The sequence below is a fragment of the Biomphalaria glabrata genome, chromosome 1, assembly GCF_947242115.1.
Source record: "Biomphalaria glabrata chromosome 1, xgBioGlab47.1, whole genome shotgun sequence".
Taxonomy (NCBI): Eukaryota; Metazoa; Mollusca; class Gastropoda; family Planorbidae; genus Biomphalaria; species Biomphalaria glabrata.
Window position 1 is genome coordinate 43,865,796 of NC_074711.1, and position 120,266 is coordinate 43,986,061.

The 120,266-nt window shown below is 36.1% G+C and overlaps 4 protein-coding genes and 1 long non-coding RNA gene across 13 annotated transcripts; 4 read left to right on the forward strand and 1 right to left on the reverse strand.

The window, feature by feature from the left end:
• Positions 1 to 7,776: 7,776 nt before the first annotated feature.
• LOC106074889 (putative aminopeptidase W07G4.4) lies at positions 7,777 to 36,677 on the forward strand. 2 transcript variants are annotated; one of them, XM_013235773.2, is made up of 16 exons: positions 7,777 to 8,116; positions 18,511 to 18,658; positions 20,265 to 20,330; positions 20,790 to 20,872; positions 20,979 to 21,087; positions 27,118 to 27,239; positions 28,214 to 28,313; positions 28,493 to 28,568; positions 29,005 to 29,090; positions 30,122 to 30,226; positions 32,803 to 32,878; positions 33,010 to 33,128; positions 34,282 to 34,365; positions 34,450 to 34,557; positions 35,165 to 35,296; positions 36,016 to 36,677. In XM_013235773.2, exons 1-16 carry the CDS (start codon positions 8,097 to 8,099, stop codon positions 36,175 to 36,177), a joined length of 1,596 nt encoding a protein of 531 aa, XP_013091227.2. In that variant the 5' UTR covers positions 7,777 to 8,096; the 3' UTR covers positions 36,178 to 36,677. The 2 variants fall into 2 exon arrangements, with proteins under 2 accessions (XP_013091227.2, XP_013091226.2); XM_013235772.2 differs by lacking the exon at positions 7,777 to 8,116 and adding an exon at positions 12,774 to 13,143.
• Positions 36,678 to 40,917: 4,240 nt separating this feature from the next.
• LOC106074891 (KAT8 regulatory NSL complex subunit 3-like) lies at positions 40,918 to 55,758 on the forward strand. 5 transcript variants are annotated; one of them, XM_056038190.1, is made up of 14 exons: positions 40,918 to 40,965; positions 43,158 to 43,374; positions 43,761 to 43,922; positions 44,110 to 44,200; positions 44,294 to 44,377; positions 45,264 to 45,365; positions 46,050 to 46,181; positions 46,844 to 47,059; positions 47,163 to 47,234; positions 47,336 to 47,410; positions 47,866 to 48,087; positions 48,363 to 48,515; positions 52,533 to 52,614; positions 52,708 to 55,758. In XM_056038190.1, the coding sequence occupies exons 2-14, from the start codon at positions 43,175 to 43,177 to the stop codon at positions 54,993 to 54,995; spliced, it is 3,879 nt and encodes a 1,292-aa protein (XP_055894165.1). In that variant the 5' UTR covers positions 40,918 to 40,965; positions 43,158 to 43,174; the 3' UTR covers positions 54,996 to 55,758. The 5 variants fall into 5 exon arrangements, with proteins under 5 accessions (XP_055894165.1, XP_055894156.1, XP_013091229.2 ...); XM_056038181.1 differs by lacking the exon at positions 40,918 to 40,965 and adding an exon at positions 41,009 to 41,028; XM_013235775.2 differs by lacking the exon at positions 40,918 to 40,965 and adding an exon at positions 41,051 to 41,098.
• On the reverse strand, positions 55,147 to 67,673 carry LOC106074892 (D-alanyl-D-alanine-carboxypeptidase/endopeptidase AmpH-like). Its single transcript, XM_013235776.2, has 7 exons — positions 67,269 to 67,673; positions 62,327 to 62,466; positions 61,360 to 61,530; positions 60,479 to 60,739; positions 59,709 to 59,965; positions 56,773 to 57,062; positions 55,147 to 56,190 (listed from the first exon to the last, which is right to left on the reverse strand). Exons 1-7 carry the CDS (start codon positions 67,602 to 67,604, stop codon positions 55,831 to 55,833), a joined length of 1,815 nt encoding a protein of 604 aa, XP_013091230.2. The 5' UTR covers positions 67,605 to 67,673; the 3' UTR covers positions 55,147 to 55,830.
• A 5,536-nt stretch (positions 67,674 to 73,209) lies between these two features.
• Positions 73,210 to 77,395, forward strand: LOC129927741 (uncharacterized). 4 transcript variants are annotated; one of them, XR_008779367.1, is made up of 5 exons: positions 73,210 to 73,354; positions 73,639 to 73,787; positions 74,953 to 75,078; positions 75,422 to 75,490; positions 75,851 to 77,395. It is a non-coding gene; the product is annotated as an uncharacterized LOC129927741 (long non-coding RNA). The 4 variants fall into 4 exon arrangements; XR_008779366.1 differs by lacking the exon at positions 73,639 to 73,787 and having other exon boundaries at positions 73,230 to 73,354; positions 75,851 to 77,393; XR_008779368.1 differs by lacking the exon at positions 73,210 to 73,354 and having other exon boundaries at positions 73,594 to 73,787; positions 75,851 to 77,393.
• A 3,799-nt stretch (positions 77,396 to 81,194) lies between these two features.
• LOC106074893 (uncharacterized) lies at positions 81,195 to 104,057 on the forward strand. The gene is made up of 6 exons (XM_056038265.1): positions 81,195 to 81,458; positions 82,392 to 82,630; positions 84,228 to 84,441; positions 89,225 to 89,410; positions 90,953 to 91,111; positions 103,512 to 104,057. The coding sequence occupies exons 2-6, from the start codon at positions 82,479 to 82,481 to the stop codon at positions 103,635 to 103,637; spliced, it is 837 nt and encodes a 278-aa protein (XP_055894240.1). The 5' UTR covers positions 81,195 to 81,458; positions 82,392 to 82,478; the 3' UTR covers positions 103,638 to 104,057.
• The last annotated feature ends 16,209 nt before the right edge of the window (positions 104,058 to 120,266 follow it).

Here is a 120,266-nt window from a genome sequence, read left to right on the forward strand (position 1 = left end):
TGGATCAATACATATTCTAGCTTTGTCATTCCTGAACGAAACAACCATGGAGCTAACCTATTCAGTAGGTTCATGTACTGGAGTAATAAATCCATCAGCTTGCATTTCTTTAAGTTTTTCTTCAACTTTATTGCGTAGTGATGCTGCTAAGCGACGTGGTGGATGGATAACTCCTTTAGCATTTTCCTGTAACTGAATCTTGTATTCTCCTGGCAGTGTTCCAGTTGTTTTCAGAATTTCAGGGAATTCTCTTTGTAACTCGTCATCTGCCTTGGATTCTATGCTGTCTATCCGTTGTAGTAGTCCTAAACATTCTGCTGTGTCACCACTCAAAATGTTCTCTTGACTAATGTCTACTACCTCAAACCTTGCTTTCACCTCTTGGATATTATTTTTCAAAGGTAGCACTACTGCTCCTAAAGTCTTAATAACATGATTAGAGTAAGACTTGAGCGACTTTGCTGAATAAGCAAGTTTTACTTTGTCTTTGAGCTTTTCAAACTCTGACTTGACAAGAATGTTACATCTAGCACCAGTGTCGATACGAAAAATTAATGTCTTGCCATGCACGACTAGTTTTACAGTCCACTTGTCTTCAACGACATTGATATTCTCAATATTACCCTTTTTATACTGGCTACTTGCAGTGCTAACAGGTATAATATTTTCATCACTGTGACTGTCATCTTCTGACACCATGTAAAAGATATCATTCCTTTTTTAAACGCGAGTCACATAACGAGGCTTAATAAACATTACTATACCGAGTTCTTTTTTCATTTCATTTGAAGAATTAATTCCATATAACGTCAGAGGGAAAAAAAACACTACGTCACACGGCCTAATTAGACTAAAAATCGCCTTCATCAATACGAGCCATTTATCGAGTGTTCATAGACTTTGGTGTACCGAGTGCGTTCTTTAAGCATTTCTTTTAAAGAATTCATTCCATATGACGTCAAAGGAAAAAAAACACTACGTCATACGGCCTAGCTAGACTAAAAATCGCCTTCATCAATACGAGCCGTTTATCGAGTGTTCATAGACATTGGTGCACCGAGTGCGTTCTTTAAGCATTTCTTTTAAAGAATTCATTCCATATGAAGTCAAAGGAAAAAAAAACACTACGTCCCACGGTCTAGCAAGAATAAAAATCACCTTCATCAATACGAGCCATTTATCGAGTGTTCATAGACTTTGGTGCACCGAGTGCGTTCTTTTAGCATTTCATTTAAAGAATTCATTCCCTATGACGTCAAAGGGAAAAAAAACACTATGTCACACGGCTTAGTTAGACTAAAATATGTTTTCATTAATACGAGCAATTTTTCGAGGGTTAATAGACATTGGTGCTTAGAGTGCGTTCTTTTAGCATTACATTTAAAGAGTCCATTCATATGACGTCAAAGAAAAAAATTCCATTACCTCACAATAGGCTAATACCGGTACCATAAAAAATGTCTTTATTTACACGAGATATTTAACGAGGGTTCATAGACATTGGTGCACTGAGTTCTAATAGAATTTATTTAAAGAGGATCAAAGCCGCGTTGTTTTTGCGTTTTGTCTGTCAGTCGGTTAGGGTTAGGGTTAGGGTTATCGTGATATAAAAAAACAACAACTAAAAGTTATTAAAAATTGATTAACCTTTATTTTACGTTTCAAAACAACGCAATAATTTTTAGGTATAAACACAATTGAAAAGTTTATATAATAGATTGTTCCGGATGTTTGTAGAAATAGTAAAAGAAAAAGAGAATTTCAGATAAATGTAATACCGTTAATTTTTTTTTTTGGATGGTCTCGTATAAAAATTAGATGTACTACAGCCATGTGGAGAGATTTTCATACCTTACTTTGGTGTTTGGATTCTGTTTTCCTTAAAAATCGGAACATAATATTAACGATAATTCGATTTTTTAATGTTTTAGGTAGAAAGTTAAATGTACTGTAAGAGAGAAGTGAGTTAAAATATTTTTCTTAAAAATCCGTAAAAACATTATTTTGTAAATGAGAAGATTATTTGTTTATTAATTAGAAGAGAGAGTTCAAACAAATATTTGGCGTTAGTAGATTTTTAAATAAATTCGGAAATTTCTGGCGACGATTTGTAAGAAACAAAATCCGGAACATTCTTTATCGATTACAAAACTTCTATGTTATGTTTCAGCAAGAAATTTAAATGTCTAAAAAGTAATTTTCAGTAATCAATTCTAGTAAATTACTTTTTTTTTAAAGCCCTGAACAACCTATTGTCGATATTTTAAAAATTTGTTTAAAGATGAAAATACGGAACAATTTGATATTAATAACCAAATTATAGTGACGCATTGTCAAATAATAAAAGTGTAATATTAGTAAATTATGCAATTTCAAACAATCATTAGGCATAATTCATGTTTTATAAAACAATATCCGGAACATTTTTACACTTAATGAAATATAAGTCAGTATAGAGATTTTGATTTAGCATTAATATGCTATTTACATAAAAAACGGAACAACATATTATTGATAATGTGTTTTTGCAACGTTTAAGCATGGAAATTGAATGTAATATAAGTTAGAAGAGCAAACAAACATTTGTTGGTGTTTTGCACAAAAAAATCCGGAACAATCAATTTTAGATACTTAAAACTATTGAGATGTTATGGGAGGAACATTAAAGGGTAAATCAGATTTTCAATAGCTTTTAGAGTTCTAGTTTTTTTAATCTAATCGTGACGGACAGTCCGACCAACAGACAAAATGCACAAAAATAAGCTTCTTTTATTCGGATGGGGGCACTAAACAAAAAATAAATAAAATCTGATTTTTTAAAAAAGTTTAAGGAATTGGTTTAGCACCTGATCATGTTGCGACGTTACGCTACTGCACGAAAATCGCTGCATAAAAAGTCCATTTAAAAAAAGTGTGCGTGATATTTACATACAAAGTGCATTATTAACCTTTATAAACAAACAGAAATGTTTTCTTTTAATTTTAGCAGCTAGTTGACCAGAAAAAACATCTTTAACTATTATTTATATTTGTTGTAAACATTTCCTGTACATTTTTAAAATATATTTGACTTAGTGATACTGAAAATACACACAAATTTTCCATCTTTGTTAGCATATTGTAACACTGCCTCCCTTACATTTACGTAATTGTTTTAGAATTGGTGTATTTTTATGAAAAAATCGCTTGCATAATTAATTTTATAAATTAAACGGTTTGCTTTTAAAAAACCAAAAGTAGCCGTTGCACCTAAACTTTTCAAGCCGCATTTAATGATGAAATAATATTTTTCATATCTCTTCTAGTTTTTGAGATCTGAGTGTGACAGACGGACAGACGGACAGACAGACAGACGGACATTTTGCACAAACCTAATTTGTAAGTGATACATTTTGTTCAATAGGCTTTGTTTTGTTACAGAAATATTATTTAAAGCACTAAACAAAAAAAAATTCGGAAGTGGGAGGAGAAATGAAGTGGACCAATAAGATTCTACTCATAGACTTATATATAAGGACTCTAATAAAAAATTGTGAGTTATAGTCCCAAATTTATTTAACTAGAAAAATATCAGATTGAGTAATGGTTGGAAAAAGGCGACTACGAAAAGAATATTTGGGCTCAGAACCAATCTCAATTATTACTCTTAAATTGAAAAATTTCGAATGAGTTCTAAATTTTCCAAAACAAAGTCTTTCTTAAAATAATTATGATAAATTCATGTGCAATTATATAAACTCTGTCGCCATATTTGACTATTGTGTTTTAAAACGTCATGTTTTCGTCTGGAAGGGGGAGGGGCGGTAGAATGAAAACGATTAATCCTCGCTCCTTTTTATAATTTCTGCTAAAGATTGCAGTTGGCATTTAAGAATATGGGGTAAGGATTTAATTAATGGCATATATAAATTATATTAGTGACAGTTGTTTTTTTTTTAATTTTGTAATTTCTTAACTAAAATTTAAAAAAAACAAGGTTACGAAAGACAGTTTGTGTGGAAACACAAACTCAAAATCGGCCCCCGAAGTGGTCCACCCAGGCAGTCTTCAATATTTTCAGAAAGAACATCCGAATGAAATTATATCAAAGACAAATGAGAGATAGAATGGAGAAAGAATGTTAACAGATCTTGTGTAGTTCCCCAACGGTCCCGCAGATCAAAGGATAGGTGAAAGTGAATGTAAAGTTAGATGTGAACCTAGCCTAACTAGTTCCCCTTTCAGACCTTGTGGTCTATATGGCAGACGATGTAAAGTTCATGTTTTTGTGGCCTACGGTTAACAAGGGTGTCATGTAGCCAGCACAACGACCAACCGCCTTTACTTTTCCCAACTAATGTCAGGTATCCATTAGAGCTGAGTGGACTCAGAGGCGCCCAAAGATTCCAAAGTTGAAAATCCCAGTCTTCACCAGGATTCGAACCCGCGTCTCCTGGTTCGGAAGCCAAGCGCCTTACAGCTCAGCCACCGCGCCTCCCCAGGCATCATGGGCGTAGCCAGGATTTTTTTTCGGGGAGGGTTTTGGGGGGGGGCCCCCCCCCCCCGCGAAAAAAAAATATATATGTGTGTGTGTGTGTGTACATAATTAATCTTTATTACATTCTGACCCTTTCGGAAGACGTTTATTGTTTATTGTAGACTCCCCGCCCTTGCTAGCAAGGGGGTCTGGGGGAGTTCGCAGCGCTCCACCAGCGCGGGGCGAAGCCCCGCCGCCGAGCACTATTTCTGGTATTGAAAGCCAACAAAATGCATATTCTGAGGTATCTACAGTGCATTATCTTGCTATTAAAAAGTTTTATTTCAAAAACTTAATGTGCTATTCTTACTGACTTAGACCCTCTCGCGCCGTTCGGCGCATTTTCCGGCAAGTTTTTTTCCGCAACTCTTATTTTGCGTAATTCATTTTGTCGGAAAACATGTCCCGCAAAACCTCATGCGACGCTCTGTCACAACCTTACTAAGGATTCGACTCCCAGTTCGGCATATGATTTCTTTGATTTAGACCCGATCTCTATGACTGACTCTTAAAATCTGTCTTAGCCATCTTTGTTGAGACACATTTAATGATTTTCAATTTCGGCAGAAGACTATTCACACTTAATTAATGGAGCCCAAGCCACTGGTAGAAATTTGTAACCTTTCTTGACTACGCTCTTGGAATTACATGCCTGTATTTCGCTTTAGATTTTATATCGACAAGGAAAGTTTTTTCGTCAAATCATCTGTTGAGGGGTTTTAAACTAAGAAATCTCTGGAGTTTTTTTTGTTTTGTTTTTAATTCAAAACCCCATTTAGCTACGATCATAGAATTTGGTAGTTTGCTTTAAAATAATATTGAAGAGAGAGGTTTTCAACTCTAAACGCTCTGTAGGGGAATTTTAAACTCAAAACCATCTGGAGGGGTTTTAAACTTTAAAGAAAAAGCCATCTGCAGGAGGGGGATTTAAACTCAAAACCCCCTTTGGCTACGCTCATAGATTTTATAGTGTGTAATTTGCTTTTTTTTTATATTGAAAGAGGTACTTTTTAGCTTCAAACCCCAACTGGAAGGGGGAGGGGGGTTAAACTCAAAACCCCTTTGGCTACGCTCATAGAATTTTGAGTGTGTAATTTGCTTTTTTTATATTGAAGATGGGGTTATCGTAAATTTTGGATGGGGTTTTAAAATCAAAATCTTCCTCAACTGTGCTGTTGGAATTTGGAGATTGTTGTTTGCATTTTTTTGGTTTTGTTTTATAGAAGAGGGGGATTTAACTGCAAAAACCTCTGGTAGGGGGGTTAAAATTCAAAACCCCCTGTAGGGGGTTTTAAACTCAAAGCCCCCTGGTAGAGGGATTTGTATCTCAAAACCCCCTGATAGGGGTTTTTAAAATCTCAAAACCCCCCGGTAGGGAGATTTAAACTCAAAACCCCCTGGTAGAGGGTTTTTAACTCAAAACTGCCTCGGCTGTGCTGTGGTAAGTGATGATTTAGTATTAAAATCTCACCTAAAATAAACAAAATGAAAGCAAAAATCAGTCACTTAATTCCCTCCCCCCGCCCAGGGGGGGGGGGGGATTTCATTTCGGGGGGGTTGTAACCCCAAGAACCCCCCCCCCCCCTGGCTACGCCCATGCCAGGCTTAACTGATGTCTTATAATTGATCTAATTGTTTTGAAAAGGGTTAATCTCTTATTCGAATCCTCAACAAAAAAAGAAAAAAAAAATATTTCCGTAATATAAAAAGTTCAGGAAAATGAAGTTTACAGGATTAGTATTAGTTTTAAATTAGGTCTAACTTATAATGCATACTAATTAGCTTTTTCTCTTTAAAAAAACTGCTTGCATAACTGATTTTAAAAATTAGATTTTTCACTTTCAGAAAAAAAAAGTAGCCGTTGCATCAGAACTTTGAATGGTCTAAAATATTGTGATGTCGGATTTTCACTATCTTTTCTAGTTTTCGAGATCTAAACGGGACGGACGGACAGACGGACAGACATTTCGCACAAAACTTATAGCGTCGAGATCTTTTCCCCTTTCGGGGGCCGCTAAAAATCGGTTAACATACTAGAGAGAGGGGGCAATGCACACATTGCATAATAGGTAGCGGCGGGCCTATTACTCAGTCCACCTTTCAGCAATGAAAAAAAATGGCCGTTGCATCAGAACTTTGAAAGGTCTAAAATATTATGATGTCGTGGTTGAGAGGCTAAGTGAGCTTGAACTTGGCTTGGATACCTATGAAGGGGGCTCGAGGTTCGACACCCGACTCTGGCAGAGTTGTGTTTACTGAGCGCCTAAAGTCAGCACAGAAAAACCTTCTCCTAGATACCCCCTCCCCAAGCCAAGCCAACAAAATGCATATTCTGAGGTATCTACAGTGCATTTCCTGCTATTCAAAACCTTATAAATTATGTACTATTCTTACGTTCGGCGCATTGGGCGGCAAGCTGCCATATTGAACTAAAAAAATCTGTGGAGTTTTTTTGTGTTTTTTTTCCCCACTCAAAACCCCATTAGCTACGATCACAGAATTTGGTGACTCGAGTTTAATTTAAAATAAAACTGAAGAAAGAGGTTTTCAACCTCAAAACTCTCTGTATGGGGGTATTTAAACTCAAAACCATTAGGAGAGGTTTTAAACTTTTAAAAAAAGCCCTCTGGAGGAGGGGGTTTAAACTCGACCCCCCCCCCCTCCTCTTGGCATGGCTAAGCTCATAGAATTTTGAGTGTGTAATTTGCTGTTGTTTATATTGAAGAGGTATTTCTTAGCATCAAACCCCGCTGAAAGGAGGGGGGTGGGGTAAAATCAAAACCCCTTATGGCTACGATCATAGCATTTTGAGTGCGTATTTTTTTTTTTTTTATATTTTGAAGAGATATTTTTTAGCTCTAAATCCCGCTGAAGAGGGGTTTAAACTCAAAACCCCTTTGGCTACGCTCATATATTTTATATTTTTGAGCGTGCAATTTGCTTTTTTTTTATATTGAAGAGGTATTTTTTAGCATCAAATCCAGCTGAAAAAAAAGGGGGGGGGTAAAATAAGAAACCCTTTTGCTACGCTCATAGCCTTTTGAGTGCTTAATTTGCCTTTTTTATATCGAGGATGTGTTTTTTAGCTTCAAACAACGCTGAAGGGGGGTTTAAACTCAAAAACCTTGGCTACGCTCATAGAATTTTTAGGCCTAAATTTTGTTCACTTGATACGAGCTATTTTACCATTTTATATATACATGGATTGGCTTATGTGTATGAAAATTTTCTATCTATATGGACTGAAGTTTAAATTAATTCAAAGGCTACGCCCACCAAACAAATCATACTTGACAATTTAATACTTATTCTATCTATAACTATAGATATAGTCTATAGATCTAATTATCAATGAATTATGATATTAATAACTTATTACTAGATCTACATCGATTTAAACATATCTAAATTTGTCTAGACTCTAATTTTGTAGTTAGTGTTAAAGGCACAATTTTTAAAATTGAAATTAGAAGTCTGATTTAGATCTAGAATCTAGACTTAGACTATCATACTATCATCTACTGATCTAGACATCTAGATCTAGTAATTACATCAAAATTCATCAAATCTAAGACTAAGAATGGCCACTCGAGAGACTAGGTGAGAATTAAAATTAATTATTATTATTTTTTTGATTATAATTATAAATAATATGAGTAATTATTTACTATATTACACTATATAATAGTAGTATATATATATATATATATATATATATATATATATATATATATATTTATATATATATATATGTATATATATACATGTTACATATATATATATATATATATATATATATATATAGGCCTATACATATATATATATATTTTATATATATATATATTATATAAATTAGTTAAGATCTAAATTAGTACAAAATTATTAGATCTAGAAAATCTATACTGAAAAATAATGGAGCACATATTTATAACATTAACTTATGATATACAGTAGTCATAGTTGATATAGACAAGATAGTCGTCATAGAGTTAGTAGTTAGTGTAAAGTCTAACCAGAGATTCGATATATATCTAGATCTAGAATCTAAGACTCTTAGACTGGGTTAGTAGCATTTTTTCATGACAAAATATTAGTGTTTTTTTTAAAGAGGATTTTGTCTATATTATAATAAAAGATATAGATATATTCTATTTGGTATTTTCACTAAGAAGTTATTCAAGTCATTTCAAGTTTTATAAGTTAAGATATAATACGCCTACAAGAGTACAAGCGGTTTATAATTGTCTATCAGCATTTTGGTTCTACAAGTCAACAATAGAGATCAAATAATTTTACCAACATCCCATCCAGGTATGAAAGATATCTTATTCTTATCAAGTAACAGCTTTGCTGTCATCCCATTAAAACCTCCATTTTTTTTTCAAAGATTTATTATAGAATATTGCAAATGTTGCTATTTCTTTTTTTATAAGACACATTCTTAGAGATGCTTATATTGACCAATAATAATGTCTATTCTCTGTGGTGGGAACATACTTTTTTATTTCCATGTGCATCTAATAGAGTGAAGAGTCATGGTTGTATTAGAGGTAATCTAATATATTATAACTATAAAGGGCCCTGACTGACTGATTCATTCACATATCACTGTTTCTCTCACTTGCCTTGGACAAAAAAATAAGAAAATTTAACCAGTTATTATTTTCCATGTGCCTAGCACCTTTCATGATAAAAACGCAGGGGTTAAACTTACAAAAATGTTTCAACCCAATTAAATTTTTAAAAAAATACAATATAATACAAAATTAGCACTTTATGTTCATTCCAGCTTATAGGCCTAATTTTATAGTTATTGTAGAAGATAAAGCACTTTAGTTTTTGTGTGTAATTTCATCCAATTAGTAATGATCACTTAGCTCAGTCAGTAGAGCATCAGACTTTAAATGAGGGTCAGTGGTTCTAAGCTCAAATTGCATGCAAATTTTTTTACTTTTTCGCCGCCCCGAAAGGGGAAAAGACGATATTAGTTTGTGTGAAATGTCTGTCCCGTTTAGATCTCGTAAACTAGAAAAGATAGTGAAAATCTGACATCATAATATTTTAATCCATTCAAAGTTCTTATGCAACTGCTACTTTTTTTCTTTTCTAAAAATAAAAAAATCTAATTTTTTAAATCACTTATGCAAGCAGTTATACACCACTTTTACAACTATTCACTATTAATAGTAACTAATATGTGAGGCTCTTTAGTAGGGAGATGACTATTTAGCATATTTTTAACATATCTATGCAAATGGTTTTAGACTTTTTGTTAAATTTTTTTTTTTTACATTTGTATTGCTACGTTATGTAAGTTCTGTCCTAATAACTACTAAGTTTACCCGAAAATAATGTTTACTTTTTTTTAAGAGAAAAAAAGCTATTTAGTATGCATATAAGCTAGACATAATTTAAAACAACAATTAATAAGTAGTGCTACATCACTACAAAAGGGCACTTCACTGCAATACTATAGCTAATGCATTATGAAAATGTTTTTTTCTTTTTTTGAGGATTTGAATAAGAGATTGACCCTTTACAAAACAATTAGATCAATTAGATATTCATTATAAGACATCAGTTAGGCCAAGTTCACATTTAATTTCACATTCACTTTCAAACATCCTTTGGTCTGCTGGACCGCTGGGACACTACACAAGATCTGTCAACCTTCTTTCTCCATTCTTCTCTGTCATTTGTCTTTGATAGAATATAATTATGATGTTCTTTCTGAAAATATTGATACCAGCCTTTTTACCTGCCTGGGTGGACCACTTCGGGGGCTGATTTTGAGTTTGTGTTTCCATACAAACTGTACTTTGTAACCTTGTTAAATAGCGTTTTTTCTGACAATTAAATTTTAATAATTTAATCTACATAATGATGTTGTTGATGTTGTTTAAAAGTTTAAGAGAGCCTTACATATTAAAATCTGAAAACTTGAAGAATACTAATATTGTATGTAGGACTATTTTCTAAGGCGTTGAGGGGGGGGGGCAAATAAGTGATATTGGGAATCAAATCCTCTGGCAAAAATAGAGAGGAGGAGAGTTGTGGTGGGATTGAGGGAGAGAAGTGATACTCGATTTTACGAGCTAGTCCAATTCATTGAAATAGATACTAGAATTAGCTAGCCAAAGGAATGTATGGGGGAGGGAGCATTTAACTTTTAAATCATTCAAGAAAAAAATGGGAGGGTCCATGGCAAAATAAACAGTATATCCCCAGGGTACAAATCATCAGGCAAAGCCAGTGGGTAATGCTAGTGTTTTGTATACTTAGAAACTTTGCTTTAAATCCTGCTCATAAAAAAGCCAGTGATTGAGGCGGTGCAGTGGCTGACTGGTAAAGCGCTTGGCTTCCTAACTGGAGGTCCCGATTTATCTACTTTCGTGATCTATATGGAACCTCTTGAGTCTACCCAGCTCTAATGAACACCTGACATTAGTTGGGGAAAAGTAAAGGCAGTTGGTCATTGTGCTTGCCTCATGACACCATGGTTAACCATGGGCCACAGAAACAGATGACCTTACATCATCTGCCTCATAAATAAAAAGGTCTGTAAGGGGAATTTTACTAATTGAGTAATATATATTTCTATGTTTAGAACTGTATTTGTTAATAGTGATAAATCAATAGGCCTATTTTTTTTCTTCCTCTTCTTCGTTCTCATTGTTATGTTGGAGTGTTCAGATGAGTAGACCAATACATGAGATGAACTGCGCAGTGGTTTCCAAATCAGGGAGCTATCCATATAGTTTCCTTTCTATTGGGGTGATTTGGGGCCAATGTCTTATACGGGCCTCTTGGTATAGAGAGCAGTTTTTGAGGACGTGGTCTGCATTCTCTGGTGATACTCCACATGGGCAGATTTCACTGGTTCCAATTTTGAGCTTCCGGTACATGTGTTGTCGCATTCTGTTATAATAGGCCTATACTTACATTAATTTTCTGTAGTCTTAATCTCTTATTCCCCCATCGCTCCCCCCCCCCCCCCCCAACCTCTAATAATGCATTTTAGACAAAATGATTGGCAACACACTAAACAAATTAAAAAGTAATGCTACTTCTATAATAGATCGTCTAGATCTAGATCTAGCTTTAATTTGGAATGTACATGTAGATCTATAATTTTTTGAGGTCCAAACTATTTACGTCGTGCGGTTTGCGAACTGGAGTGTCGTTCGGACTTATTCATGGCCCCGACATTTGCGTTCTGAATAAGGTGGGTGGGCCTATTTGTATTTTTTTCTTAAGTATAAGGTCTTTTTCAACTAGATCTAGTCTATATTATGGTTTCCCAGACTTTTGCGATCAAAATAACATAACATTCACGGACTTTCCACGGATGTTTGCGAATTAATTATTTTCACTAAATTTAGCGTAGATCTAGAGTCTAGACTCTTCTGGATCTATTCTAATAATCTATATAATCTACATAATATGTAAAATCACTTATTTTTCACGATTCACGACTATGTGTGAGCTAGATACCTATATCTTCACCAGAATGTCCTGATTTAGCGTTAATCTATTCACTAGATATTTCTAGATCTAATTTTAGTCACTCACTAAGATTCGTGAATTTGCACGGTTATGTGTGAACTATTTTCAGATTTAGCATAGATTCTGTCTATCGAATCTATAGGCTTAATACTAATAGGCCTATATTATTATCTAGTCCATTGGCTCCCATGTCATTGCAACTCTTGGTATGCGTAGGCCTAATTCAATCTGTCGGAGGTCCCGCAAAGCTAATGTGACACTTAGTAAAAGCTTTTTTTTTGGGTTTGTATTTATTAGTTTTTAGAACTAGATCTAGAGTCCAGATTGTAGCCTACGTATAGTGCTAGCGCTTATGCCCCGCACAAATTATAACAAAAGTTTTTTTTTTTAAATAAAATAAAATCGTACTACCCGCACCCATATTTTATATACCCCGCACGTGCAAAGCGTGACTTGTTGTAAACTTCCGGTACATAAAGTTGTTGTTTATAAGACGTCTGTCCCCCGGGACGCAATCGTGCTCCAACAAGCGATATACAGAGAGTGTAACATGCGGTACGCGAGTGAAATACGAGCCTATATAGTCATATCTGTATATGTTGTTTAGACAGACAGTCGTTGACCTAGTTATCCAGTGATGGTAGAGAGAAGATTTGCTGCGGCAGCTGAGCTGGGCCCTACGATTGGCTAGATTGTGCATCGGCTGGTGTTCGGCCTTTTTTAATCCAGGGGGAAATAATTTAAGCAACACGGGTGTTCGAACTTCGTAGCGTAATAGTGTGTAGCATGTGTAATTAAAGTGTATTAATTATAATCATAACTCAATAGAGTTTTTTTAAAGCCTAATTTAAAATGCCAAAGCGTAATTCATATACAGCCGATTTTAAGCTGCAAGTTTGTGCAGTTGCTGCTGCAAAGGGCAATAGAGCTGCTGGAAGACAGTATGATGTTGATGAAAAGTCAATTCGCGAATGGCGAAAAGATATTGAAAGGCTACAGCAGATTAATCCCCAAAAAAGAGCTCGCCGAGGGAGAAAGGTTGGATGGCCTCAGCTGGAGGTTTATAATCAGATGTTCATAAAGCAAACACAGCGAACTATAGGAGGTATAAAGACCCACCGGTATGTCCGTAATTTCCGTTATACTATGTTTATGTGTTGAGTAAAATAAATTTGGTACCCCCCCCCCAAACACCTTTGTATACCCCGCACATCCGCAGGCCGTGGCGATTGTATAACCCGCGGGTTATATGCATGGGCATACGATAGCTAGCAGCTAGATCTAGATTTAGTAATAAATAACTTCTAGATTATTCTTGATCTAGTAATAATGTAATTTTCTATAATTTAATATTAATCTACACTAGATCATATAATTATAGATCTTTTGATATTGATCTAGATAGGCCTATATAGTCTATAGCCTAAACTAGAATAGATCTAATCTATAGTAGGCCTATTTAGATTAGAATTCTAGATTTAGCCTATATGTAGATTCGGCAATTTCCGAAAATTAGGTGTCATATTTAGATCGATCTCTTCGTGTGTACGGTATAATAGCCTATAGCCTACGTTCCGTGACCATGATAATAGCATCCAGCGGCCATTGGTACAGTAAAGTACGCTTTGCGGACAGCTCACTGTATTTTCATTCATATCGCTTTTAGAGTTCAGAGGAATGGAAATGTCCTTTTTTTTTTCAGGGGGGGGGGGGGGGGGGGAGCCAAAAAAAAAAGACATGTATAAGACCAAAAAAATATAATTATTACTATACATAATACTGCATATATTACTATAAAATGTATGTAATAAATCAATGAAGGAATATCCAGCACAGTCCATATTATTAGCAGGTGTTTTAAACCAGCAAACTTTTAGCAGCATAGCAACAATTTAAGTGGTACAACTGAGGAGTTGGAGGGTGATGTGCAAAACAGTCTAGACGAAAATTTGAGGACTGGTTTGGGGGGGGGGGGGGGGGGGCTATTCCTTTGGTAGGTTCAAGCTGAGTTTTTTTTTTGTTCATACCCCTTCCCTTTCTTAATTTGGTAACAGAAGAGACAGCCACTGGAGAGGGGAGGGCTGGGAGCCTGCTAAAGATTGACTGACCAGACACAGGTAGGCTTACAACTTGTGTGACCTTGGTACACCTGGCTGAATGGAATGGCATGTTGATGTACCACTTGACTATAAGGGGGGGAGGCAAATAAAAGAAAACATGCTTTTACTTAAGACAAAGAATTACTACCCTCCCCAGTGTCCAGATATTCAATGTTAAAGACTGTAAAGCTATGGACACATTTGCACAAGTAACTTTAGAAAAATAATGTACTGGTGGTGGTGGTGGGGGGGGGGGGGGAGGACTGGAGTAATAATCATTTTAATGTGGAGCTGCCTCAAACCAAAAATTAGTCCCTACACCAAAACAGACTGCACCATAGACATCATTGTGAATCTAAGGGATAAAATGCAACAGTAACAAGAATAATAATGTTGTCTGGAGAAGGGGGAGGGGGCTTAAATAAGAATCATTTCAAGATGTCCTTCATCCTGGCCACAGAAGACGCAAGCATTTCTTGGCTCAAAGGCTTATAAAATGGATCTCGAACTGTTTGGACACTACCAAGCGTTTTAAAATTAATTGCTACAGATGTTAAAAAAAACAAACAACTGCTATATTCAAAATGGTATCTGGAAATTTAGGCACCGGATAATTAGGCACCGGATATTTAGGCACCCGGAAATTTAGGCACCCGGATATTTAGGCACCCGGATAATTGGGCACCCGGAAATTTAGGGCACCGGATAATTAGGCACTTTTTGACAAGGCGGAAAATTAGGCACCGGATAATTAGGCACTCTTTAATTAGCGACCTTAATTTTGAAAGTAGTTTTAAAATGTTAACGTATATGTTATCCTTAGGCTATGGGCTATTGGTGACGTTATCAAAAAAATAGCAACTATAACGATTCTAACTGAATTTTCATGATATAAAAGAAAAACTGACAAAACGAGGAAAAAAATGACAATCGTGAGAATGTGTGGAAAAAATGACTCAGGATTAATAGTCATTATAAATATAGACCTCACAGGATTCAGGGAAGGGGAGGTAGAGTTGATTCTCTTCTTATTGCTTCCTGACCTTAGCCCTTCCCCCTCTACGCACTCCCACTAAAGGGAGAGGATTTGTCGCAGGTAGATGTTGAACTACGTCGTCGTGAAAATGACGCAATGAGTCTCAAGGCTACACACTGGAGTACAGGGCAGGGTACAGCATTGAACATTACTGCTAAATGGAAGTCTGGAGAAAATTGTCTTCTTATAGTGGGAATGGAAATGAGAAGGGTGGATTTGCGCGCGTTACTTATAGGAATTAAATATGTTGATAAACTAAAGTAGTATACATATTTTTATTATAGCATTAATATCTATTATCAACACTCCTTCTTTTATATTGTTAATGGGTAACCCCTTTAGGAAGATCTATTGTGGGAGTGTATAGGTGTGTTACGTCCTTCAAATGTGGTCATTAACTTTTATTGAATTAATATGTAGATTTATGTAATATAATATTTATATAAATAGCAATGGAAATCGCAAAACGGCTAGAAATTACGATAAAATATAATGCTTTGAAAATTAAAAAAAAAGTTTATGGAGAAGACAGATGAGTTAAAAATGTAAATATCATTTTTTTTTTTTGGAATATTGGTCTCTTATTAATACTTATTCTGCTTATAGAAGATTGTTGATGTTCCAATTTAACCCCGCCTTCTCTATCATAAACCAAATATATTTACTACAATTTTCGAGAAGGTATGATTCCTCCATTCCTTTTGGGTTCAGTAGGCCTACCTTATAGAACTATTTTTTTCTTCAGAATGAAAAAAAAAAAACGACAAAAAAGGTTTCATACACTCATTATTAAACACACACACACACATTAAAAAAAACAACAAAAAAAAAACAACAACACTCGTTTCCCTAACTTTCAAAACTGCCAATGAAATTTAACTATCTTCATTTCCCTTATATATATTATTATTTTTATTACTGTTCTTATTATTATGATGGTTTTAACAGAAATGTGTTTACCAAAGTTTTTGGAAGGCCTCTAAAATATAATCCCCAGACTTCCATTTGAACACCTTTGTGTTTCCATACCCTTTAGTCCAGTGTGTAGCCTTCAGATTCACTACGTAACTTTTACGACTAAGTTTACATCTACCTGCGAAAAATCCTCTCATTGAAGTGAGAGTGTGTGCGCCCCCCCCCCCCCCCCCCCCCCCCCCCCGGCCCACTCATCCCATTTTAAGAGTACGACCCCTCCCTTTTCCACAAGCAGAGGGCGATTGCGATTATATTTATCACCAACACTCCCCGACATAATAAAAATATTTTATAATACTTTTTAATCCTAAGTATTTACATTAGTAACTAAATATTTACACAATTTGCATAATCATCAATTTAAAAAAGCTCACCAGTCAACCTTAGGGGTTGGTGATGGACGGAAGCAATGAGCGGAGAATCATCTCTACCTCCCCTCCCCTGAATGCTGTGATGTCTATATTATATAATGAATCAGGAGTCATTTGTTTCCACACATTCTCATGATTGTCATTTTCCCCATTTTGTCAGCTTTTCTTTAGTGAGAATCGTTATGGTTGCTATTTTTTTGAGAACGTCACCGATAGCCCATAACCTAAGGATAACATATACGTTAACATTTTAAAACTACTTTCAAAATTAAGGTCGCTAATTAAAGAGTGCCTAATTATCCGGTGCCTAACTTTCTGCCTTGTCAAAAAGTGCCTAATTATCCGGTGCCTAAATTTCCGGGTGCCTAATTATCCGGGTGCCTAAATTTCCGGGTGCCTAAATATCCGGTGCCTAAATATCCGTAAATACGCGGTGCCTAAATATCCGGTGCCTAAATTTCCTAAATTCATTCAAAATATCATAAAAGTTGAATCTTTTCTCTAAGAAACTGATTAGATTAAGTTTTTAATATGGTTTCTACATTTCAAGGATTTGTTTCTATCCTGCTTGTTGTTTCTTTGTTGAAGTTAAAGGCCCACTGAGTCTAGCTGTGACTTGTATATATCTATGGGACAAGGTGGCTGTTAGCCAATGGTTCATTCTTCCACGGAAATATCGAAACATAATTTAAGTTATCTGCATTAAGAAAGATAAATGTGTCTTGCTCATGCTCTGTGGAATTGTAACATCCTGAATCTTGGCTCCTATCACATTCACCAGTTTCAAAAATCCTCCTAATTGGTTTTGCATCATAAAAGCATAGACCTCTGTCTGGGTTAATCCAATATCAACTTTTGTAATAATTACCTAGGGAGGGGATATGTCCACTATTATTAGCCATTACACAAAATACAAGTGGAGTAGGCAGTGTGATTGTTTTCACATTTGGTTACTTCCAAGATCCGAATACCCACACTTGAGAATATTGTCACAAAGTGGAGATTCAGAGTTTCTTTCTAGGTGGGTTGCATTCTCATGGGTGATGTACCCCAATAGCAGCCTTTCATCCCTTTTCCTGTCTGTTTATAAGCTATTTATATGGAAATGACCACAGGAAACAAACTGGACTGTATTAATTTCCTCCCCAGCAAAAAGCATTCTAAAATCTTTCAACTTAGAACAGGAAACATTTTCAAACTTCCCCTAAACAAAATAAACCTCACACATTAATGCCATTGTAGACATTGCGCCAGCCCTTGAAACTTTCAAACATTCCCTCTTGGAATGTCCCAATTTAGTTAATGTCAGAAAGGCCCTGTCATCACCACCACCCTGTATAACCAACTTTCTGACAGTGGTGACCATTTGGGAAGAACAGCATGTTTTTTCAGACTGCAAAAGAGCTTACAAGTCATGAGCAAAAAGCTGGTTAGATGACAAAGAAAAAGATTTATGTTGGTTACTCAATAAATAATGTGTTTATCATGAAGGTATACAAACGCTCAAAATCTGCTCATGACTTTTTTCTGCAGACTTTGGCCCTTCTCCCCTTTTGCTAGCCAAATGCCTAAATCAATATAGGTTTGGATAATGGTTTTAATAGTCACATATTTATGTTTATTTGAAGGCTGAGTGATAATGCGTTTGGCTTCCAAACCGAGGGGTCCCGGGTTTGAATCCTTATTGCAAAGACTCCAATTTTTTAATTTAAGAATATATCACCCAGTTCCACCCAGCTCTATTGGGTACCTGGTATTAGTTAGCTACTAAGTGTGAAGTTAACTTTGTTTATTCAAAATCTGTTCTGTAGTCTATGTTATAGTTTATTTAAATGTGAGTTGAACTATACTTAATCATTTATTTTTGCTGATAAATATTGTTAAGAAATTATTAAGCTATGAAGGCTAATAGTTTGTTTAATTTATAAATTGACAAAAGTTATAATAATGTAGTTTGAATATCATTTGTGTTCTTTTTTCTTAAAGGTAATTTTTTTTATTTTTCAGTTTTGGCAATACCAATATTCCAGAAATTATTCCAGTTTTTGACATAAAAGATGCAACTTTTGATATTGTAGTAGTTGTTACAGATAAATTGGAAAGGTTGGCAGGGAATTTAGATACATTAAAAGTACCATTAGAAAATTACTCAAAGGTAAATAGATGATATAATATTTTTCAGAATTTAAGTTATAGAATCTATATAATTGTTCATAACTTTTTTACGTGCAATGCAAGAGTAAACTTTAAAGGTGTTTTGTTTCAAAAGTCTGTCCTATATTAATAGTACAAAAATGAATATTAATGTATAATATATTTGTAAAAAAAAAATATTTATTTATCAAGAGATGTCATCAGCTGCTGAAGGGATTGTCATGAAATTTCATACACAGGTTCCTTTACCTCTTAGGTAATTGCTAAGATGCGGTTTTGACAGATTAGATACAGTAATTTATAAAAAACGCAAGCTTTTATCTATTAAATCCTTCTATTTTATTTTCTGTAGTTCCCTAAAAGGCCACAGTCTATATAGAAAGCATAAATAGAAATAGCACGAAATTCCATATTTTAAAGCATTTTTTTTCTTTTCGCTGAAGTAATTTAATTTTAATTTGCCTTACATCATTTCCACTTCCTTTTATGCACACTCCAAATATAAAAAAAATAATTTTAATAGCAACATTTATTTGATTCCTTTTGAATGTAGAAATGATAGTACTAAAAAGTATTATTCCTTACTCTCTCGAAAGAAAAAATAAATAAATCTCTAAATCTTGTGTGAAATGGGGGCTAGGAGAGTGAGGTTGTTGCAATTGGAAAGCAACATAGAGTATATTAAATATTAATTGAGAGGCAGAAGAAAAGATTTTTACACAGGAGTAGCTTTTTTTGTTGGGGGAGGGTTTGGATATAGTAAAAGTGATACTAAAATTAAGGAGCTAAAGCATATGTGTGTGTTGCAGGTGGCTGGTCTTTCCACATTAAGTTAAAAGTCTTATGTGGGAGAAATTACAATGTGCAGGTTTAAACAATTAAAAAATGGGGTTCCTAAGAGAGAGATAGAAGGAAAGAGGAAGTGAGAAGGCAGTTTAATTTCATCATAACAAATACATTAATACATGAGCTAAAAGGAATGCTAAGAGGATCATTAAAATTTGTCCCGTTTATTGAAAATTAAAAAAACAAAAAGATGGGATGTTGTGGACATAATAAACAGTATAAGTCATGGGAACAAATCAACATGCGTAACCTGTGTGTCAAGCTAGTAATTTATGTACATTGTGTAAAAAAAAATTGACAAACAAAATCTGCTTTAATTTTATGGTTATTTAAATTTTTAGATTTACTTGATAGCCAAATCATCATCATCATCTTTCCTTTGAGTTCTTCATGGAACATAGGGCCTCAGTAAAAACAAGCCACTCTCCACGGTCTCTTGACAATTTTTTAATGGCTCTTTCCAGTACTCTCGGCTTCATCTAGTATACTGCGGCGCCATATTCTTTTTCATCTTCCTTTACGTCTTGTTCCCAGGGTATCTTTTCTAAATGCTTTAAAATAAATAATATTATTTATATAAATATATAATTCAATAATATTTAATTAATAAGTAATTAATGAATTAACCAAAAAAAATCAAAATGCTAAATAAATATATTTTTTAGCGTATTAAGAACAACCATAATTATTAGACAATATCAACAGTCATTCATTATATAGTCAGCTCTTTTTTTTTTTTTTTTTTTTTTTTTTTTTTGTAGATTGACAAAGCATTTGACAAGCAACCTGTATTGATCAGTACTGATGCTGTTCCCTCTGGAAGAGTGGTAAGACTTCACAACCTTGTCAGGTTCTTTTCTCACTTGGCTTAAGCGGCTACTTACAAACAACTAATTACTACTAATAAACTCCACAAAGAAACTCCAGCTATCCTGGAAAATAATAACTTTAATATCCTAAAAAGTACATAATGACAACGACACTCTCAGAAATTATTGACAAACACCAGTCCAGGAAGCAACTAACTACTTCTTTCCCTCTCTTATACCAGGAAAACTCACATTTTAAAACCAACTTGTGTATACTGTCAGATTCATACTTGGGATATAAACAAAGGAATATAACTTTTTAATACTAAAATATCAACAAAGAAATAACAAATTCAATCTCACCATATCTGTTTCTGTAATTCACAGGCAGTACACGCATTTTAAATTCAAATAAACTATCTGTAACTAAAATGTATGTTTAGGTTGATTTTAAATATGCTCTTGATAACTGTTCAGATTTATGCTGCTACTGGACCACTTGTTAGAGATCAAGATGATGTTAGAAGATTTGCAGATGCTGCTGCAGCTGGAATTAAAAGGTTATATTTTCTTACTGTATCTTACTTGTGTGGTTTTTTTAGGTAATGACTGTAATTGATATGTTCATAGTCTTAAATAAATGTAACTATTTCTTCAATCCTTCAGAGCTCTCAGTGCTGGTTGTAAACGTCCTTTGTTTGTTTGCCCAAATGATGAAACCTTTCAACAATCTAGAATGGTGTCCAATTTGGCAATTTTACAATCTTTGTATAAGGTATGTTAAATCCATAATTTTTTTTTAACTCAAGTTTGGGAGTCATAATGATAACAGCACTGAGATTGAAACAAAATCAAAACACTTGTGTTTCATACTCATATTTTGTCCTAGAATTTCAAAGACCAATCCCATTTAGTGGCTAAGTGGTAAATCATTTGCAGTCATGAGTTAAAATCCTGATAAAGACTGGGATTTTAAGGATGTCTAACAGGTACTTAACATAAATTAGGGAAAAGTAAAGTGTCAGTGGTTCTTATTATATATATATGTACAATGCTATGCTCTCTTGTTCTTGTCTTGTTGTGTTTCTTAACTTGGCTCTCTAGGGGTTTCTTGAATACTAAATAATACTTGCTTGATACTTTCTTGGTTACTCAATTATAATTCAATACTTGCTTAAGTCAAATACGAACACTTAATATACATCAACTCTATTTCCTTATATTCACGAATATCGATAATACTTTAATACTTAATAAAGCACACAATTATATCACTGTTATGAAATATACAAAACACCAGTCCATCAACTTATAAATATATAAATGCATAAATACCAGTCCAGGAAGTAAATGTCCAACCTTCCTGGACCGGGAGCAAGACCTTACTGACTAACACATTCTCTCGCACATTCAACGAAGACTTAATCACTCAGTTCACAACACGTGCAACACTTCGCATTCATAGCAAGGGGATATAACAATCATACCAAAATATCAAACTAACATTCATTCTCGCCATACCTCTCCCTGACATCCCCCCTCTCACGATATGACTGTTATTAGATAACAGTCATTCAAATATATACATAAATATACATACATACACGCTGTGTCATACACATACTTATATACATATATATAAACAACTATATCTACACACAAATGTATATAATGTACATGAAAGTGAAATAGCCCTTATTAACCTAACAAAAGAAATATGTCTAGCTATTTACAACAAAGGGAAAGAGAGAAAAGAATAAATGAGAAAAGAATAAATGAGAAAAAAAATAGTGGCATGGAGAATTAAATTACAATTTGAAGTCGGCAAGCCTAGTCCTTTCCACGTTAATATTTAATATGTAAAACCGCAAAAAATACAAGAAAAGATCAACTCCTATGTATAGCAATAATATACGACAAGATACCATCTCTAATAGTTAAAGGCACGTTTCACATTGTATTGGGGAAAAAAATGAATTCTATCAATTATAACTAATACAAATATGCTAAGTCTTGACAGTGTATCTGCTAGTAGACAATGGTCTGTGGTCAAACTGAATTGTGCATCCTCCTGGGTATCAGAGGTATCTGTCTAGGCGTTGGACACTCACGCTACTAATGAAGTAATGCTGCTCTCTATATGTCAGCTCTCTGCACTTTACCGGAAGGAAGCCATCTACTTGGTGCAACACACAGCAAGCTATTTCGGATGTACTGTTTAGATAAACACAATAACTATTAAGATTTGGTACAAAAAAATAATTAAAATACATGAAGACAGACAATGCTGAATTTTCTCTATTGCCAAGTCGCACTCGGGAATTCAGGCGACCCTCGTGGACATTCCCTTCTCAGAAACAGGGAGAGGGAAACACTACGTCAAAATTTCTTTTTTCTTTTTCTTGGAAGTTTTAGGTACAAAAACATTTGTAGCCTATTGGGGTCTGGCTTAACTTTACCCCCAACAACAACTTGACAAACTTCTTTAAGACTTTTTTTTCGTCTTCTGGGGATTTTTAGGTACAAAAACATTTGTAGCCAATTGGGGTCTGGTTTAACTTTACCCCCTCCAACAACTTGATAAACGCCTTTTGTTAGGTTTAATCTCTTTAATGGTTTGTGTACTCTGTGAAATGGTCTCAGAACATGAATAATATTATTGTCAATAAACTGACAATCAATAAGTTCCTTATCAATAAGTTCCTCAGTAGTTAAGACATTTTCTATTACTTCTCCAATTTCTATCTCATTAATATCATTAAGTTCCTCAGTAGTTAAGACATTTTCTATTACTTCTCCAATTTCTATCTCATTAATATCATTAAGTTCCTCAGTAGTTAAGACATTTTCTATTACTTCTCCAATGTCTATCTCATTAATATCATTAACAGTATAATTACAATCATTTAGTTCCTTACTTGATAAGACATTCTCAATTTCTTCATTATCTTCTATCCCACTTATATTATTATCAATATCCTGGCAGTTATTTTGTTCCTCATTAGTTAATATGTCATTTTCAATTTCTATTTTATAGTTCACATCTCCCTGTAATGACAGTTTTACTTCCAGTTCCATTTTCAACTTTACCACTTCTATTGCCTTTCTTTCTAATTCTAATTTTGATCTTTCTAGATCTAGTTTTTGTCGGTTTAAATCTTTTAATCTATCTAGATCTAGTTTTTGTTGGTTTAAAACAAACTCTCGTAATTCATCACCCTGAATTCCAAACATGTGGGCCTGTTCTATTAATACCTCAATTGACCTAGGTTTAAACTCGTCCAGTTCTATTTCCAACTTTACCACTTCTATTGCGTTTCTTTCTAATTCTAAATTTAATCTTTCTAGATCTAGTTTTTGTCGGTTTAAATCTTTTAATTTTTTTAGATCTAGTTTTTGTTGGTTTAAAACAAACTCTCGTAGTTCATCACCCTCAATTCCAAACATGTCGGCCTGTTCTATTAATACCTCAATTGACCTAGGTTTAAACTCGTCCATGGTAATCACAAATAATAAGAAATATTACTGAATAAGCGTAAATTAATTTATAAAGGTTAAGTTAACAAGTAACATTGTTCAATTTACATAAGACAAATTATAAAAAGGATCAACAAAAAAAAAATTCACCCTTTATCTCCCCTACTGAAAAGGTAATGTACACTCGACCCTGAATGCTCGATACAACAGACAAAAGAAAACTCAACTTATCTGTGTCTGATGTCAGGAAAGAAATGACAACTCTTCCCACACGACAGTGTTGCTTTAAGAATGTAGAACTTGTGGAGTGTCAGGTCACTGTTCGCCTCCTTGTAAACGCTTTATGACTCACAGCAGATTTAGAGAATGAAACAAATACAAAACAAAATTATTCAAACATTGATATGATACTAATAGTAATAATATAGGTGCATAAAAAAAGATTATCTAGTCAGGTAGTACAATAATAATCCAACATCAATGTAGCAAAGGTAGATAAATCACGATTACTTGAGTAATTGTATTCATGTAGAATAATCAATAGTAAGTGAAAACTAGTAGTAGTAGTGTCTCTTTAAATGGTGATGTCCCTTTAAATGGCGATGTCTCTAAATCCAATAATCCAATAATAAGTAAGTAGTAGTAGTGTCTCATTAAATGGTGATGTCCCTTTAAATGGTGATTCCTCTTTAAATGGTGATTCCTCTTCAAATGGCGATGTCTCTAATCCAATAATCCAATAATAAGTAAGTAGTAGTAGTAGTAGTAGTGTCTCATTAAATGGTGATGTCTCATTAAATGGTGATGTCCCTTTAAATGGTGGGTGACGCAATGACCTCGGTATACAAGAAGTAGCTGCAAGTCAAAATTAGTCAATGACCTTTCGTAGAGTTCTAGTAGACTGACTTCAACAATAACGTGTTGATGGCGAACACAAACAAATAGTTCCTCCGTGTTCTCAAAATGTAAACAATGTCAAGTTCTTCAGTGTGTGTCGAAAGACTCTCAAATACTGGCCGAACGAGGCCCAAAAATGTCAACGAGTAGTAGGTTACAAATGATACAGATTGCGTTAAATCCAACTTGAGTAGACAATGTCATGTACAATAGTTACTGTCCCAGACTGGACGAAGCTCAAAAAATTCGGTATCCTTTTCTTTGCTTGTGTTGCTTATTCTTTATTTTCTTATCGACTTCTTCAACTTGACGAATGACATAACAGGTATAACTGACCTGCCCGGACTAGCCATCAGATAGATGTCAAGAATAATACTGTATTAGTACACCGGTTAATACACTGGTGTTTAATAATACAGGTAACAGGCACAACGATACCTGCCCGGATGAGCCCCCAGATGTCAGGGGTCAAATTAATATTTATGTATACGCTGCTGCTGCTGCTCTGCTTGTCTCTCTTGTCTTGTTGTGTTACTTAACTTGGTTCCTGTGGCTCACTAGGGGTTTCTTGAATACTAAATAATACTTGCTTGATACTTTCTTGGTTACTCAATTATAATTCAATACTTGCTTAAGTCAAATACGAACACTTAATATACATCAACTCTAACTCCTTATATTCACGAATATCGATAATACTTTAATACTTAATAAAGCACACAATTATATCACTGTTATGAAATATACAAAACACCAGTCCATCAACTTATAAATATATAAATGCATAAATACCAGTCCAGGAAGTAAATGTCCAACCTTCCTGGACCGGGAGCAAGACCTTACTGACTAACACATTCTCTCGCACATTCAACGAAGACTTAATCACTCAGTTCACAACACGTGCAACACTTCGCATTCATAGCAAGGGGATATAACAATCATACCAAAATATCAAACTAACATTCATTCTCGCCATACCTCTCCCTGACATAAAGGTATAATATATATATTATTTATATGAAATATACACTCTCATTAACTGATGGTTATAGAAACATTATCTGCTGCATGAGCCTTGGGTGAGCTACCATCTTCTACCAAGCACGTCCCCAGATGGTGGATAGGTGAAAAACCCTTAGATATAAGGGTTAGCTGTGAATATCAAATAAAAAGCCGCAGACCAACTGGTTTGCAGTCAGGATGAGGTGGGGTGCTCCAGTGATTAGGATATTCATTTAAAACATCTAAAAAATCCAGGGAAATGAATTTAAAAAGTGAGTATAGGGCGCTTAAACTCTTAACCTGGGTAGATAAAACTCATTAACTAGGATAGTAATTCATCTAAGAGAGGGCAACCCCAAAATTAAACAACTGCTGCCTTGCATATGATCAAATATGGGAGCATACTTAGAAAGAAAAGCAGGCTGAATCTGGAGTCAGTGGGCCTCTTGACATTGACATGCAACCTCATCTATGTTGGAGTTCAGAAATGATTCTTATAGATGTGGAATCCTGTCATGCAGGTAGGGGGGCTGGACTCTGTCTTGAAGGAGTCCACAGAAGCGTGGCTGGTGGTTCTTTTATCACTACATTTGGAGCCAGTAGCAGAGATCAGAAAGTAAAAATTACTAGCCGACACTCCAAGACAAAAAAAAATAAAAATCCTTCAATTGAATGCAGAGGGAATCTAAAAGAAAAAAAGAAGCTTTAAAAATATTCATGAAAATTAAACAGATATAGCCTGCATCTGAAAAACCCACCTTATTAGCAACCTTCAAGACTTCATCCCAAAGCCCTTCAATAGAAGAAAAACTAAACAGAGAACTGCCTGATCTGGAAACCACTGCTTGGTTTATCTCAAGATATAGGATTACTGATCTGAACCCTCTGACATGAGAAAGAAGAAGAAGAAATGTCCCATGAGCCACAAAGTCTTAAAGGGAAACTTAAATTAACTACTTCCTTTTACCCTAGCTAAAGAATGCAGTCCAATTCAAGCGCTGGCATATTTTACCTTAGTATTAACAGATTAAGACTAACTTTTGAGCATATCTGGAGATATTCTTTCTTTCTTAGTGTTTCTTGTCAAGTGTTTTCCTACTGTTTCTTGTCAAGTGTATTTTTTTATTCCCATAAATAGTTTTTATCAGTAATTCATTTATTTTCTATAATTAAGAAAATAAACATGCATCAGACTGCACTATCAAAACTCATATATCAATCTTATTTCAAACATGCTGTTGTTTTAATGTGCAATAGTTACCTTCTGTATGTTCATCCCTTCAGCTGAGTTGTCTTTTTAAATCTCAGTTATATCTAATCTTTTAGAAATTTAATGAAATAGACCTAATTTGTTAGAATTTGTTAAACTTAAAAAAAAAATTAATTGAAATAATATATTGTGTATTTTAATTTTTCAAATAATATTTAGCCTATTGAACTACATGAAGCAGGCAAAGCACTTGAAGTTGATGCTTTAGGCCTCTGGTTTAGTGCTGATCAAATGGAAACCAACAAAATACTGAATGACTTGATTGCTTTGGAACAAGGCAGGTTGGTTGTTGAATACACAATCCAAGTATATGGGATTATGTTTTGTTTAACCGATAGCTTGTAAATGCTGTAGTCATTTTAACATCTTGTTTTACGGCCAGCTCTATATAATGAGGTTGGACTTAGTAAATTGTTGTTAAAAATGTATTGTGACCAGTAAAATTACCAACCACCATTACATTACAGAAGTATCCATTTCATTTTGTGTGAGCTTAGTCCAGGATATTTTAGATTTAAATTCTGGCATGTTTCAACCTGGAATTACGGCTGGACTCAAAAACATTTGAGCTCTTTTGAACATATGTATTATACAAATTTTATTTAAAAAAATGCTCTGAACACAGATTTGCAAATATTTTGTGTGTGTGTTTCCCTCATTTCCTCAAATCGATTGATATAGTTAAAAGGACCATTCAGATAAGATGATAATTAAATAGTGCAAGAAAATTAAGGTTAATACTTCTATATATAAAATATCTTTCTATGGTTACCTTAAAAAAAAAAAAAAGTAAAGTAACCCTTTCAGACCTTGCGATCTATGGGGAAGTTGATGTTAAGGTCATCTGTTTTTGTGGCCAACGGTTAACGAGCAGGGTGTTATGTGGCCAGCACAACGACCAACCGCCTTTACTTTCCCCAACTATAGTCAGGTACCCATTAGAGTTTGGTGGACTCAGGGGCTCGCTAAAAACCCTGAATTTTAAAATCCCAGTCTTCATTGAGATTCAAACCCAGGTCCACAGGTTCAGAAGCCGAGCCCTTAACCACTCATCCACTGTACCCCCCCCTAAACCAACAGAAAGTCTGTTTTCCTGGACTCTGGACTTTTTTTTTTAAATTTGATTACCAGATAGAATTTTTTTTTTAAATTAAATGAACAAGATTGTTGTTTCCATTTAAAAAACACCATCTAGTTAGTGTTTTGCTGGAGCATCTTCTGTTTTTTTCCAGTAAGTTAAATTTGCTTCTTTTAGGATTGTCGCCAGAGACATTGGAGGCTCAGATCCTGAAAGAATGACAGCAGCCAAAGTTTTGGCTTACTTAGAAAATGCATTCAAAGATAGTTCTGTTAAAGTAAGTACTTAGAGATAAATAATGCATTATTTCTTCTTATTTCTTCTTATTTTATATAATGCATTAATGTTGTGGTACATTGAAAATTGTAATGGAATTTCTTTCTCATTTATTGTTATTTTCAGTAAGATCTTATTTTTTTGCTAGACACCCTTAAAAAATGTACCTGTGTTGTTTAGGTCAGTGCTATCAGTGATGTGGATACATTGACTAAGGAATATCCATTGTTAGCAGCTGTAAACAGGGCTGCCAATAGTAAGTTCTTGTGAAGATACATTTTATGTTTACTTTTGCATAGACATTGGTCTTTCCTTCTTGTGAATTGTATAACCCAGAATTGTATAACCCAACAATTAATATCTTATGTACTACTGATAAGGACTTCAACTACTATAAGGCTCAAATAGTTAAGCTTGGATCTATGCAGTAAATTGTGCGGAAGTTAAAATAAATGTATCAGAAAAACTTTTGTGTTTAAAGAATTCAAAGAAATGGCTGCCAGGTCATTGTCCGTAGCATGTATGGTAAGATTGAATACATTGTTTCTTTGCTGTTTGGGTCTGAAAGATTTATATCCCTTTGTTTATATTATTCTCAGGGTATGAATGTGAACGATATACATGTTATGAAACTTATAATTGCAATAAATGCATATTACAAGTATTTCGATGAATCACTATTTTTCTTAAAGCTGTTGAAAGACATAAAGCCAGGCTTATTTTTCTGGAATATGAAGGCAAACAAGAAATCACAAAAACACTATTTATTGTTGGCAAGGTAAATTAAATAATATTATATTACTGTTTGATCACGATCATAATATGTTTAAATACAGGACTACTTTTCAAGATTCTACATTGAAATGTAGGAGTATATTTCAGTATATTATATATATACTGAATTATAGGATTATATTTCAGTATATTATATATATATATATTATACGAGCATATATCCATGCTACTCTATGGTTGAAACCCCCTATATTAGAGTATGAACAAACTCTTCTAATGCCCATCATTTTTTTTTCTCATCTGTCTGCGTTATAATGCCTACACACACACAGACAATACACACACTACTTTCCAATGAAAGTCTCACCCTCAGTAACCTTTTTGGACCTTGTATATTTAGTAGAAAAGCCATCATTACAACAACATCACACAATTTTGTGGCATCCTCCTCATTCCCAACCATGAACGTTTTGACCGCCCTCCTTTTTTTTGCTTCTCTCGAATAAAAGGCCAGTAAAGCACATTTTTAACAAAGCATACACTTCTTTGAATCAACTGTTGCATGCAAACACATGATAAAGCCCCCCAACCCTCACTACACACATTTTTTACCAGTAAATCATAGAAGGACTGATAAATAAGTCTTTGAAGCTTTGCTCTAGCAGAGGAACAATTTGAAAGAGGGAACACCACTATTTCCTGTGGTTCTGATCATGAAAATGGCTTAGTTGTACTATGTACCCAAAAAGTAATAGCTTAGATTTGCATATTTTATGATGCACAGCAATTGGGATATTTAGTTATGAATGGTAAGGTCCAAGGATATATATATTTATATATATATATTTGGAATCTTGAAAACTAGAACTTTTTTCAATATAGCTTGATCAAAATATAATTGTATTAAAAAATTATTAATGAATGTTTCTTATTTATTTATTTTTGTATCATTGTGTGTTGCACATTTGTATTCAAATTATTACAATTTAAAACGTGTATAGTTATACCTTTATATACTTTTAGGTATTAACTTTATTACTAATACTTTTACCAAAAAATACCTTTATATAACAGGGTATAACCTATGACACTGGTGGAACAGATATTAAGGCTGGAGGTGTGATGGCTGGCATGCACAGAGACAAGTGTGGTGCTGCTGCAGCTGCTGGCTTTATGAAGGTCATTATTTGTCTTGCTATTTAAAAAAAACCCACTTTTTTTTTAGTGTTTAACTTTTTTTTTCAATTTGTTTAAAATAGTTTCTGCATCTGTTTATATAAGAAGAGGTGTAGCTAGCCATTTGTGGTTTTCCTTTTCCCTTGAGATTTTCAGTAAAAAAACAACAGGATAATATACTTTAGGCTGAGCAACATTGGAAATGGGCCTGAAGACTTTACAGATGGTATTAGAATAAAACTTGTCACTCATGGATCTCAAACAATTCAGCACATGAATCAGCAAAAGGAAAGATGATGAAGCTTTCAACTGTTTGGTTCTTCCAATGTATGCATAAAGGAAGAAAGTTCCGAGAAAGTGTATGTATTGCTCATCAAAAAAAAATTTTGGACATAATATATTTTCTCTAAAAGCAGAATCTGGCATTCTGTTGGCCTTTCAAATGAGTTAAAGAAGAATTAGACAAAGGACAGAATCAAGGCAATTTCTACTATCCAACTATATCAATACTTTCAAAAGTTATAGAAAATTTGGAAACATTTACAAGTATATATCAAAATTCTACCAAATCGGAACGGGCAGATTGTTATTTGCAGGCAGAATTTGAATTTACTCACTTACTTTAGTGTATCTTTTAAAAAAAAATAAAAAAATTGTCAATTTGAGACTGTACATTGAAACTGATAACCTAAAAGTTTATTTAAAGACATTTTGAACTACTAGTTGGGAGGATGTATATATTTTTGTTGCCTTCTCAACTATTGAATCAAAGTCAGTAATAATTTTTCTCCTTTCAACTTGGATAAAAATGTATTTCTTCAGGAGCGAAAAATGCTTTCAACTGATTGGTAACCTTTTCCTCAGAAGCCTCTGAAACTAGAACCTGCTTAGCTATTGTGTTGTTTTTTTTAAAAAAAAAGGTTAGATGATATCATCTTGGCTCACAGGTTTCTGACAAGTAAGGTAACTGTAGCTACATGCAAGCTAAGTTTCTTAGAAAACTGAAATTATTTGCGATCAACTATGACAGATTTACGAATCACTAATTTGATAATATTGTCCATTGAACAAGAGCGGATAATAAAATATTGATACTTTTGGTAGAACGCACATAAGAGTAAGATTTTTTTTTAAATGTTTTTTTGTCTGATTGCTTTTTATGTATTAGCATGACTCTAACAATAAATGCATGTTGTTTTGGGGGGAAAAAAGTCTTTTTGCAGTTTTATTTCAATTTCTTTTTGAGATCATCACTTAAACTGCTGCACTGGGCAGCTTATACTCTAGCTATGCCACAGTATTTAAGTGAACAAATAGATGCTATCTTACTAGATTTTTCCAAGGCTTTTGACAAAGTTCACCACCATAGCTTGCTTAAAAAATTAAAATATTTCGGCATTAGTGGTCCATTGCATCAGTGGATTAAAGATTTTCTGATAGAGAGAGAACAAACTGTAATAATAAATGGCTCTAAATCAACACTGATAACAGTAAACTCAGGTGTACCTCAAGGAACAGTTTTAGGTCCACTACTATTTTTAATTTACATAAATGATTTACCAAATTGCATTACTTCAGGAACAAAAGTCAGATTATTTGCAGACGATTGTATAATATATAGAACAATAAAAACAACACAAGACTCAGATATTTTACAAAGAGAATTAGATGAATTATAGAAATGGGAATCATATTAAAGCATGTCTTTCCACCCAGAAAAATGTCAGTTGTTAAGAGTAACAAAAAAACTAAAACAAATTAATTCCCCTTATCTTATTCATGGCAAACCAGTGACACGCAAAATACCTAGGTGTTATAATAAATGAAAAACTGTCATGGAATCCACATATTGATGAAACTATAAAAAAATCAAAGAAAGCATTAGGGTTTATTAAAAGAAATTTCTATAAATCAAATAAGAACATAAAACTAAAATGTTATTTAACCTTGGTTAGGCTACTAATAGAATATGCATCCTCCGTTTGGGACCCCTCAACTCAAGAAAACATTAAGAAACTGGAACATACACAAAATAGAGCAGTGAGATTCATAACAAATGAATATTCACATTTGACTAGAGTAACACCCTTAGTAAAATCACTAAATTTAGAAAGCCTTCAGGACAGAAGACTCAAAAGTAAAGTAGCAATTATACATAAAACACTGACCCATAATCTTCAAATACAAAAACAAAATTTAATAAAATACTCTGAAAGACACAAAGATAAAGACACATTCCTCGTCACATATGCTAGGACAAATTTGTACAAATATTCCTTCTTCCCTAGTGCTATTAGAGCATGGAATGGGTTGCCTGAGCTAGCCAGGAAAACCAGTGACTTGGCAGAATTTAAGTCATTGGTTAATATGCATGACTAAATGCATGACGCATAGGACGTAATCATCTTCTTTTTTGAAGTAACGTCTGTATTATATAAGATAAGATAAGCCCTTTTTAAATATTAAATAGCTGCTGGTTCTTCAATTCTTTGCAATCTCTAAAAGAAAAATTCCTGTTAAAAAATTTGAATACACCTACATGTATTATATTATTATTTTTAATCTTTTTGTGTTTGTAGGTCATAGATTCATTAAAACCAGATCATTTAAGAGTTGTAGCTGCTTTGTCGATGGTGAGAAACAGCGTTGGAGAAGGTACATTTATTAAATATAAATTTATTTTCAGATAGATATTTTTTATAGTTCATAATATTTAATGCATGAGACTAATACAGTTTTTTAGAACTAGAGACTTAATTTACAGATCTTCTATTTTCTTGTTGTAGAGAGCTATGTTGCTGATGAAATTATAACATCTCGTGCTGGTGTAAGAGTGCGGGTTGGCAATACAGATGCTGAAGGGAGAATGGTTATGGCTGATGTTTTGTGCCATATGAAAGAGAAGGTAGTGTCAAATCTTAAAAACTATAGATATCGTGGATCAAATTTTAAATGCTACAAATATTGTGGATTGAATCTTTAAAACACATAGTGCTTAATTCACTTTAAAGTTTTATCAATTTGCTTTTCTTTGTTCAAGGTCAAGTTTTCTTAAGAGTGCATTAATCCAAGAAAAATACTACCAAGAAAAAAACAACAAATGCTTAAAAAGCACATTTATATCTCTTGCTGAGAATAATAACTCAATTTTATAGTCCAGGAATATGCATCCAGGAAACTAAGATTCTCAATAGATTTAGTCATGCAAAGTTGCATATTTCATTGTGTATGTGAACAATTCTTACTGATATTGATACTTCATTCAAATTATACTATTTGTAATAAGTGTTGGAAAACAACTTGTGAAGAGGACTTCAATTGTTCCACTATTCAACAAATGAATCCTACAGTCTGTATATTTGATACAAATTAATTAAATTAAATGAAAAAGGAAGCTATCTCTTTTTGGCATTTAGTTGGATGAAATAATAGATGGATCTCATTTGTGTCAGGTTAAGGTAATTCATTGTGTATTATCTTATGAATCAAGCCAGGATATACAGTTCTTGAGAAGGTTCTTTTTTAAGTTTTAATAATTCGTTGGCATTGGCTGAGTAATATCACTTACTGTTGGACTGTTATTCGATCATCTCGATGATCCAGGGCTCATCCCTGCCCTGCCCACTGCCATCCCCCATCCTCCTGTGGGAGTTTTGGACTAAGAAGTACATTATCTTCAACATTGTAGGAACATCCAAAACATGTATACATTTTACAAATAAACATCACCAATGCTCAGTTTAAAAACACTTTTAAAAATTTCATTGCTAATTTATTTTTTATGAAAATAATAATGAGGTCACTGACATTTCCATACCAGTATTTATTATTTTATTTTTTCTACCCAGTACTTACATCTATTGGAATGAGGATCCTGGAAAAAGTTTCAATCTAAAACTATCTCAAGCTGCAAAGTTTTTTTAAAAACCTGATTTATATAATACTCTTGTACTAAAATCAAATTGGTCTCAAGGTTTGCTTTAGATATTTCATAAACTTTATTGGATTACATTTTTCTGATTTTAAAAATGTATTACTTTCTAAAACTTTGTCTAAAGGCTTTAGAAGCAGTAAACCCTCAGCTATTTACCATTGCCACTTTGACAGGACATGCTATTCGTGCTGTCGGCCCTGATTATTCTGTAGGTATTTTCTTCTTTAGCATTCTAATAGTTACAAATTTTTTTTTTATTTTATTGTAATACTTTGTACACTTTAATTTCTAGATTATCCTGGACAATGGGCCAGCCAGAAATCTTAACACAGCTCAGAATATTCAAGAAAGTGGGGAACAGTATGGAGATCCTTTTGAAATCTCCACCATCAGAAGAGAGGTTCTGTTCTGTCATTTTATTTTTTTTAAGGGCTAAATGAATGCGATCGGAAACACTCACTGTTTTCAGAACATTAGCATTAATGGAAGTATTCTTTTATCGTACAATGCTAACTTAAAAATACTTGAAAGCAAAAAGACTTTATTTGCTTTGTTTGTTTTCTTAATATTAAATTGTGATTTTCATAATTGAAATTTTTTTGATATGAATTACATCCATAGTTTACATAAGCTATGTTGTCCTTGTTCTAAAGTGTTTCAATGTTTTTAGGGTGTTCATTATGCTAGATCTTAATTTTGTTGTTGTTTACTCTTACTTGCTTACTACTTGTTATTATTTAAGATTGCAATGATAAATTTCAAAACAGGAAGCGGGTGCTTAGAATTGGATCTACAAATATGTTTCTTTCACTACTTAATAATAAATGTTTTATTGGTATATAATATTTTACCTACTTTATTTAGAATTCAATTGTCAGACAAGAAAGTTTATAAAATAGCTATTCAAATTTAATTATACAGTTTCAACTTTTGTACCTCATATTAATCTTTCAAAGAAAGAAATAGATTTAAGAAGTTAAAACATTATTTTTTCTAATTTTTTTTAGGACTATGAGTTTCATAAAGGTAAATCAGAGTATGAAGATGTTCTTCAATGCAACAACAGTCCATCAACTTTGACCAATCGTGGACATCAAACTCCTGCAGCTTTTCTTATCATGGCATCTGGTTTAGATAAGGTGTGACTTCTGTTTTCTAAGTTATTATATTAGAAACCTTAATTGGTCAAAATTTGTATTTTAAAAGTTCTTATCAAAAACACATCCAATCACATTGGTGCAACTGGAATTCTTACCTTTACATTTATTTGAATAAAGTATCTATTTTAAATTTTTATAGCTTTTTTATATTTGCTGATATTCTTGTTAACATCACTAACATCAATTTTGTGTATGTAATCACTATGATATTGCAGTATTACATGCCAATGACTTACTTACTCAGACTTAGATCCTCCTGTTCAGCTCATTGCGCGGAGGCTAGCTGTCTCTATAAAGATCAGGCACTGGTAACACCTTCTGCCTCTTCAGAGCCTGTGTCCACTGCTGTGAGGTCCTCCATATAGGTGTGTCAAGTTATATGAGGACAACCTTGTTTCCGCTTTCTACATATTTCATGTTATTGCAACACTTGATATGTTTGAATCATTCTGTCGGAGGACCTCAAGTTCAGTGCAGGATTTCTTTGTTTGACCTGATCTCTGCTACTGACTTAACTTTAATTATAAATTCTTGAGCTAAATTAAAGTTTTCATCATTTTACAACATAGTTACTCATGAAATTTGGCATATTAAATGTCTAACAATGAGCATCAAAAAGTAGTTTATTGACTTTACAAAGTACAATTATTGCAAACAAATAATCTTGTATATTAAACAAAAAAAAATTTTTTTTCCAGCACGGCAAAGATTCCAGCCAACCCCTGCCTTATTCTCACATTGACATAGCAGGATCCAGTGGGCCCTTTCCAGGATTACCAACAGGTGCCCCCATTGTTGCATTGTCAGCAGCATTTCTGTTTCAGCAAAATCAGCTTACATGCAAAAGTGAACCAATTTGAATATATATAAGTTACATTCTATTATTTGTTTTGTGTCTTCATACACATTTCTTGAGTCAAGGTTTTTGTTAAGAAGACATGAATGTTATAAAAATACATTTTTGAAATAGTAGCTGTCCTAAAGGAACAAAACAAGTGCAGAAGAAGGTGTGGCCTATAACAAACTGTTGAATCCAACATTTCCAAAGATTAGTGCAAATTTACTAATACACTTGAGTTTACAAGTTTATCAAGAGAGAAGAAATATAGTAATTAGTTACTTTTTTTTTTTTTAAATGTTCTTTTTTGTGTAAAAACTTTTTAAGAACTATTTGTTTAATAGATTACAATCAATTACTAAAATGTCTATTTACTATAGGCCTAATTATATTTGTGTATAATTTATTCTTTTAAAATGTATTCCAAACTGTCATATTATTTGTGTGAATGTGTTTGTTTGTTAGATGTGAACTGATTTTATTTGATATAATTTTGTTAAAATAAACAGCTACAAAAAAACACTACTGGCCTTTCATATGTTTATAGATGTCAACTCACTAGTTTTCCTCCAACCTAGGCTCCTTGCTAATGTCTTGTGGGAACTAAAAGCATTATTTTACACGTAGCCTAATCTATGTTTATTTTACAATTGTTATTTTACAATTGTATAGCCTACCGTATTAAAATTGATCTTCAGAATAAATGTTTGAAGCTTTAAAAAAAACAACACTAAAACGCCAGAAGAGAGTTTCTTCACACAAAATATATATGTAAATGTTAAACCTCACAACTCCCCCCCCCCCAAAAAAAAAAAAAGAATTATTCGCCTATTACTATTACTCCACTACATTGCCTTTCATTGATTACTTTTACAAGCAGGGCAGGATTTAAGAAAGTGGAGGCCGCTCTACACTTTTTCAAAAGCTTTAATAAAAATCCACTTATGAAAAAATAAATAGATTTTAGAGGCAAGAAATAGTTTTATTTTCGTCTGTCTGGTCCTTGTGTTTCTTTGAGTCTCAAATGTGTGTTTGGCGATCTTCATGACAGCTCTCCATCTCTTTTAGCTGCTTTCCTCTGTGTCAGTGAGAGCAAAATGGCACCAGAGTGGATGTTTATAGCGCTTCCTAGGAAGCACCTCAGTTACAACGTCCTCCATTAAGCTCGACAAAAAAAAAGATCCTCTTTGGCATGCGATCATCCCCATGTTGAACGGTAAGAAGTGCTTCTACACTGTCCACACCAGCAGGGGAGGCCTTAAATAATTTGGAGGCCCTAGGTAAAAAAGAAAATTACGCAATTTTATTTAAACCTAATCAGGCTAGTGTACTCAACAATCGGATGCCTTAGGCTGCTACCTTCTTTGATAATGCCTTAGGCCGGCCCTGACACCAGCCTCTAGCAGAACATTGTATTTTATTAAGGAGCCTTACAAAACTGGTAAAAAAAAAACCTACTTTACATGCATACATACTATTCCGCCATACTCTCATTTGTATGCGATCAAAAGCACTTTTGACTATTTCTCCAGATTTAAACACATCGTCGGACACCTTTGCCAAAGGCACCAGAAACCCTGATATACCGGTGGACAGAGCACTAAAGTTTGCTTTTTAGCGACAAAAGAGTTGTCTCTGAGGAGTCTCTTGCTGAATTTCCGTAGGAGCTTTCCTAGACTTGGATTGAGACGGCAATATGAAAACTCAAAAGACATACAGTGCCTGGCTCTGATGGTTTTCCATTAGAGGTTTTTAAATTGGGTGCTGTTGCTCTTACGGAAAGGTTAACCTGAGAGGAACTATGATTGGGAACAATAAAGCAGGAAGGACTAATCCTCCAGAAATGCTCTATCAAGAAACTGGGAGGTCCGGTTTAGTTCCTCGTAGCCCCCATACTGAATGATAAGTGACTGTCCAGACACGCCTATACTTAGTTGGGGACAATCGTACAAAATGTGCGACAGTGTTTCGACGCTCTCTCCGCAGTGACAGCATCGGGAGTCATAGTTTGGTCGGAACCGGACAAATATCCTCCAATAGTACATTGTTTTGTCCTACACTGCGCAATGATTGACTCCTCTGCCGCTACCACGGATCGTCGCTTTCTGGGTGACGCATATGCTGCCAGCGCAGTCAGACACCATGGGCTCTCTAGGATTTATCCCAAGATTTTAATCACTTCTTATTAATGAGTGCTAGGACTTGTGCCGTTGCCTGTAGAAACGAACTTGTTGCTGTCAGATTCGTAGCAGCCAGCGCGCCCTGCCCGTACCCGAGCCTGTTTGTATGGTTAAGACCGTTTGCGGCCAAAATAAGTGCTCTTGAGCGGAAATGTGCATGGCCTATGTCACCACGAGAAAGCAGGAGATGTCGATATGTCCAAAAAGGTTCGAGAGAAATCCCTTTTTATGAACCATTGACCCGTGAAAAGATTTTATCCCGTGGCCAGAATGAAGGATTGGTTCTTCACCGATCCTCTTGTCTGAAGGCCATCGACAATATGATCACATCCGTCTGTTCATGGGTCACAGTCCTTTGAGCCAAGGCAATGGGTTCCCCCATCCCATGCGAGGCAGGAGACTAGTCCACGAGGGAACACTTCAGATTCTTATACTGTACCTAACTCGTGGGGGCAAACCAGACTGTCCCACACAGCCGTGAAGACCTCGCCACAAATTTGATAGGCCCGCGAATCAGCCAGCTACCAGGAGAACCTGACCAACCCTCGAGCTGGCGTCCAGCGCTATCCGCTTTTCGGAGATTCCGTCAGGTCTCTTACTCCTTGACCATAGTAAGTGATGTACTTTCTGATAGTCAATGAGGTTATCGAGCTGCTATAGGTACACTGGACATGATTTTCGTTAAGTGACAAATGCAGGAAACATGCATAGAGCAGAACCTGGACTTGTAGCCTACGCTGCCTTCATCGATCTATCGAAAGCTTTTGATGCAGTGAGTTGCGATGGCTTGTGGAAGATGTTATTCCTGCTCGGATGCCTTCAAATAGTTATCTATATCCTCAAACAACTTGATGCGGATCAGAAACATCCAATCAGATACAAGTACAACAATGGCCTATAAGCTCATTGCTCTAGAGAGAATGGTGCAAAGCAGGGGTGTGTGCTTGCTCCAACACTTTTCGCAATATTCTTTAGATTAAGGCTGAATACAATGAGGTGGCGTCTGTATGAGGACGTCTACATGAAGTTCCGTACTAGCGGCAACGTATTTAACACACAACGCTTGCTCTCTCATACTAACATTAAAGAGATGATTGTTACTGAGCTTTTTTATGCGGATGATTGCACCCTTCTTGTACACACCGAAAAGGAGCTTTAACTTGCAGTCAATGAATCTGCTGACGCTTTTCTTCGTTTGGTCTGTCCAACCTCAGGAATACGGAAATCATGCTCCAGAAGTCCCCAAACGGAACTTAGCTCCACAAATCAATGTAAATGGACATCACCTTAATGTTGTCGATCATTTCACGTACTGTTGATTACTATTATTATTAAGTTATGTGTGAGGCTAAGCTCTATCTGTTTGGGATCATTCTACTCAAGGAAACAAAGGCATTATAGACGCAAAAATAAACTAGAGGTTTTCAACTAACCGAATGCTCATATTTAAGTTTTAACTAACTTAACGCAAAGATTACTTTACTCAGTGTGATAAGCCTTCCATTTTGTGAGATGTCTGGGTTTCTTGTGCGGGTGTATTCAATGCGACTAACCAACAGATGTAGACGCACACAAAGGTTACAAGTGACGTACATGACTAAGTCCAAACTGTTAGACAATTCAGATGATGGTATTAATACTCAATAGGTCACAGTCTGTCGATTAAATGCGTGTTATCCCTAAAGAATCATATCACCAAATGATTTTATGTCTCTAGGTAGTCTCTATAACCCAACTAAGTCATGACGTCACTAGTCGCGTTCAAAGTCCCTCAATTATGGTGCGTCTCTAAATAAACTAGAGTATACATCAGAAACACTGTCTGGCAATTTGAAGACTAGAGTAAAGGGTAAAGAAGTTGTAATGCATAAATTGTTGAACATAATAAATTAGCCTACACTTATAAAGACTCAACGGCATATTTCTTATTCCACATGCTAGGACAAAATCATGCACGTTCTCTCCCGGACATATGCTACTTGCCTCATACCTAGTGACGTCCGGATGGAAACGGTCATAAAAGGAAACTATTAGTCCGAATGGGTAGCGAAACAAGACTCCAGTGGGAGTGCCTTTAGGCTATAAGGGGTGCAAGCAGAGTATTAGGGCCTACTACTGCACTGTACGGGGTTGTAAAAGAGCTCCCACGACATTGTCAACATACTCACTCCACATAGATCTCAGATAGACAATATGCTACACTACATTCAACATAGAGTTGAAGCTAGGTGCTGAAACAAATGTGATACATACTTTATAGCAGCACCAAGTTAGTATGTATACACTACATTCAAGAACATTAAGACCTATCTGTTCAAATTTTTTAAAGATTAGTTTGTCAATTTAGCTCTCGTGTTTATATTTGTAATGCTATCACAGCAGCGCCTTTTGAGTTTACATTTTGTTTTTTTAACAGCGCCTATAAATGAAAGTTATGTGGATGTAATAAAACGGGATTTAAAAGCAGTTAACATAAACATAAAAGGCGAGACTCGCACGGTTAGCCTAGGTAGTATTGCGCATATTTTTCTTACAATTTTTTTTCAGATTTAATCAGAATTTCAATGGCGCCTTGGGATCCAGATCTAGAGTCTAGATTTCTTGACAGAGATTGAAATAAAGAATAGTCTGTAAGGAAGTTTTACCGAATATTCTACATCACACTTATTTTGTTTTCGCATTTTCATGAATTGGTACACAACGTTTTATTTTTTATTTTAACATCCGGTTCTAAATGATTATAATCATGATTATGTGTTGTGTGTAAGTTGTGTAACTTGTGTGTGTTGTTTTTCTTTTAGTTTTACTTTCCAGTTCAAAGCACTAATAGAGTAGATCTAGTCCAGAACTCTAGATCTAGATCAGAAGTAATAGGTAAAATACTAGACTCTAAATTATATTATAATTATATCTAAATCTAATCTAGATCTAATCTAGAGTAGTAGAGTTAGAGTTCTAGGACTAGAGTAATCTACTCTTAGTCTAGGCTAACTAGGTGAGGTCTACCGTCTAGGTCTAGATGATGTAGGTCTAGTCAGTCTAGATCTAGAATAATCTACTTATGATTATCTAGATTCTAGATTTACCAGATCTATCATCTAGTACTAGATCTAGTATATTCTACTAGTTAGATTAGTTAGATTAGTAACATTAGTTAGATCTAGAATCTAGACTATTTTAGACTGAGTCTAGTCTAAGACGTCTAAGTCTCTAGACTCTGCTCTGAGACATTAAATTTATTTATAAATCTAGATCTAGACTAGACCTAGATGGCTCAATAAAGCAGTCTTAGCCTTACTGCCCTTAGACTTAGTATTAATAATAGAGACTCGATCTAGATACAGAATCTAGATTGCCTGACAATGTCTTACTGTTAGTCTATAATACATGACGTAACATGTCTATGTTAGTTTTATGGGTAGAACTTCCTATCGAAGGCCCCTTTTGAAGAATGGTATGTGAAATAGTGACTGGATGCGTTCTTCTTTGTTTGGAAATCTGGCAGGGGCCTTTGATGGGAAGTTTTACCAGTGAGTCAGTGACCGGGCCAGCTCTTCTAGTAGAGCGCACACCCCTCATCAGTACGTCATCATACGTGCAGTTAGACAGCTGCCAAATAATTGACCTGAAAAACCAGGGGCCTTTGAGGGGAAGTTTAATCATTTTATGTAGCCGTAGATATCTAGATCTTGTACATAAATTTCTAGATTTAGATTTATATTTAATCTAGTGTAGTTGAAATCTATTATTCTAAATATATAATTATACTACTTTATTAAAATGTTAAATATAGAATCTGGATTACATTTGATCTAGTTATATATTTAGTAGAATTTATAATCTATTATTAGTATTATCAGATTGTCTAGATATAGAATCTAGATCTAGAGTAGTAAATTCTAGAGTCTAGATCTAGATCTAGCTAGAATAAGAATTCATTAATTCAAAAAGATTTACGCTACATTGTTGACATGGGTGTTAGACTAATAGATTTAGAATTTAAAATACATATATATAGGCCTTAATATATACAGTTTTTTTTTGTAGATTCTGTCTAAAATTCTAAATCTACTCTTATGTCTATCAAGATCCCTATGACTAGATTAGATTCTGGACATATGCGGTTCAATATAGAGTCTAGATCTAGACTATATATAATATATATCATATACTAGAATCTAATACCTATTTAATGTAATTAGATCTAGACTCTAAGAAGACCTCTGAAGACTAAAAAGTAAAGTAGCATATAATATATATATGAAATTTAATACATCATTAAATAGGACAAATCTAGATGTAATACTACCTAAAACTGATGCATAAATTACAATTTCATACAACAATTTTTAAAAAAATCAGACACAAAAGCCCCAGACTTTACTAAAGGCACATTTCTTATTCCATATGCTAGGGGAATGTTTGGATATTACTAATATCAATAATCCCCTTTTTACCCCCTCCCCCTTTTTCTCTCCTTGTGACATATTGTAACAAATATCTCTCCCCCCTCCCCCTTTTTTTTTCAATAACATAACATGGAAATTTTAATCATAACATGGAAATTTGAATTTGTATTTTGAATGATGTCATTAAAATGCCTTAGCGACTTCAAGATGATCTGTGTGCTGCCATTTTGTTTATTTTTTTTTTTTACTTAATTAGCTACATCCTTATAACTCTTGGTCCCAGAGATACAGATAAATGGTAAATTCAATTTAATTTGTTCTATAGACTATGTATACCCCCCCCCCCCCCATCCAAATCTAAGATTTGCCCAAGTATTAATATCTTTCCTTATTTATTTCCTTCTCTATAATAGCAGCAGTTGAGATCACAATGAATGCTCTAGATGATGGCATTCCAGCTCCAAGATGTTTTACCTATTCACAAAGACTATCCAATGAGTTGAATGTGTTGAACATAGATCATTGCTATGCCAAGCCTTGGAGTTCACACCCTGAAGCAAGCAATGCAAGACCTTTGCATATGCTTTTCATGGACAAATTCCCTCGTCCAACTATTCCTGAGAAACATAGGTATTCTTTTTTAAAACTCAGTAATTTCTTTTACCAATTTTTTTTGTATTGTAAAACACTTCTACATTATTACACTTTTATCATGGTGAGATAGTAAGGAGAAATCAATGTTATTAATGCTTTGAATTCTCATAAACTATGCTTTCTGTTTATTAATTTACATTAAATTTGATTTTGATATTTCATTTTAAATTGGCAAATGTATGATTTCAAATGGAATGTACACAGTTAAACTTGATTTAAAATTTTTTATTTTTTTTTGTTAAATAATCTCAATTCACATATTGTGTATTTGTATTTGTGTGTGTACATTGTCTTGATTTTCGATAACACAGAAGAACACATAGCTACTTGTAAATGATTTCACTCTTTCTTTATTCTACCAGGGCAACTGATGTAGTTAATGTAGAAGATGTAGTTGACGAGCCTTGTCACATAATTGAAAGTTCCAAGACGTCAATGTCTGACTGTGAGAAGCTGACATCTTTATTATCTTTAGATGGCACAGACAACAAAGAGGATTGGGAAGAACACATTGCATCAATTAGGTAAGCTTTCTTATATAGTTAGAACTGTACAGTCTGGAGAGAAAGAGCTGTAGATTAACCTGAAAAGCTGCTTGGTTATGACTGAGGAGATATGGTAAAGTCTTTGAAAGATTAAAATATTTCATTAAAATCTTTCAACGTTTTAGCTCTTTTTATTTTCTAGCTAACTATCTCTAATTTATTGCAGAAGTTCATGGACAGTTTTACAGAATAGAAACTTTGCTAAAGTAATGAGGATTCTTCAGGCAGATAGACTCGCCAGATTGTCTGTTATAGGGGTATATATTATAATGCTAAGTTAAAATTTTACATTCTAAATTAGTATTATTTTGTAAAAAAAAAATATAACATTTATCTTTTTTTCACCCAAGATTAAAAATGAACCAATTCAAAGAAAACTGCAAATTGATAAAGCTGCTAAAAGAGTGAGATCTGCCTTTGCCAATATTGGATGGGTGAGTACCAGTGCTTTGTGAAGAATGATTCATCAAGAAATATAGTGAGAACTCTACTCTACATAGACGTCAAGTTTTATAAATGAAAAAAAAAAATTATTTGAACACACACTTGTAATAATATTTAATAATTATATTAAGGGTTCAAAAGAGTTTCTTCAAAGAATTAAAAAAATAATGAGTTGAAAAACAATGAAATATTTGTACTAAATACATATTTAGTTTATATAATGACTTCTAGTAAAATATTTTAAAAACTCTGTTAAAAAAGACAATTATTCCTTAATGAAGCTGGTGACATTTTCCTAAGAGTGAATATTATACCAGTGACAAGTAGGAAAGATATTTGTTAACAAAAAGGAAACATTTTTTATCCCACCCTAATTCCTCCTACCCGTGTAAAAAAAATGCTTGTTAAGCAAATGAATAAATCTACTCAAAGTATGTAACATTCTTTTCATAGGCCTATGGATCCAGACATAGAAGATGATGTGGAAAATATTCCTGAATATCTATTTATTTATTTATTAAACTATTCCTTAAATATTGCCTTCAAGTAAGAAAACCCTCTGACAAATGTCTGTTCAAGATATGGTCTAGATCTCTAGCCAAATAAAAAAAATTTTTGTTTATACTTTAAAAAATTATAACTGTTAAACGAGAGTTTTTCCAGTGTGGTCAATTAGCTAGTAATTCTTTTTCGAATGTTATACATCTACTGTCAAATTTCTAGGACAATCGCTAGAGCCATTTTTTAGAACCATGCCCACCTAGGTTTTTTGATTTTTTTTTTAAATTTTTAAGCTGAACAAAAATACTAAAATTAAAAGAATTAAATTAAAATATGTTGGTACTAAAGAAATTTTTCTTTTTTGTTTCCCTTCAGGACATGACTATCATACTCTGGCTACACAATCTATTTTTAGAAAATCTTCGAGGCCAGTTACTTACGTCTTACCTAGAAGTACTACAAACACTCAAAGTAAAGGTTAGAAAAGTTTCATTTATGTTTCTTTTTCCCTGCAATGTTGTTAAAAATCTGTTCAGTTTTATTCATGTACCTGTGACAATATGTTTGTTTTTTAAATGCAACTCTTACTTGTTCCTGGGTTATTCTCACTTCTTCAAGGCAAAGTCTTTTACGATTGTAAGGTTTATCTTGGATACAATTGACATCTTTATATTTTATTCTTTTGCTAACACTACCCTGTTATGATTATTTTTTTTTGTTTGTAATCAGAAAATGTTAAATTTGGTATTAAATTAAATGAGAACCCATCTTTTTAGATAAAACAAATTGATGTTTATAAAACCAATATAAATTTTATTTTGGTTAATGGAATTTAAAAATAAAAACTTACTGACTGTGGACAAGTCTCTTTAGAACTAGATCTAGGCAATATTTTATGAACCAACTTTAAGCAATCTAAAATACAAATGTAGATTCCTTTTGTCTATTCAAACAAACAATTTATTCTTTATTTATTTGACTTTGAATTAGTACTTAAATCATTGCTTGTGAAATGATTAAGTGGCAAAGAGCTGTTGTTTTTTTTTTAATTTTTATAAAGAAATTGATCTTCACATAGAAATCAGTGAAAATGTGAAAATTTTAATTTTGTTTTCACTTTGGAAATGTAAAATTCAAATAATGATGAGATTCTCTTTCTAGGTACCATCTCTTGTGGAGCGTTTAATACAAGGAACCAATCCAAACTTAGCTTCTTTAAGTCCTGAAACACTAAGTGGAGTTCTTAAGAAACAATGGGATCCTGTGTTGTCAAGTATCAATCAACAAAAACTTGTGAGTGATTTTTTGTTGAAAGATTTAACTTCCAAATTTTGTCTGCACTTGTGCTCTCATTGTGTTTACATTGTTACACACCAGCAGACTTGCCTACTATTACACAAAATAGCTAGAAATAGCCAGTACTCAAATAAATTAGGATTATTTTTTTTTAATTAGTAAAGTTTTGAGAGAGAAAAAGGAGAGAGTATGGTGTGAAAGAAAAGTAAGGATGTAGTGCTTGGTGCATTGGCATCATAGATCAGTGTAGATCAACATTAATTCATTTGTAGTGGTTTCAGTGGAAAAAAAGACAAGCCTTGCTAAAATAAATATAAATTTGTATAAATTTACATAAATTTGTAGTGATTCCTGTAGAAAATAATGAGCCATGCTTCAGTCTAGATAAAAAAAACAATTAAGAAAATAAACATAATTTGTCTTTACACAGTACATAAAAGTCTATTTAAAATAGTTTACCATGCATGGGTTACACACAGAGGTCTTAAAATAGTCATTAGGACTTCTGTTGTTTTTGGTAGGCAGGTGTGCATCATTGCTTTCAATTTATTTACACTGTTATGACTTGTATACCTATACCAATGTTCTTTTGTTTTGTTTTTTATACAATGCTCTAGAATAATGATATCCATTTTTTTTCTTTATTTGAACTTTATCAGAAAAAGCTTCCAGAGAATCCATTACTTTTAGTCATTCCGAATGCTGTGTCTTCCTCTCCAAATCTACTGGCTATAAAAAGGCAAAAGTTTTGGCACAGTCAGCTGAGTGCTACAAGTAAAGTCCTGACTTTAACCCCACCTTCCACTGGGCAGAGTCTCCCCTTAGTGACTTGTCTGGAGAACGTGATTGCTAATGTCAGAGCTAAGATATTAGAAGTGAGTATTTACTATTGGTATTTTGATCAAGTTATGGTATCTGATTTAGTGCACAGTTTGCTGTCTGCTGCCTGACATTGCATAGTCTAATTCTTATTCTCAGCTGAAAAATCAGTTTCCTGGACGGCCACTAATTCTGATTGGATGGAATATAGGCGCTCTTGTGGCTGTTAATGTAAGTAGATCTTGTGAAGCTCATCCTCAGAATGTGCATTTTAGTTGCTCATTTTAAAGTCACAATAAAGTCATTTTAATTCCTTTCTTTACATTGACCAGATAGCCTCAATGGAAGTTGTACAGGGTGTAGTATGTTTAGGCTTTCCAACTATGGGAATCAACGGCATTCGAGGGGTAAGTAGTGATTGTGATTCAGAGAAACTGGAGCTAAGATGTTGTTAGCTTCTAAAATGACAATACCCTGGTATTAACAATGTTTGAAAGATGAAATTTATTTTTTTTAGTGAAAAGTAAAGTTTGTTCAAGACATTGTTTTTGTACAGCTCATCTGTTAATGTGTGTGTTATGTGGTCAGCACTATGATTAAATTCCCTTCCAAACAAATGTCAGTTTTACTTGTGAGAGTGCTTCAGAGTTTTTCCTAAAAATCTAAGCTTTTACCTAGACTAGCAATTTATCAGTAGCATAGTGCATTACCACCCAGTGACCTGATAAGGCTAGTTCTAAATCCTGGCAAGTCCTAAATGATTCAATGTTGGTCCAAAAACAAGTGAGAACTAAAATAAATGTGGTGTAGGGACTGGTGGACATGTAATAAAGTTCACTCAATTTTTTTGTTGTTCTTGTAGGAGGTTGATGACTCCATCTTTAACTGCAGAGCACCAACTTTATTTGTTGTTGGTCAGAATGCAAGCTCGTGCTCCGTGGATGTCTTGGAAGATATCAGAGAAAGGATGAGAGTGGAGACCCAGCTTGTCCTTGTTGGTGGTGCTGATGATCATCTCCGAATGTCCAGAGCTAAAAAGCAGAGTTGTAGTGTGACTCAGACAATGGTGGATAGATGTATTATGGTAATCATCTTGAATTTATTCTGCAATCATTAATTGTGTGAAATTTGAATCAAATGCATAATAGTTAATTACTTGTCATTTGTTTTTAATTTGGCTATTTAAACCCGATTTGAACATTCGTTTTTATTAGTAACTTTTTCTTCTTGATGTTTGAAATAGTTTTATAAAGCATGATATAAAATTCTTCTTTTCAGTTCTATGAGTTGTATTATCTAAATTTATGTCAGATGATCCTTTTCACTTCAGATAACTGAGATATTTTGTATTTTTTTTAGGATGAGGTATACCAGTTTCTGTGCCATATTTTATCCCAGTCCAACTCTCAGTCTGAAGTGATGGATCAGACAGAAGTGAATAAAAAGCAAAGAAAGAGAAAACAGAAAGAGAACACAGCAAGTTCTCAGACGTCTGGATTGGATTCTAAACAGGTAAGTCACATGTCTTGCTTGTAGTTTTATTTCATTATTTTGTTGGCTCTTTAGTGCTGGGATATAACAAGTAACGGTTTGGGTTTATAATGGGTCATTGTTACATACAACTAAAATGCTTAGATGTTATACGGAGGATAAAAAAAAAAGCTTCACCCAGACCAGAAGCTTAACCTGGTATTAAAGGATGTTGTTTTAAAAAACTACAAGTGTTAAATGATTCAGTGCTGCAATCCACATAAAACTAGTTCATTGAAATGGGAGGAACTTTAACACAAACCTTACATTCTTCAATGGAAACATTCAACTTAAAATGATTTAAACTTTTTTTTTGGTTCTTTAACGTAAATTATTCCTTGCTTCTATTTGCAGAGTTTCTCCTTAGCTGATAAAAATTTGTAGTAAAAAAAAATGGTTCTTTCAGAGACTTACAAGAAAATCATAATAACCTGTGCACAAACATTGCATCATTTAATGACTTCAGATCACAGCAACATGTGCACAAACATTGCATCATTTAATGACTTCAGATCATAACAACATGTGCACAAACATTGCATCATTTAATGACTTCAGATCATAACAACATGTGCACAAACATTGCATCATTAAATCAATTCAGATCACAGCAACATATGCACAAACATTGCATCATCTAACTACTTAAAATTTTAGCTCTTATCACTACTGAGTAATTTTGGAGATTTTAGCTCAAATCTTGATTACTGCTGGAAGGCAATATATTTTAGATTTAGTGGTTCCCCTTTTTTTTTTCATCTGGATTAAATATAAAAATTTTCGCTGAACACTACATCGATATCAGTCACAACAGTCATAACAATTATAAGATACATACAATGGCTAATTTATATTTTATTAACATTTGATTACACTGGTACAAAATATCTCAATCGTCTTTAGATGTTAGTCCGACCATGTCCAGGAAGGTAAATAGACTAGTTTCTTGTTTCAGTAGATTCACTTTTTATTTGGAGTTCCATTTCTTGATCATAATGTTGATATTAAAATCATTTGAAAATAATTTCCACAGACATTAATGTTAGGGCCAAACTCTATGTGCCAGTCATTCATTCTGTAATGTAACTAAACATACAGGGATCTGTGAAACAAGTAGACAAACACCAAAGTTTTACCATCAATCTTGAGCATCATACCATCATTATTGTACCATACATTTTGATTATACCATCTCTATGTGGGGTAGTCATATTTACTTTGATTTGAGTGTATTCCTTTGTAATAATACATTCCAGTGGTTCCGTCTCCTCCTATAATTTGACCTCAAATTTAATAAAGCACAAACAAAATTCAAGAATAAAAATTCAGAACAGACTTTTAATCCGCAGATCCAATAGGAATAATTGTACAAATCCAAATCTACTAATGAAGAAACACACTGATTTTAATGGTGTAAGCCAGGGGTGGGCAAATTACGACCCGCGGGCCACATGCAGCCTGCTGAGGTGTTTTATGCGGCCTGCCGACACCTACAGAAATCAGGTGATCCCACAGTATATAGATATAAAAACGCAAATATTTAAAAAAAATATCTATATAAATTATTGAAACTGTTTCATTATAAAAAGATTTAAGTAAATGAAGATTATGCTTATTGGCTATACATCAATACACTCAATTCAAGACACAATGTCTGAGTGTCAGGTAGACTTGGAACAAGATGGCAATTGTAATAACTGATGGAGCTCGACCTTTGACTGAGAACCATAAACTTGAAACAGGAAAGTTTGCACAAAGCTGCATATAATTGAAACATTTAAATTATCCAAAGTAATTTAAAATGCAATTTACTAGATATAGGGGAGTTAACCATGGGTAGTTCTGATTTAAGATTAAATAATCCAATGTATCCGCTAGCTTAGCATGGGTAAGGCAAAGGAGAAGAATATAAAATCTTAAGGATGAAATTGTTATGTTACTTGAAGGACATTGACTGTGACTTTGTTACCAATATTTCTAATGAAGAGTGGAAGACAAAATTTCATGTTTTTACAATCTTTGTTGCATTTGATTGTTTACATATAAAATGTAAATGCATGTTAAATCTTTTCAAACAAGGCTTTCCCATTTCTACAGGCAAGCAAAAAAAAAAATAGTTTTTTGTCATTTTCCTTTGCTGAAAGGTGAAACTATCTTTAGTGAAATGATTAAAAGTACAAAACTTATTAAGAGAAGCCGATTCAGCTCCAGAAAACATAACTCAAAGCAAAGAGAAGTTCCAGTCAGCACTTCCACGGGAGTCTTATGGGTGCCAGAAGCTGTATATCCACACTTTAAAAAACTTTGCTGCTGTTCACACTATTTGGGTACACATACATCAGTTCTTCTTCTTCGTTCTCATTTTACATGTTGAAGGGTTCAGATCTGAGATGAACCGCGTAGTGGTTTCCAGATCAGGCATTTCTTCGAATAGTCTTTGGAGAGTCTTGTTCGGGTCCCTTGATTTAGTATGCACCATTGAAGGACATGGTCAGCATTCTCTAGTGATGCTCCACAAGGGCAGGCTTTGCTTGTCTCGACACTTAACTTCCGGAACATAAATTGTCTCATTCAGTGAGCAAGCATTTTTTGTGGAAACTAAACAAGTATAATCACTGGTCAATGTTGACTGACTGTAATTTGACAGCAGTCACACACAGGGGTAACAACTAGTAAGATAGTTTCACAGTTAAGAAAGAAACATTATGCACGAGTGTAAGAAGTAAAATACTGCACATTAAGTACAATCGTATATTTGTGGGGATATCGTGATATAATAATTTTTAAAATCGTAATACAGTGTATATATGAATTAAAAGACATTCTACACAGCAAGCTTATCTATAAGATATATATATATATATATATATATATATATATATATATATATATATATATATGCGGCCCACCATTCCCAAATTTTTTTTAATGCGGCCCTCGATACAAAAATGTTGCCCACCCCTGGTGTAAGCCAAAACTAATAGGGTTAGACAAAAAAAAATTTTCTTCTTTTCAAATGCCCTAGCCAAATAAGTTATGTCCCCTTTACTTTACATAAACACTTAACAAGCCCAGGGTTAACTCAAAACTACTTTAACTAGTTGATAGACTTGGAATTGAACATTCTGAAACTGTGACATCATACTTCAATTGTCTCTTTGTTGTGTGTTGTTTGTCCACATTGATACTACAATGACCACCTAATGCTACTTAAACATTGATGGTAATGGACAACTTGATGTAACATGCCATTTGGCTAAGTGCTAGGAATGTCATGAGTTTAAATTCCTATTTGAATTATTGTATTTGTATTGTCTACGTTTAGATTTGAATATGAAATTCTAAAACTTAAGATTTGGTTTTTAGTGGCTACATTCAGATCTGAAAAAAGTAATGCTTTCACTAGTAATCATTTGGAAATTCAATCTTAAAAATGAAAGAAAAGGAAAATCATTACATTGCCTTAAAAGGGAAAACAAAAAATGATTTAAAATGTTAATTTTGGAGCACTATGCTAGAAATAGAACATGTTTTGTTAGCTATAAAGTGTTTCATGTACTTATTTTGAAACTTGTTTTTTATTTGAGTGCATTTATTTTTCCTTATTATTTGGGTACATTGAAATAAAATTTTCTTTTTCTTTTTTTCTTTTCAATTGTCCTTGGAATGTTCATCTCCTTAACACAATTATTTTTTCTTGTAACATTGCTCAGAATATTGGAGAAACATCATATTCACATTTCTTACTTTGAATTAATTTTGTAATAGTAGTAACTAAATCAGGATCAACTATTTAAGCTAGAAACCAAATTTTTATATCATGTCAGTCTGTTTTTTTTTAGACAACAAAATAATAAATTTAAAAAAAAGGAGTCTTGATTTGTTAGATTACAAATAGACTATTGCAGGTGTAATGATTTCTGACTACAATATTCAGGTTCAGCTGGTGATTTAGTGTTGGCATTTATTTATTTTTCTTTGTATTGAATCTTTCTTTAGATTGGTGTCAAACCTGTTAAAGCCTTAAAACTGGCCAAAGCAGTTGGATACTCTAGCCAGTTGGTTCTTACAGGGAAAGTTGGTGAGTATTTTAGCACTATTAATACTTAATTTAACTGAGTAAACAAAGTATAAATTAAACTCTTTACGTCTAATCATTGTTCTTATATTTCAGCTAAAAGAGCTTCACCCAAGAAAAAAGTACTTCCTGTTAGTCAAGAATGTAGCACCAAACATGTAGTGACTCCTGCTCCATCTAGCGAAAATGTTCAAAGTTTGTCCAAAGTTAGTGAAGCAGAAGCAATAGCCTCTGCTCCAGAGTTATCCAACTTGCTTCAAAATATCAAAAAGTTTGATCCCCAAAAGGCAGGAAGTAATTCTTCTTCATTTGCTCCAAAACCTGCAGCTCTTCAAGTACCTGCGACAATTCCTTCTACAACTGCTTTAACATTATCCAAATTTCTTCAGTCTTCAGGATTGCTTCGGGCTGGTACTGTGGTGAAATCCTCCACTGCACAATCAAAGGAGATTGAGAAAAGTTCAGTTCTGAGTGCAGACACAGACAAGCAAGCTGAAGTGCAGGTGAAACAGCCTCAGATACTGTTACGAGCTGGAACCTCATCTTCACCTTTTTCTATACCTTTAACATTAAACATGGCCAGCAAAGTTTTGAAAGCAACACCAATGATGAAAATAACAGGAAGTAATTCCAACTCTGCCCAGATTCAGCAGCTTTTATCAACATTCACCAGTTCAGGTTCATCCATTCTGGTTAGTGCTAGTTCTACAACACACCATAATTCTGTTCTCAACACCTTCTTGTCATCTGGCTCTAGCACTTCTGTGACACACACCCCTGTCTCCTCTGTCGTGGACATAGGCAGTGATAAAGTCTCAAACAAAGAGACACCAGCCAGTGCAACCACTGTCCCATCCACCATCAATGTTGAGCCGGGTCATGTTCCTTCTGTGTCCAGCATGATGAAGAAGTTATTGACCCCCTCATCCAAAATCTCTCTCATATCTAGTATTAAACAGATCCCAGGGGCGCTTGGAAAACATATGCCATCCTGTAGCCAGCCATCTATTGAATTGTTACCACCCAAGTCTTCAGTTCTTTTAACATCTTCTGGGATACTCAAGCCTCAGCCTGTTCCCTCTGGGCCATGTACTTCCACACCATCGACTGCCACTGCATCTCTTCAGCTATCTCCCAGTACAGGATTATTGTCACTGAAACTGTCATCTTCCAAAGACTCTGACAGCAAGAAAGAGGAAGTCAAACAAACCCAAGGTAATGAGACTATGACTGTGGGGACATCTGTTAGTACTAAAGTAGATCCTGTTGCTGCATCGTTGCATTCAATCCTGTCCAAGATGACCAGTGGATCTACTTCCTTGATCACATTGTCTGAGTCTAAGCCCACAGCTCCTCAGCCTCTAGTCCATTTTACCACTTTGAACTCAAACTCTTCTCAAGGTACAACCTTTTCTGACAGTGCTGCTCGTGTTGTATCTCTGGTTGTCAGCACGTCTACCGACAGTGTCAATCATGTGGTCTCACAAGCTGCCAACAACTCTACTGACAGTACCACAAAAATTGTTTCATTTTCTGCCAGAAAGTCAACTGACAGCCTGCCACAGGCTGTTTCACAGACTCCAAGCATGCTAATGAATAGCCTGCCTCAGGTTGTTTCACAGGCTTCAAGCAAGCCAAAAGACAGCCTGCTGCAGGTTGTTTCACAGGCTCCAAGCAAGCCAACTGACAGCCTGCCTCAGGTTGTTTCACAGGCTTCAAGCAAGCCAAATGTCAGCCTGCCTCAGGTTGTTTCACAGGCTCCAAACAAGTCAACTGACAGCGTGCCTCATATTGTCACACAGGCTACAAGCAAGCCAACTGGCAGCCTACCTCAGGTTGTTTCACAGGCTCCAAGCAATTCAACTGATATTGTGCCTCAGGCTGTTTCTCAGGCTTCAAGCAAGTCAACTGACAGCGTGCCTCATATTGTCACACAGGCTACAAGCAAGCCAACTGACAGCCTACCTCAGGTTGTTTCACAGGCTCCAAGCAAGTCAACTGATATTGTGCCTCAGGCTGTTTCACAGGCTTCAAGCAAGTTAACTGACAGCATGGCTCAGGTTGTTTCACAGGCTCTAAGCAAGTCAACGGATAGTGTGTCTCATGTTGTTTCACAGGCTCCCAAAAAATCCACTAATAAGTCCTCAGATGGTACCCATCATGTTGTCACAGTGTCTTCCAGCAGATCCTCAGACAGCCTTACTTCAACTGTCAAGTCACCTTCTAGACTAATGGCACCATCATCATCAACTCCAGCTCCTGTCCACACTAAAGCACCCAAGACAACAATAATGTCCTATACAGCCACACCTAAAACAGTCTTGACCAACATCAGCTCAACTAGAACCAGAAAAATCAAAACTCCTAAGCAATATGATTTGTAACAACATTGTATTGCTATGAACTCTTTCCATTGCCTGCCATCTTAGTTTTATAAACTGTTTATTGTGCATTTTATAACTGTCCAACAGTAACATTGGGAATGTTGTTAGAACTTGTTTGTTTTTATTTTCAACAACCATAACAAGACAGAAGTAGTCTTCATTCACATTTTAATAGTGCATTTTACAATACATCCAGTCCATAGAAATGTGAACAGACACAATAATTAAATAATACCCTAAAATTACACCAGACACATTCAAATTTACTGCCATTATATAGCATTTGTTGTTAAGAGTCAGAGGCTGTGCAGAATCAGCTGTGTCCTATTTATTTTGTTACACTGACTTGTCTAAAGCAACTATCCTGTACTAAAAACAGTTTCTGGTCTAAAGCAACTATCCTGTACTAAAAACAGTATTAAAAACACTTTACTTGTCTAAAGCAACTATCATGTACTAAAAACACTTTCTCTGGTCTAACCCAACTATCCTGTACTAAAAACGCTTGACTTGTCTAAAGCAACTATCCTGTACTAAAAACACTTTCTAGCTAAAGATTTAACAATGTACAGAGAACACAATAACTAATTCTAACTGAGCTACACTTGTGTCAGGGGAGGACACTCAAATGACCATACTGTATGATACTTTTGTTTGACATTATTTGGTGTTTCTTTGTTATTATAGTTTGCTTTTTCCTCTTCACCATTCTCTCGTTGACTTGTTGAACTGGGTGCAAATAAACATTTCTGACGGAACTGAACACCATTGTGTTGAAATCATTGAGATTGGAGCAGTAGACATGTCCAGGGTAGATACAGATTAAGCCCACAATTTAAACATTCATTAAGCACAATAACAATGTCATTAAAAGTAAATGTTCTAGGATTCCATGAACTATTTGTGAAGAACTATTGAGAGAGGAAGCCATCTTGTCAAATATTGGTGGCTGGAGAGGCACAAAGCCAGTAGCATTGATTGCTTTGATTGTCCCAGGGTCACTGTACAGAAAAGAAATTGGTTTGGTGTTGTAGACTTGATTGATATCCAGGCCTTGAGCATGAAATTGTTGAGCAGCTCCTGAAGAGATGGGCTTCAGTGTCCATCGTCCCCACCCATAGTTCATCTCTAAGGAGGACAGACTCTTGTTGTAGTGAATGGTCAGAGAGCCGTACAGTGTGTTGAAATAGGTGCCCTGAATAGGAATTTGTACAAATTTATTGGCAATTATTATTCATTCATTAGTACAAACTGTATTTTATTAAGTTACACTTTGATCAGTGGGCAGCACTATGTCAACAGTGAGCTTCATTATTGTATAACTCCTGAGTTCAGAGCCCACATTGCTGTACACAGTAGTGTAGCTAGGGGGGGGGGTGGATCCAAATTTGATAATCCCTCTGGGCCCCCACTTGTCCTGTTATTTTGCTATTCATGTAAATAGTGACCAGGTTGCTTGTATCCCACACATTAGACTTATATATTTATTAAGTACATCATTATACTCATGTCATGATGTTGAATGTCCAAATGCACACAGGCCCCTAAAGAGGCCAAGCCCCTGCCCGACCCCCAAATCCCTTGCTATGCCACACTGGCTGTACAAGAAGTTGTTTGATTGATACTTAGATGGTTGGTAATTATCATTCTCTCTTCTCATTCTAAATTATTAGATAATCCGCCCCCTCCTTTCCAACATCAATGTTTTCATACATGTGACTTGATTGAATTATTATCTAGATGAAACTCTATGTTCCAATGATTGACAACCACTTACTTCATATATTGAATACTCATGATGGAGTTGATAGTCAACAAGCCCAGTCTGGTTCGATGGAGATGATGTATTCTTCCATGGCTTTGGGTAGGAACATATTGTGGAGATATTTAACCAGGACCTGAAGCCCAGAGCTCGGTCTGTCAGATACATAAGGAGTGGGTTGCGGTATTTAAACAAATCATCTTTGTTGGTCAGAGCAAGGAAAACGCCAACCTTGTGAGTAGGTAGGAGGGAAACAACGGCTCGATAGCCTCTGGTGGAACCTGTGTGGGTCAAGCGTTGGTAGCCTGAGGAACAAAAGCAATTGATGAGCCATCTGAAGATACAGTTTTGGATAGGATGCATCTAAGTCACTTCTTTAAGCAGACTGGATGGGGAAATGCTATACTATTTGAAAACAAAAATGAAAAGTACAAGACCTATACAAGGTTTTAAAAATGAAAATATGTTTAATTAAATCCAATATGTAAATATCAGTTTGTGTTTAGGTCCTATCCTATTTTAATTTAGTAATTTTTTATATTAAGGCATACACTTAGAATATTACAAGATAAAAAAAAACTGCTGGTAGATTATGTTCTGTCAATAATATTACGAGTGTATTTCAAACATTTGCAGTGTATAGTTTAATCATGAAGTTTACACTGTATTAGGCTCTAGTAATTTACAGTGTTTCTCAAAGATTTGCAGGTGTGCCGCGGGAGTTTCTACAAATATTTGAAATGTATACACCACAGGTCTGCCGACTATTAAATTTTTATCCTACGTTGCGATGACCTCCCCACTTGCAACGACCAGTAATAGTAGCACGAACTCTCTGTCCTGATCAATCGGAACTCTACATTATGACAGAAAGGGGTGTTAGTAAACAGTTAGTTATTCTGGTGATTGAATTTTCGACTACACAAATACAGGTCACGATAATAATAAGCGATTGTTTTTCATTTCAATTTTTTAGCTGTATTCTAATAATAACATATTATCATTAAGCGTTTTTCGTTGTTATCCATGGAGAAATACGTTAGCAAGAAAGAAACTGCGAAAACGTTAAATGAAAAGCAAGGAACCAAACGAAGGTACAAAGAAGATTACATCGGATATGGTTTCATATCTTCGGGACCTGAAGATGTTCCATTGCCATTCTGTCTGATCTGCAATGCAACTCTGTCGAATGAGGCGCTTGTTCCAAGCAAATTGAAGAGACACTTGGAAACAAAACATCCAGCTGTAAAAGCGCAACCGAAAGAATACTTCGAAAACATCATGGCTCAACAAAATAAACAAGCTTAGAAACTTACGAACTACCTAAAGCTGCTAGAAAAAGGATTGATTGTAAGTTATAAGGTTGCTCAGTTATTAGCAAAACACAAGAAAGCGCACACAGTGGCTAAATCTGTCATTGCACCAGCTTTAGCAATAGTTGTTGAAACTATCATAGGACCCGATGCCGCCGAAAAAGTTAAGAAAGTTCCTTTGTCAAATGATACTATCTCGCGCAGAATGGAAGACTTATCGTCAGCTTTAAAAGATCAAATCTGTGAACACATTGACGCTCCTAACGATGAAGTGTCTCTGTTGTGGTCTCTTCAAATTGATGAATCCACTGACGTTAGCGGCAAAGTCCAGCTGTTAGCTTTTATTCGGTTCATAAAGGATGAAAAATATGTCAACGAATTCTTATTTTGAAAAGAATTACAAACTACGACCAAAGGCGAATATACTTTCAAAGTGGTGAACGAAAACATTTTACTCTTCAAACTACAGTGGAAAAACTGTCAGTGTTTGCACTGATGGCTGTCCTTCCATGCAGGGAAATAGAAAGGGATTCGTCACTCTTGTGCGTCAAGAAAATCCAAATAAATTAGTTATTGACTGCATGATCCTCAGAGACGCTCTTGCCTTCAAGTCTTTGCAGAAAGATTTGATGTCTGTTCTTAATCAAGTGATTACAGTTGTAATTTCATTCATTCTCGACCGCTTGCATCCCGACATTTCTCTCATCTCTGTGAAGCAATGGATTCAGACTACAAATGTCTCCTGTATCACACCAACGTTCGTTGGCTTTACAGGGGAAAAGTGTTAAAGCGTGTTGTCCAACTCAAGTCTGAGCTGATTTCATTCTTGGATGCTGAAAAAAAAGTCTTTGGATTTTCTATTCATGACGAGATCTAGTGGGTTATAAGGTGATATTTCTCTCTGATTTATTTGACAAATTAAATTCACTGAATTTATGTCTTCAAGGACAATCGAAAAACATTACTGCATCCTCAAAACTGAAGTCATTTGGGGAAAAATTGTCTTTGTGGCAAAGTAAGATCTCGAAAGGAGTCTCGACTGCTTTCTTACTTACAATAAATGTGATTCAAATAAAGAAATCACCCCCAAATTCTGGACATTTGGACACTATGGTACACCTGCAGTCAGCATTGCAGCATTACTTTCCAACAGTTGGAAGTAATGAATATGGATGGGTCAGCTATCCATTTGGAAACAATGAAGATACAAATCTTACAACTGAAGAAGCAGAGCAGCTCATTGATTTAAAAAAAAAACGATGCAGCTCTTAAGTCAAGTTTTTCCGAGTAAAGCCTGGATGTGTTTTGGATTTCACTCAACAAGTTATATCCTGCAATCAGTTTAAAAGCAATCAGAATAATTCTTCCATTTGCATCTTCATGGTTTGTGAGTTTGAATTTTCAGCACTGACTGAAATCATGTCAAAGAAAAGAGAGAGCCGTCTAACAATAGACGATAAGATGCCAGTTTGTTTGTCAACTTTGGAGCCTACATTAGATCGCATTTGCTCTAAAAAAAAAAAAAAAACAGGCACATCCTTCACATTGAATGTAATACTTAAAAACAGGTTTTTTGTACTACTCAAACTTTCTTATGTTGTCAACATGAGTGGGTGGCTTCCCTTGAGTTTGACTTACCTCGGTAATGTCCAGACCTTAAACCAAAACAAAAGATATTGTCACTACAAGACAGTGGAAACTGGGTCAGGTCAATCTCTTTACAAAGTTCATTTCCTGCATAAAATCTGGGCTGGTTGATCTCTGTCAGAACTTTTTCAGGCACTACTGCATCCCCTTGAGAATTTCGTCCCCCTGACAGGTGAAAGTTCATCCACTTGGCCATGTCATTGGCAGACGTCATGAAAGAACCGGAACCTGGAAGTTGTGCCCATCTTCTGTGTAGTCAATTTAAAAAGCATTTGATTAAGTTTGTTCTCCCAGAAAAATCGTCTCGATAATCTAGGGTTCGAACCTTGCCCCCCCCCTCCCACCGTCCTGCGTGAGGTTTGGGCTAGGATGTAATAATCCTCAATTCTGAAGAACATCTCAGACATATTTAAACAATCCTATAGAGTATACCCTAAGTACACCAACCCGCGACAATAAATCCTCTCCCTAATAGAAAGCTCTGGACTCGTGCTTCCAGGGTCTTCCGGCCTAAACCAAGGTATTAGCTAGAATTGTTTAGCAAGTGGAAAACTTATATCTATTACCACATCCAACAATAAAACCTTACTTAAAATGACATCAATAATACATATAAAATGTTAACATGACAACATTGCTTTAAGCTGGTAACATCATGGCACCAATCATGTAAGAATGTAAGACATGACACCAATATATATATTTATAAAAAGGGGGGGGGGGCTGTATTAAAGAGAAAAAAAAATTAAACTAATGATTACCTGGAAAACTCTGGATGCACCTTGACAAAGTTGGAGTCTAGTTTTTCGTAAGCAGTGACAATGTCTTCTCTGTTGAAGTCTGTCACTGAGGCAAACGTGGAACTGTCCATCCCCAGAGGCCTCAGGAGCTGCTCTGTTACAAGCTGTTCCCAACTGCTGTTACCGAGGAGCTCTGTCAGTCGAGCCACAAGCCCGTACATCATGTTACTGTAATAATAGTTGGCACGGAATGTCCCTGAACTGTTCATATAGGGAAGACGTCTGGAGAAATGGAAGAAAGCAACACTTGGGAACAAAACACTTAGGAACAAATTCACTAACTCAAATCTTTATATGTATGGTCTAGTCGTGAAACAACTATGTTGTCACGGAAATGAGATGATTGCCTGCGCATTAGCTGTGGCCGGAACGATGTCGTCCACACAGCAGTTCCCCCCCCCCCTCTCCATGCAGCTGATCTAGCCAAAGGAACGGCAAGTGTCGATACAGTTTGGGATCAATCAGCGGCATCGCAGGGCCTGTCAAGTTGTAAGCACTATGTGCTGAAAGCTGCTCATGGGTCTCCGGCTTCTGATTTTGTTCAGGGTTGACACAATAAGCCTTTCCCGTGTCTGGGTATAGATGTGGGGCAACAGATGTCTGAATTCAGAATTTTTCTTCTCGTAGGTGCGAGCCATTCTGTCCGAAGCTTACTGGGTTAGGTATTTATAGGCTTTATCATAGATCTACATATAGCTGTTTGTTTGTTTTTTAATATAGCTTTTAAAGTCTTTTAAATTTTGAACACTGTTCACCTGCCACTAGTTCAACCTTCTTATCACTTCTAACTAGTGCCCACTTTATGCCTACACTTGAACATCAATAGTAACCCACTTACTTACTTTAACAGATTCTCCCTTGTAAAGTTTGGATCAAATCTCAGCATGTTGTTATCAGGGATTCCCATTTTGTGAGACAACAGGTCAGCGAATGATGCTTCTTGGGTACGTACCTGATCCACCATCTGGAACTCATCTCCCAATAATTTGCGTATAGGTGAGTTGACAGTCAAACTTGGAGATCGAAGTAATTAGTTGTGTGCACAGCAAATATACATATTTCAACACAATAATCACGACTGCAATTCTTAATTTTGAACAAGTACAAAAATCATTTCTACTTTGTGTATAATTAATTTAAAAAAAGTAAACATTAAAGATATTTTGTTTCATAATTTTGTAACAATTCTAATTAATCCAACGATTGTGGATTACCTGTGCATGGGGGTGGCCATATGCAAATAGGATATTATTGATACTTAAGATAAGAAAAATGCAATACAATTGTTAGTTCCCATGCGTCCAATGATGGATCTCCGGGTTTTAGTGGTAATCAATTTTTTTTTTCAATAACTATATAATTAATTACGTTATATGAATATGTGTGTATGGTAATACGTTATCACGCCACACGAGTTTTTATGAAAAAAAAATCAGTAATTAAAAGTTGACGAAAGAAATTATTCAAATTTTTTAATATGAAAAAAAAAATGTAAGTTAATAGTTGGAATTGAAAAAAATCTTTTTCTAATTAGAAACAAACTGTAAAAATTATATTAAATTCCATCTCCTTATTCATTTATTAAGACCTTTTACTGACAATGGCACTATCTTTTAAGGGTTTTCTCAGGGGAGTTACCTTCTCTTTCTAAAAACAAACAAATATTATCAAAGGGAGAAAAAAAAGACTCATGTAAACGGGTATCTCTATAATTATACATACAATCACACACAGAAATATCAGCCTACTGTGATGTCTATGTAAGCCTAGAGCTCACTGTGGGACTTCTAGCGCATGTTGAAGACTTACTTGGTTTTCTCTAGCAGCAGCTTGAGGAAGACAGTCGAGGTGAATACTTTGGTCAACGAGGCCACGCCAAAGACACTGCTGTTAGTGACTGGCTTGTTGGTGTCCTTATCAAATGTGCCATAGCCACGGGACAGAAGCACCTTGAATCACGTCAGAAGAAGGAAGTCAACGTTAAAAACATTTAGGAAACAGCAGACAGAAAACTGGGACATGAATGTTAGAAACATTTAGGAAACAACAGACAGAAAACTGGGACATGAATGTTAGAAACATTTAGGAAACAGCAGACAGAAAACTGGGACATGAATGTTAGAAACATTTAGGAAACAGCAGACAGAAAACTGGGACATGAATGTTAGAAACATTTAGGAAACAACAGACAGAAAACTGGAACATGAATGTTAGAAACATTTAGGAAACAGCAGACAGAAAACTGGGACATGAATGTTAGAAACATTTAGGAAACAACAGACAGAAAACTGGAACATGAATGTTAGAAACATTTAGGAAACAACAGACCGAAAACTGGAACATGAATGTTAGAAACATTTAGGAAACAACAGACAGAAAACTGGAACATGAATGTTAGAAACATTTAGGAAACAACAGACAGAAAACTGGAACATGAATGTTAGAAACATTTAGGAAACAACAGACAGAAAACTGGAACATGAATGTTAGAAACATTTAGGAAACAACAGACAGAAAACTGGAACATGAATGTTAGAAACATTTAGGAAACAGCAGACAGAAAACTGGAACATGAATGTTAGAAACATTTAGGAAACAACAGACAGAAAACTGGAACATGAATGTTAGAAACATTTAGGAAACAACAGACAGAAAACTGGAACATGAATGTTAGAAACATTTAGGAAACAGCAGACAGAAAACTGGGACATGAATGTTAGAAACATTTAGGAAACAACAGACCGAAAACTGGGACATGAATGTTAGAAACATTTAAGAAACAACAGACAGAAAACTGGGACATGAATGTTAGAAACATTTAGGAAACAGCAGACAGAAAACTGGGACATGAATGTTAGAAACATTTAGGAAACAACAGACCGAAAACTGGGACATGAATGTTAGAAACATTTAGGAAACAACAGACCGAAAACTGGGACATGAATGTTAGAAACATTTAGGAAACAACAGACCGAAAACTGGGACATGAATGTTAGAAACATTTAGGAAACAACAGACAGAAAACTGGGACATGAATGTTAGAAACATTTAGGAAACAACAGACCGAAAACTGGGACATGAATGTTAGAAACATTTAGGAAACAGCAGACAGAAAACTGGGACATGAATGTTAGAAACATTTAGGAAACAACAGACCGAAAACTGGGACATGAATGTTAGAAACATTTAGGAAACAGCAGACAGAAAACTGGGACATGAATGTTAGAAACATTTAGGAAACAGCAGACAGAAAACTGGGACATGAATGTTAGAAACATTTAGGAAACAACAGACAGAAAACTGGGACATGAATGTTAGAAACATTTAGGAAACAGCAGACAGAAAACTGGGACATGAATGTTAGAAACATTTAGGAAACAGCAGACAGAAAACTGGGACATGAATGTTAGAAACATTTAGGAAACAGCAGACAGAAAACTGGGACATGAATGTTAGAAACATTTAGGAAACAGCAGACAGAAAACTGGGACATGAATGTTAGAAACATTGTGTGTAAGAAAGGACGTGAAACTATAACCGATTAATTATAAACTATTTGTTTACTGAGGCTAGGGGCTACATAAATGACATCAGATTAAATAAGGAAGAAAAAAGTTTTCCAAAATCGAAGCTTTTGTAATTTTACCTCTATGCAAGTCGCACATTCGGAATGGTGTGGGTCCACCCACACAGTTCTCAAAAACGGCTCTAACAATTGTCCTAGAAATTTGACAGTTGATATGTATCGTTAGGAAAAAAAATACTAGCTCAGTGGGAAAATCTAGTTTGACCAAGGGAAATAGGGCGGGGTAAACATTGTTCCACTTTTTTTTAAAGCATCTAACATTCAATAGTTATTAAATCATTCTTTAAGTTTAGATATATAAGTGGAGAAAAAAAATGTCATGGTCCCAGAAAAGTAACGAGCCAACACGTTGAATGAGACCAACCCATGAAACTATCACAGACAGAAGCGTTTTATTTCTCGCAGGACTCGCTCATTTTTCCATATACCAAGTAACTTAAACTATCTATCTAGTTCGTCTCTACCTACAGGTTAGTCTCTACCTACAGGTTAGTCTCTACCTACAGGTAGCCTAAGTGGTAATCGTATTTATTTCTAGGACAAATCCGACACTTCGAGCCTTGAATCTCGCACAGAAAGTGAACAATTGTTGTTCTGCTTTAATATGAGAAATATATTTAACTTAACTTTACACCAAGAGAGTGGGGGGGGGGGGGTAGACGTTTTGCAAACTACTGTTCATAATACATGGCCACATAACAAGGTCCTCAGGACTTGCAAACACCTTCCTTCAGGGAACAGAGAAAAAGGAAAAAGAAGAAGAGGGAGACAGAGAAAAAGATGGGAAGGCAACATAAAAGAATGGACAGAACTGTCGTTGAATGAAATTCTATCCAAGGCAAAAGACTAAGAGGAAAGGAGAAAGACGGTCAACAGATCTTATGTGGTGCCCCAACGGTTAAACAGACTAAGATGAAGATGAAGGTGATTTCTTAGGTACAATTAATAATTGTGGAAAGTTTCAGCTTTGTAAATAATAGTTGTACTGTTGTTGTACATTAAAAATGCTTTTAATTAAACAAATTAGCGTAAATTAGGAGACCTATAACATAGTTTGATCTATTACTTTGTAATTTTTAAATAAATTGAACGTGAGTTGGGACTTCAGTATATTACATATAGTATATTAGTATATTGATCATAGCATATGGCATATATGATATTATAAAGCAGGCATGTCAAACTCATTAAGGTGTATGGGCCACATAGAAAACTTACTATGACCTTAGGGGCCGCAGCAAAAAAAAAATCAGTTGCAAAACAGCCTACTAGTTTTTTTGTAACTTAGAAATAATGTAATAGAATACAATAATTAATGGCATACCTGTCCCTTAGCTAAATTTGTAGTACTACTGGCTAATTAAAAAATACTTTGATTACGCATTATTTTCTTTGTCCTGATGCTTGACATCTTTTCTGGGATACCATTTTATTAATGTCAGGTTGAAATTTGTTTGCCACTGACGCTTTCATCACAAAATTTTGATCACATAATCTCGAACGGTGAGGTGTTTTTAAGCTTTTATTATGGAAAAGAACTACTCATAGAGATCAGTGCTTGCAAACATAGCTAGAATTCTGGCTGCAAATTTCCGCAATTCAACATACCGTTCAGGGTAAATAACTGTACAATTTTGGCACAGCCATTTCTATATACTCGATTTCAACTAAGAATCTGACTGCTATTCTATCAGCTCTAGTTACACATTTCCAGCAGCATTTTCAGAATCAAATGAGAATGGAGATACAAAACACGAACATTCTTGATCTTTTGTAACGAAGTCACGAAAACGGTCATTGAAAGCATCAAGTAACGATTCTAGATGTAAGACATTCACCAAATCTTTTTAGTTCTTGACACGTTGACAAGTGAACAAGATTTTCACTTCATATTTGGTTTATCCACAGTCCTAATTTTGCTTGCAAGCATTTCACATGATTACACGCAGTTGTGACAATTTTGTCTTTATTTTGAAGTTTCAAATTCAAGTCTTGCAGGTGACCAGTGGGATCAACTGCTAATGCCAAATCCTGAACACATTCGTCAGTTTGGAAATGTTCAACAGGTTCAACTTTCATGTTCAGAAACAATACGATTTCCTCACGCAGTGCAAACAATCTCTTCAATATTATATGTCAGGAGAGCCAGCGGACTTCTGTGTAGTATGGAACACAATCAAATTCATGTCCAAAGTCATCCAGAAACATTAAAAATTGGCGAGCATTAAAACCGCGGGCACGAATCAAATTGAGAAGAGACTGAAAACGGTCTTATGACATGTTGAAACTGTAATTGCTGTGCGCAGAATGTTTCTTGGTAAATGATGCATTGAAAATGAGCAAATTTAAAACTATCATCAGTCTCTCTTATATTTGCAAGTAACTTGCATCAAAACCATTTCATTTCATGGTTGGTGCGCCATACCTTGTTAGACAAGATAGCTTTACCAGATAGATAAATTGTACTGCATTATCACCTCCTGTCATTTCTCAAAAACATTCTCGCTTGTTGTGGTGTTATGCATAGTACAGAACTCAAGTAGTTCCTCGTGTATGTCAAAATTCTTGTCACAGGTCCTTATGAATATAACCAACTGTGCTACACCCTTTACATCAGTTGACTTCTAGAGAGCCAATGAAAATAATTCAAAATCAGCTATTTTGTTCTTTAATTGTTCACGCAACCTGACTGACATGTCATTTATTCTATCTGCCACAGTGTCACTAGTTAACGCTATTCTTTGAATGCTTTCACCTTTTCTGGACAAATTACTTCGGCTCTAAAGACACACTCCTTCATAAAATCACATTTATTAAATGATTTGCAATGGCTTACAATGAAGTTTGACAAAATGTAGCTTGCTTTCAATTCAGACTCACCCTCGTTGTTCAGTTTAACAAATACTATTTTTCAATTTAAGTTGCTTGTCATCTCTATTTTTCCAGCGTAAAAGTTTAACATTATTTTTATATTTTTTTAGGTGGCCAAGGGGGCCGCATGCAAGGTGGTCGCGGGCCGCATGCCCGAACACCCAGTTTGATATGCCTGTTATAAAGTATCCCCAACAGTATATAGTACATGACTTATCAAGTCTATCACTGACAGTACCGGTATATTGATCGTAACTGATGATATCATTGTCTATTACTGACACTGACGATTACCTTGCCATCTTTCACAACAGCTACTGCCAGTGCCGGGTTTTCGTGGCAATTAAAACTTTCAAGAACCACTCGGTCAACATCCTCTTGATCGAATTCCACAACGTCCTCTTGACTGCAACATGAGTGAAACAATGTTACATACATTAATGTCACAGTGAAGAAGAATGTGCGAGATCTGGCCCACATTGTGTCTAGGAATAAACAACTCAACACAATTTCATTGACCTGGTGTTTTGGTACACAATTGGTTGATGGTATGCACGTGCTGTCTATGGGTGTACACGTGCTGAGGAGCCTGTTGCACGATACACACTGTTTAGGCATCTGGTGTAGCATCCCCCACCCCTCTGACCCCTGCAACTCACATATAACCTCTGTGCTCGACTCAGCCAGATGCTGGAGTTGATGGACACAGCGAGAAGAGTGTTTATGACTTAAGGAAAACAAAAATGCATTCACTATGGTCACGTGGTCATGTCAGGCGCTCAAGAGCTTTTGCATGTATTTTTTAAACTGTGTTGTCTCCCCCCCCCCCCAACCATATCCTACTTCTTTCCCTCTACCTACTTCTTTCCCTCTACCTACTTCTTTCCCTCTACCTGCTCTTTTTCGTCTTTTTCGCCTCTGAAAATCTGCCCCCTCCCTCTCTACATTTCTTTTTATTACAAAGCTTATATCAACTCACTCTGTCTGTCGGTCTGTCTGGTAAATAGTTTGTGCACGTTATTTCTCCCACACCAAATCCCGGATCAAGCTTAAATTTTAAGACTAACGCACACTTATTTATTTTACTTAACATTAAAATAATCAACAGAACAGAAATAACTAATTAGCTAATTAACTATTGGTAATTAATTATTGTGTTTGGTATCGAACAAGAAAAAGATATTTTACCCTTTATACTTATTACTTTGTAGGTCGTCGCTTTTAAGTTAACTATAGATATAACTACAAAACCTCCTATCTTTGCTGGCAGAGTGGCCAGTAGGTTGGCTTCAGGAGATTTAAGCCCTCGAGTTCGAATTTAGTTATTCTCCCCCCCCCCCTTTTTTTTTTACAAATGCAGTTTTGAGTTCCATTTTATATTATCTCTAAAAACAAAATAAATTTCTAAAATTATTTCTAAAAAGAGTTTGAAATGGTCAGGTTTTATAGCCTTGTGCTTACAGTGTCATTGTTTGTTAGCAACAATGCCTCTGTATTGTAGGTTTAGGTTGTAAATTTATTTGCATTAGTCTTAAAATTAAAAACATTTTTAAAGTACATAAATTAAATATTGAGCTAATATAATAGTTTAAAATTAATATAATCGTAACTTGTTACGTGCCGACACATGATGCTAAACAGACTTACGATACAAAATACAAAAATGGAAGGACGTCTGAACAGATTGATATCACATTGTTTCTACCAAAGCAGAATTTGGCATGTCATTACCATGTTGACAATGAGTGTTTATTGAATACGAAGGGTCCAAGGGAACTTCCTTGTGTCGTGTTATCTAAATATGACACTGTTTTGAAAGAACAATTATTAGGCTGTAAAGCAGTGATGCTAAAAAAATGAATGTATAAGTATAATTGTTAAACAAACCACGTAAAGAGACCTAAAGACATTAGGACATAAAGTTTACAAGCAGGGGCGGACTGGCTATATGGGCAAACGGGCAAATGCCCGGTGGGCCGGTACCAAATGGGCCGGTCTGGTCGCGACCAAAGAAAAAAAAATTCAATGCAGACAACTTTAAAAAAAAAAAATTGACATCAACAAGACACAAAGGCCCGAACATGTTTTCTTTTTAAATTATTATTACAATTAATTTTGTTTGACATTCAACAAGAATATAATTTTATTTTAAGAATTACACTATACACTGTACGTATTATCATTTGTAAAACGTTAGACCTTACTTTCTGCTATGCACGAGCGGCATGGCCTTCAACACTACTTTGATGTCTTCGAGACCGTGTTTGGCCTGATCATTTTGCTGGTCGGCATGGGCCTTTGATGGCACTCCTATTTTTGTTTTGCTCCTTCCCTCACCCGTTTTTTTATGGTTCCATGAAAGTTAACGAAAAAGAGGGACGGGAGAGGCTAAGTTAAAAAACCTTGATATATTGCGTCAAAAGGGGAGACAATCAGCTCGTTAACAAAACTTAATAGAAGTTAACTTAAACATATACACACAACCGCGAAATTGCAAACCACCCAACTTATTTATAGCTCAATATGGGTATAAAGTTCTACTATCTGCGATTTGAAAAGAAAAAGTAAGTTTCTTGTTGTTTATTTGCAATAACATAGATCTAAAAATACTACACTTAAGGCTTACAAAAAAATATATTATTTAATTAAAACAAAAATCTAGAGTAGATCTAAATCAATTTTATACCAGTGTGATTAACGGCAAACTTATGCTTAGTATGAAGTCATTGATGATGAAAATTATTACAATAATTACAATAATTTATATACTATTATCAGCGCTGTCACATCCGATATTTAATGAAAGGAGATTTAGAATCATTTATATTTTAAATAATATATTCATATACAAATCTCGTTTTTGAGAATGTACTAGGACGAATCAAGAGCTTTTCACATTTAGAGGTACCTCTCTAACCGTTCTGCTTTCTCTTATCTTTTAAAGGAATTTATATAGTTCGTCTTCCCTAGTTCGATTATGACCACTTTGTCATCCAGGGGGCCGAGGGCCTTGCACTGGGGTTTTTTGTCTCCTCGTGTGGCTGGTGAGCCCGGAATGTTCGGCTGCACACTGGGCAGGTTATTCCAGCTGGAGCTAGTGTCATTAGCCTTGCTTTTCTTCTTTGGCGTTTTTTCTTCTGCCAGCTTTGTTCTCTTTTCCTCAGCAACCTGTGCGCCGGTTTTCACAGCGCGACGTCATGATGCTCTGTCATGTACCTCTGTCTCCCAGGTGGATGGGTCTATGCTGAACGCCTTCAGAGAAGCTTTGAGGGTGTCCCTGAAGCGTTTTCTTTGACCACCTTAAGAGCGCTTTCCTTCGCTTAGTTGGCCATACAAGTCGTTTAGGGATGCGGTGGTCTTTCATTCTGCATACGTGTCCTGCCGATCGCAGCTAGGACTGCATCAGGATGTGTGGATGCTTTGCAGACCCGCTCTTTGACGGACTTCAGTATCTGGCATTTTGTCTTGCCATTTGACATTCAGTATTTTTCACAGACATGTCATGTGGAAGTGATTCAGTTTCTTTACATGTTAATTGTACACTATGCATGTTTCTGAGGCATAAAGCAATGTAGAGGAGGATGACGGCTCGATAGACCCCTAGTTTTGTATTTGTGGTGATACCACTTTAAAGGAATGGGTTGTCAGGCAGGAAAACCAATGATTTAGCATATTTTAAGTCACAGATCAACATGCATGACTAGATTAACACGTGAAATGCGTAGGACCTAATTGTTTTATTTTTTTGAAGAAACGTCTGTAATCTATAAGTAATACCAAAAAGTTTGAAACTCATTAAGGCTGCTATTGTAGTGTTTATAGTTTTCAGACTACATACATGTAGATCTATAAATAGAATACATTATGTAAGCCTACGAAAGCATACATCCAGTTTTCGATGCGTTATCAAACTTTATATATTTTGAATAGAATTAGGCTTACACCTATGATAAATCATATGCGCATAGCCGAGAGGGGAGGAATTCAAACCATCACTGGCCTCAGATCTCATTGTCTGAAAGGGAAACTTTACTTATTGCCCCAGTGCAGCCAACTTAAGCAAACAAGAGTCACCAAATTTCATGAGCGTAGCCAAAAGTGGTTTTGTGCCCCCCCCCCTTTCCAATATAAAACTTAAGCATTTTACCATTTTCTACCAGTCGCTGGACTCCAGTGAATAGAAGATTTAGTTTTTGATTTTTTTAGCGGAAGAGTAGCAGGCTAATTGCACTGTAGATACCTCAGAATATGCATTTTTTAAAGCTTAAAATAACGGAAATGATGCTCTGATTCGGGGGAGCTTACGGCGCTCCCCCAGACTTCCTAGCTGTAACTGTCCCTTGGCGGTGTGTACTACCTTTCACTAATTATAGGAAGAGAGTATTCTAGAGTAGAAAAAACGTTTAAAAGAATGAAAGATAAGAATGTAATGAAGATTAATTACATATACACACACACTAATATATATATATATATATATATATATATATATATATATATATATATATATATATATATATATATATATATATATATATATATATATATATTGCGGAGGGGGTTTAACACCCCACCCCACACCGAAAATATATGACATGCCATTTATGGGCCGGTTTATATGGTAATGCCCGGGCCGATTTTGATACCCAGTCCGCCCCTGTTTACAAGGTACTTTGATATAAAATCTATTACTAAACCTGACTAATCACACACTGATCAGATGTCCAAATGCAAAACTTATAAGATAGTTCTGATATCTTAAAATGCTTAGTAAGGAATGAGCTGGACTTTAGGATGTGTCGAGTTCAGGGATACGACAATAAAGTTACGGCGTCTGGAGTTTAATGTTAGATTTTTAGTCACTAATGAAATTATTTTTTCGCTCTCAAAATGAAGCCAACAGACACGCATGTCAGTGAGTATTGCCAGATGTCTTTAATTTTACAAATCTTTGCTTTACTTTATTTTTGGGCAGATGTATTGGAAAGAGTGATACACAAAAGTTTATTGAAACTTTATATAGTCTATGATTGAAACTATATATAGTCTATGATTGAAACTATATATAGTCTATGTCAGTCTATGATTGAAACTATATATAGTCTATGATTGAAACTATATATAGTCTATGATTGAAACTATATATAGTCTATGTCAGTCTATGATTGAAACTATATATAGTATATGATTGAAACTATATATAGTCTATGTCAGTCTATGATTGAAACTATATATAGTATATGATTGAAACTATATATAGTCTATGATTGAAACTATATATAGTCTATGATTGAAACTAAAGTGTTAACTATTAATAAATTGGTGACTAAGCTAGAGGTGATTAAATTTTTCTTTATCAAAAGCATGTCAGCGCATGGAACTATGACTATACTAATGGAACAACAGCTCCTAGTTTTTACTAGGGGAGTGCCGTCGCGCATCATTTTCACGCATGGTGCAATATGGAGAAATTCAGGAGGATGCAAAAGAAGAAATTTACTCCTCCAGTCACTTGGACTGACCTTCAATGAGAGTAAAACTTTCCTACGCTTTATTTTATTAGATCTCTAAAAACTTCATCCATTTTCTCACAATGTTTTGTGATTTATAAAATTTTCCTGAATAAGGGTTCGTCACAAAAGTTATTTTTTTAAGGCCACCCCATTAAAATAGCTGTTTTCAGTACATTCACATTTGGGTATTTTACACAAAATCTGGATTTTTTTTTATGTACATTAAATCATTATCATCTGTCCCGCGTAACTAAATCCTCCACTTTTCCCGGTCACCAATGTTCTTAATAAGAGAGAGAGGCTGGTCCATTATTTGCGTAGTCCAGCCAGCTTTTCTTCTGACAAACCTTTTTTCGTTTATTCTCTTAAAGGATATTTTTTTTAAAGTTAGTCTTACAAAATACAATTCCTAACCAACTAATGCAGTTATCGTCTTTTCACAGTATTGAGGAGTCATCCTTTTTGCCAGCCAGAGTGTTAATTGGCAAAAGTAAAAAATTCATTATTTTAATTTTTTTAGTAAATATTCACAACTATATCTTTTATATAATAATATTTTTTTTTAATAATAATATCTTTTATATAGACATGCTTTAATAGATCTAATAAATGATTAACGCGGCCCTACCAATATGGGTATATTAATACTTAAATCTGGGTATTTTAAATTTCGAATGCGCATTTAAAAAAAACCGAACTTATCTATAGATCTCTTATATCTAGAATAATCTAGATCTACAACACCCACACTTAGACTATGGTTCTAGATGAGATCTATTTAAAAGATATTTTTAAAAAAATAACTCAACAGATCTAATAAAGTCATGATTTCCACTCTATTTTCTCTAGATCTAGACCATACATGAGGTCAATATGAATGTTTATAGATCTAGTCTACGTCTAGAACTCTTTACTCTAGATCTATCGATCATGACTATAGTTATTAGTATAGACTGTATTATACTGTAACTGTATTACTAGTATTAGTGTATAGTGACGGTAATTATAGTCACTATAATCAATAGTGTATTTCCTGTAGATCTAGTACCTGTACTAATATTAGTAGATGTAGATCTATAATAATAATACTTTTTAAAAACTTTTTAATAGTAGAAAGTAGATTTATAATCTATCAATTCTATCTAATCTAGATCTAAATCTAGACTTCACTTTCACATCACATGATTATTGATACAGACAGTGAATGAAACAGATGCAGTGATTATATTATAGTTTATACTGACTTATAGCTCTACCAGTTGATTATCATCATCATCATCTCGAATAATAATCTAGACTAGTATGTCAATGTCTCTATTAAAATAATTAATATCATCAGCCATATCATTTTAAATATTAAAATAGTAGACATAGATTTCTATATTATAAATAGATAGATTAGATCTATAAAATATAATTTTACAAACTTTAGAAATGATTGATTTTATTTTTAATTGATCAGCCTTCTAGACTAGATCTAGCTAGACTCTAACCTGTAGTTTGTAGATCTTGGAATTGGATCGAAATTCACCTTCCTAAATTGTCTCTAAAGTCTGTAGCTGATTTGAGAGGCCCAACGAGGCAAAAGAGTCTATTACTATTAGTACTCTGTCTCTTGATCTATCTAGTAGGCCTACTTAGCTAGTGCATTAGCCTTAGCCATAGTGTAGTCAAATCTTGACAACTAGTCTTCTAGATCTAAGCTTCTAGAATAATTAGATCTAGATCCAGTTTAGATTTAGAATATAAAAGTATTTTACTAGCTAAAATACTAAATCTACTGATCTAAATTCTAGATAGATATACAATATATAGATCCAGTTTAGATTTGGAATATAAAAATATTTACTAGCTAAAATTCTAAATCTACTGATCTATACTTAATATTTTAGATATTATATGACATCTACAAAAATTATTATTAAGATATAATTATAGAATCTAGACTAGTTATTTATAAATTTATGTACATAAAATATATAAATAAAAGATAAAATGTATGCAGGCCTAGATCCCATAAATTTATAATTGATCCAGATCTATCAGTAAAAGTTACCTTCGATGGGAAGTTTTACCCAATCTAATCTATACAAGACAATTTATAATCTATGCCTCGCCTACACCCCATACATTAAATAATAGTTCCCATTCCATGCCATGCCCAGACCCATGAGTTCATGAAATAATAAATGATGTGGTGTCAAATTGGATCTATCCCCTGAAATTCAGCACTTTAATATAAAACTCTCATATCTAGTTAATTATTTGCTATGACACTCTGATCAACTTGGACTTGTGTGATACATATATGTTTCTTATCAGATTTAATGAATGAAGTTTTGGTGCATTTTAAGGCTAAAAAAGTATCATCAGGTGCATTCTAACCATTGGTATTTTTCCTGGCAACATTTCTATTCTAGTCTGTGATAAATTATAAATTTAAAAAAATGTTTGTAATGTTTCAGTTATTAACAAGTAGAACCATGCCAACCAGTTCTGATGATGTACCAGAATGGCTCAAGGATCATACTTATACTATTTCTACTCTCTGGGCAGACATTAATAATATTGGCATCCATTCAATATTTATTGTAAGTACTATATACAATTTTTATTTTAGTTATCTAAAAGATGTTTTATGAAGTGTGATTTTCATGGTCAAGCAACATCCAAATATCGGGGATGGAATTTAACATTTTTCTCTAGTTTTTTTTTTATAACACTCTTAAGCAAATTCATCTTTCATGAATGCCTAATATACTTGGCTGTTGTGCAGGCCATTCCTTTACAATAAACTGTTAGATGAAATTAGGCAAAATTATGTCTGATAATTTGTATGTTTGATACAACAATGTATTCAATTTAATAATATTATTTTTTAATTTTAATGTTTTCAAAAGAAATTAGCCATTATGCCTAATTGTATAATTACAGTTATGTTTGGAAATGCAAGAAAAAGGCATGCATTCCTGACAAGTCAATGATTGGTTGCACCTCTTAAAGGTAAGGTACTGCAATTTTTCCCTATGCACTTTTCTCATAAGCTGAAGTACTTGTATTTTTGAAAAACTAGTTTTCCATGAAAATGTAAATCATAATATATGTTATAGTTGCTTTTAGATGAGTGCAATGTCCATCAAATTAACTGAATATCTGCCTTCACCTTTAGTAATAATTCATAACTATTAAGGTCAGGGCCATGTCTACACATTAACACAGTAGCTCCTTTTAGGTACAGACTATTTTTAGAATAGCAAAATTATATAATTATACTTAATAACATATATATGTTTAGCATGGTCAACACATATGTCACACATATTTTTATTTTTTTAAAATCCTTTTATTTATTTTTATAACTAGATAACTTTCTGTTATGAGAAAAGATGAGATTCTTGGACTCCTGCATAGCACCACCAGAAAGGAAAATCCCATCATGTTGCAAAATAAAAGTCTTGGACCAATTTTAATTTAAGATATATATATTATACTGTAAGCTCTATACATATTTATGTATATCCTGTCATTCAGCCAACAGGTTTGGATTTAGTATTTCTTTAAATCTGTTTGATATTGTACTTGAAAACTATTAATCTGAGCCCCATTAAAACAATAGGGAGTGCAGTGAATGAGTGGTAAAGCACTTGGCTTCTGAACTGAGGGTTCCTGGGTTCAATTAAGACTGGGATTTTCAATTTCAGAATTCAAAAGGCTAGGGATACATGGCAATAGTAAGGAATAAGTAAAGGCAGTTTGGGGATCCATGGCTGAATGGTTAAGTCATGGGTTTGAATCTCTGTGAAGACTCGGATTAAAAATTTTTAGATTTTTGGGTGCCCCTGAGTCCACCTAACTCTAATGGGTAGCTGACTTTTGTTTTGGAAAGTAAAGATGGTTGGTTGTTGTGCTGGCCACATGATGCACTGGCCAAAGAATCAAATGACCTTAACATCATCTGCCCTATAGATTGTGACGTCTGAAATGGGATATTTTTTCAAAAGGTGGTTGGTTGTTGTGCTGGGTACATGACACCTTCGCTAACCATGGGGCACAGAAACTGATAAACTTTATATATCATCTGCCCCATAGATTGCAAGATATGTAAGGGAAATTTTACTTTTTTAAAATTAAAATAAGAATCTATCAAAAGTAAACATAAAATATGGTGCATTCTCCTTAAAACTAAAAACCTGGTGTGAAGGTTTAAAATGTTGGCAAAAAAAAGCAACATCATATATTCTTAATTCCCTTTGCAAAACTTACTGAGAAGAACATGCATGTTGTTCCCTCATAAGTTTCTTGACAGAGGAAATCTTGTTTATATTAGATTTGAATTAAGCAAATTAAGAAAAAAATTATAATCATTATTTCAAATGGTTGTATCTAAACCTTGTGAATTATTTTTCCGTTATAAGTATATTGAGATTAATGGATAATCATGAAATTGTTAAATAATTGCTGCTATCATTCCATTGACTAAAGAACCATAATTTTTTTTTTTTTAAATTAATTTCAAAATGATTTTTTTCAAGCATAGAGTTCACATAGATCTTGAGTGAATTTTTTTTTTTATTTGACTAATGCTTCAATTTTATTGTATCATATTAGTTGTTAATTTTTATTACCCAGAATATTTAAAAAATGAGTACACTATTTTCATGTAATAATGTAACTTGGTATTCACACAATGCTCAAAATACACCATAATCTTTAGGCCATACAGATTTGTATAAATTAACTTGTTTAAATACATTGTAAATGTATATTATTTGGATAAGAATAAAGTTTTTCTGTAGACAATTATTGTTCAAGATTTGTTGATGCTCCTGCTTAATCAATTATATATACAGGTCATTAGTTTTAACACGTCTGATAATAAATGACAGTACAAGTTAGTGAATGAAAATTTGTCATTATTTTAGCTGCTTTAGTCCTACATCAATGTGAGGTACCAGTATTTTGATTGTGTCATATAACAATTTAAAGCAACATTTTGAAATGAATAGTCTGTAGAATTGACAGTAAATACATTTAAGTGATGGGCTGTGATCTGCTTGAATTGGGAGCTGATCATGTATTGAATTTGTGTTTTTGATCTTTACTTCAAGTAAATGTTAATGAGCAATTAATTTTTAATGAATAAATAATTTAAAAATAAATACAAAAGAACCATAAACATCTACTTTAGTTTAATATTTTTTTTTCATCAGAACAGAATTTCCAACTTTGCATTCTTAAAATAAAATATAATTTATTTAGAGTAGAGTCAGAACACAAAATCATAGTTTTAAAATATTGTTATGACTTTGCCATGCGCACCGCCATTCAAGATAGTGCAGAAAGAAGGTGCGCACTATCAGTGACCAGACAAGTCGGATGTTGACATAAGAGACGAACGATTTCCGCCCAAGTAGAGAGCCAATATGGAGATGTTGTGCTCAAGACAGATGCCCTTTGTGTTTGTCATGTCTCCGTGTAAATAAACGTCTATGTCCTCGTTGAGTTGCCTCACTTAAGTTATTACAATTGGTCTCAGAAGTGGGATTATAGGCAACTCAACGAGAGGAGGTAGGATTTACAATGGCAGCTTTGAAACGATTAGACCAACTCTCAGTTAGAGAGCTTAGGAAGGAACTTCGTAACCGATATGAGATAATTGGTGGTACCAAGGAGGTGCTTACAGCTCGTCTCCGGCAAGCCTTGATAGATGAAGACGAAGATCCAGATACCTACTTATTTGAAATTGAACCGGAGATTTATGAGCTTATTGGCAAGATAAATGAAGCAATGTGTGAACAAATTAACAGTATGGGGAACAAGGTAGATAAAATGGTGTCTCGAATGAAAGAAGGGGTAGACTCGTTGGTAAAGGAGCAGTTGCCTGTAGACTCGTTGGTCAAGAAGTTGCGTGGTCAAGACAGTGGTTTCCTGTTTGTATGATGAAATAAATGGAAAATCGCTTTTTCAATGATGTCATTGATGCACGAGCACTTTTCATCAACAAATAGTAATACAATCACCAATAGACATATTGAGGAAACAGGCTTCATATGGGAATTACGTGTGCTCAGACTTTGCAACCTCCTCCGAATACTGCTAACTCAGGCCACTTCCATTGTGTCATGTGAGAGATCATTCTCAAAGCTCAAGCTCATCAAAAAGTATCTCAGGAGCACAATGACGCAAGAAAGGCTTATCATGGTTTTAATGTCAGTGAAGTCACAAATACTAGATAGTATCGATGTAGTTGATGTTATAGATGTCTTTGCTGCACAGAATGCAGGACGTGAAGCGATATCAATTTAGATTTGTCACTTGTGCATTATTTAACTAATAAACAACGGTATTATTCATTACTCTTGATGATTACTTTTTGTTAAGTTTACTGAAATACTGAACCAATTTGATTTGAGGCTTATATATTTTTGCGATCTCATGTCATATGTCGAATGTCAAAATGCAAGGGGCCCCCAAAGAGGTCAATCCCCCCGGGCCCCCAAATCCCTAGTTACGCCCCTGAATTTATTATAGTTTAACAAAAGAATAATCCAACGAAAACTTTTGTATCATCAGCGGTGTATAGAGGGGGGAGTTACAACATGATCTGATCGCACCGGGTGACACCCACCCTAGTGACGCCACACACACACACACACACACATATATATATATATATATATATATATAAGAATTAATAAAAGCAGCATTTCTCAACCTCCGGCGAAAATCAAAACAACTGGGGCAGCACTATAAGGTTCCATAGTGGGGTTAGAGAGTGGCATTCTTCACTGCAGAAACGCATTCTCCTGACATCTACAGCTCATTATTCATCAAAGGAGTTCGGGGCGAAGCCCCGACGCCAAAAGCGTTTTCTCGCATTCTTCACTGCAGAAACGCATTCTCCTGACAACTACAGCTCATTATTCATCAGTACGATTCGGGGCGAAGCCCCGACGCCAAAAACGTTTTCTTGCATACTTCACAGAAGAAACGCATTCTCCTGACCTAAAGTTAATTATTCATACTATTAAAAAAAAGACCATTTGAATGATGTTGTACTTGAAAATATTCTAATATGAATTTATAGGCCATTAATACATTGCAAATAAAACCGATTTGTTCCTTGAAAAGATAAAATACCCCACATATTTAGATTTTGGCTTTGAGGACCGCCGCAGAAAAAAAAATATTCGATAAAAAATATTACAAAAAAAAAAAAAAAAAAAAAAAAAGTATAAATTGTGAGTTATAGTCCCAAATTTATTTAACTAGAAAAATATCAGATTGAGTAAAGGTTGGGAAAAGGGACTATAAAGAGAGTGTTTGGGTTTAGAATTCATCTCAATCATGACTCTTATACTGAAAAATTTAGTTTGAATTCTAACTTTTCCAATGCAAAGTCTTTGTTAAAACAATAATGATAAATTCATGTGAAATTACATCATAAACTCTGTCTGGAAAGGGGATGGGCGATAGAGTGAAAACGATTAATCCTCGCTCCTTTAATAATTTCTGCTAAAGATTGAATTTGACATTAAGGAATAGGGGTGGGGCGACTCGATATAAGAATCTAATTTATAGTATATATAAACTATATTAGTGACAGATTTTTAAAATTTTGTAATTTCTTAACTATAATACAAAAAGAAAAAGTATTGGTTTGTCCGATGGGGGAAATGCGATTGCATGTATCGCCCCTCCCACCTGGTACAACCCTTTTCATTTAAATTTACTAATGATAAAATTTGAGATTAGAGTGTGGTACGACATAATATACAATGGGTTCACATATCAATACGTAGTTTATATTATATATTCAACTAATTTTGTTTACAAACAATGATTCTCCATAAAAATAGGTCCGCTCCCCCCCCCCCCCACTCAGAGGGCTATAGAGTGGGGAGGGCAGTACATGCAATCGCCCTCCCCCCAACCCCAATGAATCGGCCAAAATACCAGAAGGGGAGCGACATAATATAAAATTTATATACTAATTGAACTAATTTTGTTCACAAACTATGATTTCTCCATAAAAGTAGGACCCTCCCCCCCCCCACTCAAAGGGTTTAGGTGGGAAGGGCAGTGGAGGTATTCGCCCCCCCATCCCCAATCGGCAAACAGGGAACGACATAAAGATCGGTTAAAATATCAATAACAAGTTTTAATCATATAAATATTTAATTGATTCTGATAACAAGCTGTGATTTCTACAAATAAATTGGACCGCCCCCCCCCACACACGAAAGTGTATGGGGGGGGCGGAAGTGATACCATCGCCCCCTCCTGACCCCACCAAATCGGCCAACATACGAAATAATCTAAAAATAGATTGAAATATAAATAATTAGTATATACTATCAACATAAGTAATAAATTCGTATACAAATTGTGTGAATTCTAAAGTAAAATTCGCCCCACGAGATTCATATGCTATTTGTAAGTAACTATGCAATGCGATTCAAAATACAACCGATTGTCTTCCTTCGAAAGTGTTTTTTTTTTTAAATCGTTGCTATAGACTTTCTTCCTACTTAATATTTGTACGACTAAGATGACGTTAAGCCAAGAGATAAAGAAATACAAATATTTTACTTCATGCCCCATTAGATAAGGATTCACTTCTGTTATCTTGCAGCATTCTTGTCGTTAAATCTAAATGATTCCAAGCCCCCGACATATTGAATGTCATCAAGGAGTGAATGGTCACTGAGTCATTACAATGACGAATTGTATAATGTAGAGGTGCCTAGTTGTATAAGAGAGTTTATTTTTAGAGCATTTTCTTTGACAAAGCTCATAGCCAGCACTCCCTGATTACTCAAACAGCTAATTAGTCTTTCCATGGTGTTGGTCTACAAGTAGGCGGAGTCATACACCTTAGACTTAGACTCATAGAGGCATAAATAGGTCAAGCCAAAGAAAACATGGCGGTTCCCATACACTCAATATTTGGCTGTTAATTCAACACTTTGTAAGTAAACAATAAGGTCAATGATAGTTTTATAGAATCTTTTATCGGTACATTCTAGCCACTTCACATATTATATATATTACCGAAGTGTATTATTGAGCAATAGTTCATAAGAAAGTAAGTTTATTTTCATAATTCGCACAACTTTTTGATATTTAGTATTTGCATGTCAAACGATTTTGTGTTACATAGATTTGGCTGTATTCGTGATAAATATAGACATTCGAGTCTAAATACATTTATAAATATTTTGAATATTTATCAACGGTTTTTTCAATCGTTTTTCTTGATTTATTTTTTCATTACATTCTTTTATTTTGACTTTAATGCTTTGATCATTCTGCAGACTTTCCTGTTCAACCAGACTGATAAAGTCTGCCTCCCTGACCCCTCCTTATATTGGAAAACTCTTCATCCTCTCGTACCACACTGTCTTTTTTAGCGGCCCTCGAAAGGAGAATAGCCGCTATTAGTTTTGTGTGGCCTGTCTGTCCGTCCGTCCCGTTTACATTTTAAAAACTAGAAATGAAATTGAAAATCCGATATCATGATATTTTTTATCTTTCAAAGTTCTGATGCTAGGCTACTTTTTCTGAAAGCAAAAAATAAAAGTTTAAAATCAACTATTCAAGCAGTTTTTTCATAAAAATACACAATTAATTTTTGCAACTATTTATACGGTAAGAGAGGTAACGTTCCTCATATTTTTAACACATTTATGCAAACAGTTCCGGGTTGTTGTTTTTTTTGTGGGGGTTGTTTCTGTGTGTGTTTGTGTGGTGTTTTTTTTTTTAGTATGTATATAATTCGAATATAGTTTAAAACAAGTAATAAAAAAAATATATAAGTAGTGTTTCATGTTATGCACGTAAGGTTGGGACCCAAAGATTAGCTTATTTTTTTTAAATGTTCAGTTTTTCTCTTCGTAACCAGGGCTCTACTACAGCTTTATCTTTGAATGGTCTGATCGAGTCCATCCAAGACATGCCTGGCAGGTAGAGAGAGGTCAAAGTGACAGCAATGGATGACAGTACACAGCCCTTGTCATTGCTAACTACTCAAGAGAAAATAGCTCTCTTGGAACAAGAGGTCCAGTCTCTTAAGGAAGCGCTGGCCAAGTCGATGGACACGATTGGTCAGTTACAGGAACAGGAGAAACTGCTGAGAGAAAGGTACTTCAACACATTCTCAATACTAAGTCGAAATTAGCATAATGTAAACATTACATTAACATAATGTAAACACAAATTAGCATAATGCAAAGAATACACTATCTTCCAACACTCTAAAAATAGATAAGAACAGCTTTTCACTCAAGATTAATTCAAACTTAATATTATAGTTTATATCTCCTTTTGTATAGTGCGTGTTTATTTCTCCAATGGCTTGCTCAGATCGCTCTGGTCCACTCCTTGTCCACATGTTTGGGGGGGGGGGGAGTGGTATTTTTCGTATTGCCTTTGGGCGCTCTGCAAACACAACTCAAGTTCAACATTTTGGGTCTACTTTGGAATTCGAGCGGAATTGGAGTGTTTTGTTTTTGTGTGTGTCACTCAGCCACAAATACATTTAAATAGACATCCATGCTTTGCTACTTGTAGAAACATACAGGCGTCAATTGTCCACTTGCATGGTTGTATAATAGTGAGATCTATTTTTTAAAAAAATGGTTATTCACAATTAGCTAGAGTAGTGTTTCCCAAACTTTTGACCAATGTGTACCCCTTTTGTAATTATTGTAATATAGAGTACCACTCGTCCCCCCCCCCCCCCCAAGCACGCTTCAATTTATTAATAGAACATAATAAATAGGTATTTTTAAAAATCAGCCTAGATACTGATGTGAAACGCATACCTCCTCCAAAGTCTTCCCGTACCCCACCTTGGGAAACACCGAACTAGAGTAACACTTGAGTGAAATCGCTAAACTTTGTGGTCGAATCAGGCAGGAAAACGTAGATAAGCTTGCTTGTCAACACGCCATGAGGCTCATTGACTCTCGACTTCAGACGACTTTTTCTTACTGGATATGCTTCTTAGCTTTCGATCATCAAAGATCATCTGCAAGGCTGCACCTGTTTAGTTCCAGGGTTGCCTCTCCTATATGATTTGCTATCCCTAGCTTCATTTACCCGATTTAGAAATATGTCGCCCTATACTCGCTGTTTGCAATCATTTCCTTGGACTTTTAAAATATTCTAGAGGAATACTAGCTCATCCTCATGAGTGCAAATCACTTGGTCCCGGCTGGTTATTTTGTATTTACGGCACCTTTACTTGTAAGGGGCCTTAATCCATGATTTTACCGCTTAATGCTGACGCGCTTGGTAGAAGACTGTAGCTCCAAACTGTATGGAAAGCTGCATGATCAGGAAACCAAATGATCTCAGATCTAAGCATAAGTTACCGGAACGCTGAAGGAGAAGAAGAAAGTCACGAAATCCATTGTTTGAGTAGAACTCTAACTCGCAGGCAGGTCTGGATTAACAAATGGATATACCTAAGACGTATTATTTAAGGAATGTCTGTAACTCCCAAGTGCCTAGTCTCAATGTCATGCTGATGTCTACGTTTGATTATAGGCAGGCATGTTAATAGACTGACAACACATTCCATTGTTTTAATAATCAATTTTACATTCTTTTCATGATAAAGGATAAGTTTTAAAAAAGATTTAGATTTACTTCTCACCAGAATTTAAAATTGTCGTTAAAGTAGCAAAATTCAAAATAAGTTAGAACTATATAACGAATGTCCTGCATTGTCCAGGTTAGCTGACCAAGTTCACAACCAGTTCACAATGAGGTCAGGTCAGGTGTTTGAAGACCTAAATCTTGGAGCTCACAGACCAACAAGTCTGATTAGTGCCTACCATGACCTGTACCGAGAAGGTCGCGTAGACACACTGGACGCCTTGGACGAGATCCCAGAGCTGCATGGACTTGACATTCTGAAAATGAAGATTTTATTCTCGGTTGTGGTGGTAATTCCATTCATTTTATACTTTCAAATGTATCGAGTTCTAGTGTTATTACTGTAATTAGGAACTACTGCTCATTGTTCTGCTACTGTTAGGATCACCATTCATTGTTGTCCCCTTGATATTGTACATGTCTGCACCAGTATCGCCCACAATCGGGGCTTCCATGCTGTCAGCTAACATCACACTAAGATATATTGTTATGCCCTTCCACTTGGGTCTCCAATGTGGGGTTCTTGTGGTGTATCTGACAGAGGAGACACAAAAGTAGAAGGGGTGATAGTGCACAGCATTGTTACCAGTCGTTGACTTATAGCACCAAACTGCTGGTAGACAACTAAACCGTTGTAGGCGTAATGTGTCTTAACTAATAAAACTTCAAATAACTTCCTTGGGAACAATACTAAATAGAACTGTATTTATAATATAAACAAAATCAATGAGTGATAAAATAGATTAAATGTAGTAGACTTAAGTAATACTATTTCTTAACAAAATCTAACCTACTGATATAACACAACCTTTCAATCTCACGTTCTGGAGTCGTCTCCCCTGCTAAGACCAAGTGACGACAATGCCACATATGTTGCATTATTCACAACTAATCGCTAACCTCTTCCCATCGTCACCATAGAAACACACACACACACACTCCATAACACATAGACACACAATAGACTACACTTCCTAAAATGTAATGTGTTTATTTGGAATAAATTTCAGAAGTCTGAACACCCGATTCCACTTCTCAGCTATCTATACCCATGATGCCCCATGATTTCGTGATATTATACACATGACAACTTTTGAACTCTTTCTGAGCTCCGGGTGCAAGTTTTATGTCACTATGTCTTTGCTGGTTAGCTGTAAATGTCAGATATTTAAAATGTATCTCATTCAAAAGTCTCAAAGTGGTTTTGGAAAACACAAAAACATTAAGAGAATGGAATATTTTAATATCTTAATATTGAATCGTATAATATCTAAGTGCACAAACAAAGCTTCAAGTATAAAATCTAATATATAAAGCAGAAAGTAAGGTGTATGTATGTAGGCTATGTATGAATGTATGTATGTATGTCCCTGCATAGAAATCAAAACCGTTTAACCAATCTTGATAAAACTTGGAAGAAATGTTCCTTGGGTACCAACTTAGACCGCAGTGTATGTATTGTAGCCCTAAAACAAACTTAAGACCCTCAAAAAACAACAAAGTTGACCAGCTCTATGAAAGCATTATAACCTCATCGATCTAGGTTTATATGTACATGAGAAAAGATCGAAAGGATCTAGATCTAGATCTAATTTTAAGAACTGCACTTTGCACAGATAGTTTTTTACTTTGACGCATGAAATACAAAATATAGTCTATTGATTTCATTATTTAATAAAATTAACCTTCAAATTTGTGTTTCAAAAGCATTTTCTGCGAATGTAGAATTCCTGATGAGCATACTTTGATCAGACAATACCGTAATGCTACACATCTTTCTATTCCTAGGTCTAAAACTCTAATTCAACTTTAAGATGATATAACTTCTCTTCGCAAAGATAGTTTTATACTAATTATAGTCCATTTCATATTTTAATCAAATTACATTCAAATTTGTTTTTCTAAAGCATTTTTCATGCATTCGTTCGCTAAAGCTGCGAAGCCGTGTTAAGATATATTCTAATAGTTTCATTCATTCGCGTACATCTATTTAAAAAGTTCACGCATACGCACGTGCAAAATGAACTCTATCCAAGCCAATATTTAACTCTACATTAATCTAGATCAGGCATGTCAAACACGGCGTTCGGGGGCCGCATGCGGCCCGCGACCACCTTGCATACGGCCCACTTGGCCACCTCAAAAATTATCAAAATAATGTTAAACTATTACCCTAGAAAATAAAAGATGACAAGCTACTTGAATTGAAAAAGTGTATTTGTTAAACTGAACAACGAGATTGAGTATGCAGTGAAAGCCAGCTAATTTTTTTGAAACTTAATTGCAAGCCATAGCAAATCATTTAGTGAAAGGGATTTTATGAAGGAGTGTGTCGTTACAGCTGTGGAAGTCCAGAAAATGTGAAAGCATTGAATGAAATAACTTTAACTAGCAGCACTGTGGTAGATAGAATAATTGACTTGTCAGTCAGCTTGTCTGAACAATTAAAGAACAAAATAGATTTTGAAATATTCTCATTGGCTCTCTGAGTCAACTGATGTAACGGGTGTAGCACAGTTGGCTATATTCATAAGGACCTGTGACAGGAATTTTTAGATACATGAAGAGCTACTTTAGCTTTGTTCTATACATAACACCACAACAAGCGAATATGTTTTTGAGAAATAAGAGGTGATATTGCAGTACAACTTACCTTTGGTAAAGCTAGCTAGTTTAACAACGGATGGCGCACTAACCATTATGAAATGGTTTTGATGCAAATCTACTGGCAAAAATAAGAAAGACTAATGCTAATTTTAAATTTGCTCATTTTCAGTGCATCATTCACCAAGAAACATAACGCACAAAGCAATTCCAGCATGTCATAAGACTGGTTTCAGTCACTATCAATTTTATTCGTGCCCGTAGCTTAAATCATCACCAATTTTCAATGTTTCTGAATGACATTGGACACGAAATTTGCTGGCTCTCCTGTCATAAAAAATGGAAGAGATTTGTTGTACTGCGTGAAGAAATTGTATTGTTTCGGAACATGAAAGGTGAACCTGTTGAACATTTCCATACTGACGAATGGGTTCAGGATTTGGCATTTGCAATTGATCTCACTGGTCACCTGCAAGACTTAAATTTGAAACTTCAAAGTAAAGACTAAATTGTCACAACTGCGTGTGATCATGTGAAGTGGTGTCAAGCAAAATTACGACTGTGGATAAATCAAATATAAAGAGAAAATCTTGTTCACTTGTCAGGAACTACAAAGATTAAATACGGCTACAACATTTGGTAAATATGTCTTACACCTGGAATCGTTAGTAGATTCCACTGGCCGTTTTCATGACTTCGTTTGATACGAGCAAGAATTTTCGTTGTTTTTATCTCCATTTTCATTTGCTTCTGAAAATGGGCTGCTGGTAATGTACAACTAGAGCTAATAGAATTGCAGTTAGATTCTTTGTTGAAAGCGAAGAATAAAGAAGTGGCTGCGCCAAAATGTAGTTATTTACCTAAACGGTACGTTCAATTGTGGAAATTTGCAGCCAGAATTCTAGCTATTTTTGCAAGCACTGATCTCTGTGAGCAGTTCTTTTCTATAAATGAAAGCTACAAATCACCTCACCGTTCGAGATTATCTGATCAAAATTTGTCGTCAGTGATGATAGTGTCAGTGACAAACAAACTTCCCCCGATATTAATAAACTTGTATCCCAGCTTCAGTACAAAGTAAAAAAATGCGCAATCCTAGTAATTTTTAATTATCAAAGTGTACTGCAAATTTAGCTAACTAAAGGACAGGTATGTCATTAATTATTGTATTCTATTGTATTGTTTTTAATTTACATAAAACTAGTAAGCTGTTTTGCAACTGATTTTTGGCTGCAGCCCCTTAGGATATAGTAAGTTTTTTATGCGGCCCATACACCTTAACGAGTTTAACATGCCTGCTCTAGATCTAGATCTAACTCAAGATCTAATTTATTCTTTAACACGTGAACATACAAAATTAAGTCTATTCATTTGAAATTGTAATCAAATATATGTAGGCCTACAAGCAAATGTTTTGGATTGGAATGGATTGAAGTCGATTAGCTATTTTGACAGCACAATCCATACTATTTTTACATTTACGCATTTGCTTTACTTATAACATTATTATTTCGTTTAATTGTTTACTAACCACTCTCAGTGACTCATCGACAGTTATACGCAAAGAAAAAAAGCCGCGGGTAATATATGTCTAGTACAATATAAATCAGTTTAGATAATTAATCCTTAGTCATGGTGTTGAAACGCGAATCATTTACAAATCACCACGAATTGCTTTAGTTAGGCCCTTTTTTTATATCCTTCCATCTCACACAATTTCTAGAGCTATCTGAATGTTCGCTACTGCGATTTCAAATTATATTTTTAGCTCCATGGGCTTTTATGCGCAATTTATAGCTCTTCCACAAGCTCTTAGTGTATTCAACAAAACATTTTTGAATAAAAAGACTGTTGTTATCACTTGAAAGTTACAATCGCATAGTTTACAGTTCGCCATCTTTTGGATATACGAATGCGGAAATAAAGGAAATTTTCATGTATTTGGATGCTACAAAAACTGAACAATTACAAGTTTGTGTGTATGTTTGTTTGTGCGTGTGAGTGTGTGTGTGATGAGCTCGCTCAGTTTTTTTTTTTCGCTATTGCAATACAAAAATGAGCTTAAAACTCGCTAGTTAGCTAGTAAATATATTTCTGTCTATATGCTCAACAAAAGAGAAACGAATTCTAAACAAAAAAAATAAAAAAAAAGATAAAACAACACCAAAAATCATAAGAAGCAAGCTTGGAGAATACTCGACGTGTGTTGTTAGTAGAACTTAAAGAGGTGCTGTAGCTGTGTTCCCATTGGGCTTGCAAAACGAGCTTATAAAGTAACTACAAAAGTTTTTCATCGTTTAAACATAAACTGCTTGCAATGCTTCAGACTACATTCTTTTTGTTTTAATAGCAAATTGTTCCTTTTTGTCTTGTATAGTGAGTCAAATGTTTCATTTGAGTTTTAACAACTATTATTGCCGTCACAAAGAACAGCATCAAAAAGTAACTCATTGTCTACATCTGCTTCAGCTTGCCTTCAGGTGTGTGCAACAAAAAATACTGGACTTGAAAAGTCAACTCCGACATCTTTTGTGTTTGCCTGAGCCAGAGATATCTGACAGAGATTCGGATCCGTTGTCTGCCGACATGGAGCAATACATCAACCAGTATTTCATCAAATCTGCTGATCGCTACAACCTGACATCTGTCATTCATGTAAGTCTAACTTTTATTACGTAAACATATCCTGACATCACTGACCCTTATAATGTCTTACAGCTGGACAGTGAAAAATTGTCTATGTTGATCTCCCAAAAAATGGGGTGACAAATAATTTCACAAATCCTCAATTCTTCGACGAGCCATCAAAACTAAAACAAACTCTTAGAACACAAAACGTGATTCTAGTGGCAAGACTGGTCTAAACATTTTAGAGCTATGTACCAGGGGCGGACTGGCTATATGGGCATTCTGGCAAATGACCGGTGGGCCGGTACCCAAAATGGGCCGGTAGGACCACAGAAATCATCTTTTTTTTTAAAGTCACAACTGTATTTTATAAGATAAGATTTTATAGTATTTTCTTATATAAGGGCCATATGAGTGACGTATTTAAAAAAAAAAGTTATACGGAATCTATTAGGCTACTAATTTAATCTAACACATTTTCCGAAATAATGTAATAGCCTACATCCGTAGACAGTGCTACTAGATCTAGTAGGCTTCATCCTTTTAGGGGCCTACACACTTTAGCGATTAAAAAGCAAGATAAGGCAGCGGTTCTCAACCTTTTATGCTCGGCGAGCCCTTTTTACAATCCCTCACTCTGCGCCGCGACCCCCCCCCCCCCCCGGCAAACACACACAGCAATAGAATAATAGACAGAAACATTAATTTTTTCGATGGTCTTTGGCGACCCCTGGCAAATCGTCAATCGACCCCCAAGGGGGTCGCGACCCACAGGTTGAGAATTCCTGACATAAGGCCTACGGTATATTCCTTATAAAAAAAAGGATATAGTGTTCACTGTATGAATGTGTACATCTATCGATAAATTATCAAACTTAACAATGATTTTGAATTACAGGTAGGCCTACCTAGAATTGGATGTCCATTATATAATATACAGTTTATGGGCCCGATAGTATAGAAATTCCCGGGCCGATGATGACACCCAGTCCGCTCTTGCTATGTACTATAGGTAGTGTACAAAGATTCTATTTTGTTTACACGTGAGTCATATAGAAAGGTCTAGGACAAAAATACAAATCTTTCATTTTGTTAGCCTCGTCTAATATTCCTTTTTAGTTTGTGGAACGGACTTCGGAATCTCTTCAAGATAGTCTCATGTTTAAATCCTATCCACTGATATCTCTTCCGGTAGGATGTTATGCCACAATGGAACTTCTCAAGCTATGGGATACTGTACATATATAGGGCCTACTTTATTTGTTAACTGTTTTACATGATTAAAGAAGTAGTATGTATTAATGGGGAATCGATAACTTTTGTTTTGTTTTTTTTTTTTAATTTTAAATACATTGAATGTTGTGAAAGAAAGTAAAAGTAATTGATCAATAAATAATACATATAATTTTTCAAAATTCTTTTTTAATTCTCTGACATTGCCAAATAATCAATAGTATTATAATTAAACTGAGCCTGTGTTATTTTATTAATTAATATTCTAGCGTTCATAGGTGTTGACAGTATTCACTGACCTAAAGACTAATCTCTAGGTTGTGTTTCTCTACATAGGAAGTATCAGAGAGTATCTGCAGCACACTGTACGAATACCCAGGACTTAAAACTTGCTCTCAGCTCAAGGACTACACAGAACTGGCCGTTAAAATAGCCTGGGGTCTCAGTATTCAGAATCCACCTTACCTCATCATGTACGAGTCTAGGAAGTTCCAGGTGAGTTGATGACCTATATCTAGGAAGTACCAGGTGAGTTGATGACCTATATCTAGGAAGTACCAGGTGAGTTGATGACCTATATCTAGGAAGTACCAGGTGAGTTGATGACCTATATCTAGGAAGTACCAGGTGAGTTGATGACCTATATCTAGGAAGTACCAGGTGAGTTGATGACCTATATCTAGGAAGTACCAGATGAAGTGATGACATATATCTAGAAAGTACCAGGTGAGTTGATGACCTATATCTAGGAAGTACCAGGTGAGTTGATGACCTATATCTAGGAAGTACCAGGTGAGTTGATGACCTATATCTAGGAAGTACCAGGTGACGTGATGACCTATATCTAGGAAGTACCAGATGATGTGATGACATATATCTAGAAAGTACCAGGTGATGTGATGACCTATATCTAGGAAGTACCAGATGATGTGATGACATATATCTAGAAAGTACCAGGTGATGTGATGACCTATATCTAGGAAGTATCAGGTGAGTTGATGAAATATCAAGGAAGTATCAAGTGATGTGATGACCTATACCAAGCAAGTATCAGGTGATGTGATGGCCTAAATCAAAGGAAGTATTAGGTGATGTGATGACCTATATCAAGAAAGTATCAGGTGAGGTGATGACCTATATCAAGGAGGTATCAGGTGTGGTGATGACCTATATCAAAGAAGTGTCAGGTGATGTGATGACTTATATTTAGCTATTGTTAAGTGATGATCAATACATGGCTATTTACTTTTTTCATTCATTTTGAGATTTTAAAAAAAAATTCAAACTCTCAGGAGATGTTAATGAACACTAAGACGTTGGGCAGCCATTTAATGAAAGGAAGGAAATCAAGTTTTCGTTCAGAATAGTAAACTCTTCTGTAGATATTTTTTTCTTTTTGTAAAAAAAAAAGGGGGGGGGGAGGAAATCTTGAAGGATCTTATCATATGTGAAGCCTAATTGAAATGTCACACCTTAAACAAAAGAGGGATGTAACCAAAGTACAGAAACAAAAATAAGAACCAAAGTTTTTGTTGTGAGATTTTTCCACGATTGCAACTGAACTATATGTTATTAAGACAAGGAACTGGAAGATAAAATGCTTGAATACAAACAAAAATGTTCATAGCTCAATGTCAGCTTGACATGGTAACAACCTGAACAAAGTCCCCCAGCAAAATAAAATCTTTTAGAAATCATCAACATGATAAAGACATGCCACAGAGAAAGTCTTAGGACACAGTTATGTCAGTAAGTTATACTTGGGAGCCGCCAGGCACCATATCCGGTCTTTAAAACAAAACAAATGCATATTCTGAGGTATCAACAGTTTATTATTTTACAGAATTGAGTTCAAAAATCTAATCTGCTATTATTACGTACTTAGGACTTAGATCCTCCCGCGCCGTTCGGCACATTGGGCAGAAAGCTGTCTCCACAAAAATCTGTCACTGGTAATGTCTGAAGCCTCTTTCCACCTGGTGTCCACTGCTCTGAGGTCCTCCATGAAAGTGTGGCGCCAAGTTATGCTAGGATTTACCTGTTTACGCTTTCTACGTAATGGCATCCATGTCATCGCAACTCTTGGTATGCGTAATTCATTTTGTCAGAGAACATGTCCTGCAAACCTCATGCGACGCTCTGTCACAACCTCATTAAATTGTCGACTCCCAGTTCGGCATAGGATTTCCTTGATTGAGACCCGATCTCTTTAACTGACTCCTGAAATCCGTCTTAGCAATCTTTGTTGAGCCACATTTAGTCTTTTTTTCAATTAAGGCAGATGACTTCCATGCCATTCACTGCACTTTATTAATGGAGCCGAGCGACTGGTAGAAATGTGTAACCTCTCTTGGCTACGCTCTTGGAATTCCGTGACTGTAGTTTGCTTTAGATTTTATATCGAAAGGGGAAGTTTTATCGTCAAAACCATCTGTCGGGGGGTTTTAAACTAATAATATTTTTTTAAACAAACTCGAAGCCCCCTTAGCTCATAGAATTAGGTGACTGTAGTTTGCTTTAGAATAATATTAAAGAGGGGGCTTTCAACCTCAAAAATATCTGTAGGGGGATTTTAAACTCAAAATCATCTGGAGGGGTTTTAAACTTAAAGCTTTCTAGAGAGGTGGTTTTTAGCTTCAAACCCCGCTGGAGGGGGGTTTTAAACTCAAGCCCTCTGGATGGGTTTTAACTTAAGGCCCTCTGGAGGGGGTTTTTAAACACAAAACCCTCTTGGCTACGCTCTTAGAATCTAGTGACTGAGGTATGCTTTAGCGTGTTTTTATCGTAAAACAATTTCGGAGGTTTTTTTTAAATCAACCCCCCCCCCCTTGGTTATGCTCTTGGAATTTGGGGATTTTCGTTTGCATTATTTTTTAGTTTTATATTTACCTTTACCTATCCCTTAGTCTGTTGGACCGTTGGGGCACCAGGCAAGACTCGTCAACCGTCTTTCTCCATTCCTCCCTTTTTTTTGCCTTGTTTAGAACCTCTCTCAATGGCAGGCCCGTCCATTCTTTAATGTTGTCCTCCCATCGCTTTTTCTGTCTGCCTCTTCTTCTTTCCTGGCACTGTTCCCTGAAGGAAGGTCTTTGTGAGCCCCGTAGATCTTGTAATGTGGCCATAGGTTTTAAGCTTTCGTCTTTTTACAATAGTTAGCAGGTCGTCATGGGCTCCGATCGCTGCAGTAACCCTGTCTCTGATGTCTTGGTTTGTGATGCGGTCTTTGAATGTGATGCCTAGGATCCTTCTGTAGCATCTCAATTCCATTGCTAGGATCCTCCTCTCTAGCTCTGCATTCAACGTCCACGACTCGCAAGCATATAAAAATGTGTCCATGACCAGGGAGCGCATCAGTCTGATTTTGGTGCCGAGGGCTAAGCCCTTGTCTTTCCATATTATTTTAAGTTTTGAAAGGGCTGCTGTAGACTGTGCTATTCGGGCCAATAGTTCGGGTTTTGTTCCCTCATCTTCCATGCTTTGAGGTAGTGAGGTCCTTTACTAATTGGTACACTTTTTTACTGTCATTCCTGTTAAGTCTCTGTTTAATTTCCTGACACTTATTCTCTATCCAATTTTTCTTCGCTTCTTTCATTCCCTTTCTAATTCGTTTGTTGACGCTTTTGTATTCGTGGACATATTTTGGATCGGACAGCTTTTTCCTTTTAAGCTCCCGTCGCTTGTCACAGTGTTGGAGTATATCCTGTTACCCAGGGTTTTTGGGCGGGCGGAGCTTCCCTAATATTTCCAGGGCTGTATCTTTGACTGCTGTGTTTAGCATATTGACTTGCGTATCGTTTTATATAAGAGGGGGGATTTAATCGCAAACCCCCTGGAAAGGGATTTTAAATTCAAAACCTCCCTTGGCTGAGCTGGGGCAAGTGATGGTTTAATATTAAAATCTCACCTAAAATAAACAATATCCATGCAAAAAAATCAGTCACAAAATTACCCCCTTGTGACTCTGATATTGTGACAGGTGGGGAAATGTGACGTGTGTTTGGCGCGTTTTAATGTCTAGGGGATGATTATTTTTAAAGCTATCACACCCCAACCTATCAGCATATGAATCGGGAGCAGACACGCAACGAGACAAAGCAATGAAAGATAGATACAAAAGTTAAAAATGAAGAATATTTATTTACATAAATATACATATAAGAATAAAAAAAGGGAGGGTTTGCATCTATCCCTAAATAATATTAGATTTAATCATCACTCTTGCACTTAATAAGAGAGTATGTCACTTTGTCCTCTGACTTAGCTGGTTTTCCTGTTGATGTCGCAGCTGGCTGTGTCCTGGCTTGAGGTTCTGCAGCTGGAGGTGGCGCTCTAGCGGATAGAAGGACGCCGGTGATATAGTTCTTGTGGAGTCTCAATCCCCAAAATCTAATATCTGTAGTGGGCACAGTAGGGCGGGTGGCCGGCTACCGTGGGCACAAGGTTACTGCGGGCAGAGCGGATCTTCCGTGGGCAGCGTAGTTGACAGGATATGTCCAGTGAGTTGCAGAGGGTTGGCGTAGCTATGACGTCTCACTGATCTGAATCTATAGGGACGTCGCACCTAATAGCTTGACAGGTGGGCTGTCGAATAGGCGGGCAATGCCGATAGCGCCAAGTAGTAGAGTTGAGTAGATCTCAGTAGGCAAGTGCAGTGCTGAATAGCACTAAGCACATAAATAGGGGCAGGTCAGTGAGCTAGTGCAGTGCTGAATAGCACTAAGCACAAAGATAGTAGGTGATTCTTGATATCAAACAAATAGGCAGACACCTGAGGGAGGCTGCGGATAAACAAAGACAAGTTAGGACATGTCTCTCATGCATCTTATCGATGCCCTCGACTGAGGTGCATTCGTCAGATTGGTAAAATTGCTTTAGAGCATAAAGGGGAGATGATGACAAATGGGATTTGGAAAATAGATGGCAGATATTAGCAATATAGAAATGTACATAAAAGGGAAAGTAATAATATAAAAATGTACATAGAAGGGGAAATAATAATCTCAAATAAACAACACAGGTGGATAGAGAAAGAAAAGGGGGGGGGGGTTGAATTGGGCGGTGGTCAGCGACCCTGACGGTATGATTACATATGACCGTGGGTCGAGAACAATGGAGCGCGCTTGAATGGAGAGTGTGTCCGTTCAAGCGGCGCAACTCTCGTTAGAGTGAAATGACTACAGGGGAGATAATTCAATACAGGGGAGATAACTCTTTTCTAGACGCAGTATTAGTGCGCTAGTAAGATTATCAAGGCGGCCAACCGAGATGAAGGAAATACAATAAGATGTACAAATGTATACATGGTTGCATCAACGATCAATTGAGCAACGTAGCATTAATAGATTAATGCAATTCATAAATACATACATAGGACATGTCTATGTTCTCTACTTATGCCAGTGAGAAATACACAATGCACTAATTAAATATAAATGAACTAAGCAAAATACACATGATAAAATCCAATGGAAATATACACAGAGTACTTAAGATGGAACTTGTGATCAAGTTCGGCTTACCACCAGGTATTCCTCTAGGAGTGAGAATAAATGAAGCAGTCCAGACTCGATAGCTCAGCTCGAATGAGAAATGAAAGAGAGTCTGGCCTGATTTAATTTAACTTATATACAGGCCTGGAGAATGTGGGCGTAAACAGGAAATGTCCTAGGCTAAGAATTATCTTACACGTGGGTGAAGTCCGACAAGAGATGGGATTCGCACATTGGGAGGCCAATGGGCGTGTTTGTCCTCGTGGTCTCCTAGATCAAAGAGAGACATAGGAGAAAAAAGGGGGGGGGAGGAGTGACTTGCATTTCACACAAGGTGGTGTCCACTGCGGCTGTCAGACATCCTGCCGATAAGATCAAAGAGTCTGTACGTATCTTTGCCCCGGTCAAGGGAAGATAAATGAAAGGACGCGCCTTAACTATCCCCAATGTGGTCAACTAAGTCTAGCCTGGAGCGGAAAAGGTGTGGCGGGTGAATAATTTAGGGGTAGGATGGGGAAATAATTAAAATAAAATAAATAAATAATGAAAAATAATAATTAATGCTGTGATAAATTTGAGTGACTCTGACAGCGAGTTTTTGACTTGTCACAGATATAACCATTATTAGCATTTACGGACATTGTAGATAATATGACAATCTAATTCATATTTCAAATATATATATTTTTTTTATTCAGTACTGAAGAGATTACATTGCCAACAACACATAAGACTCTTAACATAAGTTTACGGTTTACACAACAGTTCACGTTAAAATTGTTCATAAACTGCCCAAACTTGATGATCCCTGGGTTGTCCATTGTCCTTTGCTGTAGACAAACGAAGTTTTTGGGATTCTTTTGGAAGGATCCGTCATTTTTTCCTATGGAAGCTCAAAGATCCAAAAAAAAAAAAATAACGAGGTTACAAATACAGTTTGTGTGAAAACACAAACTCAAAATCGGCCCCCGAAGTGGTCCACCCAGGAAGGCTTCAATATTTTCAGAAAGAACATCCGAATGAAATTATTTCAAAGACAAATGAGAATTAATAATGGAGAAAGAAGGTTGACAGATCTTGTGTAGTGCCCTAACGGTCCAGCAGATCAAAGGATAGGTGCAAGTGAATGCAAAGTTAGATGTGAACCTGGCCTAACTAGTTCCCCTTTCAGACCTTGTGGTCTATAGGGCAGATGATGTAAAGTTCATCTGTTTTTGTGGCCTACGGTTAACGAGGGTGTGATGTAGCCAGCACAACGACCAACCGCCTTTACTTTTCCCTAACTAATGTCAGGTACCCATTAGAGCTGGGCGGACTCAGAGGCGCCCAAAGAATCCGAAGTTGAAAATCCCAGTCTTCACTAGGATTCGAATCCGGGACCCCCGGTTCGAAAGCCAAGCGCTTTCCACTCAGCTACCGCGCTTCCACTGGCCTAACTGAAGTTTTATAATTGAAGTAATTGTTTTGAAAAAGCTAGAAATAATATTATTTATAGTGGTAGTATCTATAGATGTAAATGAAAATGCAATTTACAAGATTACTATTCGTTTTAAATTAGGTATAACTTATAATGCATACTAAATAGCTTTTTCTCTTTAAAAAGCTGCTTGCATAAGTGATTTAAAAAATTAGATTTTTCGCTTTCAGAAAAAAAAAAAAAGTAGCCGTTGCATCAGAACTTTGAATGGTCTACAATATTGTGATGTCGGATTTTCACTATCTTTTCTAGTTTACGAGATATAAACGGGACGGACGGACAGACATTTCACACAAAACTAATAGCGTCTTTTCCCCTTTCGGGGGCCGCTAAAAATGGTTATGCAGTACGGAAGAGATTACCTTGCCAACAACACATAAAAACACTAACGTAAGTTTACTGTTTACACGACAGTTCACGTTAAAATACAATTTGAATTATGTGTTATGCTCCAATAGTAGAGTTTTTCAGATTATAGAAACTAATTTTTTTGTTCTTGTTTTAAAAATAGTTTATATCTATGTGCATACAATACGAATGTTGAATGCGATGATGAAATCGTATTTTTGTAGAACGTGTACATTGAAATTTTAAACGTGACTAACAAGCGGACAGACAGACAGACACACACACACAAAACAAAATATAATATATAAATGTGAAATGTTTACAACAGTGATGCCCAAACTAAGGCCTGCGGGTCATATCCAGCTATCTCGCTCCGCCAAGCTTTAACCCTCAATGTCAGATAAAACCGCAGGTTGCTTTGTGTCTCACTGGTCAAACATGGCTGAGCATCATTGGCACACAAAAACACAATTCTATACATAGCATCGTTGTCCAATGTCTGGCAGACAAGAGTTTGAGAAGAAGAATGACAGAAGTAGCCGACACTTGTCTCAGCATGTCGGTTCTCAATAGGCTAACTTTAGAGTAATGATGCTCAACATACGGCCTGGGGGACATATCCGGCCCTAATGTGATGCTATAATGACCCGCAAAACATCTGCCAACAATGAATGATGAACATGTAGAGTCTCAGTTTTATTGGCCTCGAGAATTTTTTTTTTTTTGGGGGGGGGGGGGGGAAGGGGGGGATTAGACCAGTTCTACGCAGATCGGAAATGTGTGTCCCCCCCCCCCCTTCCAAACGTCCTCCCCCCCTCCAAACGTCCCCCCCCCCTTCAGGTCAATGAAGGCATCACTGCCTTTGGGTGTAAGTTTCAGTTATATTATATGTCACACCTTGTACCGCATATTGGAGCTTCTGTTACAGACATATACATTCAATGTCATCAGATGTCTGCTTAGTGCCTTTTGGTGCTAAAAAAGAAAACAGTATAAAAAAAAAAAAATAACGTCACTATGTAACGGTCACGCTGTTTTGCCGATCGGTGTGGACGTTATGAAAGAGGCATTGTGTGGCGTACAAGATGTATTTTTGTGTTCTATTGTGGATGGTCATTGGGCTGTCCACTTCATGAAACTCATGACTTGGTTTACTTTGCATTAAAAGCCTGATTCACTTGTCTCAATGGCTAGAGAAACTTCCATTGTTATTTCTATAGATTTAATAGGACATGTCTACAAGTCGTGTGTACACTAGTGGTTCAATGACGCAGAGGATCACACGTGAGACACCAACAGACTTGGGTTACCTGTCGTTTAAGCCTTCGGACCTGAACTGTTTTCAAAATGGTCCCTTCTAGCCTAAAACGTCAATGGAATGACGAAGAGAGACAGGGAGGAACCACAGCCCCCCCCCTCCTCCTCACCTCTTGTATTTTGAACATTTCATCTATTTATTGAATGTATTGGAGCTGGGGAGGAGGGAGAATGAAATGTCGAGAAAATAGCACAGAGTATTTCTGGAAAAACAAAATGTCTAAAGTAGCCTAAGACATAAAACCAATAGTATCTATTTCTTTAATTGCCTTCCCCCTCCACACACACACACACACACACACACACTTGTCAAAATGTCATCTTGACACTGATAGTTGCTCCTTCTCGTAATCTTTCTCTCAACTTGTTTGTCTAATGACAACTGTATTTCTGAGGCTCCTAAATGTTTGACTTGTGTGACACCCAAATAACTGCCTTGGGTATTGCTATGAACGTTGTTTTTTTCAATATTTTGATTGGTCAAAGCTTTATTAGATCTCAATTGTTATTACCTAATAAAAATTTTACCGGCTACGCCCGTTGATTTGGTCCCAGGCTACGTATCGTTTATATTTTTCTTACTTATAACTTGGACCGGTCCTTAAATTCGAGTATCTTCCCTCCCCCTCCCCCCAACTCTCCGCCTTAATAAAAAGTCTTCTGTCCACTATCTGACTAGACTTCTGCTTCTCAGTTATTTTGAAATAGTTAATAGGCTCTATGATATTTTGGGGCATGTTTTTTTTTTATTTTGTACTTTTTACATCCTGCTCTGCCCCCCCCCCCCCCCCCCCATAAAACTGAAATTGTATCATCTGTTCCATCTAATTGTCACGGCCAACTAACCCTCCCAACCACATACGTTTTACCCTTGAATTCCATGACCGGTATCACCTATCCCCCTCTCCACCCTACGACTTTGGAAATAGTTCTACATACAATCTCTGAGTACTCATGGACCTTTCAGCTCTTAATCAAAATATTTCAAAAACTCTCTGTTGCTTTTCAGCATGAGACTTTTTTTAAATATTGAATCCTGCGCATCGAACGCTCACAAAATATTTTTGGCCCCAAACCCCCTTTCCCCATTTGAATTCTCCAGTAAGAAAATGTGGGCTCATTACAGCGGCCCGCTTCTCTCGACCTCCCACACGTAAACACATGCCTCTGAACTGAGAATTCTAGTTGCCCTTAGCATTTAGCTTTACCCGCCACCACCCGAAAAAAAATAATTTTACATACAATCGCTGACTTTCCTTCTGTTTCATAAATCAATATTTAAATATTTCATAGATTTTGGTCGGAATTTTTAGTTTCTGTTATCACCCTGACTTCGTAACGCTCTCTCTCTCAAGAATTCTATTTATACTCTCACCCCTTCTCTCTCAACACTCACACAATACTAAAGTTATATCTACATTTCATTTTGTTTTTAAATACTAAAGTTATATCTACATTTCATTTTGTTTTTAAGTAATAAAGTTATATCTACATTTCATTTTGTTTTAAATAATAAAGTTATATCTACATTTCATTTTGTTTTTAAATAATAAAGTTATATCTACATTTTATTTTGTTTTTAAATAATAAAGTTATATCTACATTTTATTTTGTTTTTAAATAATAAAGTTATATCTACATTTCATTTTGTTTTAAATAATAAATTATATCTACATTTCATTTTGTTTTTAAATAATAAAGTTATATCTACATTTTATTTTGTTTTTAAATAATAAAGTTATATCTACATTTTATTTTGTTTTTAAAAAATAAAGTTATATCTACATTTCATTTTGTTTTAAATAATAAATTATATCTACATTTCATTTTGTTTTTAAATAATAAAGTTATATCTACATTTTATTTTTATTTTTAAATAATAAAGTTATATCTACATTTTATTTTGTTTTTAAATAATAAAGTTATATCTACATTTCATTTTGTTTTTAAATAATAAAGTTATATCTACATTTTATTATGTTTTTAAATAATAAAGTTATATCTACATTTTATTTTGTTTTTAAATAATAAAAAAATATAAATACTAGCCGGACATTACCCGCGGCCTGTGGGTCTTAGTTTGTGTATTACTAATCTGGTGGATTGCATTTATATCTATGTCAAACTTAGCTAATGTTCCTTTCAAGTTTGTTCTCTTTCAGCACGAAAATAAAAGTAGTTTTGCGAAAATGGGTTTACCTAACCCGAAAAAAAAAAAGACTTTTGAAACACTAATTTGAAGGTTACTTTTATAAAATAATGAAATCAATAGACTCTGTTTTGTATTTTCTTGTGCCAAAATTAAAAACTATCTGTGCAAAGTGTAGTTTTTTAAAATTAGATCTAGATATAGATCCATTCGATCTTGTCTCGTGTAAACATGGCCTAGATCCATGAAATAGTAATACTTTCATAGAGTTGGGGAACTTTTTTTAAGGGTCTTGAGTTTGTTTTAGGGTTACTATACATACGATACGGTTCCAGATAGTACTCAAGGAACAAGGAAGTTTTGTCAAGATTGGCCAAACGGTTTTGATTTTTATGCGAGACACATACATACATGCAATACATACATACAATACATACAATACATACAATACATACAATACATACAATACATACAATACATACAATACATACAATACATATATACAATACATACATACGCCTTACTTTCTGTTTTATATTATATATTGTATACAGTGGCTACTGGCTATAAAAGCAAGTTTCGCGCCAAGGAAAATGTACGCAAAAAAAAAGGTTTAAATAATGCTTAAAAATGGAAGAAAGGTTAATCATATACCCCGGTACCGTTTGCTATGTCAGCTTTATAAACCACATTGGATCTAAATCGTCAATTCAAAATCGTTTTTGGTCAATTTTACCGATGCGGTTCCGAGCGTGGAAGGTTCTTAGTTGTTAAAGGCTCACCGAAAGTAGTAACATGATTAAAAAAAATATATTTTTTCGTCCTAGGCAAGTGGGAGAATTAGTGTTATGTCAGTCAGTTCATGAATGAATCAGGGCTCTTGGGAATATAATAATAGATCAATACACACCCATTGTTTCCAGAGATCTTACAATGAGCAAAACTTGTCGCTTTTACTTTTATAGGCAAGTGAAAACAAAATATTGAAATGTACTAGCCCCCAAAGTTCTACTTAAAGAATGTCACGCTTGACTGACTGTGGAATGTACGTATTGTTAGACTCTCATTGTTTAGTGCAAGGGTTCCCAGAACATTACATATGTATCCTGTCTGATTATACAAGGATTCCCAAAACATTATATAGGGCCTACGTATCCAGTTTGATTATGCAAGGGTTAAAAGATTGAGCTAAGTTGTATATCTAGTTACTTTGAAGCGAAAACAAAACCACTCGACTAAGAATCGCCAATGCTTTATTTTATAACTTCTCTGTACATATTTTATATTATGTTCTTGTAATCTAATTATGTGTCCATTAGTGTATGTATAAAGTTATTTAACTAGGTATATAGTATATGCATAAACAAGTTATTCCATTTTCCCCGCTACCATTGTCTGCTTTGTTACTTCTAGTCTCTAGCTTTGTGTTGTAACGTAACAGCGGGTGTGAAAACTAGAGTCGTTCATTTCAAGGTAGTGTACAAAACGCACAGTTGTGTGTGGGGCGGGAGGGGGGGTAACACATTTTTTTAAAAGTAGGTTAACGACTGCCCTTAAGTGAATTTCTTATTGGTAAAAACATCTTAATGATAAGCATTACTAGTGAGTAAATATTTACCGTTCAAGCCTAATTGACTCAAAAGATACTAACAATTAGTATTGTTGTTGGTTTTTTTTACTGAGTATCAGCGTTTTATGTTAAATGTTGTTATCTAGTTGAAATCAATAATGTCAGTGCAATAATGCCACTTTTTGGTTTCAAGTCTAATAATGACACATATTTAACATGATCTTATTACAGACTTGTTTTATTATCTATTTGAAATTAAACAGTAAAGTCCCAACTTCAGACTTTGCGATCTATAGGGCACATGATGTAAAATTGTTGTGGCCAGCACAACGACCAACCGCTTTACTTTGTCCAACGAATGCCAGCCCATTTAGTGTTGGGTGCACTCAGAGGCGCCCTAAAAGTCACGAAATTAAAAATTCCAGTCGTCACAGTGATTCGAACTCGGGAACCCTCGGTTCGAAAGCCAAGCGTTTGACCACTCAGCCATCACTTATTTAAACAACTCTCATTACAGACTTGTTTTGTTCTCTGTTTCTACCCAGCCACACTACCACACGAGATTCCACACGTCAGACAGTGACCTGGACGAAATAAAAAGTTTTCTTTGGCCTTTTCTTATCGACGGACACAGTGGCGAATGTGTGGCTAAAGGTGTGGTCATTACTTGACCCTCAAGACTAACACACATTAAGAGTATCACCAGCGTGTGGTTGAGCTTCAGAACACCCAGGCTGAGCGTGGCGTCATGTCAATGCGACAAACTATTCCATAAACCTTATGATATTATTATACATGATTATACATTCTGTATTGTTTGATATCGTTTTGTATTCTTGTACGTTGCAATGTAAATCCAATGGTATGATAAGAGTAAAGTATTGAGAGAAAAAAAAAGAATGTATGTCTCCTGGCATGTTTCCTAAGGTATTTCAGCTTCTGACTTCTAACTGATGAAATGAATATAGCTGTACCAAATAATGTATGCAGTTGAATGTAGATTGTAGAATTTATAGTTAGCATAATAAAGAAATACTATTCTTGCGATACTTGTTACCTATAACAAAATAAACTGTAAATACAAAAACTAATCTGAGTTCATATGTTTCTTATCTATCTATCTATCTATCTATCTATATATATATATATATAATGTTAAATTTTTAGTCCTGACCACTCACTCATAGCAATGATCACTCATTTTTCCACTTGCCGAAAATGTAACCTATTCTTTCTTAACTTGGGACAACTAAGCCATTTTCTAAATCAAAACAGCAGTGGTTAAATTTTTAATTCGCAATTTCTACCAACTTTGTATTCGAAAGGCGACATTTTAAGTCAAAGTACAAGACATTAATTCTTACCACTTATAAAAGCAAAAATTTAAAGTCCTAAAAATGGAAGAAATTAGATTAAATAGAGTCTACGGTGTATATTCCTTTCTCCAAATGTGATGCTCATGATGGAAGCGTGTGTTTGCTAACAAAATACGACTTTGAAATCCTGTTTAAAAATAGATGTATATATTTACATACAATATGCATATTTAATTATAGATTAGAAAAGTAGTATGTCTTTAGGATATCCTATACAGCGTCTGTATTTATTTTATCCAGTGGTGAGTGAATAGGATTTGAAAGCATACGAAACTATTCTCTTTGTTGTTCAAGCCTAAGATGCCAAGGAAGTAACGCTATGATTATTTGTTACATTTGGTTTGAATAGCTCCATACCCTACTAGATCAAAGTCATCCGTAAAAACAATATATCTCTTTTCTCTTGCGTCAGTGGGACAAGGGGAGTCTAATTTACATCTTTCTAGTAATACAAGGACACACTCTATACTAGGTCACTTTAACCAGACGGCAAGTGTTTTTTTTTCTTGATCACGTGACTGTCGTGCCTAGTCATTTCTGGTTTGTACATTAAGTATCAAGTCTGGCTCTAGTATACAATACATGAGACTACTCATAAATTAACCTTTTTTTAAAACTAAATATGGGCAACACAATTTGTAATTTAGGTTCTCGAGATCCCCCTACATTCTCCCCGTTTCGTCTCCAGATGACCTTGTGGAAATGAAACTGTTTATAACAGGACTGGATTTCCACAGTGTAGATAGTGCAGCCACCCAATACCCTGTTCTCAAATGGAGACCTCCAGAAAGTAAACAAAAAAAAAAAAAAGTTTTTAAAAAGAAGAAAATATTATTAGCTTGATACATTGAACTACTTTAAGCATAGTCTTTAAAAGAGAGGTAGTGGCCTCCAGCATTGGTTCATATAGCCATTTTGTAGCCGTAGGACATTGTACAAGTACTCACCAAACCAGCCATTTTGTAGCCGTACGACCTTGTACAAGTACTCACCAAACCAGCCATTTTGTAGCCGTACGACCTTGTACAAGTACTCACCAAACCAGCCATTTTGTAGCCGTAGGACCTTGTACAAGTACTCACTAAACCAGCCATTTTGTAGCCGTACGACCTTGTACAAGTACTCACCAAACCAGCCATTTTGTAGCCGTAGGACCTTGTACAAGTACTCACTAAACCAGCCATTTTGTAGCCGTAGGACATTGTACAAGTACTCACTAAACCAGCCATTTTGTAGCCGGAGGACCTTGTACAAGTACTCACTAAACCAGCCATTTTGTAGCCGGAAGACCTTGTACAAGTATTCACTAAACCAGCCATTTTGTAGCCGTAGGAACTTGTACAAGTACTCACCAAACCAGCCATTTTGTAGCCGGAGGACCTTGCACAAGTACTCACCAAACCAGCCATTTTGTAGCCGGAGGACATTGTACAAGTACTCACTAAACCAGCCATTTTATAGCCGGAGGACATTGTACAAGTACTCACCAAACCAGCCATTTTGTAGCCGTAGGACATTGTACAAGTACTCACCAAACCAGCCATTTTGTAGCCGGAGGACCTTGTACAAGTACTCACCAAAGCAGCCATTTTGTAGCCGGAGGACATTGTACAAGTACTCACTAAACCAGTCATTTTGTAGCCGTAGGACATTGTACAAGTACTCACCAAACCAGTCATTTTGTAGCCGGAGGAACTTGTACAAGTATTCACTAAACCAGCCATTTTGTAGCCGGAGGACCTTGTACAAGTACTCACTAAACCAGCCATTTTGTACCCATAGGACATTGTACAAGTACTCACTAAACCAGTCATTTTGTAGCCGTAGGACATTGTACAAGTACTCACCAAACCAGTCATTTTGTAGCCGGAGGAACTTGTACAAGTATTCACTAAACCAGCCATTTTGTAGCCGGAGGACCTTGTACAAGTACTCACTAAACCAGCCATTTTGTAGCCGGAGGACCTTGTACAAGTACTCACTAAACCAGCCATTTTGTAGCCGTAGGACATTGTACAAGTACTCACTAAACCAGCCATTTTGTAGCCGTAGGACCTTGTACAAGTACTCACTAAACCAGCCATTTTGTAGCCGGAAGACCTTGTACAAGTATTCACTAAACCAGCCATTTTGTAGCCGTAGGAACTTGTACAAGTACTCACCAAACCAGCCATTTTGTAGCCAAAAGACCTTGTACAAGTACTCACCAAACCAGTCATTTTGTAGCCGTAGGACCTTGTACAAGTACTCACTAAACCAGCCATTTTGTAGCCGGAAGACCTTGTACAAGTATTCACTAAACCAGCCATTTTGTAGCCGTAGGACCTTGTACAAGTACTCACCAAACCAGCCATATTGTAGCCGTAGGACCTTGTACAAGTACTCACCAAACCAGCCATTTTGTAGCCGTAGGATCTTGTACAAGTACTCACCAAACCAGTCATTTTGTAGCCGGAGGACCTTGTACAAGTACTCACTAAACCAGCCATTTTGTAGCCGGAAGACCTTGTACAAGTACTCACCAAACCAGTCATTTTGTAGCCGTAGGAACTTGTACAAGTACTCACCAAACCAGCCATTTTGTAGCCGGAAGACCTTGTACAAGTACTCACCAAACCAGTCATTTTGTAGCCGTAGGACCTTGTACAAGTACTCACTAAACCAGCCATTTTGTAGCCGGAGGACCTTGTACAAGCACTCACCAAACCAGCCATTTTGTAGCCGGAGGACATTGTACAAGTACTCACTAAACCAGCCATTTTGTAGCCGGAGGACATTGTACAAGTACTCACCAAACCAGCCATTTTGTAGCCGTAGGACATTGTACAAGTACTCACCAAACCAGCCATTTTGTAGCCGGATGACCTTGTACAAGTACTCACCAAACCAGCCATTTTGTAGCCGGAGGACATTGTACAAGTACTCACTAAACCAGCCATTTTGTAGCCGGAGGACATTGTACAAGTACTCACCAAACCAGCCATTTTGTAGCCGGAGGACCTTGTACAAGTACTCACCAAACCAGCCATTTTGTAGCCGGAGGACATTGTACAAGTACTCACCAAACCAGCCATTTTGTAGCCGGAGGACCTTGTACAAGTACTCACTAAACCAGCCATTTTGTAGCCGGAGGACATTGTACAAGTACTCACCAAACCAGCCATTTTGTAGCCGGAGGACATTGTACAAGTACTCACCAAACCAGCCATTTTGTAGCCGGAGGACATTGTACAAGTACTCACCAAACCAGTCATTTTGTAGCCGTAGGAACTTGTACAAGTACTCACTAAACCAGCCATTTTGTAGCCGGAGGACATTGTACAAGTACTCACTAAACCAGCCAATTTGTAGCCGGAGGACATTGTACAAGTACTCACCAAACCAGCCATTTTGTAGCCGGAGGACCTTGTACAAGTACTCACCAAACCAGCCATTTTGTAGCCGGAGGACATTTTACAAGTACTCACTAAACCAGCCATTTTGTAGCCGGAGGACATTGTACAAGTACTCACCAAACCAGCCATTTTGTAGCCGGAGGACCTTGTACAAGTACTCACCAAACCAGCCATTTTGTAGCCGGAGGACATTGTACAAGTACTCACCAAACCAGCCATTTTGTAGCCGGAGGACATTGTACAAGTACTCACTAAACCAGCCATTTTGTAGCCGGAGGACATTGTACAAGTACTCACCAAACCAGCCATTTTGTAGCCGTAGGACATTGTACAAGTACTCACCAAACCAGCCATTTTGTAGCCGGAGGACCTTGTACAAGTACTCACCAAAGCAGCCATTTTGTAGCCGGAGGACATTGTACAAGTACTCACTAAACCAGTCATTTTGTAGCCGTAGGACATTGTACAAGTACTCACCAAACCAGTCATTTTGTAGCCGGAGGAACTTGTACAAGTATTCACTAAACCAGCCATTTTGTAGCCGGAGGACCTTGTACAAGTACTCACTAAACCAGCCATTTTGTAGCCATAGGACATTGTACAAGTACTCACTAAACCAGTCATTTTGTAGCCGTAGGACATTGTACAAGTACTCACCAAACCAGTCATTTTGTAGCCGGAGGAACTTGTACAAGTATTCACTAAACCAGCCATTTTGTAGCCGGAGGACCTTGTACAAGTACTCACCAAACCAGCCATATTGTAGCCGGAGGACCTTGTACAAGTACTCACTAAACCAGCCATTTTGTAGCCGTAGGACATTGTACAAGTACTCACTAAACCAGCCATTTTGTAGCCGTAGGACCTTGTACAAGTACTCACTAAACCAGCCATTTTGTAGCCGGAAGACCTTGTACAAGTATTCACTAAACCAGCCATTTTGTAGCCGTAGGAACTTGTACAAGTACTCACCAAACCAGCCATTTTGTAGCCAAAAGACCTTGTACAAGTACTCACCAAACCAGTCATTTTGTAGCCGTAGGACCTTGTACAAGTACTCACTAAACCAGCCATTTTGTAGCCGGAAGACCTTGTACAAGTATTCACTAAACCAGCCATTTTGTAGCCGTAGGACCTTGTACAAGTACTCACCAAACCAGCCATATTGTAGCCGTAGGACCTTGTACAAGTACTCACCAAACCAGCCATTTTGTAGCCGTAGGATCTTGTACAAGTACTCACCAAACCAGTCATTTTGTAGCCGGAGGACCTTGTACAAGTACTCACTAAACCAGCCATTTTGTAGCCGGAAGACCTTGTACAAGTACTCACCAAACCAGTCATTTTGTAGCCGTAGGAACTTGTACAAGTACTCACCAAACCAGCCATTTTGTAGCCGGAAGACCTTGTACAAGTACTCACCAAACCAGTCATTTTGTAGCCGTAGGACCTTGTACAAGTACTCACTAAACCAGCCATTTTGTAGCCGGAGGACCTTGTACAAGCACTCACCAAACCAGCCATTTTGTAGCCGGAGGACATTGTACAAGTACTCACTAAACCAGCCATTTTGTAGCCGGAGGACATTGTACAAGTACTCACCAAACCAGCCATTTTGTAGCCGTAGGACATTGTACAAGTACTCACCAAACCAGCCATTTTGTAGCCGGAGGACCTTGTACAAGTACTCACCAAACCAGCCATTTTGTAGCCGGAGGACATTGTACAAGTACTCACTAAACCAGCCATTTTGTAGCCGGAGGACATTGTACAAGTACTCACCAAACCAGCCATTTTGTAGCCGGAGGACCTTGTACAAGTACTCACCAAACCAGCCATTTTGTAGCCGGAGGACATTGTACAAGTACTCACCAAACCAGCCATTTTGTAGCCGGAGGACCTTGTACAAGTACTCACTAAACCAGCCATTTTGTAGCCGGAGGACATTGTACAAGTACTCACCAAACCAGCCATTTTGTAGCCGGAGGACATTGTACAAGTACTCACCAAACCAGCCATTTTGTAGCCGGAGGACATTGTACAAGTACTCACCAAACCAGTCATTTTGTAGCCGTAGGAACTTGTACAAGTACTCACTAAACCAGCCATTTTGTAGCCGGAGGACATTGTACAAGTACTCACTAAACCAGCCATTTTGTAGCCGGAGGACATTGTACAAGTACTCACCAAACCAGCCATTTTGTAGCCGGAGGACCTTGTACAAGTACTCACCAAACCAGCCATTTTGTAGCCGGAGGACATTGTACAAGTACTCACTAAACCAGCCATTTTGTAGCCGGAGGACATTGTACAAGTACTCACCAAACCAGCCATTTTGTAGCCGGAGGACCTTGTACAAGTACTCACCAAACCAGCCATTTTGTAGCCGGAGGACATTGTACAAGTACTCACCAAACCAGCCATTTTGTAGCCGGAGGACCTTGTACAAGTACTCACTAAACCAGCCATTTTGTAGCCGGAGGACATTGTACAAGTACTCACCAAACCAGCCATTTTGTAGCCGGAGGACATTGTACAAGTACTCACCAAACCAGTCATTTTGTAGCCGTAGGAACTTGTACAAGTACTCACTAAACCAGCCATTTTGTAGCCGGAGGACATTGTACAAGTACTCACTAAACCAGCCATTTTGTAGCCGGAGGACATTGTACAAGTACTCACTAAACCAGCCATTTTGTAGCCGGAGGACATTGTACAAGTACTCACCAAACCAGCCATTTTGTAGCCGGAGGACATTGTACAAGTACTCACCAAACCAGCCATTTTGTAGCCGGAGGACATTGTACAAGTACTCACTAAACCAGCCATTTTGTAGCCGGAGGACATTGTACAAGTACTCACTAAACCAGCCATTTTGTAGCCGGAGGACATTGTACAAGTACTCACCAAACCAGTCATTTTGTAGCCGTAGGAACTTGTACAAGTACTCACCAAACCAGCCATTTTGTAGCCGGAGGACATTGTACAAGTACTCACCAAACCAGCCATTTTGTCACCGTAGGACATTGTACAAGTACTCACCAAACCAGCCATTTTGTAGCCGGAGGACATTGTACAAGTACTCACCAAACCAGCCATTTTGTAGCCGTAGGACATTGTACAAGTACTCACCAAACCAGTCTTTTTGTAGCCGTAGGAACTTGTACAAGTACTCACCAAACCAGCCATTTTGTAGCCGGAAGACCTTGTACAAGTACTCACCAAACCAGCCATTTTGTAGCCGTAGGAACTTGTACAAGTACTCACTAAACCAGCCATTTTGTAGCCGGAGGACATTGTACAAGTACTCACCAAACCAGCCATTTTGTAGCCGTAGTACATTGTACAAGTACTCACCAAACCAGTCATTTTGTAGCCGTAGGAACTTGTACAAGTACTCACCAAACCAGCCATTTTGTAGCCGGAGGACATTGTACAAGTACTCACCAAACCATCCATTTTGTAGCCGTAGGACATTGTACAAGTACTCACCAAACCAGTCATTTTGTAGCCGTAGGAACTTGTACAAGTACTCACTAAACCAGCCATTTTGTAGCCGGAGGACATTGTACAAGTACTCACTAAACCAGCCATTTTGTAGCCGGAGGACCTTGTACAAGTACTCACTAAACCAGCCATTTTGTAGCCGGAGGACATTGTACAAGTACTCACCAAACCAGTCATTTTGTAGCCGTAGGAACTTGTACAAGTACTCACTAAACCAGCCATTTTGTAGCCGGAGGACATTGTACAAGTACTCACTAAACCAGCCATTTTGTAGCCGTAGGACATTGTACAAGTACTCACTAAACCAGCCATTTTGTAGCCGGAGGACCTTGTACAAGTACTCACTAAACCAGCCATTTTGTAGCCGGAGGACATTGTACAAGTACTCACTAAACCAGCCATTTTGTAGCCGGAGGACCTTGTACAAGTACTCACTAAACCAGCCATTTTGTAGCCGGAGGACCTTGTACAAGTATTCACTAAACCAGCCATTTTGTAGCCGGAGGACATTGTACAAGTACTCACTAAACCAGCCATTTTGTAGCCGGAGGACCTTGTACAAGTATTCACTAAACCAGCCATTTTGTAGCCGGAGGTATTCCCTAATACATTTTGTAATCCCATCCTCACGTGACCTTGTGCAAGTATTCTGTAACGAACTGAATAAAAGTCCTACTTACAAATTGTCACATTAATTGTTTGTTGTTTTTTTTTTTTTAAACGTGCTGGTCCATTGCCAACTTTGAATACAACCTAAAGGAGAGGCCAAGATATTCAGGTAGGTTACAACTGTATAAGATTTATACTTCTCTCAACCGAAAAATGTCATTCGTTCAAGCGTTAGGATTTCACTACGAAAGTTCCATTGTAATAACAGCAAACATGTTCGCACATTCATACCGAGACACACGCATATGGGAAAACAAAAGCGCTATAGTTGTGACAGGTTTTCGCGTGTGACGTGTGTTTGGCTTATTTAATGTCTAGGGGATGATTATTTTTGAAGCTATCACACACCAACCCATCAGCATATAAATCGGGAATAGGCACGCAACGAGACAAGCAATGAAAGAGAGATACAAAGTTAAAATTTGAAGAATATTTATTTACATAAATATTTACATAGAAGAATAAAAGGGGGAAGGGTTTGCATCTATCTCTAATCAATACTATATTTAATCATCACCCTTGCACTTAATAAGAGAGTATATCACTTTGTCTTCTGAACTTAGCTGGTCGTCCTGCTTGGGTCGCAGCTGGCTGTGTCCTGGTTTGAGGTTCTGCAGCTGGAGGTGGCGCTCTAGCAGATAGAGGAACGCCGGTGATTCAGTTCTTGTGGAGTCTCAATCCAAAGTTCTGATATCTTTAGTGGGCACAGTAGGGCGGGTGGCCGGCTACCATGGGCACAAGGGTACTGCGGGCAGAGCTGATCTGCCGTGGGCAGCGTAGTTAGCAGGATAAGTCCAGTGAGTTGCGAGGATCTGGAGGAGCTATGACGTCTCGCACAGACACGTGGTCTATAGGGACGTCGTATCTAATAAGTTGACAGGTGGGCTGTCGAATAGGCAGGCAGGTAGAGCCAATAGCGCCAGGTAGTAGATCGCAGTGCTGACTAGCACCAAATAGAACAGTTGATTGATGTGGAATAAGTAGGCAGAAGTGCAGTGCTGAATAGCACTAAGTACATAGGCAATTGAGTAGGTTGAGGAGTGGCTGTCAAACAATGCCGAATAAGTAGGCAGGTGACCCAAACAAATAGTTGAGTAGATCCCAGTAGGCAGGAGATGATACAATAACAAATAGGCAGACACCTGAGGAAGGCACCAGGTATTCCTCTAAGAGTAAGAATACATGAAATAGTATAGACTCGATTGCCAGCGAGAATGAGAAATGAGAGAGTGTCTGTCCCGCCTTATTCTACCTTATAAAGGTCTGGAAGAGGAACACGCTTGGTGGGCGGAAACTGGAAATGTCCTAGGCTAAGGATTATCTCTCACGTGGGTAAAGTCCGACGAGAGGTGCACATTGGAAGGATCAAGAGGCGTGGTGACACGAATAATCTCCTTGATCAAAGAGAGACGTGGGTGGGGTAGAACAAATAATGAAGCGTGTTCCATCAAAGGTGGCTTCGACTTGAAAGCCGGGCATCTAGCGCCTAAGACCAAAGTACGAGACGTTTAGTTTTCCCCCGGTCAAGGGGAGATAAGTGAAAATACGCGGCCTAGCTATCTCCAAGGTGGTGGACTAAGTCTAGCGAGAAAAGGAAAAGGGTGGGGGGTTGGTAGGGAAATTGGGACTAAAATGAGAAATAATTTTTAAAAAATGAATAATAAATAATAATAATTAATGCTGTGATAAAATTGAGTGACTTTGACAGCAAGCTTTTGAATTGTCACAATAGCGATAAACTATAATGTTGTATTGGAAATAGCCGGTGTCCTAATAGGTAGTTTGTTTGCAGAATCCCTTGACCTGTATAGGAGCTTAAAGGCACTACGCCTAACAGCAGAGTTTCTCGCCAAGGCTCTACGAGAGGACTGATCCTTCCAGCCTTGCCATCACTTGGAGTACATCTCAGATAGACACTTTGTCACCAAGGTTCTACGGGAGGACTGATCCTTCCAGCCTTGCCATCAATTGGAGTACATCTCAGATAGACACTTTGTCACCAAGGCTCTACGAGAGGACTGATCCTTCCAGCCTTGCCATCAATTGGAGTACATCTCAGATAGACACTTTGTCACCAAGGCTCTACGGGAGGACTGATCCTTCCAGCCTTGCCATCAATTGGAGTTCATCTCAGATAGACACTTTGTCACCAAGGCTCTACGGGAGGACTGATCCTTCCAGCCTTGCCATCAATTGGAGTACATCTCAGATAGACACTTTGCCACCAAGGCTGTACGAGAGGACTGATCCTTCCAGCCTTGCCATCAATTGGAGTTCATCTCAGGTAGACACTTTGTCACCAAGGCTCTACGAGAGGACTGATCCTTCCAGCCTTGCCATCAATTGGAGTTCATCTCAGATAGACACTTTGTCACCAAGACTCTACGAGAGGACTGATCCTTCCAGCCTTGCCATCAATTGGAGTTCATCTCAGGTAGACACTTTGTCACCAAGGCTCTACGAGAGGACTGATCCTTCCAGCCTTGCCATCAATTGGAGTACATCTCAGATAGACACTTTGTCACCAAGGCTCTACGGGAGGACTGATCCTTCCAGCCTTGCCATCAATTGGAGTTCATCTCAGGTAGACACTTTGTCACCAAGGCTCTACGGGAGGACTGATCCTTCCAGCCTTGCCATCAATTGGAGTTCATCTCAGGTAGACACTTTGTCACCAAGGCTCTACGAGAGGACTGATCCTTCCAGCCTTGCCATCACTTGGAGTACATCTCAGGTAGACACTTTGTCACCAAGGCTCTACGAGAGGACTGATCCTTCCAGCCTTGCCATCACTTGGAGTACATCTCAGGTGTCCTAATATTCTGGCTACTTGGAAATTTAATTTGTCATCTTATAGACTTATATTCAAAAAGCTCTTGTAGACTTTAATTGACATCAGTAAGGAACCAAAACATTTACACAAAAGTAATGCACGTTGTTAGTCACGTGATGTATTACTCACAAAAGTGGGAAATGGGAATTCCTCGAACTTTTGTTCGCAATGATGTGACATTTTTCTTAAATATACAGACTACTCTGTATGTGTGTCTGTGTTTAATCATTTCATAATTTCCCATGGTGTAAATAAACATCCACATCTTTCTTGACTGACTTTTGTTGAATTGCTGTAAGATATTTACATAATTTCAAATCAACATTCAATCTAGACATTTTCTTTTATTAGGCGAAACACTGGCATCAATCCTTCAATTAAAACACTGGCATCAATCCTTCAATTAAAACACTGGCATCAATCCTTCAATTAAAACACTGGCATCAATCCTTCAATTAAAACACTGGCATCAATCCTTCAATTAAAACACTGGCATCAGTCCTTTAATTCTTCAGTTGTATGTAGATCTCAGTGTACGTAGGTGTCTCATGCACTTGTTCATCAAAACACTGGCATTAGTCCTTTAATTCTTCAGTTGTATGTAGATTTCTGTGTACGTAGGTGTCTCATGCACTTGTTCATATTAATACAGTACATTACACTCACAGGAGGCTCTGCGTCTGAGTGGTAAAGCGCTCGGCTTCCCAATCCAGAGCTCCAGGCTCGAATCCTGGTGAAGACTGGGATTTTGAATATCGGGTTCTTTAGGATGCCTCAAATGCTCTAATGAGTACCTGACATTAGTTGGGGTAAAGTAAAGGCGGTTGGTCGTTGTGCTGGCCACATGACACCCTCGTTAACCGTGGGCCACAGAAACGGATGACTTTACTTCATCTACCCCATAGATCGCAAGGTCCGAAAGAGTTACTTTTCTTGTTTACATTACACTCTCACTGTGACAGTCATAACGACTATATTAAAGTGAATGCAAGTAAAAACAAAACAAAAAAGACTCTATTGATAGTATGAAGTTACTGAAATGTAAAAAAAAAAATGCATATCACGTGATACAAGAATTACAATTGATTTGCTAGAGTGCAGAGGTAAAATCCATTCTTATTCATTTCGGTCAAGGCCATATTAATTCATAAACGACAATAGCCGCCTACTTCTGTTCCATTGTCCTGATCCAAACAAGTTCACACCTTGCCCCCACCCCACCCCCTTGTCACTCACCTGCCCCATTCAACAACTGGCTAGATCCACACGGGATTGAACCGAAAAAAATGGGAGGCGTCTGTGAATCTTGGTTAAAAAAATCAAGAGAAAGAAACTATGTGTCTGAGACAAAACTATGAGATTGTGTCTGTGGTCAAGAGAAAGAAACTATGTGTCTGAGACAAAACTATGAGACTGTGTCTGTGGTCAAGAGAAAGAAACTATGTGTCTGAGACAAAACTATGAGACTGTGTCTGTGGTCAAGAGAAAGAAACTATGTGTCTGAGACAAAACTATGAGACTGTGTCTGTGGTCAAGAGAAAGAAACTGTGTGTCTGAGACAAAACTATGAGACTGTGTCTGTGGTCAAGAGAAAGAAACTGTGTGTCTGAGACAAAACTATGAGACTGTGTCTGTGGTCAAGAGAAAGAAACTATGTGTCTGAGACAAAACTATGAGACTGTGTCTGTGGTCAAGAGAAAGAAACTGTGTGTCTGAGACAAAACTATGAGACTGTGTCTGTGGTCAAGAGAAAGAAACTGTTTGTCTGAGACAAAACTATGAGACTGTGTCTGTGGTCAAGAGAAAGAAACTGTGTGTCTGAGACAAAACTATTAGACTGTGTCTGTGGTCTATAACTAGGATCAACTAGAGACTTTGCTATTAACTAATTAACTTAAGGAACATTAGATCGATGAGTTTGTCAATGAATTGTTTAAATAGTCGGCTGGGTGGATGAATGACATAAATCGCTTGGCCACCTTACTAAATGGAATTGAGATCAATCCTGATTTTTTATTGGAGATTAGACTCGAGCCGAGTTGTATTTGCTGGGCTCCTAAATGGTGTACGAAAATACACACACACACACACAAAATCCACAAAAGAGAATCGACAAATGCGTCACTCAGAATGCAATAAGAGCATGGAAGAAGTGTTTTACAATAGTAATAGTAATAATACTCTCCAAAACTAAATATGTCAGTTAAGTCTTATGTTGTACGGAACTCAAGGTGATGTCGTTATTTAGTTGCAAGATCTGGGAAGTGGGCAATCAGCGGTGGACTGCTGGTGTCTTCTCCTACCCACCTCCACCCCGCCTTTTCAGCCTAATATTTCTAATTCACTTTGAGATGAGTATACAGTGCATGGGCGTAGCCTGTGGGGGTGTCTGGGATCAACCCCCCCCACACACACACGAAATGCCCCCCCCCCCCCAACCCGTAGGGTTTTTTGTGACTTGTTTTTTTTTTTTGCTTTATTTTGTTTACAGTAGATGAGATTTTAATGTTAAGACATCACTTGCCCCAATGCAGCCAAAGGGGTTTTAAGTTTTACCCCCCCCCCCCCCGAGGGTTTTTGAGGTTTAAAAAAACCTTGTCAATATGAAACTAAAGCAAACTAAAGTCCCCTAATTCTATGAGCCTAACCGGAAGGAGAGGGTGAGTTTAAAACACTCCTCCAGGGGCTTTAAGTTTACAACTCCCTACAACGGGTGGTTTTCGACGATGAAACTCCCCTTTTCGATACAAAATCTAAAGCCAACTAACAGTTACCTTGAGCGTAGCCAAGAGGTATAGTGTCTTTCAACTAACTTCTGGAAGAACCTATAGTAGGGTACAAACAAACAACAACATAAGAAATAATGAAGGATCAGAATCTAATGAAGATTAATTGCGTATTCTCATATACATGTGTGTGTGTAAAAAGACCCCCCCCCCCCCCCCATCCAAAATAAAATCCTGGCTGCACCCTTGATACATTGAAAGAATCTCAACAAAAGCCCAATGTTTACTTTGTCTACCTTCCCCGGCTCGGTATTGTCCGTCACGCTTTGATTCCGTAGCACGTGCCTGAGCTTACGAAGACACTGTCAGCTCATAAACATACCACCCGTTTGTCACTCAGGAAGTGGCATAAACGATAAACAATAACCATGGAAACAAGTTTAAAGCAACAGGTTGTGACTAAAAAAGATAGGTACTTGAACTGAAGAACAAAAGTCAATATGATCATATGATCGTACTTGTTTAGTTAGGTAAGGGAGATAACTGTCCAGGACTCAAATTGACTTTATCAAGGGCTGTTTGTTTTAGAACACTGGAGAGTGGAATGACCTATATAAAAAGTGTTCCCATTCACAAACATAAAAAATAAAAAGTATATGGCATGGATTAACAAGCAATGTAGACCTAACAGCTTAATAGATCTGAAACTCCAAATAGACCAACTTTTGATTTATTTATTTCTTGCAGCCTGTCATGTTCAAATGTCCAATAGGAGCCTACTATAATCTCTAATGGAATCCCATTCTCACCATTGCCAGTATATGAAAACAGAGGAACAGCAAGAGCTGGCAGTCCACACTGTTTGCAGTCAGTTCTAGTTCATAGTTTATTTCAAAGATAAACCGATCCTTCTTTCATTCCGACACGACAGTCATTGACATAGAAGCGTGCATTCTAGGTCAGAGGTCACAAGATTCCAAACAGTAAACAATTTGAAAAAAAAAAGGGGGAAACATCAGTAGAAATACACTTACATTATCTTGTGCGTAGAAAAGTAGAAAAGGAAACAAAAATACCTTATTACCTTTCTTAGACAGTGCCAGCCTTAATACTGTAGTTTCACAGGGCTCGTGGCTATATGTGTGTTCACGTGTTTGTGTGTCTGTAAAAAGTTTACAGTGACAATAAAAATTGTTCGTTTTAAATTAAAATGAAAAAAAAATAAAATTTCTACAACAAAGATAGATAGATAGATAGATAGATAGATAGATAGATAGATAGATAGATAGATAGATAGATAGATAGATAGATAGATAGATCCTACGCCATTCTGCGGGACCTTTAATTTTGAAGGAACATCCGAAACATACTACAACCAAATAAAACAAAGAATGTCTTACGATGAAGGAAGGTTCCTAGAACTAAAACGGAAGAGAAACTGTTTTATAAGTCAGTGCAGTCTACATACGTACCGCGGGACATGCCTGGCCAATGATGTCATGTTAACCGGCTCCTCAAAACGTCTGCTGGTATGAGGATCGGTTTCGTTGAAATCAAAAAATTTGTGTGACACGCGTGTCAGAAATGTATTTGACCTTCAATCTGACAAAGTGTGCCCTGTAATATGTCTCAATACTGCAATATTTATCTCCATTTTCTCTATAAAAAAATATTATTTTCCCTAATTAATGAACTAATTGTATAATTTTTATTGATTCATGTATTGTTATCGACATTGTTATTTTAGGTGTCATCTTGATCCGAGACTGGGAAGTGGGAGACATAATGTGTGTACGTTTTGTACCTGAGAGACAGAGAACGTGAGATGATGTGAACTTTGTACAAATGAATACATTTCTTCTCAGTTATCCTACTTGGGTGGACTCCGTTTATCACTCGCAAACAGTCCAGCATGGAACTATACTATAGTTCCATGAGTCCAGTCTCATGCAGTGCACAAGATGGTGTGAACTTTCTGCATGCATGTTGTGTAAGGCGATGTGCCAAACAGAATTATAACAGTATTTCACTGTGTGTTCGTCTCTATTGTTTCTCTTAGTTTATAAATGACCTGTTATTAAAGTTTTTGTTAGAAAAGTGCCTCCGAGGATTTTTTCCCACGTTGCCAAGGCCTCTCCACTATGCTGTCAGGTTGAAAATCAAGATCAATTTTAACAAAAAACAAATTTTTGCATGCCTTCAAATTTGGGTTTAAACTTAGATTGTCGTGCTATCAAGGCATGTGCTTTTGTTATCGACACTGGGTTTAAACTTAGATTGTCGTTCTATCAAGGCATGTGCTTTTGTTATCGACACTGGGTTTAAACTTAGATTGTCGTGCTATCAAGGCATGTGCTTTTGTTATCGACACTTGGTTTTTCTGCCTGCCCCAAGCTCTTGAAACCAGGCGCTGTTGGAGTTATTTTTGTTTCTCTGAATAGAATATAATGGTCAGTTTCCCACTGGCTATCAGGTTTCCCGAATTGCACCATCTCTGCTGACGTCTGCGGTGACTCATGCCACTTGATATTTCACAAGGATCTTGTGGACTTTCTTTCAAATGGTGGGTCACTTACACTACTTCGAGTCTCTCCGCTCGTCATTTGATCATAGATAGGCTAGTTACTTTTATTAGAAGACCACTGCGTTCTAATTATGTGTGTGGGTGTGTATATATATGTGTGTGTATGTGTGTGTATGTGTGTGTGTGTGTGTGTTTAACCAGCCTCTGAAATAGGCGTTGTTTCCCTTCTTTGATTGGAGATTTTCACTATAAAATTTCAATCATAGACAT

Coding starts and splice junctions, on each gene's coding strand:
- LOC106074893 (XM_056038265.1), top strand. CDS start 82,479: ATGGATGACAGTACACAGCCCTTGTCATTGCTAACTACTCAAGAGAAA. Junction 89,411..90,952: donor ACCTGACATCTGTCATTCAT/GTAAGTCTAACT, acceptor TTCTCTACATAG/GAAGTATCAGAGAGTATCTG. Junction 91,112..103,511: donor ACGAGTCTAGGAAGTTCCAG/GTGAGTTGATGA, acceptor GTTTCTACCCAG/CCACACTACCACACGAGATT.
- LOC106074891 (XM_056038190.1), top strand. CDS start 43,175: ATGAATGCTCTAGATGATGGCATTCCAGCTCCAAGATGTTTTACCTAT. Junction 43,923..44,109: donor GAACACATTGCATCAATTAG/GTAAGCTTTCTT, acceptor AATTTATTGCAG/AAGTTCATGGACAGTTTTAC. Junction 47,060..47,162: donor TCAGAGCTAAGATATTAGAA/GTGAGTATTTAC, acceptor TCTTATTCTCAG/CTGAAAAATCAGTTTCCTGG.
- LOC106074889 (XM_013235772.2), top strand. CDS start 12,875: ATGCCAAAGCGTAATTCATATACAGCCGATTTTAAGCTGCAAGTTTGT. Junction 20,873..20,978: donor GCTGCAGCTGGAATTAAAAG/GTTATATTTTCT, acceptor TCAATCCTTCAG/AGCTCTCAGTGCTGGTTGTA. Junction 34,366..34,449: donor CTGTCGGCCCTGATTATTCT/GTAGGTATTTTC, acceptor TTTAATTTCTAG/ATTATCCTGGACAATGGGCC.
- LOC106074892 (XM_013235776.2), bottom strand. CDS start 67,604: ATGCTACACCAGATGCCTAAACAGTGTGTATCGTGCAACAGGCTCCTC. Junction 62,467..67,268: donor CTGTTGTGAAAGATGGCAAG/GTAATCGTCAGT, acceptor ACGTGATTCAAG/GTGCTTCTGTCCCGTGGCTA. Junction 57,063..59,708: donor AAGGTCTGGACATTACCGAG/GTAAGTCAAACT, acceptor TTTGTTCCTCAG/GCTACCAACGCTTGACCCAC.